The 140,615-nt window shown below is 42.3% G+C and overlaps 10 protein-coding genes and 1 long non-coding RNA gene across 14 annotated transcripts in view; 4 read left to right on the top strand and 7 right to left on the bottom strand.

The window, feature by feature from the left end:
• Nucleotides 1-11,460: 11,460 nt before the first annotated feature.
• LOC311487579 (semaphorin-3F-like) lies at nucleotides 11,461-59,479 on the top strand. Its single transcript, XM_084543905.1, has 18 exons — nucleotides 11,461-11,573; nucleotides 37,302-37,462; nucleotides 37,552-37,614; nucleotides 41,037-41,156; nucleotides 42,474-42,563; nucleotides 43,566-43,659; nucleotides 45,021-45,140; nucleotides 46,904-47,043; nucleotides 48,812-48,926; nucleotides 54,028-54,097; nucleotides 54,887-55,031; nucleotides 55,139-55,361; nucleotides 55,593-55,681; nucleotides 55,829-55,870; nucleotides 56,133-56,290; nucleotides 56,417-56,484; nucleotides 56,575-56,708; nucleotides 56,825-59,479. Exons 1-18 carry the CDS (start codon nucleotides 11,462-11,464, stop codon nucleotides 57,251-57,253), a joined length of 2,373 nt encoding a protein of 790 aa, XP_084400031.1. The 5' UTR covers nucleotide 11,461; the 3' UTR covers nucleotides 57,254-59,479.
• A 1,009-nt stretch (nucleotides 59,480-60,488) lies between these two features.
• gnat1 (guanine nucleotide binding protein (G protein), alpha transducing activity polypeptide 1) lies at nucleotides 60,489-63,552 on the top strand (the record flags this gene model as incomplete). The annotated part of the gene is made up of 8 exons (XM_084542226.1): nucleotides 60,489-60,945; nucleotides 62,011-62,053; nucleotides 62,142-62,283; nucleotides 62,387-62,544; nucleotides 62,626-62,754; nucleotides 62,865-62,994; nucleotides 63,107-63,260; nucleotides 63,362-63,552. Exons 1-8 carry the CDS (start codon nucleotides 60,840-60,842, stop codon nucleotides 63,550-63,552), a joined length of 1,053 nt encoding a protein of 350 aa, XP_084398352.1. The 5' UTR covers nucleotides 60,489-60,839.
• A 1-nt stretch (nucleotide 63,553) lies between these two features.
• On the bottom strand, nucleotides 63,554-73,908 carry edem1 (ER degradation enhancer, mannosidase alpha-like 1). Its single transcript, XM_084542225.1, has 12 exons — nucleotides 73,253-73,908; nucleotides 71,528-71,600; nucleotides 71,054-71,157; nucleotides 70,526-70,697; nucleotides 70,242-70,425; nucleotides 69,937-70,111; nucleotides 69,386-69,506; nucleotides 69,128-69,298; nucleotides 68,975-69,048; nucleotides 68,788-68,884; nucleotides 67,044-67,229; nucleotides 63,554-66,955 (listed from the first exon to the last, which is right to left on the bottom strand). Exons 1-12 carry the CDS (start codon nucleotides 73,717-73,719, stop codon nucleotides 66,866-66,868), a joined length of 1,914 nt encoding a protein of 637 aa, XP_084398351.1. The 5' UTR covers nucleotides 73,720-73,908; the 3' UTR covers nucleotides 63,554-66,865.
• Nucleotides 73,909-75,532: 1,624 nt separating this feature from the next.
• Nucleotides 75,533-82,395, bottom strand: arl8ba (ADP-ribosylation factor-like 8Ba). The gene is made up of 7 exons (XM_084542261.1): nucleotides 82,013-82,395; nucleotides 78,577-78,657; nucleotides 78,385-78,458; nucleotides 78,199-78,292; nucleotides 78,021-78,088; nucleotides 77,513-77,583; nucleotides 75,533-77,273 (listed from the first exon to the last, which is right to left on the bottom strand). The coding sequence occupies exons 1-7, from the start codon at nucleotides 82,133-82,135 to the stop codon at nucleotides 77,224-77,226; spliced, it is 561 nt and encodes a 186-aa protein (XP_084398387.1). The 5' UTR covers nucleotides 82,136-82,395; the 3' UTR covers nucleotides 75,533-77,223.
• A 1,151-nt stretch (nucleotides 82,396-83,546) lies between these two features.
• LOC311486690 lies at nucleotides 83,547-85,901 on the bottom strand. The gene is made up of 3 exons (XR_014699006.1): nucleotides 85,159-85,901; nucleotides 84,432-84,548; nucleotides 83,547-83,819 (listed from the first exon to the last, which is right to left on the bottom strand). It is a non-coding gene; the product is annotated as an uncharacterized lncRNA (long non-coding RNA).
• Nucleotides 85,902-92,524: 6,623 nt separating this feature from the next.
• On the bottom strand, nucleotides 92,525-94,753 carry LOC311486907 (uncharacterized protein). The gene is made up of 6 exons (XM_084542929.1): nucleotides 94,351-94,753; nucleotides 94,240-94,296; nucleotides 93,703-94,065; nucleotides 93,308-93,643; nucleotides 93,125-93,226; nucleotides 92,525-92,737 (listed from the first exon to the last, which is right to left on the bottom strand). The coding sequence occupies exons 1-6, from the start codon at nucleotides 94,688-94,690 to the stop codon at nucleotides 92,652-92,654; spliced, it is 1,284 nt and encodes a 427-aa protein (XP_084399055.1). The 5' UTR covers nucleotides 94,691-94,753; the 3' UTR covers nucleotides 92,525-92,651.
• Nucleotides 94,754-109,952: 15,199 nt separating this feature from the next.
• On the top strand, nucleotides 109,953-120,354 carry ddi2 (DNA-damage inducible protein 2). Of its 2 annotated transcripts, XM_084543745.1 has the most exons (11): nucleotides 109,953-110,202; nucleotides 110,359-110,532; nucleotides 112,276-112,405; nucleotides 112,671-112,970; nucleotides 113,064-113,190; nucleotides 114,259-114,386; nucleotides 114,994-115,122; nucleotides 115,353-115,456; nucleotides 115,565-115,757; nucleotides 117,406-117,454; nucleotides 117,747-117,846. In XM_084543745.1, the coding sequence occupies exons 1-10, from the start codon at nucleotides 110,101-110,103 to the stop codon at nucleotides 117,414-117,416; spliced, it is 1,398 nt and encodes a 465-aa protein (XP_084399871.1). In that variant the 5' UTR covers nucleotides 109,953-110,100; the 3' UTR covers nucleotides 117,417-117,454; nucleotides 117,747-117,846. The 2 variants fall into 2 exon arrangements, with proteins under 2 accessions (XP_084399871.1, XP_084399870.1); XM_084543744.1 differs by lacking the exons at nucleotides 109,953-110,202; nucleotides 110,359-110,532; nucleotides 112,276-112,405; ... (3 more) ...; nucleotides 114,994-115,122; nucleotides 115,353-115,456 and having other exon boundaries at nucleotides 115,568-115,757; nucleotides 117,747-120,354.
• A 180-nt stretch (nucleotides 120,355-120,534) lies between these two features.
• LOC311486618 (rho guanine nucleotide exchange factor 19) lies at nucleotides 120,535-125,633 on the top strand. Its single transcript, XM_084542532.1, has 12 exons — nucleotides 120,535-120,831; nucleotides 120,907-121,053; nucleotides 121,131-121,201; nucleotides 121,301-121,599; nucleotides 122,940-123,100; nucleotides 123,176-123,328; nucleotides 123,407-123,536; nucleotides 123,616-123,690; nucleotides 124,467-124,559; nucleotides 124,654-124,802; nucleotides 125,000-125,164; nucleotides 125,250-125,633. The coding sequence occupies exons 1-12, from the start codon at nucleotides 120,644-120,646 to the stop codon at nucleotides 125,293-125,295; spliced, it is 1,677 nt and encodes a 558-aa protein (XP_084398658.1). The 5' UTR covers nucleotides 120,535-120,643; the 3' UTR covers nucleotides 125,296-125,633.
• A 133-nt stretch (nucleotides 125,634-125,766) lies between these two features.
• cplane2 (ciliogenesis and planar polarity effector 2) lies at nucleotides 125,767-129,443 on the bottom strand. The gene is made up of 5 exons (XM_084542533.1): nucleotides 128,547-129,443; nucleotides 126,911-127,063; nucleotides 126,613-126,737; nucleotides 126,352-126,491; nucleotides 125,767-126,254 (listed from the first exon to the last, which is right to left on the bottom strand). Exons 1-5 carry the CDS (start codon nucleotides 128,659-128,661, stop codon nucleotides 126,032-126,034), a joined length of 756 nt encoding a protein of 251 aa, XP_084398659.1. The 5' UTR covers nucleotides 128,662-129,443; the 3' UTR covers nucleotides 125,767-126,031.
• Nucleotides 129,239-131,019, bottom strand: LOC311486620 (heat shock protein beta-7-like; the record flags this gene model as incomplete). Of its 2 annotated transcripts, XM_084542534.1 has the most annotated exons (4): nucleotides 130,028-131,019; nucleotides 129,819-129,952; nucleotides 129,454-129,579; nucleotides 129,239-129,352 (listed from the first exon to the last, which is right to left on the bottom strand). In XM_084542534.1, the coding sequence occupies exons 1-4, from the start codon at nucleotides 130,041-130,043 to the stop codon at nucleotides 129,347-129,349; spliced, it is 282 nt and encodes a 93-aa protein (XP_084398660.1). In that variant the 5' UTR covers nucleotides 130,044-131,019. The 2 variants fall into 2 exon arrangements, with proteins under 2 accessions (XP_084398660.1, XP_084398661.1); XM_084542535.1 differs by lacking the exon at nucleotides 129,239-129,352 and having other exon boundaries at nucleotides 129,445-129,579; nucleotides 130,090-131,019.
• Nucleotides 131,020-131,321: 302 nt separating this feature from the next.
• The window catches only part of epha2a (eph receptor A2 a), a 12,590-nt gene continuing 3,296 nt past the window's right edge, over nucleotides 131,322-140,615 (bottom strand). Inside the window, exons 4-17 of one of the 2 annotated variants that reach the window (XM_084542531.1) lie at nucleotides 136,849-137,004; nucleotides 136,417-136,749; nucleotides 135,886-136,013; nucleotides 135,565-135,742; nucleotides 135,344-135,446; nucleotides 135,049-135,101; nucleotides 134,829-134,954; nucleotides 134,549-134,734; nucleotides 134,397-134,458; nucleotides 133,947-134,156; nucleotides 133,587-133,736; nucleotides 133,138-133,331; nucleotides 132,557-132,712; nucleotides 131,322-132,027 (exon numbers count right to left, since the gene is read on the bottom strand). In XM_084542531.1, the coding sequence (XP_084398657.1) occupies nucleotides 131,919-132,027; nucleotides 132,557-132,712; nucleotides 133,138-133,331; nucleotides 133,587-133,736; nucleotides 133,947-134,156; nucleotides 134,397-134,458; nucleotides 134,549-134,734; nucleotides 134,829-134,954; nucleotides 135,049-135,101; nucleotides 135,344-135,446; nucleotides 135,565-135,742; nucleotides 135,886-136,013; nucleotides 136,417-136,749; nucleotides 136,849-137,004 (2,144 nt within the window). In that variant the 3' untranslated portion in view covers nucleotides 131,322-131,918. Of the gene's footprint in view, nucleotides 132,028-132,556; nucleotides 132,713-133,137; nucleotides 133,332-133,586; nucleotides 133,737-133,946; nucleotides 134,157-134,396; nucleotides 134,735-134,828; nucleotides 134,955-135,048; nucleotides 135,102-135,343; nucleotides 135,447-135,564; nucleotides 135,743-135,885; nucleotides 136,014-136,416; nucleotides 136,750-136,848; nucleotides 137,005-140,615 lie in introns of both variants that reach the window. The other variant, XM_084542530.1, reaches the window with a different exon arrangement.

A 140,615-nucleotide genomic window follows, 5' to 3' on the forward strand; every position in this document is an offset into this window, starting at 1 on the left:
ATTAATGTGTGTGTATAACAAAGGGTGAACAAGAGGAATATTATGTAGAATATCAACTGGCGAACCATACTCAATCCTGATTATGTAAAAATATGCAACCTAACAGCAGGATTACCGAAGTGGCGCATCCATACGATAGTGCGAGATCATAAACGTTACATCACCCCCAGAAATTGCATTGCATGCCAATTTCCTCCGGGAATGGAGAAACATGAGACGTAACCATCAAAAGGTAGGGGCAGAGAGGATAACAATAATGGAGAATTTAAAGTAACAAGAATGAGACGAGAGAAAAATGCCCACTTAAGCTGCTGGGTTTGACGGCGCTTAAGTCTGGCTGTGATACCTCCTGCTGGAGGAGAGACTGTAACATGTTCGGTAGCTGTAAAACGCTGTAAAACTCTGTAAAATGCAATTCTTGTTGCCAAACGGCTGCCTTATGTTCTGCAAAACAGAAACTACGGTCCAGTCCAAGGATGAAAGAAGAAAGCATTCTTGGACCAAAACGCCTGCTCGTGGAATAGAGTCTGCAAAGCACAACCGTCAAAGTACTCTCGCCTCTTTACAAGTATGTCTGCTTTTTTTTTGTTTTCTTACAGTTAATATAACATTTAACAGATTGGAGCACTCTTCCCAATAACATTCTTAACACTCCCTACACAATAATTTCCAAAATGTGAAACTGATTTTTTTTTGTGTGTGTGTGTGTGTGTGTAAATGTATCTTTACTCTTTTTAAGTGTGTGTTTTTCTCTCTTTTTTCCTTTTTTTTCAAGTTTGGTTTGCAGTTCAGCCATGTTTTTCTGGTCATGCTTTTGTGTCCTTCTTCTATTTGTTCAAAATAAACCACTCTCACTGATGCCAGAAACGTAAAATGCTTCACTTCTCTGTGCAGGGGTGGACTAACAAGGAGGATTTCGCCAAAATGTAACCGTTATCGTGTATTTCAGTGATAGAGACAATGAAAAATATACAGAGGCACTGCACACAAAAATGTAGAAGAATGCTTTACATTTCAATTTTGTTCTGTTGTCAGCTTTGACAAAAATACGTTCAACTTTCAATAGAGTGTTTGGAGTTTTCAGGCTCTTTTTAATACAGATGTGTGAGCACGGGACAGAGGACTTGGCCTTTGGGACGGCCTCATCCAGCAGGGAAAAGGTGGGAAATAAAAGGTCGGCTACCACCTGCCTTTTAACACAGCAGGTGTTTTCTTCCCTGCGAATTTGAGGTGGATGCGCTCGTTTGTTTCTGTGATTGGCAAGCCAGAGGTGAGAGGTGTGACGGAGGCTGGGGGGCACACCTCGAGAGTCTGCCTGGACCCACTTGGTATGCTGTGGGCTCTCAAGGGGCAGGGAGAAAAAGCACGGGGTTTCAGTCTCAGCTAATCTAGCTGGCAGATGACTGACGTCTCCCCGTCCATCAAAGTCTGACCTGGGGCATACTTTTAATGAGATCCATTCCACATGACAGGCGCCACCTCTCCATGGGCTGTCTGTCTGATCGCCTCCTCTGTTCCAATCAGACTGCTGTCTACATGTGTTGCTGCTTTATGCACCGTGTGTGCGTGCGAGTACACGTGCATTTGTGTGTGTTTAGAGTATCCTGCTCAGTGTGTGTATTAAAATGTCTCAGAAAAGGAAGTGATGTTTAGACCTAAAAAGAATTAACTTGTCAACCTCCAGCCTGTCAGCTGCTTCAGTTAGAATCCACCCTTCAAGTTCAATGCTGCTTTCCATAACAACTTATTTTGCTCCGAAAATGAGCTTGTCAGTTTTGCGAAACAGCACATGTTTATGTCTTCATAGCCAGCACCGAGCTGGCATTGAGTAGCAGCTAAAAACAAGACCTACGTTTGTGGAAGGTTCGTGTGTATCTAGCAGTTGAATCAGTCAGCTTTCCTTCAGAATTCATGCGCTAATGTGGATTTTATGCGCGCGAGCCAGCATCCATCACAGGCCAAGAAGAAAACTGCTGGAACATGTTTATTGGCCGAGCCGACTTCGCCGGTTGATTTGGATCAGAAACACATCTAGCGGGGAGGTTGTGCAACTCCTGCCACACATCTTGAAAAATGTCCTCAGGTTTGAGAGAGCCTGAGAAAGAAACCGTGAAATGCTACATATCTACACGAGAGGAGAAACACATGGGCTCTGGGAATTTGGTTCGTCCAATTTCGTTCAATCCATTCAGTGACTGTTACGCAGCTCGATAGCTGGTGTCCGTGTGGTCTAAGATAATGGACTAAATGTGTCTGCTGTGTGTTAGCAACAAATGGAAGGAAATAAAAGAAATAAAAGATGGCAGCACACAAAATGCATGCAGTATATATCTTCATTTACACTGGACAACAGCAGCAAATCTGACATTTTATGGTTGATATCGTCACACAGAGAGGACAACGAGGGTTGCTTACATTGGCTTGCCGGGACGGGTTCTGCTTCTTTATGCAAAACTAGGATCCAGATGTACCCATTACTGGCAGCTGTCTGAAGCTGGACATCGTCCCCAGTGACTGACCATAAAACTGTCAACATATTGGAATAAAGCAACTGATATTTTAAAAGTTGAACTGAACTTAAGTGACTTTGTTTTCACTGGCAAAGTTTAGGCCAAGAGGGCTCTATTTTATGTCAGTGTTGCTCCCAAAGCTACACGAACCAAAGCTGAAATATAAAACTCATGAATGACTACATGGTGCAACAATGCCGGCAAAAAAAAAATAAAAAATTGTTTCAATTTTGGGGAAATGTGTGACACTGACTGGTAACTTGAGTGTTAGCACTGACGGGAAAGCAGACGGCGATAAGACTGAGCGATTGACTGGGGAGCCGCTTGACATTTGCGACACCCCTCCAACAACATTTCCACGCTTAATTAAATTGCGAACTAAGCCACAAAGAAAGAAACGGTTCAGAATATGCTCTTGATCTGCCACGCCGTCTCCAGACAACTTACTACGGGGGGATCTTTTACAACACAAGTGGTGCTGGAAGTTCTGGGAACAGATGTCCGCACAGATTTCCTCTCTTTCCGCGGGGACGAGAACGGTTTTGTCTCGACCCATTGTTACATGCGTTCAGAGATTCTTTGTGTGACAACAACAACAAAAAAAAAACTGATTTTATTCTTATTGTTACAAGTGTGTTTTATTCGAGCTATTCAAAGCCACAGTCATGAATTCTTTTGTTTTGTGTAAACTGTCCAATTTGTCACTCTGGTATCACGATGGATTTCATTATGTGTAATTTGATTTAGGTATTCTCTGGCAATTGACTGACAGTAACAAGAATCCAAAGTAACCCAATTAGTACTTTGTTATTGTTGTTTCTTTCGTCTTCTGTCTTTCATGAACACAGACACACATACACACACATGCGTCTCTGTTTCTCTCTTGCACTCACACACACAACTGTTCGGTCTCCATCTCTCCTATGTCATTTTGAATTCTTGAGCCACCTGTTTCACGGCCTCATCAGAGCGAGTGATGACAGGAGGATGAGATAGGGAGGGTGGGGGGCGGGTGAGGGAAAGGGTGAAGGACAAGGGAGCTCCAGCATGAGCCAGAGTCGCCGCAAAAGCATGATGAAGTAAAGACAGGCGTCGTAAATATATATTTTTAAACACTTGTGTGCCCAGTGCTTCAACCCCGCAAGAGAAGTCTGTCCTTGCTGATTGTGCGCTGGCAAACAAGTGCGAGAGTCGACAGCCGAGTCAGCTGAGGCTGTGGAGGCACACTGGAGATTCAAACTGAGCTCAACGGCATCAAAAGAAAGGACTGATGCTGACATGCTGATGCACGGGCTTTTTAGTTTAGGCGGTAGCATGCCAGAGTTGCTAACTAGCCAATCAATAAACACAAAGTATAGGAACATTTTTAATTTGGTCTCGGTGAGATGATTCAGTCATTATTCACTGCTTTCATACCTGTCCTTTGCTGTTTTCCTTGTCTGCCTTATTTATTTTGATACAGTGATGGTGCATTTGATGTAAAAGAGGTGGGAAAAGGGAATTACGTATTTTTTTGACTCTGAACATTCAGTGCTCATATAGTAGGTGGACAAAACTTTGGCTGCCCCCTGGTTTACTTTTCAACATTTGCTTGTTAACAGACATGTAGCTCAGTTAAGTGAGGAAACAGAAGAGCAAAAAAGGAACAAAACCTACACTGTCTAGTGCTTCATTTGAGAATAACAAAAGAAAGGTTTTATTATTTTGGCAGCAATGTGGGGAAATTACAAATTCAGGTGCGAGAAACCTTTCCTCATTTACCAAGTAGGAAATCTAAAGAAATTCCCAGCTGCCGTTAAATGCAGCATCGCCACATTTTTTTTTTTTTTCCTGGTCTCCTGATTTTCCACACCCACCTACTCACCTGTCCCCCATTCTTCTGTAATAAATACTGAGTCACTTCCAACTGCCTTCCGCCAAGCCGTCCATTGTGCCTTTCGATCTGCAGAGCTGCAGACGGTTTTTACATCTGCCTGTTGTTGGGCCTGCCTGCTGCTTTAATTACCATAGTGGAGATGTTGAAGGAAAAGGTCGATCAGTTTTTTTTTTTTCCACAGTGTCTAAGTAAATAAAATTAAACATGGCACCACCAAACCAAAAGATTCCATGTATCATCCCATCAAGCTGCAGACTACGGTAGACTGAGTTTAACTACCAAAGCTTACCACTTTTAAATAAAGCGTAGAGCTAAAACTATAGTCATTTCCTCTCCTGTCTTCAGCTCAGACCAGAGACCTGCGGCTGAATGCTGATGAAGAATGACACTGACAGACCAGACCCTCAGGAGGCCATCGCCCACAACACTGCATGGGAAAACTATTACACAGCCCACTCTCAATCAGCTACAGGTAGCGTGGCTAAGGCACCTTCATACATAAAGTCGTGCTAATTCTAAAACCATTATTGTAAAGTACAAAATGGAAGGTTAACAAAAATCTGATTTAATGTAATATACTCTCGGCTCTGGTCTGGTTGCATGTGGTGGATTGAATCCACCAGGCAAGCGGGGAGCAGGATCAGACCCTGTGGAGCCTGTTAGGAAACGGCTTTAATTCATACCAAATCATCCACCACAGCTGCCCTCCTCCTCCTCCTGTTCCCAGGCAGAAGACGTGTGAGGCAGATACAATGAGACAAACTTGTGTCGTTTTAAAAAAAGGCAGCTGTCCCATTTTTAGCCCGGCAAAGCTCCAGCTGAGTCATAGTCAGCTCCTCTAACAAAAGACTGAGGAACAAATAGGAGCAGAAAAAAATGACAATCAGCCCAACACGCTGAGATCTGGGAGGGAAAAGTATGTACCAAGACGAAGAGTGTCGTTAATCTTTGGTATACGGCTCAAAAGGCATGTCATATGTGAACAATCGAAGGCAGAGAAGCGTAATCTAAATAGAATTTACTTGCCAGCATAAGCATCTAATTACAGATTCACTGGCAAGAAATCATATTATCCTCTGTATTAACATTACACTGGGACTATTGTTTCAACATTACAGTGTCTTGACTCTTTAATTGTTAAAGTCAACATTTGCTTGCACCATGGCCCGGCCAACACAAATAACAAAAATCCTTTTATTTATTTTTTTTATATATAAGTTTGGGTTCACAAACCATATGTGGTCTGAATGGGGCTGGATGTTTTCAGTGCAGGCATGAATGTACTTAAAGAATAATAGACAAATATTTGCTGTATTTATTGGGAGAACACACAATGTGGCTCTAAATATTAACAAGAATAAATATCCGGAACTTCTCCAAAAGCCAGAGACTGATCTCGGAGTCAGTCTTTAAACATCGGTTAACTTTTTTTTATGTGTTTTGTTTTTCTACATGAGCAGGGAAATGTCTTTCTAATTCCCAGCTAATGAGGTTTCCACTGTCAAGTAGAACTGTACCTTGTGCAGACTTTGTCCTGAACAAATGAATATTTAAAATGCAAATTGGTATTTAACTCATTTCTGCGACATGACCTAATGTGAATGTCTATGTCAGCAATGTAAAAAGAAAACAATCGCACAACTTAAGTGATGAGACTTAACTATTTTCAGTCTGAGGTGCCTTAAAACAGCCAAAGTTGACAGAGTCTGATTCAAGTTTTCTCTCTGTCTGCCAGCTTTGTGATGCAGGTATGACTCCGCGAAGTGCAGCGTTATCTTTTTCCCATTTAAATGCTAATGAGCATGCTGCCATACCATTCAAAGCGCCGCGGAAACAGTGTGAATTTTTAATATCTTCTCACACCAAAAGGTAACAGCTCTCCCGGTGCGGTGGAGGGATGAGTACATGTTCCCTCATTAAATTCTACACAATCAAGGTGTCCCTCAGAGAGCGCCGAGGGGCCGTTCTGTGTGTGTCGCAGCGCACTCGGCTGTGTGTGTGTGTGTCCTGCTGGTGTGGTGCGCGTGGTCAATTGCATAAGGATGTGTGTCGACTCACATCTGCCCGTGTCATTTAAATGTGTGCATACATGCAGATGTGCACAGCTACAGCTGTTAATTGCCTCCCCATCATGTGGTGAAGCCAGAGGACAGAGGTTAAGGTTGTCGCAGCCTGTTAATAATTACTTGCTGTGGATGATGGAGTCGTTGGTGGCAAAAGGTTACAGGGAAAATTCACTGGATGTAATGAAACTCATATTAGACGATGACCTCTGCTCTTACAGTGTCTGGATTTGTATTCCCTACCTGCACCTGTTTCCATGAAAACCACCAGATTAAAATGTTAATGTAGTTGCAGATTGTCTCATTATTATTTAATATAGCATTGAAGTGGATAAATAAAAATAAAAAATTGTCTATTTCTTATGAAGAATCCTCTGAGAGCCCAGTAAGAGTGATAACAATCAACTATGTTGGGGTGCCTTCATGTTCTCCAGGAAAACGACAAAGGTTTTAAATATATATGTTCAAGTAGGAGTCAAACTCCCATTGTGAAACCTGACAAATTTAAGATTTGAAGGTAAGGGACATAATATTAGTAACAGAACTTCTCAAGAGAAAGAAGAATGAAGTTTCCCACCACCAGATTTATAAACCTGGCTTCTCTTCTGCAGAACAAAAGACTTTAACATCAGATTTCAAGTCCCTGGAACAGTTTTTCTTCTGTGGTCTGGCACCCAACGGTGATCTTTGGTTTCAACATTATCTTTCACGTTTTGGTCGTCAGATATACGCTTCAAGCTAGGGGGAAGAAAAAAAAAAATGGAAAGCATGAGGAAAGCCTTTTATGAAGGCGAGCGTTCCTTAAAGCCAGGATTCCTTAATTGCTTTCCTCTTGTCACACGCAAGTGACAGATGGTAAGGCCACCAGAGGCCTGAAGATGTTAGTAATATTGTTGATTAAAAAGAAATATAGGAAACAACATGCAGCTGTTAGGTTTTAGACAGGAGGGAAGACAAGAGAAAGTAAAAACAGGAATAGAACAAGCTGGGAAATAAAAAAAAAAGGGTTATGACATGATTAAACTTGACTGGTTTGCACATTTTCATTGGAGTTTTTTTTGAACAGATCATGTGTGAAGTTTGAGGGAAAGAGGCTGTTTCATCGATTAATTCTCGGTGAGCCCTGCGGGACAGACAGTTGCGTTCCAGATATTTATTAAAGTTGTTACTCATTTGGGTCTGTACAGTCTGCTGCACAGACCACCCTTCAGACACGAATGCCCACCTGCATATGCTAAGCTGCGTGCCTTTCGGTGTGTGAGAGCGAGTGTCTGGTGGTCTCTCAAGATCGTCCAAGATCCAGGCGGACTGGAACATATCAGCATCTCCTGCTTTGTGTGCGTGAGCTTGTAAGCGTGGGGGTAATTGTTTCTCAGAGCTTTTTGCTCGTATCAGGGGAAATCTAACACGTTTAATGGTAAATGCTGACGTCGAGCCCTCCTCCTTTCCCTGCTATGAGCATCGCAGCCTGGAGTCACACTGAGAAGACTCTTTTGCATGGACTGATTTAATAAATTGTCTTTACAAGACGTCTTCCAGAGGATGGAAAACTCAACATCGCATCCAGAGATTCGGTGTCTTTCGAGTCGCTGTGGAGCACAAAGGTGCCTCAGACTTATGTACCAAAGGTAATGATAAAAGGAAAGTGTAAATAGTGCAAGCGACTTCTCAGCTAAATGACTTATTAACAAGTTTCTGCTAAATCAGCTCCAGTTTGTGGTCTGCCGCTGCAACAATTTTTCATCAATGAGTTAACAAACACAAAAGGAACAGGAAATCAACTCAACAGTCTTGACTAAATAAAAGACGATTTATACAACTGTAAGACAACTGTAACATCCCCAGCAGTGAATGAAACCCAAGCTACTGTATTTATCATTTATAGAATAATAAGCATGCACACGGGCGTCAGCTGTGTTGTGCGTTGACTGGATAAGAAGCAAAATAAGCCTGTGTGATCGAGGGGGGGGGATCAAGTGAGATTAAAAGATTTAAGGCTCCATTTGCCCATGAATATCTGATGCCTGTGTGAGCCGAGAGCCAGTGATCCTCTGTCAGGTCGCCGAGGTGTTGGAGGAAATCTACCTTATCTGCATCTGAACATTTCTTTCAGCGGTCGAAAGTGAGTATGCAGCCATCTTTGAAATGTCTCTTACTTCTCTGCCCGAGTAAAAATGTAGCAAGCGATTCGTACTTCTTTCAACAAGTAAACGCCGTCCCGTGCAATCAGACTGCCAAGACAAGCAGAAACCGAGCAATAGCTTGGCTCTAATTTGACAACTTCTCCGCGCAGTTCGGGGCAAATAAAAAGCAGTAGCTTGTAGCCACAGGCTGATCAGGTTGTGAAATGACCTCATTCCTATTTTGACTCACGAGTGTCATGTTAGAACAAGCTTCCTCTGGACGACCACGAGAGAAGTTATCCTTCTAAAACACCATCGACCATATTCAGTTCTTTTGCAGCTTGGATAGAGTTTGTGTGATTATGAATTTGTCATTGCAAAGACAAAACACAGCCTGCATCACATTAACAGAAGTTCCCATGTGCCCCGTGTTAACAGTATGTGGATCTTTTTTGTGGTTTGTTCTGCCGTTTATCATCGCAAGGACATTTCAGTTAGGATGAATACACTGTGTGAGATATATTATTTTAATCTCTCCTAATCTTCACTCACATATGTCTACATCTGGGTCACAGTGGTAAATACTTGAAGGAATAAAAACCTAGGTGCCATATGTTTTATTTCAGAATTTACCGTCAGCACTTTGGATTAACTTCTGAGTAACAAATCCTGCTGACATACTTTAGGTAATGATGCAACCCATTTTTTTATTGTAAATAGTAAAACATATCACCCAGGGAAGAGTAGGATAGGTAAGCACTGGCAGTGGGAAATACAGTAAATACAGGCAAAATTATATGATCCAAACAGCAAGCCATTAAAAGGAGATTTAAACAAATATGGATTCCTTTCATAAAGGAAAATAACTGTCGATGTTAAGACTGTGGCAGAATATGTTTGACAACCCCTCCTCTTAATGTTGAAGGGGACATGACATCTCCTCCAGCTGAATTTTCACTAACTTGTACAGTTTAAGTTAACCTGACCTCTGTAGCCCCCTGGAGTGCGTTAAGATGCAGGAAAGAGTCGTTTTGTGTTAAATTTTCGGGGGACGACGGAGGGAGCGAGGGAGGGAGCGCAGAGATGTTAAGGTAAGTTCCCTCCCCCATGGGTGTGTCCACAGCCGGGAGACCTCAGCCTATCCACCTGCAAAAGCCGCTTCCCTGCACTCACTTGAGCGCTGCTGCGCACGGCTGAACCTCGTCTCCGCCGCTCGTCTCCAGGAACAACTCTTTGTTTGTTGCCTCCTTCAGTGGGAAATACAGAATCTGTTGATGCGATTTAGAGATCACTTCAAGTCAAAGCGGCTGCGTCAAGTTAATTTAAATCCAAGCTTTGTTTGGCTCTGGGATAATCGTGCAGGATCTGCGGCGGATACACTGACACTACAGCCTGCGGACAGAGGAGCTCAAACAATCTGGGTGGATGGTTTTAAATGCTGACCAGCAAGATCACCGCATTCACTGGACGGTTACTATAAGGTAGGCCACAATGCAAGTTATACCTTGATGCATGGCAAGTCATAAGGATTATTATCAGATGCGCTTTTAAATCAGTGGGAAGCCACGTTTGGTGGAGTCGAGTTACAAGAATAATGCCTGTGCTTCATGTGCAAGATAGAAGATCTAATGACTTGAAGATATATTTAAAGTTCTGTAGAATAATGCCGTAATGAATATTAGAAACGTTATTTTAACAATAGACTTCACCGTGCGCATATATTTTTACATACACTCTCATATATTATTTAGAAATATTGCAATGAGTGTGTGTTCGGTGGGCAACGAAAGTTTTTGCTGCATGTGATGTTGTACCATTAAACTAAATTCACATAAAGTCCTCACCTGATACTTTCGACTGCCTGTTTGAAATCCCTGATACTGTTATAAATGACACGTGGTTCATGTTCACGTCCTCATAACTCAAAGCCCAGCCAGGCTTTATTTTGGTTAACGCTCCGCTTTGGAGTTCTGCCTTCAGGGCTCAATGTGGAACTTGATCTTAAACCCTGACTGACAGTTTGACCTCAGACTCCCGATCCACGTTTACAAGTAGATCAAGCGTGGATAATTACGGCTAAATCTGTTTTATTGTCTCCAAATCGAGTATCTCCAAACGTGGTTTCTCGCCAGTTTTAGTGCTGGCATTACGCACACTTGTGCCACCACGTCAGTGATAACTTAAGATCTTTTTTTTTTACGAGGGTATTATCTTGAGCTCTCTTTGTGGCGGATAACAGCATGCTGATGCGCTTTGTGATTTAATCTGTGCGCGCCAGGAGTAGGAGTAACCACATTAGTGGAATTGTGCCATTCCTATATAATAGTAATCATTTATTTGCAGCTTTCGCAAAGAAGTGAAAAAGTGAGTGGTGAGGCGAGGGTAGCGGCAGGTCTTTTTGGCTTTCTCAGCTGGAGAGAGACTCTGTCCATTCACACTGTTTCCTTCATAGCACAAAGAGCCAAATGCCAGCAAGAACAATTGTGGGCGTTTAGGAAAGGCACACCACAATAAAATATTCTTCAGAAAATCCTGAAGCAGGAGGAAAATGAAGCCTGCAGACTTTGTTTTCAGACTGCTACAATCGTTATTGTTCAGGTTGGGTTGCCTGGTTTGTATTGCACGAGCAATTAAAATGAACTGCTCAAGGTTTCGAGAACAGGAAGAGAATTTTTAATCACCATAAGATCCGAGTGGTACGCACAGCATGAAGAGCAAGGCTTGCTTTTCTCAGACTTTAGTACTAAAACTACACAATTCAGCTAACGGATCCTATTGTGCAAGTTGGCAAGGAAAAATGAAAAGGGCTTGCTTATTGTTTGATGCTCATCCCTGTCTGTCCCTCAGCTCCTGGACTCTCTTTCTTCTCTGTTAACAAGCAGAGGGACAATGTTGTGGGACAAACTGTGCTGGCTGCTGGCCCTACTGGCCTTATCGTCTGGGGCTCTGCCACCTTCCAACGAGCCCCAGTCTGCTCCCAGAATCTTCCTGTCCTTTAAAGGTAAGGCACTCAAAATAATGCTGCGTCTGTGGCCCAGTTTGTATGTTTTTGTGCATCTCCACTGACGATTTTATTATTGGTGTAACATTCACTTTTGTCACCGGCATTTGATTTCTTGATCTTCAGAATGGGTTAACTATTGGCACCAGCTAAATTCACGTCTTGGCAAGCCTGCCATTTGTCCCCTCGGTGCTTAACAGTGAGTTTGATTGTGTGATTGTGTGAGAGAGGCCTGATGAGAGGGATGAGGAGATGCACTGCTGATTGTCCTGAATATTCAGGGCTAGAGAAAATATCTTCATCTAATCGCCTGGCTGCTATTAGTTCCCCAAACAGGCCTTTGTGTGTCCTCGACTCCCTTCTGAAATCAAGTCAGATTTAACACTTGGCTGAACGCACACTCAGGGTGCAGATCCAGCATGTTATGAATGTTAGCCAGTGCCACATGAGACCCTGAGTGTGTGTTGAAGAGTCCTGTTAAAATAGGTCTCAGCAGTGCACTCTCTGGTGGTTTGTCATTCCAGCGTTGGCATAGTCATTGTGTCCATGACTGTTCTTGAGGTCCTGTAGTACCCCTCTCTGCCGACTTTAATAAGACTCCCAATCCAGGGGCCTCATTTATGAATTTTTGACCAGAACCCTACATCTGAGTGGTTATTCAAGCAAAGTTTAGACTTGACGTAAGTGATTTTCATGCTGGTTTTGTAGGGGAGTTGTCGATTGAGGGTGTGAAGAAGTAACTGCCAGACTCAAAATGTTCTTGATTAAAAACAGGATGTGATGAGAATGCAATGGAAAGAAGTAAGCATGGCTATCTTTGACTAAAGCCTCATTTGTGCTGGCTGTATAGAAAGGGAAATCGCAAGATGTGTGCCATTAGCTTGAGTTGAAGTTAGAAATGAGATTGCCAGAACGGGCTGTTTTATGCTGAGCATCTTTTATGAATCAAAGTCAGGAATGTTCTTACAGCTAAGTTCAGGTATGAATCCAAGTACGTTTTCATAAACGAAGCCCCGGATCGCCACGCTTCAGATCTCTGCTCAGAGTTGCAGAAGTTTGCGAGTGCTGATCGGTAACTGCAGTTTATTTTTTAAGAAAATCAATCCACCGATCTCACAGACGAATAAACTGTCGAGTGTTTCTACTGTGTATTTGTCAAAAACACCTTATTTGCTTTAATTTGTACTGTGTAACTGGATGTCATCTTTTTTTCCCCCCAAACTGATGAAGAAGGCAGACTTTAAACGTAGGTTCACCTCTTTTAGCCTCACCTCCTCGGATATTTTGTTTTCTCTCTCTTCATACTCTTTCTTGAATCCAATCTCTTTCTCTCTCTCTCCTTCTAATCGAGCCGGATTTCGCCGGCTAATGGTCTCACAATTACTTGGAGAAGAGTTCATTTGTTTTCTGCTTCTTTTAATTGAGTTGCTTTCTTGTTTTTAATTAGTTTTGGAGGTTACTTTCTGCCTTACAGAGCAACTTCAGATGACTGGAGACTGGAAATGCACCTAAGCTGTGCATTTTCTAATTGTGTTGGGTTATTTTTTTTTCCACCACGCCGCGGGGAATACTGGTGCAGTGTGCTTCTGTTAAGTTTCCTTATGTGCTTAAGAAAATAATTAGCTTCAGGCTTCATCACACCAATCTAGTGCTATAATACAAATATGGTTTGCTTGTAACAAGTGGCCATGATGGCACAATTCAGCTTATTTTTAATAAGAACTCGATAAAACGCAACGAGGAGACGAGCTACAATTCTCTGAGAGTAGAATCTAATGTAATCCGTTGTTTTCGTGCTGCCTCTGACCCAGCGACACATGTTTATCTATAGAGGTTACACAGTATCAACTTACTCTGATTATTTGCATTTTATGAAGCTGGCAGAGGAGATTTATTTTTAAATTTTTTGCTACGTTTGGCTGAAATCCAAGATTGTCAGAAGAGAACCCACACTTTGGGTTTGCCTTTTGAATACTTGTCCTCTATTAAAGCAACAGACAGCGGGCTTGTATACAAAGCTGCACGCATATTTGTGTTCAGAGAACCTACAGTGTATTTTGCAAGATGCATACATATACAGTGTTTAGACTGCCTTAGCCTGCTTGCTTCAAAACCCATCCTGCATACACTGCCATTTATTAATTCCTACTTTTCACCTGAGTCTTGCATTGAGATACTGCTTTCCTGACACATACATAACATTGCGTGTAGCATTGCAGTTCTGCAGCAGAGATTTTGTGATGAACTAATTCTATACAGGATCTCCGTCCTCAAAGCAAAGTAATCCACTATTTGAGTTTTTAGTGCTGGATCTGCACAATGTAACCGCTGCTATAAACCTAAGCTGATAATTTCGCCTAAAGCGGCTACTGAGTGTGTTAGTACGGCCTGAGTTATTAACTGTGATAAGGACCAAGTGAGCAAACAGAGACTAAGACCAAAGGAATGTCCGTACAGAGCAGATCGTCAACGCCGACTTCAAAAGAGCCGAAATAAACAGCACACAGACAGCAATGCATCTCTCAAACTAAACAGTGTGTGTTTTCCTAAAAAAAAAAAAGAAAAAATCACGGTATGTGGTACATTAATTCAAACGTGCAGTTGAGGTTTTGAAGATAGGATTTTCAAATAAGAGGGTGAGCTATGAGGTGACCCGGTGGGATTACAAAAAAAAAAAAAGGTTCACAGTTGTGCAGATATGTATTCTTTCCCATAAAGACTGAACGAGACGCGGCTTAGATCAGCTGCTGTGAAGTACTATACTTACTTTTAAACAAGGTCTATAATCACATGCTATTTTAGTGTGCAGGGCTCTGCAAGGTTGTGACCCTTCAAACAGAAGCCAGCCACGGCAGAGGTTAACTGCCCTCAAACTGTGGGAGAATGGCACCGTATTAACAAGTAATAGCTTGTTAGGCTAATCCTTAGGCACATTTGAAAGTGTTTAACTTTGTTTTTCTTCGGCCTCTGTAGTCCAACCGGGAACACCTGGGCACAAGGTTAGCTCTGGGAAGAAAGCCTGGAGAGAAAAGACAAAGCCAGGCACTCCTGTAATTGGACTAATTGTCTGGGACAATCTTGAGGTTACTCCAGCCTCTGCACCCCCCTCCCGACAAGCTTTTTGTCCCATGTAATGGGTCGATGATTGTCACGCCTGAACAAAGACTTCACTATCTGCTCATCTCTCCTGACACTTTTCAGGGTTGGGATCAGAAACGGCCTCACGTCCTTCATCTCTTTATTCTTTGAATAATTAGGGGCTGCTACTGAGTTTGAACTTCACTGCTTGTTCTATTTCTGACTCTACGACAATAGACACGTCCACAGATTGCGTTCTATTGGCAGATTTATACACGAGAAGTCTTTTTGTCTTCCGCAGGTTATATCGCTGTGACATTCCTCCTTGTAGGTGGTCCTGTACTGCTGGCTTCTCTTCGACTTCTCTGGCGAAAGACGAGGCATTATAGTAATAATAATCCTTGTCTTGCCACGAGCTATCCCACATTTTCCCAGGTTATTAAAGGGTTACTAAAGCAAAGTTTCTCTCCTTGCACCTCGCCCAACCTGCTCATTCCTTGTGTAATTTCGACACTGGAGACAAGAGCTAAGAGCCGCGGCCAAGCCTTGCAGCAATCAGGTCTCGGCAATCAATGAGCTGCTGAAAGCTTATCCACAGCTATCCTGTCTTTTTTGCACACGATCCCCGGCTACTCGGTCTGGCCGGGCGAGTCCGGACAAAACTGACAAATAAGCTTTTTGCCTGCATCGTTCCCAAAGATCTAAAAAGCACGCAAAGAAGCGAAGGGGCTGCATAAAACCACCCTGTTCGATCGGCTAACCGCTAGGGAGAAGGCAAATGGATTCAATCTGCAAGTGCATCATTCTCATAACCCCGAAACCTTCTTGCTGTACGGCTACAAAACTAATTAATTAGCTGCATCATCAGACCACATTACAGTGGATATTATTATATTACCTTACATGCATCAACGGAGATGTTAAACATAATGAGACATGCATTGCCTTAAACCCATACATGTTAGATTGCTAATGCAATCACTCATATATTAATAAATAAATAGAGATGATTATCATCTATAGTTGGAGGTGCTGATGTTATTGAATAATTGTGCAGGGTGTTGAGGTTGACAACTTGCCCAAATGTGAAATGAACAAATTGTTTCTCCGGAAAGAAGCTGTTTGAATAATTTTGTGTGTGTGTATGGTTTAAGGCTTTTTCCATTTACATGTTTTTTTCGCATTTTCTATAGTTTAATTTGTCGCGCTGCTACAATACTGGGCTCTTTTCCAAGGGGTTTCCCTGATCCCGTTGGTTTGTGGTTTCACTCTTAACAATACTTTTACAGTGATCCAAAAACCTGTAAGCTTCACATTCTCCCTCCATTATTTTGTCACAGTCATTTAAAGCAAGACGGGGATTAGCCAGAAATGTCTGGCAAACAGTATTTCCATCCATGATTTATTTATGCCAGAATGGAAGAGTATAAAGACTATATCTTATTCCCATTATGAGATTTTTTTTTTAACATTTCTCTCCAAAAACACAGACGACAAAAGACACGACAACAGCAGTCGATCCTGAGGCCATGAAAGTAAAATAGTGCAGCCAATTAATGCTTTTGGAAATACATGACATGCAGTAGCACCCCTTCTTGTCAAATAAATAAGTGATGTGTTTATTTTTGCAAAATATTCAGGAAGTAGCAGTAGCAGAGGAAGTAAATAAGCTGTTTTTTTTGTTGTTGTTGTTGATTCTTTGTCCTGGCTAAAGTCCACCATGAAGCACTTGAACCACTCGCATACCTCATTATCTAAGTGACATCCTCTGTGCCCTTCTACCTACCAGCTGTGCGTGTTTACTCCATTCCCAGCAGATTAACATCACTGGCACACGAGGTTAACAAGTTTGTTGCGGTCCTCTAGTGTCCCTGACCTACAATTTGGAGAGATGGTGAAGGACGCAAGGCTTTTATAAATGTGCTTCGCTCATGCTGCTGCTTATTTGACAATGCTGCTTGGATGCAGTAAACTCTCTTTGTATGCATTAACCATGCAACCCTGTACCTGTGGGCAGTTTATACTCCACAATCTTTTCATATTACCTCCACTGGGGAATATGACGGCTCTGAAACATGTTCCCACAAAGTAAAATGTGTAATGGCTGTGGCACGCAAGCCCCCAGCAGTTATTGCAGTACTTTGCTACTTTCTCTCTAGAGATGCTGCTCGTGGAGGGGAGGGGCGGTGCATCCCAGCAACCTCTGCTCTGCAGGATACATTCTGTCAAACTATGATTATTCAGGAGAGGAAAAACACAAGGCGACAGCTCCAGAGCTAAATATAGTATCCGTCTTGTCTGTCTCTTTCGCTTTTTCCCTCTCCCTCTCCTCCTCTGCCTCGTCATCCTCCTCCTCTGCCTTTACACTACGCTATCCCCTCTCTATTTGCCTGTTGATAAGAGGCTGGCAGTGTGGGCTGAGGGAGGAGGGCACCCAGTATGCCGCCCACAGCAGGGGCATGCTGTTTTAGCACACGCGAAAGGCAAAAGAGGAGGATGGGGGGTCTCTAAAGTGCTCAGACTTTCCTTGAGAGAAAGGGACAACAGTGAGGAAGCAGTGGAATGTATAAGGGGGGAGTGGGTGGACAACTGAGGGCAGAGAAATGTTTTACATACCAAGTAATATGCAGTAAGTGCAGTGGTAAGCCGTTTCCGAAACTCGGAAGGATATAATGTCTGCATTATGTTGGTCTTTTTAGTAATTTTCAGCCCATAAATTACAGGGCAGAGAGTAATGCACATACAAATCAGTGCTCCCAAAGAAAAAGCACGAGATTGAAAACCTTTTTTGCCCCAATTTGAATATTCCTTATGAGCTGGCCTGCAGAGCCTAAGCACTTATTAATGCTGGGATCTTCCCCCTGTGGTGCTCAAATGCACAACATTCAAATGAAACCAAGAAATTACCCCGCTATTTATTATTCCAGCAATTAGGGATTTTAATCATAGATTTAATTATTTGTGCTGGGGAGGAGCAGACCTACTCGCACAGCTTCGTTGGAATAATCATCTCGAGCAAGTAGGGATGCAACAGCGCTCCAAATGAGCGACTGATAGTAGACAGACAACGACGTGGAAACATGGCTGTTGATTAGAGCCGATACAGTTCAGTCGCACGCATTAAGGAGGTGCCAATAAACAATATGAGTTTCACAGTTCATGCAAAAATCTCACTTTTTCACAAGTTAATGCAAAGTACATCTCAGACGTGCGCCCAGAAAATGATTTTTTTTTTTTTCTTTTCTTTTAAAGCTCACGATATGGTACAGATTATTAATTCTGCCTCACCTGTTCATCCCTGGTTTTAACTCTTCTCTAAACAGGCTGTTTCAGGGTCTGCAGTTTTAAATGTAAAGCTGCTGCAGTCACGCCGCTTGGTGGAGACATGGCAGGAGAACCATTACAGCTGATAAAGAAAACACAGGAGTTCAACTGTACATGTTTCGACAGTCTGAGCAGGGGTTATTTCCTTGTCACATCATGCAGGGTTTCAGACCTGAATGGCTCGTTTGTCTCATTTGTCTCCCTTTCACACCGAACAGTTACCATCTGCTCACTGTGCGACATGCACGTAATCAGCTTGGCGATTGGATGTTTTTAACGAAAATGCTCTCCGAGAGGTTTACTTGACTCCCTCTGCACATAGGGAACACGTCGGCAGGTTCAATAAAAAGCCCATCCAGTCATCTGTCTGCTGTTTGAGGGAAGGGAAACACTAAGCAGGGGATGAAAGACAGCCACACTATTATAGATGTGGGTGTGTAGGTGAATGATAGACAGTGTGTGCAAGTGTGCGTCCTGGTGTTTTCATGTCTGTTAGTGCCTGCTGAAGTCTTTTTTTTTTTTTTTTTTTTTTTTTTTAAGATTCAATTCTGGCAGACAGGATAAAAATAGACGTAATCCACAGTGGTTCACCAGACCCACGCCTTATTACTCCCTCATGTTTCAGAGACATGTTTGAGAAAGGTGGTTAGTGTGGGCTTTGTAATTGTTTTCTTTTGCCCCTTTTATAGAGCCCGTCGTTCTTGAGGTGTGATTTTAATCACTGTAAGAGACCAATTATTATGCACGCTGTGGTGAACCTCGCCACCTGCAGAACAGGGGGCAGGAGGGCGGGGGAGTGGAAGAGGTTGTTGGTTAGAGGCAGAGAGACGAGATGGTAACAGCTTGTACCAGAGGTGGATTTCTTGAGATTCAAAGTGACAGGGAGGAATGGGAGACTCTTTTAATATTCATTCCAGTCCACGTGGTTCTGTCTGCATTGTTTGTGTGTATGTGCGTGTGTCTGTGTGTGTGTGTGTGTGTGTGTGTGTGCGTGTGTGTGTGTGTGTGTGTGTGTGGGTGCTCACATGCATGCAGAGCTTCTTCGGTAAAGAGCTGCTATCTATGACACTGCTTTGGTTCGGTTGCCATAGCAGCATCTACCTGTCACTCCTCGCAAACTGAATCGGGTTCAAATGATTCTCTCCGCAGAGAGGAGGTGGGATGCAATCACAGCTTTTTGTGCTTATTTCCCCAGATGTCTGCTTTCTCGTCTGCTCCCATGAAATCCTGAAGTTAAATGGCATCAAGGCTCCGAGGCTCGGTTAAGACAAATTTGCTAAAACAAGAAATGCCAGCACGGTGGTGTAATGTTGTGAAATTGTTGCAGAGGAATGGGGGGTTAATGATTGAATGGAGTTGAGGATTGATTCCTGTGCAGAGGCTCCACCCGACTGGACGTGCTCTCCAGATGTGGCTGAGGTGTGGGAGTCCCCTGGGATTCACTGCTTCGAACTGAAATTAAGGAGACAGCGGGTCAAGGGCACCTCTCCACTTGTTTACCTTAGACAGCTATCATTCATTTTCATTTGTCTGTCAGTGTGGGATCTTGTTACTGCAGTGCCACTGACCTCATTCATATGGTGGCCATTTTCACCATTTGGGGTGTTATACCTCTCAGGATACATACAGTCGTATATATTTATATATGTTTTAGGGATGTCAAAAATAATTAATCCATCATCATGATCAACCTGATTAAAAACCAACCAATAAAGATAACATGCTGTTTAGCGTATTCCATCGTTTGGTTCTGCTGCCCGTCACTACCAGATCAACTGCCCATTTGCGCATGCGCTACGGTAACTGTAGTAGGACAAACTGACCGAAATGCGTTGCCAGAGACGTTCATAGTCATTCTGCGCTGCAGATGGGTTAATTGCATTAAAAATTTTAACCGGATTAATCATGATGATGGATTAATCCGCGTTAACGCGTTCATTTTGACAGCCCTAATATGTTTGTTTTTCTGTTTACACTCACTTCTACTTTAACATGAATGAAAACCTCAAAACCATCTTTAACAGCAACTCCTCCACAGCCAGATTCTTAGCTTGACTGGTGTCTTAAGACAAAGGAGTAATATTCTACTTGAACAATTAAACAATTGATTAGCTACTATTTTTTTGATACTAGTTTCTCAAATGTGAGGAATTACTGCCATTTTATAGCTCCGATTGCTTTCATAGTCAATATTTAAAATGATTTTGGATCTCCAAATTCTCTGTGCTCTACTTGTTTGAAGTGTTTTCCAAGTGTAACTGTAATTGCATAAATGCCTTCTGGCACCTTGACATTTAGACGACGGCAACCTCCTGTATTTGCTCTTTCGGGGATCAGCCTTGAGAGTTCACTAAGCTTACTGTGTGAAAAAGGTCACAAGCTTCTGCTTCATCTCCTCAGGATCTGGACAGTCATTTTGTCATGGGAACGTATTAATTGTTGAAGCTAAAATTCAAAATGCTTGGGGTTAGAGCTTATAATGGGTATTCACAACCCTTACTTCACATTTCATAGACTAAAAAACGTATTTTTAAACCTTTGTACTCGCATTGGTTGGACATGCCATTAATAGCAGGATGTTCTGCCGCCATATCACAGTAGTCTGACTTGAATGACTTCAGTATCTGGGTAGAAGATGGGCGTTTAGTTGCAGAACACCCACCAATAAGATTATGACAAAATAAACCAAAGTTTAAGAGTTAAAATACTAAATCCAACAAGTATCAAGGACACGGGAACACGTGTAAGTGCTTCAGATGCATTTTGAAATTATCTCGTTCCAGCTCAGACATCCACTGGAAGGAGTGAGGGCAGACGACATAGAAAAAGAGAGGGAGTCAGATAAGGGGTGATAAAGAGATGAGGATTGTCTGGAAAATAGGCTGAGAGGAGGAAAATGTGAAGGGTGCAATAGAGCAAAATCAGCCGTGGCCCTGACGGTGCTAATGGACTATAGGGCATCAGTGTCAGGTTTGCTATCTCTGCCAGAGCGTGGATAAATGGAGGGATTTGAGAATGAAAAGGAGGAGAGGAGCGTGGGTGCATGAAGGCATACTCAGGACAAACCTTGTGTCTGTTTCCCATTAGCTGTACGTGAGTGTTAGATGAGATGGTTTACTTCAGCTGGTGACTGCTCGGACAGCCTCCGCAGGTCAGCCGTGCGCCAGTGCCCTGGCAATAACCTCGCGCTGCAAACTCTGACTGTGTTAGAGTCAATGAAAACTGCTGACTTTACTCACACTTGCGCATTGTCATACAGATTGTCTTCGAAGGAGTGTTGTAAGTAATTTGGCAGAGGGGAACATTTGGACTGAAGCCCAAGGTACGCTATGAACCATACATCTCTTCACTGACAACGCAAAATGATGTGAAGCCAAAGTACAGGCTTGCACAAATGTTTCTTTTTGCTGAGTGTTTATGCGATCAAAGTCCCCCCCCCCCACCCCCCCCGTTTGGCAGCGTCTTATGGGAAATGCTTACCTTCCAAAAAGAAAGGTCAAAGTTGTTTTTAGGCAGAAGCTGGGCAACCTCAAACACCCGCAACCGCATGAGATTTTTCAGGTGTTGGAGATTCATTCTATCAAGCCTCTCTCTCTGTGTATGTACTGGATGTGGACCAAGTAGCTGTCCATGTGATTAGGGCAGAAATGAGGTCTACGGTTGAGCCTGACCATGATCCTGTGGGAGGCTGCAATAGTGGTGTCTCACTATTGGATTAAAAAAGCCAGAGCATTCCTCCTTCTCCTCCTGTCAGCATTGTATTTCATCATTTCGTTACTACCCTCTCCCACTTTCATATATGCTGCACAATGTATAACTGGTGTAAACTGAGCCTCTGTCAGATGCTAACATCATTACGAAACCCGCCTTCAACGTTTGAGATGTAAATGCTTGGTAAATAGCAAAGCCTTCCTTGTCAGATTGATTTCACTCGAATCGGATTTGTATTCCCTGTGTTCCATTAGCCGCTGTGGCTTCAGGCAAGTATTGCCCGGGTTTGAAGGTCAGTCCTCTCGGCGAGATCACGCCTGTGTGGCCGGGAACCCCCTGAACCCACCTCGTTTTGGAGGAAGAGCAGAGTGGACGAGGAAGGGCAGGATGTGGTGGAACATGACGTTTTCATGCCGTGTTGTCAGGGTTCATACACTGATGGGCTTCCCGATGATGTGCTGATTATGGAGGGGAGGGGATGGCCTCTCATCCCTAATCATTGTGGCGGTTGCATTGACGTGATGCCAAGTTTTTCTCCATGCCTGCCCTGTTCACGCCCCTTTGCCTCCGAGCTTTGTTAGTCAACCCTGTTCTCAGGAACCTTCTGTAGGTGTCCCTAATGGCATGTTGGCAGTGTTGTCCATAGTATCTGTGCCATATGTGTGCGCCTGTGTTACTGCATACATATGTATGAATGAGGAATAGGAGGAAGGGCCTCCTATGTTGCTGTTGTTATTGTTGTTGTTGGTGTCGACGCCTCACTCATCCCCGTGAATGGACTGCTTGGTGTCAATAGAAGAGGGGTGTTTGTGTGGGCTGGGTCCATCATTCACTTACTTCATTCATGCCCCCAGGGAACCGAAGGGGGCGTGGCATACAACACTGGCCCGGCATTAATGCTCAAAGCATCTCTGTTCGTCCTTTACCTCCCTCTGCTCTCTCGCTCTCTCTCTCTGTATCTCATCGTTCTCGTCTCTCACTTTTTCCTCCTCTTGGCACTAATGGTCGAAACAGTCATCACTCAAGGCTATGGTCCCCGGCTCTCATGTTCTGTGGGGTTGCATGTTGGATGAATTGATGGACCCCGTGCTTCGCCACGCTACAATGATGGAAGACCACAGACAGCCTTTCAGAAAGCTTATAGGAAGGAGCACCTCCTGGCACAAACACAGAGGCACCGACTTTTTTTTCTCCAAGGCAGGGCAGACAGATCTAGTTTTAATGTGGTCGATTCAGTTAAGAATCAGACAGAGGAAACAAAAAAATGTCTTTTGACACTGGGAAGATCTCCAACTCAAACGAGGCTTTGTTCGAGTGTAATCCCATTTAGAAACGCGGAAGATGCTTGGAATTCATTAGCCTAATGCTTTGATTAAACCAGCGTCATTAACAGCCAGGATTTGTGCGCCGCGTGAAATTTATCTTTTCACTACCGGTGGCTGGATTACACTGTCCCATTAAACCATCTATGCATGATTAATTAGTCACAAATCAGCGTAACGCAGTGCATTATGAGCACATTAGACCATAAAAACAACAGGAACTTCCTTTATTTGAGCTCATACATCACGCTGCGTGCTGCGATGTGTTCTGGTGTCACTAGAAGCAGCGTTTTTATTGGAGGGTGAACAAATGTGTTCCACTTGCACACATGCTCTTATAGTTAGCTCTTGACTATGTATTCGTCAAGCATTTTCATGTGAAGTCGCTGGTGGTAGTTGCATCTGAACATGTAACTGCTCCAAAACTTAAATGCTTTATTGTGATTTCTATACAACGCATAAGAATATACAATATATGACGAGACTAATACAGCGTGAATTTGTAGATTTTTATACTTCTGGAGCTACAGCTGTCTCTTTTATAATGCAGTACTTTCTTAAATGTAAAAAACGGCTGATATCAGCTGAAACTTTATAATTTAAAACTTTTCAACCCATAAATAAGGCAAATGCAATAAAGAAAAAAATGCAATAAAGTTAGGAAAACTGGATAAGTGGTAAAGATAAGGACGCAGTACATCATTTGACCACTCTTATGCATCATGAGATGGATTATTCTTACAATTTAAGTACCCCGTGCCAGTGACATCTTAATGGCATATTCCATTTAAAGTCCTTTGCTGCTGCCTTTTTTTTTTTTTTCTTCTTCCTATTTGTTTTGCAGGATCCGATTGCATGACGATCAAAAGATAATTTTTCAACACTCCCACCTCTTTCTTGTGAGAGTGTTGCGAATGATTCACCAGATCTTTAGATGATCATAACCAGACTGTTGGAAAAGCTACAAGAGAAAATATGGCAAGCTGCAAACAAACAAGCTGGGGAAAGAAAAAAAAAAAGGCTTGTCTGCTGTTCATATCTGATGAATGAAAAACAGATAAAGAAGATAGGAGAAGGGAGCGTTGGAAGTGGGCGAGAGGCCACTCCTGAAAGGGAAAAAAAACAAAGTCTCTCTCCATTCCTGGTGTGGAAGAGGTTGTGTTTGGGTGCCTTATCAGTGCGAAGCGGATGGCTAAGCGCTGATTTATGACAAGGTATGACAGTGCAAGATAAGGGAGGTTTTAGCCTCCGTGAGACTGTGCAGTCCCTGGCTTCCTTCAACACACCTTGTGGGGACGGATGGAAGGCGACTGTGACCAACATTTCCCACTGTCACGCATGTTGTCTTCTTTCAACTGATAAGACTCCTACCTTCCTGCCTTTTTTCCTCTTCATCCATCTCTATCTCGCTCTCTGCCGTTCTCCAATCAAAACACTTGCTTCCAGCTAATACTGTCTTATTCAACACGATGGAGGCTTGAGCGCAGACGCATGTTGTGAGATGTGCGCCTAAACCAAAATAGCTACAAACGGCTGCGTTCTAAATTACATAGTAAAATATTGGCAGAGGCTTAAATGTGTATCGTCATGACGCGTTAACTGTCGGAAAGGTTATTTCAACATTTCTTATCTATCTCCGCCGCACGCCAAATCTCGCTGAGCATAACCGCCAACAACAACATACCAGAGGACACCTAGCGATCTTTTGATTTGCTGGATCTGGAGTTTTGTTCCACTAAGGTGAACGTAATTGATAAAGGAGCGGCCTCGTTTGCCGATGTCATGCCCGCAGTGCGGTAATTGCAGTGTAGTGATGACATGAAGGTTTTATTTGAACCACAAGCAGACATGGAATTTGGTGTCATGTTTTATGATTTGATTTAATCCATCCTTCACTCCGAACAAGCCTGATACTTTCGCTTCCCCTTTTCTGCAAAACCCCACAATTCAGTTTCACTTAGGGGAACGTGTTATTATGAATTTGACACTAACTACAGCCTTTCACACATCCTCTCTTTGCTGCCCCTAAACAGACATCCTCTGCGCGCCGACCCTTGCGGTCACGGGTGAGAAAAAGGCCACGGGGTCACGGGGGTAGGATGTCCCAGCTGTCTATCAAACGTGAAAGCCGCCAAATTAACAGGCACTGGTGTTTTAAAAGGTACGGGTGAGCGAGAGAAGTAAAAAAAGCCTTGGATTATACAGACAGACAGTAATCTATAGGTCTGTCGGCCTGTCACTCAGCCTGACCTTGGGTAGCTTTGCTTTAATTGCGGGGTGGGATGAGAGAGTGGGGCCCGCCTTTAGCAGACAATTCAGATTATCCTTCAAAGATGTAATGGCTGCCAACTTGTTTCATCTTGAATAGCGTTTTTTTTTTTCTTTTGCTCAAAGCACATATTTAGACTATTGGAATGTAAATGATCGTTTTTCAGCCTGTAATCATTTTCTGTGAAGCCCCCTCATTTTTAAATAAGCCAGGCCATTCGTGTTGGGAGAGATCACAAAATGCGACATGCCTCCGGCCACAGACCGGAGTTAGCACTGCTATGTCAGGGAATAGATGAACAAACTCCACAGCTGATGCCCTTGTAAATCGTCTGCAGGCCTTAGACATGTGGTAAAAAAACGGTAGCACGTGTTAATAGATCTGGAAAAGTTTAAATAACGTGCAAAAGTATTTTTCCATTCCTTGACCACTAAAGGATGGAGTTTAAAGATGTCCCAAAAATATTTCCATAACAATGTTCTATAGCGTTCCCACTGTCTGCATTCCTTTCCGCTCCCCCTCCCCCAGCCTCCTGTCCCTTTACCGCAACCCTATTCCCACTACCGCCACGTCCATCATAGAGGATCCAACAAAAAGTGAATGTCCTTGACTGACGGTCATCATCCCCCACTTTGTTTTCTCTACTCATCCCCCCCCCCCCCCATTTTTCCAAGGAGACAGACAGACGGTAAATGGACAAGTTAACACGGATGCTCTTTCACTCGTAGCATCCAGTCGGCTAATTCTCACCAGTCGGTCTCACTGCTTTCTTTTCTTCCCACAGCTCTCACTAAACTTTCCTGCTGATTTCCACTGAATGCTAGAATCAAATCCCCCTGTGAGTGCATGTGTTGCCGTGGATAAGAGACCGTATTAAATTCCTCTCATGCTTGCAAATGCACCAAGCTACAAAACATTTACTGTTTAAAATGAGATAAACAAAAGATGGTTTGATGGAAGGAGGCAGCGGGAGACTTGACTTGGTGATAACAGCTTGTCTGAAGTGTCAGTTCATGCACGCTTCGGAAAAGCTGTTGGACTTCGTGCGCACACAAAACAGATTCAAAGATGTACAACAGTTTCTGGTTAATATTTGCCCGTTCTACGGAGGAAATGGCGATGGAAGATAATTAATGTAAGAAGCCCAAACCCGAAAAATGGGACACGAGAATATAACATTTCATATTTGTGCAGCTCAACTGTTCTCACCCAGACAATAAGAAGTAAACACAATATTGTCCCTGGGATGCTCCCAAGTAATAATAGCTCAGGTGTTACTTGTCTGGGAATATCGCAGTGTGTGTTTGTTTGAGAATATACTCAAGAATTGTATTTTGCAGTGTGATTTGTTTTTGTTTTTTCCTTGCCGAGCTTGTTGATGCAGAGCTTAAAAGACTTGGAGGCAGAGCTCATGTCTGTAATTACCGTCGGAATCCTCTCCTGAGGTCAAAACCATATTGATCTGTTGGTTGACCAGTGCACAGTCGGGCCACTAATGGAATGGATTACAAGAGCAATGTTAGGGTTGATATGTTTGCAGAACTTCTGTTGTTCGAGTGTGTTTTGAACAGCCTTGATCTTAATGGAAATGTCCATTAAACATGACTTGTAGTGGTAGCTAAAGTTAAAAAATAAATAAATAAACAAATTAATTTAGCCACAATGAAAGCTTTAGCTACTGCTTATGATTCTGTGAGGCTAACATAGCTTGTTAGCATTAGATGGCATGCAGTTCTTTAGTAGGTATGACGTTTACTGTGTTCACCACCTTATCTTAGCATGTTAGCTTGGTAAAAATTGCCACGTGTTGTTTGAATCCGTTAGAAATGCATGAATGACTTTACCAAATGGCATGACAATTCAACCAGTGCTGCTGGGGACCATAGCCATGACAATTCAACACTAGTATTTCAGGGCATCACTAAAGTCACAAGTGCTCATCCCCTGGAACCTTGCACCAGATTTAATGGCCAATACATTCAGTAGATCTTGAGATATCTCAGGCGGACTGGAAAAAGGCCAATGTAAAAATTGTGTAAAATGTCTGTCATCTCAAGAGCTGATGTGGTAGAAAAAAACGTTTGAAGGATATTCCTTTTATGAGGTCATTTCAGCTGATTTCAGGAGGATATTGATGTCTTTAGGGCTTCCATGGCCATCTCTGTCCGTTGCAGAAAAGTTTAATTCCCTGGTGTTTGAGCACAAAGCCTGTCAGGCAAATGAGCAGGCCTTCGCTGCAGGCCCCAACTCCAACGCCCCATCTGAGGACAACGCCACACTGCTCAACAACCAGCCGCCTGATTGTCGAGTATTATTTGGTTGTCCTTTGCCTGTCATGTGGTATTAGTGCACAAGGCCTTACCCGGGATCTGTGCTGACACGTACCTGGTCGGGGGTGACCCTGCCATTGTCTAGCAGTGACGTGGGGTCAAGTGGGTGTATGCAGCCGCAGGGTATGCAGCATTATGTCGGCCGGCCAAGCAGAGGCAGATGGGGTGCTGGCACTCACCCGATAGTGGTTTCTAGTATGGTAACTTCACAGATGTCGCTGACCCTGAAACTCAACTAGCTGCCCTGTTTTGCCTTTGGCCACCGAGGACAGTTTTATATTCGCTTCACAAACTTCAAATTCTTTATTTTATTTAACATCTGCTACAGACTAAGACTCAACAATGTACAGGGCGATGCAGCGTAGGGACCACATTTTCCATGAGCACATTTAATCCGAAGGCACCAACTGAGTAGTTTATGCGCATTTCCATCTCCTCTCTTCAGTCCATATTTTGAATAATTGCTTTGGAAATCAGTGTAAGGGCCCAAAAAAGCTTCACAGTCAGAGTCCTTTGTCACTTTGTCTCCGTCTCCAGGACCACACACAACAAAGCCACTCATTAAAATTGCTTTGTTGTGTGCATAAAATGCCATCTTAGCTGGGAAGCAGCAATGAAATGCCATGATGTGTCAGAGTTATGGGTCCTTGTTTAAATATGTCCTTGTGAGTAATTATGCAAAACTCCAGCTCATGGAGCCACATAACCACAAGAATTTCATTTAGCCTTTTTATTTGCCCAAAACTTCACATTCAGTTGGAACCATATTCTCATTAGACATGACACTTGACAGCCCTCTTTATTCATGCCAGAGTTTAATACTTTCGACTCTTTTGTCAGTCGTAGCAAAATACAGCATCATCGCACGCATTTCCCGCATCGCCCTGCTTCTTCCACCTGTGGCATGCTGGGTGAGAAAGAAAAGAGTCAAGGATTCAACGGAAAAGGCATCTGTTATCTCAGCGGACTGGTATGCAGAGAGCGGCTAGTGGATACCGGCAGGATCAGACAAGCCAAGGAAAAAGAAAGGTGTCAGAGGAAGCTTGGCGATAAAATGAAAATAGCATTAAGCAGGCAGGATTTAAGATGGATGGAGATGCCTTATTTGTTTTGGTAGGGCTGTGTGCATGGCATCTTCAAAGCATCCGCGCGTTGTTCTGGGTGGGGTGCAAAGCTGGTGATAAGTGCACAGTCTGAGGACGTTGATGCAGGACAGGACAGTGATAAATGATCTTGAGATATTTGTTTCCTCATCACTCGTCACTGGGAGATAATTCGGTTTTATTTTGTGAAATACAGGAAGCATCATTTTGTTATCAGACTTTGGCCCATCGCCTTGAACACCATCTAAATGAATGCTTGATTTAAATGATTAGAATGAGAAGGGTCTTGACTTCAGTGCAGTTTAAGATGGTGTTCAACCTTGTCTGGATAAGAAGTAGTTACAGGATTGAACTCCAATTTCCCCAGCTCCGTTACCCATCCATCACTTTCCAGGAATGGAAGAACACTACCTCAGACCATAACTCATCCAAGGAACAGTTCCTCCAAATTAAACAACATACGTAATTTGTCTCTGGACCAAATAATAAATAATAATGTATTTTTCAGACTGAGACAACCTTGACAGCGTCAGTTTCTTACAACACTGCTTCAAATGACTCTTTTAAAAATGGCGTATAATTGGACAACCCAAAGGTTCAGATTTGGTTAATGCACAAAAAAATATTCACCCACAGGGAACGATGGTGAAGAAAAGACCACAACTCTCACTGTCGGTAGAAAATCTCAAATGAACTAACGTCCTCCCGTGACCTCCCAACCACCCTGACCTCCTTCCTCTGTGGACTTTGTGGCTCCTGAACAATGTCACGCTATTTCCTCCTCTGCTCCTGAGAGACAAGAGTCACAATTCTTACAGCTGCTAGACACTTTTTGTCACCTCATTGTAAACTTTGGGGCGCATTTGCTGAAACAACCGATGCTGTTGTTTTACTTGAGAGGCATGTCCCTGTCCAGGATGTCCGCCATAAATTCTACATCTGTTTTGCACTAGCATGGCTAACACCAATCCCACCAAGCTGCCAAGCTGATGGACTTCTTGCTCCTATTCCACGTGGGAAAAGATCCTCGGAGGAAGCCTCAAAACTGGCTACCTGTATTAGCCAATGGAGAGCATGTAGCTGGTTTTATAGATACCACTTGTGGATATACATTTACCACACATAAAGGTTAAATCTGTGTTGCTGGTGTTTGTAATGAATAGATATCTTTGTCTTGTTTGATCTAGCTTGCTCATTATTCTCCCCACTCTTGTCTTTAGTGAGGTAAAGATGACTTTAAGAACCCTCTCCTCTTTTTTTTTTTTTTTTTTTATCCACATGGGCTGGCATCTGAGATCTTAATCAGTGTTTTTGTGTATTTGGGCACACACAATCAGGGTGTTTTGTCCTCACTCCAGCTCATGATTAGAATTGAAGAGCTTCTGTGTGCCTTTGTGAGCCTTTGTTTTTTGCCCCTCCGGCAGCAGTAGAGGGTACCTCAGCCTCTCTCTCGCTATGTGTGTGTGTTGGCCACAGAGAGCAGCTCTCTCAGAGTTCGACTCAGAGTTTCCATGGCTCTCTCCTGCCTACTTTGATAAATGGAAGTTCTTAGGTCCGCTGTCAGGCTCCTCTACCCTCGGGAATCCTCCCTCCATTCTCACTCCTCTACCACAACATTTGCTGCTGTGGGTGAAAAATGACCGCGGGGAACAGAGTGAATTCTCAGTGTTGGACGGGGGAGTGGAACACCCAGAGTGGGTATAGGTGGCTGTTGTCCCCAGTAGACCCTGAGTCAACACTTGCTGCTAATGGTCTCTCTAAATTTACCTTCTAATTACCCCCCTCTTATTGCCCCCAGCTAGCAGCACACTGGCCATGACCTTGAATTATGAATAAACAAACAAAAAAAAAAGATCAAAATGACTCTTTGTTCAGTTCTGGTTAACATCAGCAATAAGAGAACTGATCCATCAACATCTCGGTCAAGGAAATACGCTGATTTTAGTGCTCCCAATTAAATTGAGATTTAGGAGAAATCTAAAAATAGGTATGAAGTGATACCTCTGAGAAAACATTGTACATCTGGCTGCGTGTTAGTGCAGCTGACAGAGAGGGAGAGTATTTGTCCTGAGTGCCAGGTCAGAGGTCAGCCAGGGAGAGGAGGATTTTTCACCCATTCACGCCCGCTCCGTCTCATTATTCAGCCCTTTCCATAATCCTTCTGAACTGCATTGTCACCACCGGCCGCTGCAGCGTCACTGACCAGCCCGCTGCAAGCGACAGCTCAGCTACAACAACAAACACAACTTCATCATCATTACAGCGGCTTGCAGCATCAGCATGACCCCCTCCATCCCACCTATACATACACACAAATAAACATTTGTGCATACAAATCCCAGCCACGAGCCCAGACAGCGCCTGGGGATAAGGGGTTTTAGTAAACCAAAATAAGAAGCCAATGTTCTTCTTTCATGTTGTTCAAAAATCAAAAGATTAGTGTTGTAGTAGCAGAGGGGGGTCTTCTGAAAGGCAGCCCGTTAAAGTGCTATCAGCTCTGCATGAATGTAAAAAGGAGAATATATGCGTGTACATTTTATCCCGTTTACACTATACATTGTTATGTGTAACGGAGCAGGAAACAAGATTATGTGAACTTCATGGAGAAAGTGTGCAGTAAAAGTTTATGTCAAATGACGTGTTAAATATAATAATATCAAATATTTCTTACGCGGTGAACAATTTCCCGTCTCTCCCCGCACAATATCATGACCACCCAGATCTCTCAAGTGCTCAGAGGCCATGATGAGCTTTCACCTCAGACCTTTCATGTCCTTTAACCTTTCACCTGTGGCCCTGCAAAGCTGAAGAGGGCAGCTGTCCATGTTAGTGTGTGCACAGAGAAAGGCTGGTATTCTTGAATTAGACCCACCTCAGGCTTCCGTATGGGTGTACGGTGCGTATTTAAACGTGCATCTTTGGATATCTTCTTTTATCATTTTTTTTTTTTTTAAATTTGTGTGTAATTACTCTTTTTGGAAGGCTAAGAACAGCAGTAAATTGGCATCTTAAAAGCAAGTCAAACATCTTGCCAAATCTTCTCTGCAAGTAATTTCTGTTTCCTATTGTAGAGTAGCTCGTCTAACAAGAATTTAATGAAGGTTGGGTTTGCAGACCCGAGTTGGAGTACAGACACGAAATGACCTTTGCAGTCAGTTCAGCCACAGATCTTCCTCTTCTTCTCCCCTGTGCTTTAATTAACCTTTCTGTCATCCCAAACTGCAGAAACAGATCTGTCATAATCTCTCATTTCCACTCAGGAAGTGAACTCATCACTTAAATCAATCTTTTCCTGCTTTCGATTTGTGCAGTGGGAGACAGGTGTCTCTGATTTGATGTGAGGATCAGAAGGCTCTACTTCTATTTCTATAAACACACACAGACACGCACACACAGACGCACACACACAGACACACAGTGTATCGGTTGCAGACAAGCGTGAAGAGCATCTGAGTGACAGCATCCGGAAGCTCGGAGATAAGACGTAATCTGGTGCCAATTATTTCTCCTTGACAGGCGCAGGTAAGCAGCAATCAGTTCCAGTGACATGTGTTCTGAGTCAATAGTCCTAACCCCAATGGGAGGTGAGAGGCTGATTATGAGGTGCTGAGCGGAGGCAAATTCGAAAGACAAACACTGCGGCAGGTTGAGCTGATAAGGCACTGCTGTTTGGCTCCTCTGATATCCGCAGTGACCTCTCACATGCCGGGCTGTAACGCACAAAGGTACGCCGGCCACAGATATTCAATATTCACTTGGGAGTTGCGCTGAATACACAAACACTTTAAGAATTTGCCTGTGTGCCAAAAGATCAAAAAGTCCTTGTACCTAGATGCCATAACACGTGTGTCGGTGCCTTCCAAATGACCAAGACAGCAGCAACTAATTTGGACTACTAATGCTTTTTGGTTGCATTTAAGATTACGAATACTTGAAAACATGTTGTTTTCAATTTCTTGCTAAGAATTTTATGGGAAAAATTGATGTAAGGTTTGGCAGCAGATGGGTTTAGCTTAGCATAAAACTGGAAGCGGAGGAAATTGGTAGCTTTGAACACAATAAAATACTCCCTTTTGCTAAAAAACGCCGGTTAGTTAAGGTCTCAGATTAATACCAGGGGTATGGTTGACTCAAACAAAGACGTATTCTTCTTCTACTTAGATAAATTCAACAAAATAATCATGATTCTCCAACACTTTGTTGTTCTGGATTAATCATAACATTGTTGCAGTTATTTTCCTATTTACCATTTCCAGTAAACGTACCCGTTATGTCTTGTAGGATTCAAAGTGACACAATAGTGCTGTTTGATTCATTCAATCTGATCCACTTTGCTTTGTCCTTTATTTCAGTCCTGGCAGGCTGCTGTCGTATACGGTATGCCGGCAAATGATTCATAATAAAAGCCCCGTTAAGGCATTATACTAAAATACGACCAATTACACTTATCAAAGAGAGGGAATCTGAAATAAAGGCATGTCTCTGATACAAAGTATGCTGCAGATAAAAGCCTGTTGCCCACTGCTGTTGAGGTGAACAAAGACCCTAGTCACTATTTGAGGAAATACAGTTCTCAGCTCACAAATGAACACGTCCTACTACTTTGTTTAATCTGCGCTCAGACAGAAACACAGATTCAACACATAATGGTTTTGCCTTGGAGTCATGTGTAATCTCTTGGCAAGAAGAGGCTAGGTGCAGTGCATTGCTTGTTATATTCCTGTTTGTGTGCAGAGATATATTTTAGACCTTTAGAGGTGCTAGTATGTGTTTTTGGATTTTGGAGCGTGCCAAGCCAGCAGTATCCCTTGCTTCCAGGTATTATGCTAAGGCTAAGTGCTTATGACTTAAAACATGAGAGAGGTATTGATCTTCTTATCTACAGTAATTGTCAAAAAGTGTGTTTCCAAAACTCTTTTAAGGTCTTATGGAAATGCTGACAGTAAGTAAGTATTAAAATAGTTGGCAACGTTTTCTCAGTCAAAGAATTTTCCAGACAGTCTCAATGAATAAAATTACATTTAGGGACACATCCATGCATGCTTCACTGGAAACAAGCTGCTGCAGGGTGGGGCCACACCTCTATTATCTGAGAATGCGAACATGAGTGGATCAGGGAATTCAGACAAGATGCCCAGGCAGGCATGTGGGATTTTCTGCTCCCCGCTCCCTGAAAGCCCCCTTTTCTTTCGCTCATTGATCGCAAGGAAGGGGCTAAGCTGATAGAGGCATGAGGAGAAGTGATAGCAGCATCTGGGAGCGTCTTTCTTTATCTCCTTTCAGATTAAAAAAAGAAAAAAAAAGAGGAGGGGTCACTTATATCCCTTTGAGGGTGACCTGGGAAAACCACACCATGGTACAAAGCGTGGCCAAAGGGGCTGCATACCTTGGCTGCAGAACAGAGCAGAGAGTGACCACAGTGCAGAGGGATCGCATCAACAGGTGGTTAGACTGCGGTATCGGTTTAACAGCAGATGTCATTCAAGTTTTGAGAGAGTATATTGGGTTTTGTCCAAAAAAAAAAAAAATCTTCACATAGTCACACAGAAGGAAAAAGAGATGATTCAGTTCTGTCTGCCTGAGTGTCTGGTAGTGATTACAAAGACCTTGCTGGATAACTGGGTGACGAACACCAGATTCTGTGAACACTTGTGCCCCGTCATTGCTGATTTATATAATTTTTTTTTAGGTGGTCGTAAATTCATCCATTTAACACCGTGTCAAGGTCGTGTTTCGTTTTGTAACATTTTTCTTGGCTTTACGAGGCAATTACGAGGGCTGATCTGTAACACGCAGGAATGCTTGTGGGAAAATGATTTTTTGCTGACAATAGAGCGTATGCACGCTTTGAGGAGGAGTGTTATCATACTTTGCTCCTTATCTCACCACACCGAGGGCAGTATTTCAAAGAAAATGTGTTTTAGCATGTTTCATCTCGCAAAGATGTCGTACTTCTACCGTGTGCGTGTAAGATTACCACTTCAGTGCAGTTAATATGCCATGTAGCTTTCATTGTAAATTAGCTGTAGTCTTTATCAGACTGCATCTAACAGCTGGGTTTTTTAGAGTTAAAGTTTATAAAAAATGTTGAGGCTAATTGTCTGCACACACGTTGGCCCGGCCTGGCTTCCTAATCCCACATGAGAAACTTCTCGTCAGACCTCCATGAAAAGAAAAGATGTGTTTTCATCACAACTGAACATGTTTTCCATTGTCTGTCATCTCTCATAGCAATTAGATTTGAAAAGTGAGTCAGTAACAAAGAAGAAAGTGAAGAAAGTTTCAAAAACTAGAGATTAAACAATGCCAATTTTAATTATTTGTAATATAAATTAGTACATGTGTTTTCAGTTTTCAAGAATGCCACATTTTCTACGCGTTTGATAGCATTCAGTTTTGTCAAACAGTTGCTTTTTTTCATTTTTATGTGCATAATTTGAGCCACTTTTCTCCGGAGGAAGTTTGGTGTGCTTCAAGGGTGAAATCCTGAATGGAAGGCCGACAAGGCTGTCAGACACCTGAAGTAGGTCGCTCTTAACTAAAAACACATTTTGACGAATGTCCGCTCGTAACGCAGAAGGTTTTCCATCTGTCTGCCTGTCCAGTCTGGAGGTAATGACCTAACTGTCGGACTTGTGACAGCCCATCAGCGGCGGCGGGATCCCATTCTAATGCCTCCGTGTGTGAATCCGAGTGCAGAGGTGATGAATGTGGGCTATCAGCCGGCGACATCTGATGTCCCTGAAGCTCCAGTGTCGTTCGACCTCTGCGCTGCCTGCCAGACCAGATAGCTGACTGAGTGTGCGGCTGACGAGCAGACAAGGATGGAAGACGAGATGGGATGTTTACGGAGAAGGAGTGGCGATGTGTACCATCTTTGGATGTTCTCTATGTGTCGTGCAAGTGTGGTATTTTCATGAGTTTAAATGCCGCAAGGGGTATCCAGTGGACTGTCATTGGGTTGCAGTGACCGCCTACACGTGTGAACTGTGTAGTATGAGTGAGATCCATAACGATGAAAGTTAAAATCCCTAAGATTTCACGTGTTGTTGACGAAGAGCCAAACAACCTCACGTCGTTTTCATAAAGAAGCCAATGGATAATCAGATGTTTTTAACAGCAGATAGGCACAATAAAGTTAATGACATATGACTTCTGGTATATTTAAATATTAAAATATTTAAAATGGTTTTGCACTCGGAAAATTCAGAAACTGACTGTAATTTAGTTTTGTTAATCAATTTTTGACGAGCCTTTCTGGTTAGTCCCGAGCTCTGTGTCAAATACTTTGTTTTACCTTTATTGTGATTGCCACACACACAAAAAAATGTTTTAACACTTCGAATGTGGAGCAGCAGCAGTAGGGAACAGTCTCATAACGTAACCCACTGAAAGTTTTACATCTCTTTGGGAAGATGGTGAGAACGAGTATTAAAAAATAAATGTTGGGAAGAAATTTGTGAGAATTACACGGGTGACAGCCATGTGCCTATTTCTGTTTACTACCTGCATGCTACGATGCTGCACCGTGACGGCAGCATTTCACAGTTGCTGAAGGAGCTCAGCACACCGGCAGCTGAGTAGCTTTCTTGCAGAGGATTCGTGTCAGGATTTCAACATGTCCCGTGCAGGTGGAGAACTTCATGCTGTTTTTTATTCCCCGTGAAGTAACGAGGCGTTCCGCTTCCTTCTGCTTATAAGTAAAAGTTGTTGTAGCTTTTTGTTGGGGGTCGTTTTCATTATCATCGGTGCATCTCAGACTCGGCTGCGCGGAACAGTAGGGGCGTTTGTCCGGATCCATTGGAGCGGCACTTGAACGGGTCCTCCGTCGGGTCCTCAGGTTTTCTCTACAAATAGCGCAGCACGAGTGCAGGCTCAACTTTCCCCAATCTCCACTTTCCCAAGCACAGTCTGAAAGAGTGCAAGAGAAACAGAGAAACCTTCCGTCTGATTCTCCAACAGCTTGGAAGGTAATGGGAGGACTGGGAGAAAAGCTGCTTTCTGTGCACCAGAGCTCCAATTATCTCGCCTCACACCCGGCGTGTAACTTAAACTCACAAACCAGTGATCGGCCCTGAGCCATTTCAGAATAGCTTAAACACTGCTGTGTAAGAAAATCTGTTGCAGTGTTTTGTGCGATCTCAATGTGTCTTTACTGCTATTGATATGGACAATTCACAACAAGACTTTTTACTGTTGCTGTAACCAGTAATTAATCTATTGCATGCCTCTAGTCATTCAGTTTGGACTCTTGTGAGATTCCCTTTATGTTTCCTTCCTTTCATAACAAGAATTATCCATAACCCCATTGAGACAAGACTTAATTGAGGGGAAAAAGAACAAACAGCTTCTGTAAATTAATTTAGGAGAGTTTAATTATAGGTTCGGCATCATTAGCATACTACCATGCCATTAACATTTGCATACTCTGTGTGTGCGACAAAGATGAGCAACCTGCACACATTTCCTGCGACTTTCTCTGTGGTTTGGGCTCCCCAGTTTTATTGTGTGCTTTCCTACTCCTGTAATTATAGGCACAGTGTGAACAAAACCCATTTATTTTCCACTCCTTTTTTCCAACTCCTTTCCAGAGTTAAAGTCCACCGGCACAGCTCACCACTTCTCCTTCCTGCTGAACTCGACCGACTACCGGATCCTTCGCATGGACGAGGATCACGACCGCATGTATGTGGGCAGCAAAGATTATATCCTCTCTCTGGATCTGCACGACATCAACAAGGAGCCGCTCATAGTAAGAAATGTTCCGCAGAAACATTAAACTGAATGAGCTTGACGTGAGTTTAAAGCGAACCGGCTTGTTTGCTTCTTTTTCCCTGTCAGATCCACTGGCCTGTTGCCCTCCAGAGGAAGACTGAATGTGTCCTGTCAGGAAAAGACACAAATGTAAGTATCCGGAAAACAAAAACAACAAGTATTCAAATAAAGTGATTTAGTTTTTAATAAGCATTCATTTATTGGATCCTGGACCAAAACTTTATCCATTTTCGTCCACTCATCCAAAGTCTGGTCGCACTGACAGCAGGCTTAGTGAGGTATTACCAGATGTAAATGATTAGGAGGGAACCCAAGAGGTTCCCAGGCTATAATATGAAATATGAAATCCCTCTAACGAATTCTGGGTCCAGCCCAGGGTCCCCTCCCAGCTGGCCATGCCTAGATGACTCTCAAAGGGGAGGCACCAAGGAGGCATCCTAGTCAGATGCCCGGGCCCCCTGGATTGGTGATGCAATTAGCAGCTGCTCTAATCCGAGCTCCTTAAGGATGTCCGAGCTCTTCATTTCTAAGGCTCAGGCTCCAGCCACTCTGCAGAGGAAACTCATTTTGGCTGCTTGTATCGGCAGTGCTGTTCTTTTGGTCAATATTCATTGGTCAAAGTTCATTACCAAAGGTGAGGGTTGGCACGTAGATGCACTGGTATCAGAAGCTTTGCCTTATGCTTCAGCTCACTCTTTACCAACAGTGCAGCTCCATTTTACCACATGAACAACATCCTAGGATACTTCTCTTTCACTTGGGGCACCCCCAACTCGTAGACAGCAATCCAGACAATTGACTAGCATGTGGGAAAAAATATCATACCCACTGACCTTCTTCTGCATTAAATATTACCTAAACATGATAAAAAATGTGTTTTTATAACAAAAAGCTTCTTAAATGATGTAAATACTAAAACTAATTAAAAAATAAAATCAACGAGGGGGTAGAACTGTTGCCCACGATGCACTTATACTTATTAAAATGCACAGCCCGATGTTTATACAATGAAATTAGCATAGTTTTAATTATAGTTTGTGATGTATGCCAATATTACAATATGTTATCTTCCAGAAAGAAGGTTTGTTTACTGAAACTTGTCTCAAATAACAACATTTGTTGTTTTTTTCTTTTCGATCTAATTAATACTTGTGAACATAGTCTCATAGTCTTTTTCTCATAACCCTAGTCGTAAGCGAATTCATTTTAGCATTTTTACAGAAAACATGTCACGTTAGAATCGGTTTAAATGCTACGTGAATCCGAGTTAATTTACGCCAGATATTCCTCCTGAATGTTGAATGTTTTGTTCATGTTTAGTCACCCCAGATCAGTGTCACATTTCCACAGAAATGAGGGATTTGTTGTCAAATATTTGCAGTCTCCAAGTAAAAGAGCCATTTGCACAAAGAAACAGTAACACCATGGATTTTATATTACTGCCTTGTTAGTAAAGATGAGATAATTTACTTGGTGCTATGGAGCAACTTCAGGCAATAGAGGCTAATGGAAACCGTAAACATGTTGCATCCAATATAATTAATTCTGTAGATACACATACAAGCTGCTGTAAGGTTAACCGACCTCCCCTGTACCAGCGGACAATGCCACACCTGTGAACCTGGATCCTTTTGGACCCGATGCACATTTAAGCGTGTTGTGTGGCGTCACCCTTGTGTGAGTCGTTTTGGCGACTCTCCTGATTTGAATGGGGTCAATAGAGGACATTTTAAAGCTCCTCCCGATGTGTGACGCTCTTATTTACTGTCTCTACATCCCTGATTGCTGATTGCGTACAGCTGCCACCGATTAAGCAGGAACTTGAAACATGCGACATTTAGTCGTCTTCAGTGACAGCCGAAAACATATTCCATGCACTAACCTGCACACATCTCATACGTATAATAGATTTTTTATTTATTAAATTTTTTTTGCAGAATCTAATTTCCTTTTTTTTGCACAGTAATTATTGGACCCTTTGCTGTCCAGACAAGCAGACAAAACGAACTGGCCACTGGGAGCTCGTCTGAAGTGTTAATAAGATTCAGACATTCAAACGCAGCCACCGCCAGTGCAGCCCCCACAAGGAAGAGATGGAAACTCATCATTTAAATTCATATAAAAAAAAATAAAAAAGATCTTTCTCCTTTGAGTTTGTTCACACATTGTGCCCCCACCCTGAAATACACACACGCACACACATATTTGTGGGTGAGTGTTGGCAGAGGCGGTGAGCACCGACAGAGTGATGAAGCTCTGGCTAATAACCCTGCTCTCCCCTGCTGGTAGAGAGCGCGGGCTGCTGTTTATCCAACTGGAATGTTCATTTATGCGTGTTTGGTGACCCGCGCCTCTCACCGCCTCTGGCTGCATCATATCGGCCCCACGTATGTTCATGTACGCACATGTGAGCCTATGTATGTGTTTGTGTGTGTCAGAGGTGGGGTTTGAAATTTCATCACTAGAATAAGAAATAAAATTGGCTGCCGCCAGATATCTTGGCAATCCTGGTCTCTCTTTAGTGAATGACAGATGATGACAATTCAGCAGCAATTCAGAAGGGGATGTCGGTTCAGGCAGGAGGTCAGAGGCAATCATCCCCACTGTGCTCTCTGTGGGGGAGCACAACTGTGCGCTGAATAATACACACAAGCTCCCATGCATAAACACACGCGCGCGCACACACAACAACACGTCCTCTGAAAACCTCTGACTCGTGCATCTGTCGTGTAGCGAAGATCTGCCAAAATGGCTCATCCCCCACCGTGCATACAATCTTTTTTTCTTCCTTTTTTTAACTTGGTACATCCTTTCTTTTCTCACCAGCTGTCACTGGCAGAAAACATGACGGACGAAATCCGAACAGATATCATCAGCTTGTGCATTTCTGTAGTTTTGAGTTTTGATTTGGGTGGATTGAGACCAGGAAGGCAGACAGCTGGTCAGGCAAACAGAGATTAGGAAGACCTCGAAAGCATTGAGAAGCTTTCACCAGCAGCGCCTCTTTGTCTTCAATATGAAATGAATTTACTACTTAAAAAATGGTCAATTCTAAATGAATCCCATCACTCATGTACTTCCAAAAAACAAAACAAAAAGACTAATTGGATTTTAAAAGCATTTTCTCCCCAAAAACCAAAAGGTCTTGTTTGTTTGGTCTAACCAAAATGTTTTTCATTTGTCACGTTTGACAGAACGCTGAATTGGGTTTAGCCTCAAAACCCTGAAGCAAGCACACTCCACATCTCAGCGGCGCTGCTTTTCTTGGTTTCTGCCACACACTTATATGGTGTTTGGAAACATTTTCCCTCCGACAGTGTGGTCTGATCTGAAGCCCGGGCTAGGCCGACACACAGAGCCAGGGATCAGAGCTGCCAAATGCAAACCAGCCAGCAGAGGAAGTGATAGATGGGATGGTTTTAAGCCAGGCGGAGTAGGGAGTTATTAACCATCAGTGGGGCATTACGCATTACGTAATTCCTTTTTTTTTTTTTTTTTTTTTTTTTTAAGTCGCTAATCCTGTTGTGTTTTTTTGTTTCGCCCACTCTCAGGGGGAATGTGGAAACTTCATCCGTCTGATTGAGCCGTGGAACCGGACCCACCTGTATGTGTGTGGAACGGGCGCGTACAACCCCATCTGCACCTACGTGGACCGAGGACGTAGGTCACAGGTAACCAAAGACACGAGCGGGCACCCGTGGAGACATTTTGCCCTTTGCTCTGCGATTCTTAGAAACCCGTATCAGTCGGTCAATCTCGGGTCACGGAATCTCAATCTGCTCCTGCTCCTCAGTTTCACGGGCTTCATAATTTTCTGCCTCTTAGTTTTCATCGATTTACGCTGTTTCACGGTCTGGGGGTCTCAAAGGAGAAAGGGCTCATGGCTTGTCTCCTCGAGGTCTCTGTTATTATTGCAAAATTGCCGTTGGTAAGGTACCTAACTGCCACTGCTTAGAGATCACTGAGGCTCCCATCTTCTCTAACCACCGGGAATAGCTTACTGACTCTGTATCTATAAAAAATACCCCTCCTCGTGCCCCCTCCCCCTTCACCTGTTTATACACAGCAGTGCCTGTGGCCTGTCTTTCTGTCTGGCTCTGAAAGGCCATCATTACTGATGAAGCCTCTCATCCATCATCAGCCTTGTAGCCCCCTTCCTCCATCCCTCCCTCCCTCCCTCGCTCGGCGGCCGAGCTACGGCAGCTGTCTTCCCGGTTATAGTCGACACACTTGCGTTCAGCGCTCCTCCTGTTTGGTCTCGCCGTTCAAATGGGGCGGGTTCATATTTCAATGTAAAGGTCAGTCTGCCTCTTGTCATTCAGCTTCTCCCGTGACGGCCCAAATGCTATGTTACTTCACACTGTAAAGATTTTTCTCAGCGAGAGCAGACGTAAACACAAGCCACGTGTTCAGAATCGCAGACGGGGGCTTCGCACATTTTTAGGCAACTCTCAACTGCAGACTTTTGCTTTTACCCGCGTTGTGCCTTATTGATGCTGTTCAGCATCGTACATTATGTGTACTTCATGCATCATTCATAAATGTTGACAGTTACACTATGTGAAATTGTATTTACTTGCCTTACATGTTGATTGTTCTGCTGCTTTTTAAATGTTGTACTCTTCACTTCAGTCAACACTTCTGTGTCTTTCTTTCTTTTTCTAGCGCTGCATGATTTTTTTTGCATGGAGTTAACGGCTACGTTTGCATGAGTCTAAGCCGACATGTTAACTAAAAGTTTAATTCCACCCACCAGGCTCTCTTCACTCCACTTTAGGCCCCACTTTGGCCTCTTTTGGCATTCGTCTGTCCACCTTTCAGAATTCTTTGTCGGGACAACTTTTTTTTTCCCCACTTCATCTTTTTGCACTTACTCTTTTTCCTGGTCTGTTCATGTCGTGTTCGTCAACGGCTTGAGTTTTACTTTGATCTGGGCTGTCGAATGTCAGGTAATGAGATGGCCCGCTGTTCCGTGTGTCTGTTTTTAGGGGTCCCACTTCCTACAGGCACCCCAGTCAGGAGGGAGAACAAGTCGAGCAGCCGACTTCAGCACTACATCAGAGCCCTTGGAGGCGAAGGTGGGCAGACGGGAGTTTTGTAGAATTTGGTGCCCACCCGGAGAACTTTATAATTCACAGAAGTTGGTGCAACATGGCTAGAAAGAAATGTTTGGAGTTTTTCTTTTAAATATATCTTGAGGTATTAAGGTCGTTTTCTGACCTACAGAGTCTCTGAAAAACTTTATTTTCAAAAAATATCAATGCAATGTGTTTTGGAAAACAAGTACCACACAACAAAAAAGAGGAAAATGTACAATCCCATCGCCAGTGGGATCTTTAAATTGTGAAATGTCAACAAAGTTTTGCTCCTCAGATCTTCATCGGCTGTATAAAAGTGCCAAATCTACACACATACGATTTGCAGCATTTTTCTTTAAATACAACATAGAAACAGTTAACCCAAGCAGCTGTTGCCATCTATTTTTTTATTTACACAAATGGTTTTCATCACCGCACATTTTTGCGATTCCGTATCCTGTTACCAAAAACAATATCCATGAGCCGGTTACAAACACAGCTTCGCCATTACTCTGCTTTTCCTTTACATATTTCCCACCTGTCAGACATTACTGGCCAGCTTCAAAGTACCTGGCAAACCACCACGTAGACACATACTCAGTGTTGACACAGATGTTCAACGTGTCCTCTTACGCCGCGGAATAATGAATTCTTGCGTGAGCCACTAACATCAGAAGCATGGTGGATGAGTTTTGGATTGCTCTCAGCGTTTTCCTCCACCTCTCCATCTCACAGATAACCGGCCTGGTGTGCTTTTTTTTGTTCCCCTCAGCAGAGAGAGCAGTGCTGTGAGAGAGCGCTCAGTGCCTTTTTAGGATCACAACTCACATCTCATCATTGTTACCGTGTTTGCCAGCTGATCACATTATCAGCTGGATGTTGCTGTTGGCATCTAAAGATAAAAATAAATAAAAAGAAAAGGCTCCCCACACACAAAAATGTTCCTTAAATGTAATAAATCTACTACCAGGTTTTTGATATTTTTCCTCTCTACCAATACAGGAATACATTTTTCGTCTTGAGCCTGGTAAAGTGGATTCTGGGAAAGGAAAATGTCCTTATGACCCCAAACTTAACAGCGTCTCTGCTTTGATCAGTAAGTATATGCTGTTTTTTTTATTCTTTTATTTTATTCATACAACATGTGCAAGCAGCTTTAAGAAGAACAACCTAGAAAATACTCAGTTTGTAAATGTTTTCTTGTCAGTTCATTGTGCGTACATGCCGGAAAGCAGCTGTTTGCAACCACATCAGCGCTGCAGATGATTGTTATTTAATTTTTTTATTTAATCTGAATGCTGAAAATATATTTAGCTGCTACAGCTGCTGCCACGCGGTGACAAACTCTTTCATTACTTTCTTTATTAATACATCAGTTGACTTCTAAAACATTGTCTGAGCCTTTTTTAAATTGCTTTTGTGGTTCAAACCCCATGATAAAGTCAAATAGTCACATTTAGAGTCTGAAACCAGAATATATTCACCATTTTTGCTTCTAAAGTCACTAAAATTAAAAAAAAAAAAAAAAAAAAAGTAATGAATCATCTAATTTATCAACTAATTCCCTCAGGTCTAGTTGGCTTTGTTTGTTCAGGCGGATGTTGCTTGTGAGTGGGTGGTCTTTTGTTGTGAGCAGCTTACAGGTGGTCAGACACGGCCGTTGATCGGTGACCTCCTGTTCTCTCTCTGTGGCCGTGTGCGTGAGAGGCAGCGACGGACAGAGAGCCTCTGTTTTGTTGTTGCCACGTCAGCTCAATTGCAGCTGACCCGAGCAGAACTGTAACACCAAGAAAATCGCCTGCATGTTGTCTTAGATAATTGGCAGGGCAGAGACATACCACACTGACACAACAGAGGAAGGTGGAATTTCCCTGGTATGGGCTTTTAGGAATTTTTTTTGCACCGTTTTACAAGCTTTCTCTCGCGTACCTCCTCAAAATGTCCCTCGGTAGACGGCAAAGGTTGCAGCTTTTTTTCATGTATTGTGCACATAAAATAATTATCAGAAAGTTTCTATCCATTCCAGTGCCCGATGTGATATAACAGGGTCTAACTGTGTCTGCAGTGGTGATTGCTTTCTGTGACCTGTTACCTATACGCCGTGCATCCAACTGACATTAAAATAGCTTTAAAAATGCAGCTGCTGTCCCTTAATTTACACCGATTTACCTATTAGTATGAGTATGATTACAGTATAATTATGTTAACATAACACAGATACCTGTGAACCATGTACTGTATTTTGGCACTGTTTTGTCATCATGTAGAGTTTAGGTTTGTAACTTTGGCATGATCACAGCTGCTGTTTGTGCTCATTCGGATTAAACCTGGACGGATGATGCAGCTGTCCAACCAGACTTGCCAGACTACATGTTCTGTACTTTAACCTGTTTAAAATGTTTTCATCTATCATGACTTCACCTCCGCAACACCCCTCTCATCCTCTGTGACTCACAGATGGAGAGCTGTACGCAGGAGTGTACATTGATTTCATGGGAACAGACTCTGCCATCTTCCGTACGCTGGGGAAGCAGACAGCCATGAGGACTGATCAGTACAACTCCAGATGGTTAAACGGTAATGCCTCAAGTCGCAGCTTGCCCTGCATCCAGCATTATTTCTTTCACTCATCTCTCTCCTCTCTCCGTTTTAATTTATTCCCCAGCACCTTGAGAACATGCGGCTAATGTTTCACGCAACTTCCCAAATGTAACTTCGGCACCGTCCTGCACATCGTCCCGTTTCTCGAGCAGTGCCATCTAAGAATGTTGATCTTTCCGGCCTGCTCCACGCGATCCATTAGTCATTTGAAACAAAGCATAAAATTCACTACACTAATTGTTAGCTGCATGCCTGCAGACTTTGACAGCAGGGTCAGGAGTGTTGTAGCGTGGGGAAATTAGTGAATGTCAGTAAAGACAAGACACGTAGTGGCCTCCACTATAATGAACTACAATTGTCACAGTGATATAAATCCTGGTTGGGTGCTTTCGGTGGATGTTGCCAAATCAATCACAGCATCCCCCCCAAGTGTTGCCTGCTCCCGGATTTTCCACTGACCCTGTTGCCCTGACAACAGTCCCCTGGCATTACACTGAATCAGGACACCTGAGTCCTGCTAATCAGCCATGTGAAATCTCTCGGATATCCCCCCCCCCCCCCCCTTTTTTCTCCTGGTTACCCCCCCTCCTCTTGGTTTTGGCTTGTCCCCATTTGGGACCACGGTCTGTCGCAGCGGGGAGGAGCTCCCTGTGTTGCGTGTCCAGTGGTGACCCAGTGAATCAGCCAGTGAGACGAGAGCGCACTGGGGTGCCATATTGAGCATTGTCGCTGGGAAGAAATAAAGAGAAGAGATTATGAACAGTTAAAATGTGGTTCTGGATGATATGTTATAGCAGTAATCAATGTCAAAAAACAAGCCTTCATGTGTCTTTACGTTTGTGAGGCTGGATAGGTAGAGATGCGCTATGAAATCAGACTTAGGACCACTAAGTTCTTTATTGTTTTTTTTTTTTTAAATGATTTACTATGTGGAAACGGGTCATTAATATAGATCCCTTCTTGATGCAACCACAATGCTTGTTTTGTGTGCAGAGAACCATCACCATTTCTAAAAAATGTCATAGTTTAGTTAAAATTAAGTCTTCCAACTTCAGTCTGCCAAATCCTATGTTAAATACAGTACAGTTCTGATGAATTGGAAAAAACGTTTCTTTTACCAGGCTAGAAACATGTTTACTTCTGCTGTAAAGTTAGCTTTAACATAAAGGTCTATAGGGATAGACTAGAGCCAGCTTCAAGTGGCTATTCAAGGAATAGCAGTTTTTGGCTCTTCGTGTTGGCTTCATTTTTTAGCTCCCGAGGTCCCTGCTTCTTGGATATCCATTTGATATGCCTAACTCATAGTGCTCGATGATTTTTGTACGGGTCTGTGTATTTTCTTCCCACATTATTTACATTGGAAGCATGTGAGGAAGGGATTTCTCAATAGCCAGTGGGAACAATAGGAATGATTACAGCTGCCAAAAATGTTTTTAATGGACATATGAACATGAGAGTGCTGCCAAATTTTACAAAGCGATGTAAATCCATAATTTAGGGACGGAAAATAATACAGGATAATGGTTTAAATGCACAATTTTTGTTGGATTGTGCTTTCATTAACCTTGTCAGAGCATCATTCTTTTAAGTTGGGGTTAATATTTAGAATAAACCCCAGTGAAATCTGAACCCCAGAGGATTATCTGAAAGTTTTAAGCACAACTAAAGCCTTTTTGTTTAGACCAACATATTCGACAAGACAGCTGATGAGCTCCTCATTCTATCTTTCTTTTCTACAGATCCCACATTTGTCCATGCACACCTAATCCCGGACAGCGCTGAGAAGAATGATGACAAACTCTACTTCTTCTTCCGCGAGAAAGCCTCTGAGATGGGCCAGAGTCCCATGACCCAGTCCAGGATAGGGCGGATCTGCCTGGTGAGTTATCACACCATGTCAGCAAACCTCATGTTGATCGTCGCCAGTGAAAGGTCTATATGTCTCCATAACGGTTAGTTATAGCCTGTCGCCTGTTTTTAAGTCTCTTTGAGGCCCAGAAGGGAAGGAAATTCCCCATGATCATCAGTAATTGCTGAGCATGAAAATTGTAAAACACACCAATTACGTGTTAGAAGACAAAATATTTGGTGTTGGACTCGGCAGCTAAATTTGGAACACCTTCTGTTATTTTTCTTCCTCTGGGTGAAATGTTTGGGTGGCGACGTTAACTTTAATTCATGTCTGTACACATTCATCGACATCTATAGAAAACCAGCGTTGTGTTTTAATCAGCGCTGTACACACACAAATAAAGATTCTGTGTCCAGAACTTTTAAACCATCTCTACACGGACGTTAGAAAATTTGAAATCGAAAAGAAATAAATTACACAGGACTATATGTCTACAGCCATGCTAGGTACTCTAAGAGGTTGTATTCTGCACAGGATATGCTGCCATCAACTTTCTCATAGGCAGTTTAGACTTCTGCGCTAAGTTGACGCAGAGGCTACGGCGACAACGCAGACCCCTACGCGGACCCTAGCGCCGTATCTGACGTGCACCTCCCCAGAAATGTAGCTACGCACCGCGGCGACACAGACCACAAGAGCTGTGATTGGTCTGCTTGGTAGTAGCATATTTCCACTTTAGTATTTCCACTTTAGTATTTTCCGGCTGCTTCTCCATCTCCACAGTTTTCGAATTGATTGTTTTGGATCAATAAAGATGGAACACATCGAGGAAAGGTTAACTGAGGAGGTTCGCGAAAGTTTCAGTCGCCATTGTTGAAAGTAAAGCAGGAAGTAGAAACAAAAATTAACCCAACTGGCAAAAAACACCCAGCGCCCACTAGTGTTTGGGTGCGAGCCATTTACACTTGTGTACGTGCATAGGTTACGTCGTCTATGTCCCGCAGAAGTATAAACTCCGCTTCACACTGGGTGCTTTCATTTATCATAAATGTCTTGTTGTTTCCTTTGCATCTTATACTCTCTTACTCTTAGTCCCGTCATCTGTAGATGAAAGGCAAAGGTGCAAATAGAGAGAAATGTGATAAACTTCATCCGTGCATTTATCTCATCACACTTTTGCAACTCTTTGGATTAAGTTGTTCAAAACTTGGCCAGTCTACCAAATTCTGAGATATCACTCCCATCCACACTACTCTACACTGGCTACCTGTAGCATTGATTATGAAATTTTACTTATTACTTTTAAAGCCCTGGACCAGCCGTTTGTCTTTAAGTGTAATTTGTGTTGTGCAAAAGTGGTGATATCTACTGTAGAAATAAGTCAGGGTGCAGAGTCAGTGGCATGGAGATGACCTCCAACACAACAAATGTTATTTTTACTTTTACCAAAGTACCTTTTCCAGTCAATGTTACAATAAATGAAGATAAAGTAGACACAAAATGTATTTCTTCCAGCCTTACATATTATTTGGACCCCAGCACCAGCCCGTGAATCATTTTTCCAAGGCTTGATTCTCCGTCTCAGTGGGAGAAGTTGGCTGACCTCTGGTACAGGCTGGCCAAGCTGAAGCACAGAGCTGATCTTTATTCATAGAGCCCGAGCTACAGCGGGCTCAGTGCTGTTAGCGCGGCCAGTTGTTTCAAACAGCTGTTCTTTAGATTCTGGTCGAACTTGTCCCGTTGATTGATTTTTGGAGCGGTGTGAGGATGACTACTGTGTGTCTCTGCCTCACAGAACGACGACGGGGGACACTGCTGTCTGGTCAACAAGTGGAGCACATTTTTAAAGGCTCGTCTCATCTGCTCCGTGCCTGGAGCCGACGGCATTGAGACACACTTTGATGAACTAAGTGAGTTGAATTATTATTTCCCATTTAAGATTCTCCCTCCATCTCTGAGGCTTTCAGAGCATCTCTGGTACTTCCTTTCATCTCTGGACTTTTTACACCCAATTCCCAGGCATGTGTACACCTCCTGTTGTCCAGTTACACTCAGCATTTGCACTTTTTCTTACTTCTTTCATATGGAAGCTAAATTGAACTATTTTCTAAAACACTTAATGTGGCATTTAACGGATCCCAATGCAACCTAATGGAGGGCCTTTGCCTGGAGAACGTAACGAATATGTCACAGAAAAGCTGCAGATGGAAAGCGAGAATTCTTTAATGGCCGTGTAACCACAACAGCTCAAAACAAGGGTCCTCAGATAAACTTCTTGTCGACAGATTCTGTATCAACAACTCTGTCATTTGTAGAGTTCTCCTCACATTTGCTTTGCATAGTTTCACCATGATGTTAATCCACATATACTCAGATTGTGCTGCAGTGTGTGCGGGCCAGTGGCTTACTTTGCTGCAGGGGCAGAAAATCAGCATTCAGCGCATATCTTCTTATGTACATGCACGGCAATACCAGGAAGTATCCCAGAGAAGCTGCAGCTCTAGATTAAGGTATCACTGGCTCATACGTGTTAATCTTGACATGCCTCCTGTACAGTAGACACCATCCTGAAAGTGTACCGTCATTAATACAAGACTGAGATCATTCCGCTTTTTAAGTCCTAGCAAGAGATTTGTTTTTCATGGAAACAAGGGATAGAAAAGCAAATATACACACAGATACAGTGTAATCGGAGTAATGAGCAGCTGGCATCGGTACAACCCCCTGTGTTTCCTTGTGGCCTATCTCGGTCATTTTCATGACAGACAGGATTAAGGAAGGATTTGTAGTATACTTGAAATTATAATGGCAGGTGGTATAGGGAGCAAAATGTTTGTAGACTGTGTGGCATGAACGAACACAGTCATGAAGTAACCTTTAGGTGTCCTGAATGTTTCCTGAAGAGTGCGTTTGAAGTTCAGTATGCTGGCATTAAGCCGTCGCCATAGAGGCAGTGCCTAACTGACAGTATTTTGAAAAAGGCAAAGAGGTGGAGTGTGACTGGAGCTGAGTCGGGCGGGTGACTCCTTGGTCACTAGACATCTACTGACCTGTGAGTGCACCCACCTGTCACTCAAAGAAGGGATGCTGTAAATCATGCATAACTTTAAGACTGGATTTCACCCCCACACAGTTGTTTTGAATGAGTAATTCAGCTACACGGACCAAAACCGTTTTTTTTTTTTTTCCGTTCCAAATTGTAAACATGTTTATTTTGACGTGGAGGTCTATAGCATAGACTGTAAATAAAGATGGACGATGGAACTGCTCCTCAAAAGTCAAGCCACAGCAAGAAGAGCTCCCACTGGTGACTGGCTGCAGTATAGGTCATAAGCTCCACCTCCAAAACTCGTAAGACGCGTCAGTTTGGCCAATGCAAGGAAGTGGGGACGAAGTGTCCATATTTATATACAGTCTATGGTCTATAGGGAGTCAATTTTCAAGCCTGCCTTAAGTGGTCATTTAAAGAACTGCAGATTTTCATGTTGACTTAATTTTTCTGCCTAAAGAAATGGCATGAAATCAGTATTATGTTCTGTACTATATAGGGAACAATGAGCCATGTTACAGAATGCATTTAATGTAATCAAACATTATGGATGCCACATTTTCTGTGTTATTCTGTATAAACCCACATCACCATTCAAACTCTGCACATATGCAGTAAATTCAATAATTCATTCAGCAACTTGCGTCACACACAGCTATGACCTGAATGCATAGTTCTGTAACATCTCTTATTCGTGCTGTGATGATGCAAATGTTTATTATGCGTTGAGAGCACTCAGCGTCTGTGACAGAAACCACTCCTCTGTCATACTTTTAGTAGACTATCCACGGAGCAGCAGGTCAGTCGTAGCCTCAGTGCAGATGCGCACTTGGTGGTGAGGTCATTGTGAGTCCTGAGGTGCAGCGCAACCTCCCACAGCTCTGTGGTCGTTCTCCCCACAACCACAGACAGTCTTGTGGAAATGTGTTCTGTCTCCACTCCCGCTGCTCCTGATGGAGCTCAGCAGAGGCATCAGAGTGGTTGTATGAGGACTCAGGGGAGAGAGAGTGGAGTAGATTCAGATGGCGAGGCTAACAGAAGAGAAAGTGTTTGGTGATTTGCCGAGGGAGACGAGGGATATTAAGGCAGGGAGAAAGAAGCACACACAGATGCGCGAGAGATGAAAACGTCAGCCAAACAAAAACGAAATTGTGGACTATAAAGTTTTATTGCATTTTCTGAAATGTAATTATAGAGTAAAACCAGGCTTTTTATTTAGTTATCTTTTCATGTAGCTGTAGTTACAGAGCTCTTTACTCATTATGATATTGACTGTTTTAGTTTTCGCTTTTTTCCCCTCTACAATTACTTTAACTGGACATTTCAACATATTTTAGGGGCACATTTCTTTTTAGTGCGTATCAAGTAGATAATAATATGCAATCTGTAGTCATTTGACAGCCTTTCTTCCATCCAGTGACTATTGACTGAGTGCATAATTCGTTTGTTTTTAGTTTCACAGCACCTTATTTATCGCAACTCTTTGTGCTCTTTCCATGCTTACAGCAATTAGAGATGTTTCTGTGCTAATGTGACGCTGAGAGCGCCTCAGAGACTCTATCTGATCTGACACATCAGAAACAACAGTTGGAATGATGCAACTTGTTCCAGTTCGCTGATTTATTTATTTTCTCCTTTATCCGACTCTTTCTATAGCCAGGAGTTCTGTCAAACTGGCGTCAGATTTGTTATGAATTTCAACTTTGGCTGCCAGAAGTTAATTTTTCCTTTAGTGAGCAGCCATTACCTGTCATTTCCCTACCTTGGCACGCAAGGCGATTTATTTCTGAGAAGATTTCAAACTCACGATCAAAAGGGAGTTTGTTTATGTTGCAGCTTTGCAGAGTCAGAAATGATGTTTTATGCAAGCCATATGAATTTAAGCTTCCTCCCGTTTACCTAATGCGTGCAAAATAAAGCCAAGGGCGCAAGGATCAAGGTTGTGTGTTACTATATATCACCCCCAATTCCACATGCACAATTGTGCTATTTGCTTCTCATGTTTGTTCAGGTGACATTTTCAGCTCTACATTCTTATTGTTGCGTGTCAGATTAATGTCTTGCTTTTAGCTTCAAGGTTTACAATGATAAAAAGGTCTGGGGCTATAAAAGAGAGTACGGGATTCCATGCCTATTCACTGAATTCAGTCTTTTCTGAAGACTTTTGTTTTGTTCAAGGCCATTTCAAACGATTGATCTGTGCTCTTTTTACTGGTTTCCCATTGATGCGAAACATTAAATGAAGCTACATCTTCAACTGTGGGTGACATGTTATTCCAGCCGAGCTGTCTACTTCTAATATATTTAATTTCTTCCTCATTGTTTTTCCTTGCACTTCTCTCTCATTAAACCATCAGAGGATATGCAGGGTTCACAATTGCCTCAGCCCCACAGTCACTGGATGCATATGGCTCCTATTAAAACCATGTTTCACCAGAGATCTCTGTTTCACTCATATTCCCTACTGAGACTCAGAAACTGTAGTCTCCGCTTCGGAAGAGTTTGGATACAGGATCTCGCTGAGGCTCCGCTAACAGCAGTTCGTGAGGAACTCGCCCTTAACTCCCCCCTCGAAGGAAGCAAAAAAGTCTCCATATGTCACAATTACAAGTGCTTTGGGTTGAAACCAGGTGGAATCATAAAGACGTGGGATCATTTAGTTTGAGGCACCAATCTTTTCTTTTCTATTGTTTTCCATGAGAGAAGGTTTTTCCACCAAAACTTCCCAGTTACATTAATTTGCCTATTTGTTATTTGAAACCTAAAAAAGGTCAAATTTAGCACTGGACAAAAACGGAAAACATTGGAAGTGATAAAGTTTTACATTGTCACATGTAAATGCTGTAAACAAACTAATGTGGCTGTACTGTTAAAAAACAAAACAAACAATAAAACATAAATGCTGGTCTTAATATTGGTCTTAATATTGATATACTAAGTCTTCATTTTATGGGCTGAAAATGGATCAAAACACTGTCTACTGTTCAAAATCATCACAAACCGCAAACCTCAAACCTCAGTGCTAACAAAGAATTTAGTTTGGGACTCCTCAAGATATACATATCAACCGAGGAAGCTCTAACAGGAGGCGGACAGCGCTCTCTTGCACTTGCATCTCCTTAGCTCGAACCAGATAACGGGAAGCTGTTCGATAATGGGTTGACACAACAGACTGTTTACACTCCTGTCTAGCACGTCCACGCCCCTCAGCTCCACTTTGGTAGCTTTTTATTTTTTTCAAAACGACGCTGTGGTTGCGAGTAAGGCTTGAAGATGAGGGGTGACGTTACACGTTAAAGGACCAATTTGTAGGACTTAGTGACATCTGCCGGTGAGGCTGCAACTTTTAACCCTCAATGTACGCCGTTTCAGCTGCAACAAAAAAATGCGAAATTGCAGATTTGTCTTTTCTGGGCTACTGTAGAAACATACTGGCTCAACATGACTGACTCCATGGAAGAGAACCATTTTCCTATATAGATATGAAGGTCTCGTTCTAAGCTAATGAAAGCACAATGGAGTATTTAATAGAAATCTTGTTAGTAGCCTGTAAGAAAGCAATCGTGAGGAAGTGGTAAAAGCCAGACCCACCGACGCAAAATGAATGGCTAAAAATTGTGAATGAAATGTATGTTATGGAGCAACTGACTCATAAAATAAGGATCCAAGAGGAACAATGTCAAGAAAAATGGAAGAAGGGTTCTATACGTCAACGACAGGTCAAGGTCTTTAATACTGATCGTAATAGAAAACAAACTGTAGAGACATAACAATCCAGCTTGTAGTTTTCTGTTAGTATTTGCTTTTTTTGTTCTGTTTTTGTCATTATTTTGGCACTATATTCAATTTCAGACTATTGAACCTCCTAAATCAAGATCAGAGTTAGATACTTCCTCAACCACTGCTTTTAATGGTTTATGATTGTGACTAATTACTATCATATCATTGTCATTGTCTATTAGGGGACGTGTATATCCAGCCCACTCAAGACACCAAGAATCCTGTCATCTATGGAGTCTTTTCAGTTTCAGGGTGAGTGAGCGACACCTTTTCTCAAACTCTCTAACTTTGACGCAGCCTGGATGGAAAGTGTATTTTAGTTTTCATTGAGAACTGAAGGTGTCGGCTCTCTCTGATGATGATGATGAAATGCTGCGTCGCGTACGGCCTGCCGCACTCCGCCTACAGAGACGAGACACAAACCGAATGTGGAGCCCAGAGGGAGTCTGCCTGAGCCTTATAGTTCCTCATAGGTCAGGTTTGATAGCAGGTTGTCACTCAGCACTCGGCATTAAAATTCAGGGCAGCCAAGCCAGCGTGTAAATTGAGATTCTGACAGCAAACAAGCAGGAAGAGGTGCGCGCAGAGTCATAATAAACCTGCCTTGATTAGTGTACTCGCGAAACAAATACTGTTATTGTTTCCATCTTCTCTTTAGGCATCGGGCACGTTTAAACCCAGCTGATAGAAACACATGTGGTGCTAATGATAGGGGCCCGTGACAGGAGTTGCAAACATAGCACACCCACCACACAGCAGCAAGAGCCTGTACTCTGGCGATTCTCTGCAGTACGTGGGTGTTTGTATGTCAGTGTGTCAGACAGCTTGACTCTGCTTGAGTCAGTTTGAGAGTGTGTTTGTGCATCATAATGTTTCGGCGCGTTCCTGTAAGGGGCCGAGAGAGTACGTGGGAAGGAAGTAGATCCTACCGGCCGCAGAGAGCACTCTCAGTAATTATCTCAGGGAGTGAGTTAATCTCAATCCGCTGGCTGCTGTCTCCGTGTGCTCACCTTCTTTTCTTTTCTCCCGCCCCTCCTCCAGGTCTGTGTTCAAAGGCTCGGCCGTGTGCGTCTACTCTATGGCTGACATCCGTATGGTCTTCAACGGGCCGTTTGCTCACAAGCAAGGCCCCAACTACCAGTGGGTGGCATACACTGGGAAGATACCCTACCCTCGACCTGGAACTGTGAGTTTAAAAAAAAGGAAATGCAGACGACATCCCTTACTGAGGCCATGTTTGTACCACAGAGAAAAAGAGCAGCTTTGACTTTGACATTTCTAATCTGTCAATAGTGTCCCGGAGGCACTTTCACCCCCAACATGAAATCCACAAAGGATTACCCAGATGAGGTTATCAACTTCATGAGAAACCACCCCACCATGTACAACGCTGTTTACCCAGTGCACAAGCGCCCCCTGGTGGTCAGAACCAACGTGGACTACGAGTTCACCACAATTGCTGTCGACCAGGTCGCAGCTGCTGACGGGAGCTACGAGGTGCTCTTCCTCGGCACAGGTCAGTGCTTTCCTGATGATCGTCCTGCAATCAAATAGTCGTATCACTGTGGAGCTTGAAGTCGAATTTCTGTCTGTCTGGGAGGTTTGCACACACATGTTGCCGCAGTTTTTAACATGAATGTGGCCGATTGTGGGTCATTAATTTTACAAATATTAAGATCATTTTAAAAGAATACTTCAAAGCATCCGCAGAGCTGAGTTAAAGTTGCTTCTCTATCTGTTCTTTCAGACCGTGGAACCGTCCAGAAAGTCATTGTCCTACCAAGGGACGATTTGCAGACAGAGGAGCTGGTGTTGGAGGAAGTGGAGGTGTTCAAGGTCAGTCATGTGGTCTCAGTCACGTCAGTCCTCCTCTTTCCATCCTGTCCCACGTTCGTGCATGCAGCGTTTGTTATAGGAGGCGAAAATAACACTTTCAATATCCCCTTGACTGCTAATTTAAAGTTATTTATTGTCTTACTGCAGGTTCCCACACCAATCACCACAATGAAGATTTCATCAAAACGGGTAAGTAACTCCAAAGTGGATGAGATTAAACAGTTCAGCAAAATGTGGAAACACTTTACAGTTAACTTAGTGTCCTGCAGTGTTCTACAATGAGCTGATATGTAAATATAAATTTCAAACAAAGGAGAATATGCAACAGATAATCATGCCAGGCTACGAAAGGGAAGTTCTAAAACACTCTGTACAAATAAATCTATGTTACTTGTCTAGAAGAGTCCCAAAGTATTTAGTCTCTAATCTTTATTTGTGTTTCATTTAATAGCAACAATTGTATGTGGGATCAGTCTTGGGCGTGACCCACTTGGCTCTCCATCGCTGTGATGTGTATGGGGAGGCCTGTGCTGACTGCTGTCTGGCCAGGGACCCGTACTGCGCCTGGGATGGCAAGTCCTGCTCCAGATACTCCGCCTCACAGAAAAGGTGAGGATATTACTGACCAGCATGCATGCGCACAGTCAGAGTATTCATTTGGAATTCTGTGATATTTCTTTTTAAATCTGTCGAAGCAAAGCTTTTCATTTTCATCCGTTGATCCGACGCCTCTAGGAGGAGCCGTCGCCAGGATGTAAAGTACGGAAACCCAATCCGCCAGTGCAGAGGTTACAACTCAAACAGTGAGTATGATTTTGTAGTAAGGCCGCAAAGTATTCAGAATTTGTCTCCAAATTAAAATATTAAATATGCTGAATATATGTGTTTTCTAGCCAATAAGAACACTCTGGAGTCAGTTCAGTATGGGGTGGAGGGGAGCACTACGTTCTTGGAGTGCCAGGCCAGGTCTCCTCATGTGTCTCTCAAGTGGCACCTGCAGAAGGAAAACAGTGACAGGAGGAAAGAGGTGAGCTCAGCTTGTACTGGGAAGATGCTACAGTAATTTTTCCATGGCCTGTGGAAGCTGCTCCTTTGAACAAGTTTTAGTTTGAGTCTTTGAAATTCTCCTCCTGTTCTTTCCAGATTCGCTCAGAGGGCCGCATCCTTAAAACAGACGAAGGTCTTCTGATCCGCTCCCTGCAGTCCTCCGACAGCGGCATCTTCCAGTGCACGTCCACAGAGAAAAACTTCAAGCACACTCTTGTGAAGCTGCAGCTCGTGGTCCTCTCCAGTCGCACAGTCAACAATGTGTTGGTGGAGACAGGCAGCCCGGCCCTCCCTCCACTGCAGTCCAGCGCTTGGACTCCGAGCGCCGGTCAGTATAAGGACCTGTTAACCATCCTCAGCCAGCCAGAGATGGGGCTGATCAACCAATACTGCCAGGATTACTGGCAGCTTGGTGAAAGCAGCCTCGTGGACAACAAAGCCAAAAGCCTGAAGGAACTGAAAGAACAGAAGAAGCCTCGCAACCGCCGGCATCACGATGAGGAAACAACTCCAGCCGAAACATGAGGAGCCAGATATGTAGCCTGTCATATTCAAATACCCCCGCGTCTACCTTTTCACACAACCTCCTAAACACTGCAACCCTCCATTTAGAGGAATGACTCCAGTCACATGACAGAAACTGCAACAGAAAGCAACAGCATCGTGGAAAAAAAATACACAATATTTATTGTAGGTTGTAAAAAGTAATTCTTTGTACCTATCTAGAAGACATGTTTTTTGTGAATAGATAAATCTGTGCAAATGTTGTTATTATAATATTATTGTTAGTGTTTATTACAATGTGTTATTATGTTGAGAATATCTTTATGTTTGGTGTTTTTGAGAAACAGCAACGATAACCCAGGACAATGGGAGGATCCACACGTGGACAAAGACTAATGAACCATGTATTCAGAAACTGACCATGTTGGATCATTTGACTGCTGGCAGTATTCAGTGTCTAAGCTGAGAGAAGATTCAGGAAGTCCCTGACCTTCTCAAACTTCCCTAAACTTCTTCCCCGGAACTCTACTGTATATGGGACATTTTTCTTTTTTTTTCTTTTTTCTTTTTTTTACTGCAAAGTACAAGATGACAGAAAGATGACTAAAATGGCATTTCACGGGACATGCATACATGTATAGAAATGCCCTCACGTGTGTCATACAGTCACATGTGAAGGAAAGGCCCTCGGTGGCAGGCCAGATGACTTTCCTTTCATGATGTGGTCCAGCCTGGCCTGAAGTAAAGATGTTGCATCGCTCGCTCATATTCTTCCAGAACTCGGTTGCTGCCAAGTGTTTGCTCTGTTTATATGTGAATATCACATCTCAATGTTGTATTCTTAACAAACGTGATCTTTGTGATAAGCTGTTCTTTTTGGGGGAGAAAGGGTCTTTTAATGACACAAAAGCTGAAAAACATAACATTGCCTTCTCTTTTCTCTCTGTGGGGATAAGATATTCCAGCAGGCAGCTATATGTGAGTTTGTGACAGTTTGTGAATTTAAAAAAATATATTATTAGACAAAGCACCTTCTGTTGCCAAATTGGTGATTTTAATAAATATTAAATACTTCACATGTATCTGTGGCATATTATATGCAGTATATTCATACAAGGTCAAGTATACAGTTTTTTTTTTAGCTCTCGATGAATCCAAAGTTTGCATTCCTGCTATTTTCATGCTGAATATTGGTTTTTCCAAGTAAATATGAATTATTTAATCGGTCGACACAAACGTGTTGATTTTCAGAGCTTCTGATTGGTGCTGTACTTCCCTTTTTAACTGGTCAACAACAGAGCTTTCATAGCGACTTTATGTGCTAGTGCTAGTGCCGCATCTGATATGAAACTATGAAACTGAGCAACTTCTACACAGTAAAACAAATGTCACAACCAGTACAACCAGTAACAAGCTGATCACCACCAAACCTGGAGGGAAAACCTTAGCGAAATCCTCAGGAGGTGGCTTGTTATATCGTGCATGGCATGTACAGTGTAATGTGTATGGTATTTGTCTAAAATGCTACGTTGCCGTGGATGTCAGTGAATGTCTGTCTTGTTGTGGGGATATGGAAATACTATCAGAAATACATGATAGATGTGCTGACACATTTTTATGGTGGGAAACGCTGAGAGGTCAGAAAGATTGCGATTTTATTTTTCCTCTGTCTCTCTTTCTCTCCCTCTCTTTTTTTTCCAAAAAAAAAAAAAAACGACATATATTTCAAACATGTGCATCTATTTTCTTTTCTCCGTTTGGCAGACTTTGCCCTGGCTCACTAAGGTAAAGTGATGTACGATAAGCACAGTGGGTGTTATTACAATGACTTGTAAAAAAATTACTATCTTTTCTTCCTCCTCAATGTTGCTAACTAATAAATTAAAGCTCTATATTTTATAATAACACACGTTTTCTTCTGTTTGCCAGTGGTTGGCACAAAGTTTGCAGGACATGTCTGATGGTGTGATGTGCGTTGCATTGAACTGCATTGGTGTTAACCTGGTGTTAATACAGCAGGTTTTCGTGATGCTAAACGAAATTAAACTCCATGCAATGTGTCAATGCATCAATAACGGAGAGTATCGGTCAGTTTCGGAACAAAACATTCATTCCTTAAACATTCATTCATTCTTCTGTAACCTCTTGTTCCTGTGAAGGGTCGCGGGGTCTTCTGGAGACAATCCCAGCTATCATCGGGCGAGGGGCGGGGTACACCCTGGACAGGTCACCAGTCTATCGCAGGGCTAACACAGAGAGACAGACAACTATTCACACTCACATGCACACCTACGGCCAATGTAGAATCACCAGTTAACCTAACTAGCATGTCTTTGGACAGTGGGAGTAAGCTGGAGTACCCGGAGAGAACCCACGCAGACACAGGGAGGACATGCAAACTCTACACAGAAAGGCCCAGTCGGCCCATGGATTCGAATCCGGGACCTTCTCGCTGTGAGGCATCAGTGCTAACCACCTTTCCACTGTGCCGCCCAGACCTTAAACATTTAGAAGTAAATCTGACAGATCTGCAATGTCTTTGTCAACCTGGTAGATCTTGACATGGGAACATTATTTCACTCTTCTTTCCAGACTCTTGACCGACTCTGTAATCAAATCAAAGGCTGCTTCAACTAAGCATTGATTGAGAGGACACAGAGATGTCACACACTCAGGTTTACTAGTATCCAGTTAGGTTAAAAAGTTCTAGTCTTTTTTTCTTTCACATTGTTTTTTTTATGTTTCGGTGGCATTGCACAGGTTGAAATAAAAAAAACATACTTCTCTAACACACACACTGTACATGCACGCATACATAATTGAAAGTGAGTAGATTAGCATCCTTAACCAGCTGCAGATTGAGGTCAATGAGATCTGTCAGGTGAAACCGCAAAGCTCTTTAAGCACTTCAGAGCTCACCCTTCAGTCTGCTCTGCAGTATCCAATAAGAAATGTCAGTGTGGCTCTCTTCATATTGGGGCTGGGAGTTTGAGGGTCTGGTTGTGTGTCCCATTAGCTGATTTTTGGGGTCTTGTGAAGCACAGAGTGCTATTTTTGTTTGGTTTGTTTTAATACGGTTTGCAAAGCCATCATCAGTCTTATCAGCCAGATGCACAAGGCCACGCTCATTCCCACACCTGATTTCATTTTTATCTTGCTGTGGAACTATTTTCCCAGCTACGTAAAAACATCCCACACCATTTAGCTTCACACGCATCTCTTTTAAAGGCACCTAATAACGGCACAGAGGGATAAGTACTTGAGCCGATGTTCATCTTCCGCTGAGCACAGCAAAGTCCCCCCTAAAGGTTAGATCACTCCTACACCTATGTATGTCTGCATCTCTTCACACCTTTCGCCCTGCCCTAACACACCCCTGTCCTTGTGCTCCATTGGACACCTCTGGTCAGGTGGGCATAGGATGCCCAAAATCCTTTCCTAAGACAGGAAAATACTCAAACATAATCCAGTGTTTGCTGTAGGCAGTTGACGCGTCAGCTGCACAGTTGAAGGCACCGGCCAGGCAGTAGGCGAGCAGCAAGGACCTGCTTCCATTTTTCCTGACACTTGGCTTTTGAGCAGAGGGGCCCAAGCCGGGAAAAGTAGGATGGGGGCCGGAGCTAGCGCTGAGGAGAAACGCTCCAGGGAGTTGGAGAAGAAGCTGAAGGAGGATGCCGACAAGGATGCAAGGACTGTCAAGCTGCTGCTGCTAGGTAAACACAGGCGAAGTTGGCTCAGTGGTGACCCGGGAACCAAAACAGTTATGATGCATTAACAGAAAGCTTCATCTTCTGGTCGCACATATTTAAGGGCCCGTTGAGACGATGAAAGCACTTTTTCTTTGAGTTAAAAAAGTAGGAGACGCTATACATAATCCAGCAGCTATAGCATGTTTTATGAAAAGCTGACGGCAAGAAGACAACAATTTTGTAACGATACAATTCCTTTAATAATTTTCTTTTTCTATTTAAATGTTTCTTATGATTGACTTAAATTGATGTTAAGTAATCCTACACACATGCTGTTGACTGAGGGACAAGTATTGCTCTGGACTGACTGCATTTTAAAAGCCTCAATTGTGTTGAAAGTAGAAGTAAAAGCTTAATAACTTGTGTCACTGAATTGCTGAGACATGCTGATAATCACTCAGGACAATCCTCTGTTAATCCTGAGACAACAGGTCCTCCGGCACAAAGGGCTTAACCATGAAGGACACAGATACCCTGCCATCGAACCCAAACAGAGCCTGTGGCTGAAGCACTCAGAATCTAAATACTTTGTGGGCATTAAGTTATTAAACGAATGAGGGGGAAAACGATATGCCTCACAGTGATGATTAGTTTTTTGTTTAACTTTATAGATTTCATAAAACACTATATGTGCATGTCAGAATACTGTGTTATGAACTAAAATCAGTTGTCGTGTACTTAGACGTGGGTATACGTGGTTCTGAGCGCCTGTCAGGTTGTTACAGATAATGTTTCTTACTCATCATATCCTCTTGATAATGTAGGTCAGGGACAGGAAGAAAGATTAGGCCTGGAGTAAGAAGTATTATGATCTGCTGGGATCCTGCTGAAATGCCACCTGCAATTAATACAATTACCATTCACTCAAGTTACTAAATACTAAGCCGTCATTTAAAACACAAAGTTTTAGAAAAGAACATATTGCATTTCTTCAAATTTAGAAAAAGGTGCTTATGCAAAGTTTGGATTAACATTATTATATTACCAGATGAAACAATTCATTTAATATGTTTTTATACTTTCCTACAGGTGCTGGTGAATCAGGCAAAAGCACAATTGTCAAACAGATGAAGTAAGATATTTGACTTTGCATCCATCTGAACAGCTTTTCTCTTGGACAGACTGAGCTGCATTGTAACTCTATGTGTTCTTGTCATCAGAATTATCCACAAAGATGGTTACTCACTTGAGGAGTGCTTGGAGTTCATCACCATCATCTACAGCAACACCCTGCAGTCCATCATGGCCATTGTGAAGGCCATGAACACACTCAACATTAACTACGGCCACACTGATCAGCAGGTAACGACCGCTGACGTGCACTTTCACATGCATGTTATGCTGAATGGATTTCCTGGCAGACTAAACGTAAATGTGTGCCTGTCTGCTTGGGTCCGCAATGCAGGACGACGCCAGGAAACTCCTGCATCTTGCAGATACCATCGAGGAAGGCACCATGCCTAAAGAAATGGCAGACATCATTCTGCGTCTGTGGAAGGATTCTGGCATACAGGCATGCTTTGACAGGGCCTCGGAGTACCAACTCAACGACTCTGCTGGATAGTAAGAAATCACACGAATTGATTTAAAATTTAAATTTCTCCTATCAGTATCTGTCATTAACTGAATTGTACTTTCCCGCAGCTACCTGAATGACTTAGAGCGACTGGTCCAACCCGGCTATGTGCCCACCGAGCAGGATGTGCTGCGATCAAGAGTGAAGACCACTGGTATCATCGAGACCCAGTTTGCCTTCAAAGATCTCAACTTCAGGTGAGTTGCTGCAGTATTTCTCAATGGGGTAACTCCAGTAAATCATCCGCTGGGATCCCTGTTATGGTATGGTGGTAATCACAAATATAATTACTCCTGTTTCCATGCAGAATGTTTGATGTGGGTGGCCAGAGGTCAGAGAGGAAGAAGTGGATTCATTGTTTCGAAGGTGTCACCTGTATCATCTTCATTGCTGCTCTGAGCGCCTACGACATGGTGCTGGTGGAGGATGATGAAGTGGTACGAAAAGTCCCATTTCACACTCGATATTCTTTAGTATTTGTCTCTCAGCCTTCTTGGTAAATCAACAGCTGGTTTACTTGAAGGTCTGGAACTGGGTCTTTTCTTCCAGAATCGAATGCACGAGAGTCTGCACTTGTTCAACAGTATCTGCAACCACCGCTACTTTGCCGCCACCTCCATCGTACTCTTCCTCAACAAGAAGGATGTGTTCATTGAGAAGATCAAGAAAGCTCATCTCAGCATGTGCTTCCCAGAATACGATGGTGAGATCATCACTCTATATAAAATGGCAGCATATTTTAAGACTTTTAAGAAAGCGATGAGTAAACGAAATAAAACTTTGTCTTAATATTGTCTTGCTAAGGCCCCAACACTTATGAGGATGCCGGTTTATACATCAAAATGCAGTTCTTGGACCTGAACCTGCGCAAAGACATCAAGGAAATCTACTCTCACATGACGTGCGCCACAGACACAGAGAACGTCAAGTTTGTGTTTGACGCCGTAACCGACATCATCATCAAAGAAAACCTGAAAGACTGTGGTCTCTTCTAAGAGCCACGCTGAGAAACCAAATCATGGTGAGCAAAGCTGATGAGCCACTGTAATGATAGTTGAGACTGATTGCTTGATCACCTCAGCAATGTGACTCTGCCTCTCTCTTTTTACAGGGTGCTGATGTAGCCCTGTCCCATTCCACAAGTCCCTCAAATTCAAACTGAGGACTGAAGAAGTACGCTGTCCCGTCAAAACACCACCATCAAACCAGCGAATGCAAAAATGTTTAAATAAATCAATCAATTTGTTGTGTTCAAAACTAAGATATAGCTTTGACCAAAGACTTCTTGGCAACTCAGTCTAGAAGACAGCTCCTAAGTCAGAAACTCTTTCAGATGAGTTGAATTTTAGTCAAGCTAACTTTTCTATTGGGTCTCTTGAACTCATCTTTGGAGGGCCACGCAAACTGTAGTTAAGACATCAAAAGCTTCTGTCGGCATGAAGAGATTTCTTCTCACATGTACTAATGTGAATAGATGTCCTGCTAACGCATTGTCTCTATGCTCCAGGAAGTGGCTCTAGTAAGAGCGAAAAAAAAAGATGGCCTCACCACCTGCATATGCACTTCAGCCTCTGTTAGACAATTAAAATCAATTAGAAACGGCTTTTATTTACAGACACACTAAGGTACGGTTTGTAACACTGAACTTTTGAGAGAAGTGTTAGGAAACTAACTTTTTGCAATAGTTGAAATGGGCCAGTGTATATAATGGAGCGGATTTGTATTGGACACTTCACGAAGTGTGATGATACCATGTTGATCTGTAACACTTTTGAATGGTAGATGTATTAAACTTCAGACTAAATAAAAATCCTTGAGTAAAACTCTAGGCCTTTGAGCCAACTATCCTGTACAGAAACCAACAATTGTACTCCTTGATTAAACTTATTAAAGCTTCTGTAGAAAACTCAGCACTTTTCCTTTTTTTTTTTGGTCAAATTAAAAGCGACACAGCAGCGTCTTGGTCATCACCTGTCATTTACTAATTTCACAGAATATTTCAGATTCCTTCAAAGCACTGAAACCTGTCACATTTCGGATTGAACACCTTTATCTTTAATTTACAGATTAAAAGGAAGAGTTTGCCACCTTTACAATTCTTTACCATCTTGCAGGGTTGAATAAGAAGATCAGTACAAGTTAACTCATGATAAATACAGTTACAGTGAACAACTGGTTAGCTTAGCTTAGCACAAAGACTGTGATATAAAAATATTTTAACAAATCCATTTGTTAGCATCTCTACAAATTAACATATTCTGCATCTCGTTTGTTCAAACGGCGCTTCACATTTTCAGGTTTTTTGTACAGATTAAACAAAGACAAATTACATGTTTAACAGTTTATTGTGCACATAAATATGTTATCTTTGGACAGATCCGCAGTTTCAGTTTCCAGCCTTTGTGCTAAGCTAATCTATGCTAACTGAACACCGTCAGTTGCCTCACACAGTGAAGTGGCATCAAATTTGCAGCACCAAATTTTATTTTTATTTTACGTTGTTTTTTTTTTCTTAATTTTAAGTGCCATTCTTCTCAGGTCCATGAATAAACATACTCTCTGCAAAGTTTCCAAATGTATCGGACACAATTTTTTCATTTAACAAGAACACGGATATGCATGTTTGTCAAAATCTCAAACTATTCCTTTGAAGATAATCGGAGGCAAAGAAAACGTGACGCAGTTTAAACAACACTTAAGAAAATGAACAAAGTTGAAGATGTTGTGACACCACTGACTAATGCAGCCATTACAGTTAATGTACAGTCAGGGTGTTTGGCAAAAGATGAATCGGGCAGAAAATAAATCTCGCAAGATCCGTAAATAAATCAGACGGCGCAGTTAACGAGACTCCATACCTTTTCCATCTGTGTAGAACAATAATCAGTTATTCACAGTACAGCTGCAGTGTGTCGATGCAACATAAAGCCATCCCAAGAGATCACAGGCAACAAGGTTTTAAGAAAGTTTTATTTCTCTTGAAAGCATCCATTGAGTTTCTTCGATACCCTGAGTTCTCACCACATGACAGTTAATATGGATGATGATGTGCACTTAAGAGAAACAAAAAACATAAAAAACTTCCATCCATTCTAGGAACAAATCGGAAACTATGCAGAAGACTTTGTGCACTGGCAGAAAAATGATTGAAAACAAATACATTTTCACAAATTAAACATTAACCAACATTACAAATGTCTAATTTTATGGCTTGTTTTGTCATGTCTAAAAAAAAAAAAAAAAAGGATCTTCACGTCACAATCAGTGTAAAACTGTACATACACATGGAATGACACTTTTTGTGCAATATCAACAGTGGTCTCTATACATATTCAACCGTGTTATCCGCAACTAATGTGCACTGTACAGCGTCCAGAAAGACAGAGACAAATCGAAGGCACTTTTGAAGAGTCATTCTGAACCTCTCTCTCTTTCGGTCATGGCACATTTGTTTCACCTTTGTAAGACATCGAGCAACTAGAAGCCTGAGAGATCAATGCTTCTGTTTCAGTATTGTCAAAAAAACGGGAAGGAAGCGGTTTATGTGTCAGAGATTGGTACTTGACCAATGTGCATTTAAAATCCAAGACAGAAGCCAATCGAGAATCCTCATGGCTAGTGTTTTTTGTTTGTTTTTTCTGAAGGGAAAACATGTGTGACAACCAGCCTTACATGTACAAAAGACCACCACCATTCCTGCAGGATAAAACATTTTACACACAAATCAGGGTTTTACAGTATGTGCATAAGCCATTGCCTGTTATTATCGGTTAATGTGCAGCCCTTACATAAAAGCATCGATTTAGTCAAGTGAATCGACCGCAAAGAGGCACTGATCATCGTGTTTAGAGAGATATCTGTAGAGGTGAGTGTTTTTATAGGCTATGCATTTTACATGTGTGTGGCTAGATGGCACTGTTCCCATAAACATAACATCATGATTCACAGCTCGGCTGCAATGTCAAACAAGCACACGCGCAATGCACACACACTCATACCTGAGCACACACACGCCGACATTTTTGTTCCACCAGCCAAACATTTATGCACGATGACTCCTCACGTTCCAAAAGAAAAGATGTCATCTTTGCAAACTACAGCAAAAACACCCACACAAACCTTTAATTTAATACAGTAAGTACTCAAACTGTTTGTCTCAGGATTTCTCTAGTGTCAATTTCCTGAGCAGAGGAACGGACGAAAGGAGGATTTTAACCAACAGTGGATCCCTTCTTCTAAGAGTCACAGCATGGGAGGAGTTGCACTGGAGGCCTGGTCCTGCTAATGTCACCACATCCAACCTCTCACTCAAAAAAGTCCCACCATGTGATCGATCTGCCTCATGTAGACGCTCTTTAACGGCAGAGTGTACCGTCGCTCCTCTGGGATCCTGTTACACTGCGGAGAGACAAGGAAAGTAGACTGTGATCAAGAGCCTCTTCAATAAGTCTAACATTAGAACAGTGAGGATGATGGATGGCCTTACATTGCTTATGTTGCTCGGAGGTGGCTGGTTGCTCGGCTTCCTTTCCGCCAGCATTCCCTCCTCACACGGAAACAAGTCGTTCCACCGTTTCTCCCTGAAGCGCTTGTCTATAGGCACGACGTGACCCTCGGTAGTGAAGATGTACTTGTTATCGGATTTGTGGAGCGGGTTGTCCTCATCAAACAGCTGAAATCCATGAATAAGTTTGTTACTGATCATATACGACGGCATGGACTTGGGCCAACACTGAGTTCTAATCTGGCAAATGCTGGGTCTCACCAACATAATCAAATAAAGGTGGCATTTCTTATATAATACCTTGACAGTGATGTTGCGATAACATTTATAGGCTAATATTTACAAGAAATTATTATTTACTGTTCAAAAATGTGAACTAATTGTTGTTCCTGGCTTCTAAAATCTTATTTCTGATGCTATTGCAAGTTAAGCTCAGTGAACAAGGCAAGCAATTTAAAGATGAAACTGCGATGGAAATTTTCACTCTTTTTAAGAATCCCTCTGCACTATAGACAATACCTAACTTTGTTTTTTATGTAAATCCCCAGAACGTCTCTTTGAAATTTTAGTTAAAAATAACTCAGTGTGGGTTTGGGTTTCAGTATCTTTAAATGCAATTTGAAGAGGAAGAGGCGCCGCATTTCTGGCTGCAACCGTGAGGCACTTTTGCAGCCACAGGAACTTTTTAATTGTTCTTAAAACTCTGCGCATAAAAACTGCAATTCTTGGAACTAGGGGTCTTTTTAAGTACTTCAGAGAAAGCATTTCGCAAGAAAAAAAAAAAAAAGATTGGTTGATTGGTTAAAAAAAAACAAACAGTAACTTTCGGTAAAACATTAGCTGTGATTAGAACAGCTCTTAGGAACAAAACACAGAGAAATGGATCATCAGCGATGTCCTGGCTTTGTCAAAACCACATGCGATGTTGTTTTATGTGGCTGTATGTCATAGAGAACTAAGAGAAGCTGCTTCCCTTATGACATCCTAAGTGGCTTGTTCAGTTACACTACTTTTGATCATCGGAGAAAGGAAAAGAAGAAGTAAAAAAAAGAACGGTCTTTCCCTTGTAGTTCATGGATCTCTAGTCACGCTGTTATGTTCAACACAATGAGATAAAAGTGAACTGGCCTCTTTTCAGTACATGCCGCCTCAGTCACTGGTATGTTTTCATTCACAAATCTATTCTTGGCATGATTCCTACATTTTTATCTTCTCTTTTAAGCTTGAAATGCTGCAATTTATGGTTCCTGAGATACAAACTGAATTGAGAAAGACAGCTTTTATGTTTTCTGCTCCTGCTGCATGGAAACAACTACAGTCTAATCTCAAATTTCCAAACGTAGTAACCCTGAACGAGTTTTAAAAGATGGTGAAATCTGTTGAGTCCAGTTTGTCTGTGTGTAAACGATTTAACTGAGCTTTTTTTGTTATGCAACTCTGTGGTTTAATGATTTTATGTTATTTCCTGTTGAAACTGTGCTGCCGCCACTCTCGGCAAAGGTCTCCTTTGTGAAAGAGATCTCTGGTCCCAATGGGACAAACCTGGTTAAATAAAGACTCAGTAAACAAAAAAATAAATTAGATATCCTTTCTGAGCAGATGGTAGTAAGTTAAATTAAAGGCCCTCTAGGCTTTCAACCCAAAATATAACAGAAGATAACATTTTATCATTTGCAGTAGCTTATATTATAATTCTGTTATGATCTAATATCAGGCTCCTCCTTACCAGGTAAAGGTATTTGCAGGTCTCACTGAGGAAAAAGCTCTCCATGCGATCCTCTTTGGATTTGTCCACCACGTGGTGGAGAGTGGCGTACCCACATCTGCAAATAACAAATGTATAATATATAACTTAAGCATATTTAAAAGCATATTTAAAGCTCCACAGAGGTATTGTGGATTTTGTAGCCCACCTGACTTTGGCATTTGTTTCAAGGCTCTGGAGAATATCCATCCCAACATGCAAATAGAAAGGATTTTTGGTCGCCTGTAGAAGCAAAAGATGCAGATTATCAACAAACACCAATACTGATGCTCAATGCTGTGTAATTATCAGGTATTCTTACCTGGTAAAGTAGATAAGTTGACTCCACCAGCTCAGGCCTTAAAGGGTAGAAATGCACATCAGGAGCCTGTAGCTGCCAGTTGTATCTCTCTGGTAGAGCACCAAAGCGTTTCCAGATGGCATAGTAGAAGGCGTGCAGGCAAATGGCATTATCTACATCACCATTGAGCACCTATAAGACAAAGCAGTACATTTGTTTTACTCCACTACGCATTTGTTCAGATAAGATCCCTTCATAGCCGCATGTACATAATCTAACCTGCAGCCCAGGAAAGAAGGCCTGAAGGGAGTCAATCCAGGTGTTCATTATCTCGCCACTGAACATGTTCACATTTACATAGAGAGGTGGGTCACCCTCTCCTTCATTGCACGACTCTCTCCTGGAAAAAAACACAGAGGGAGAAACGGTTTGAAAAAAAAGGCCTTGAAAACTGCTGATTGGAAAAGGGAAAGTTGAGTATGCTTGTGTTGTCATGTTATCATTATGGCATATCAGGGACCACATTTTTCTACTGAGGGACACCATGAACAAGGAAAGTGACAACTATGTGCCTTGCTTAACGGTTTGTTATCAGTCATTGCTGAAGATGAAGACTGTGTTATGTTTCCGTCCGTGTCTGTAAATACAGATGCCACGTCAGACATATCAGATACAAACACAACACTAGACGCCATCAGCAGTTTTTCGCTGGGTCATTCCTACGCAAACACTGATCTGCATAGTTGTGATAGTTTCACAGTTGCAACCGCATGCGAAGCAGTTAATAAATGCACTCCGCCCCATCACATTCTTCCAGTGTGGGGACTCACCCTCTTCTCAGGTGGTTCTGAATGCTCTCGTAAGCAGCTTGAAACATCCAGTAGTCCTCTTTTTCTCCAAAAAGGATGTAGGACTTAAGCAAATACTCGTAGAAGGAGTCCATACCAGCTCCAAGACCACTCTGCTTACCAACCCACTGGCCTGTTTGGATATTAACAACGTTCCCTAAAGAGAGAAATGTCAGAAAGTTACATTTTGTTGTAGCCTTTATAAAATCAGAAAGAAAATGAAACAGAATGCAGGCTAAAGCAACTCAAGGAAGAGGAGTATCCTTTAATTACACAGTCGCGCTTACCCAACAGACCGGTTTCGTTGCTCCTCAGGTTCCACAAAGCTCTAACGGCTCGCCTAGCCACCCACTCGAACGTGGAATCTCCAATCAGGCGGCTCAAAATGCCAAACTCCACCAGCAACGACCCAGCTCCTGCAGTACAAGTCTCATTGATGCTATCAGGAGGAACCCCGGTCTTTAGGTTCACCTGTGATCAAGAAATAAATAAGGCAGGCTTTACTCCACGCTCTACAGGAATTTTCCACAAATTATAATTACTGGCTTGTGGCTACGACAGTCTCACCCACCCTGGGGTAAGGAATGCCCGTGCTGGTGTTCTCAAAGGCTGGCAGCAAGCGGACGGCCAAGTCGTGAGCCAAGTGCAGCAGCTCATTATCGTAACCTTCGAAGCCCACCTTGCCAAACGGATGTTTTGGGTCAGTTAGGAGAATGTGCGCCGAGATTAGGCTTCCCAAGATCCTTCAAAGAAAAATTCAATTTTAAATTGCTGTTCACATTTCAGCAATGACTAAAAATCATTGTTTGGTTTTGATAAACTGTGGACAACACTAGTCATTATGAGACCCTCATAAACAGATTTTGGCCTGCACAAGTTAACTTTGTCAGGTACAAAAAAAAAGAAACGCTAGTCTGACATCTGTGCCTCTGTTTGATTTGAAGATTTTTATATTCGAGAAACCAGTTCGTTTGTAGTGCGTCATCAAAAGTGTGTCACTGCGGTCACATAAACCACGTTGACACACTTTTTAACTTCAACGATTAGCCAGGTAGGTGTTGCATCAGCAGCATCTCTCTACAAACAGTGACATTTGTACCTGATGTTTGCCTCAAAAACTTGCACAGTTGAGTCCTTGTCAAAAGATACAGTATCTATGACCAGCTTGACGGCTCTCTGGAACTCTGTTACATTGCCAAGCACCTGGAGAGACACAAAAACACACACTATGTAACCACAGTGGATCAACAAGTGTCTTTAATGGTGTCTTGATGGTTTGTTTAGGACTAGTGGATGCTGCAGCAGAGCGTAGACTAAAAGAAACGCAAGAAACTGTCAATATTAAAGCTGGAACAGAAGCTCTCACACCTGACTCCATGTGGTGGAACTTTTGTGCATGCCAGAAAACCCACAACGTGCAACAGAGGAAGTACTAAGCGCTTTTACACTAAATGTGCTGCAGATATTGTTAGTACCGTGTAACATTTTCTACACAAAATTAAATAAGCTCCTTAAAAGTCAAGATTCTGCATTTCAGGACATACACAAACTGAATGGTGCTGAAGCTACTTACCAGTAAAGTGTCTAAGGTGTCGATGAGCGTAAGGGAGTAGTTCCCCAAGACATCATTGATGTTGATGTTCGACCTGAAACAAAAGTAAGTGCTTAGATGCAAGAGCACACCCTTATCCTCATTGCAAATGAGAAGGAGAGAAAAATAGACGGAGAAGGAGTCTTATCACTCCCTCTCAAATTTTCTGATCTCGTGGTGCGTGTGTCTAACCATGCCTCAGTGTCATTTGTAAAATCAACTAACATTACACTCTTGGAAATAATTCTCCTATGCCACTCTGAAACAAAAGTTGCTACTGCAAGAGGGTTGTTGTTCTTACTTGTTATATGTACACACACTTCATACTAATTTAGTAATCTGCAGATTATTTATTAATTTGCTTTTGTCTCTAAAAACTCTATTGTGAGATATTGTCAGATATATGCCAGTAAACATATCTTATGTTGTTCAATTGAACACTAAGACAGCCTCAATACCTTGTGTGCTGTATAGAAGAAGAGACTGATTGTTATCGACTGGGGACTGTGGGGACTGTTTATTTCCCACCTGGCCATCATGTCTTCAGAGTAACTTAAACTAGGGAACTGCATCTATTATCTTCGACCTGACAAGATGACCTCTTGAACAGACAATAATTCCAGTGTCGGTTTTCAGTGTTTTTAGCAGCACAGAGATAAACTATTCATGGAAAAAGACTACATACGTGGCTGCGTCTGACCTTTTGAAGTGACCAAGCTTGTTTTGTGTCAAACTTCAAATTTCAAGAAGAATCTTGTAAGAATCTTTGTAACAGGTGTATAAGAACAAAACTTTTAAGTGGAAAGATTAAAGAAATCCTGCACACTGTCCTGCACTTAAGCTCTATTTGGTTCTCTTTCGCATTTGCTTTTCTTACAAATTCAGCTATGTTAAAGTATCTGTTACACACTTACACACTAATACAATGACTGTATTATTACTGCATATTTTCTTGTGTGGAAATGAGTCACCGTTCGACCCTGAAGTTAGAAGATACTGTAACAGGATGAAGAACTGAAATTTATGATTAGATGACTCGATGACATACACAACAACAATGGTATTTTAATTCTTACGCCGGTTTCTATTTTCAGCACAGGGAATTAAAGTCCCCTGTTACTAAAGCTACTTCAGTGCACAGTGCAATTGGTTCCTCTGAACTATAATTACTTGACCTCCCAAATGAATCTGTGCTTCTCACACTTACTGGACATGGCTATGATTAAATCATGTCTTTTTCCGTGTCAAACTTTAAGTGTCGATGACGATTTCAGTCTTTTACAATAATAAACTCAACAATCTTTAGACTAGCAATCTGAATAATTGATGGATAAACGATAAATGGAATATAAGATTTAAGAAAAACAACGTTTGTTTGCATCTCTTTTCCCCTCTTTCTTCATTAGATCATATATTTCCTTAAGGTTACTCACTCTCCGACTTCTACATGCATGATGAACAAATGAAACTTGACAGAAACCCTCTGGAGCCCTGATTAGTCTGGGACCTGTTCAGTCTGATTAAATGTTGTGTAAACCTGTTCGCTACTGTGCAGAAGTAATGTTGCATGAAAAGCTAATTTGATTACAAGCTACATGCAAAGTGCAGAGGACAGTTAAAGTAACTGGCTGTCCCGCAGAGTGCACTGTACTTCACAGCAGCAGGTGCAGCCAGTTCAGACAGTCGGAGCAGCCTTGAGTAACTCACGGGTTTAGCACGTCTGGACCTCTCCCTTTACAGTCAATGGGGTTCAGCTCGTCCTCAGGAAAGGCATATTTCATATAATTGTCATATCCGAAATAAAACATCTCTTTGGCCATGCCTTTCATTTTCGCTCTCAGAGTGTCAGGGAACGAGCTGTATCTCCGGACGTACTCGTCCTTGTTGCCATCGAAGAAGCTCAGGTAGGACCTCTTGGTGGACTCCTCTCCCACCTTCGCACAGGTGCTCGCCGTCTCTTCATACCTGTGTCCTTGTATTCGCTGCGACCACGAGCCACTCTCCCTCGGGTCGGTCCCTTTCTCCTCCCTGAACAACAAGTCTAATTTGTGCAAATTGAAACCGAGGTGGAAGTTGAACCCCCAGCTAGGTCCCAGCCCGAAAGCTAGCCACAGCACACAGCTGAAAGAGAGTCTTAACACGACCAGACCAACTACTACCGACCTCCATTGCATCTTTGCCCTGGGTCGATCTTAAGACGCATAATTTAAGTCCACATACCTCCGAGGTGTGAACGAATGTGGAAATCCGCTGTTTGTCAGGCTAAACTACGAGCACAGAGAGGTTGAGGTAGTTATTCCGCCTCACACGCTTCCTGTCAACAAACCAGCCCCTCCCTAGTTCTGAGCCCTGATTGGTCCTTCGGCCGTGTCGTCATTTATAAAGCGACGCGGGCTCGTCCAATGATTGGCCAGCGAGCTGTCAATCTCTTCGTTGCGTTTCGTGGCATTCCGTGTTTTAATAACTTCTGAGCCAATAAGAAACAGCCACAAAGTGAAACGTTCATTTAGAACAGGGGTGCCCAAATACTTCTCAGTGGAGGGCCAAAAATGAATCAGGGTACAGGGTCACGGGCCAAAACTAAACATTCATGTTGCAGTGCATTTAATTAAATATGACTATGATATAACTTTGCAAAATAAACAGTGATACAAAGTAATTTTGAAAATGAATGGCACTTCTGTTTATTTAAAGCAGAAAAATAATAAGGCTACCAGGCCTATGTCTTCAACAACATGGGACAACATGCCCCTACAAGACTGAAATATTACACTCTCTGCTGCCTTGAACAATCATTTTAAAATAGTAATATAATTGGACAACAGCTTCAGCTTTTTAGCTTTTTTTTTGACGATTTCCTACTGCAATCAGCCTCGAAAGCAGCTGACTGAATAATGACATGCAATATGAAATCATCATTAGCCTAATAATCACCCTGCAAGGCACTACTCTCTGCAATTAGCCTTGAAGGCTGGTGCCTTTTGTGTTAACAAACAAACAAGCTAAGCTAACGTTAGCAGTAACTTGCAATTAAAAATTTCTAACACATATAAACTAACCAGTTTATTTACAAAAATACTCTGTGTAGTCTTGGTTACCTATAATTTGTAAAAATTATATTTGTAATTTCGTAAAATCTAGCTCTTGTTTGCATTAGTCGAAGCAATCAATTAGCTTAAATATCTAACTTACTTCAAAAAGCAGTTTGCATCTAACTTAAAGCAGTTCGCTCGGTGGCTCACTCCGCTTATCGCTTCGTGTTCAAACCATTGACTGTAGGTTCAAACGAGTCGCGCTCACTCGCTTCGAATGGATGCCGCATGAGCTCTGATTGGTTGTGCTGATTGTTGTTGAGGGTGGCGCTTGTGCAGCCTCCCAGGCTGAGCAGCCTGGAAGTCGACGGCTGAAGGCAGATTCACCCTGGAGCCATTGACGCCTGGAGCATCCCAGCATCTTCTCACTCTCTGGTCACGGGCTTCCGGCCGGATTTGAGCTGACGGGAGCTAAACAGCGCCACCCTACCCCCAATGTAACACAATGCTAAGTTGTGGTCAGGAGAGGAAGTGCAACAATAAATAAACATTAAAAGAGATATTCCGACTGCTGGCAGTGGGAAAATAATAATAATTTAATTATTAAAAATATGAGCATGGGCCGCGGGCCAAAAATAATCAGTCGCGGGCCAACTTTGGCCCGCGGGCCCCAAATTGGGCAGCCCTGATTTAGAAGTTTAAGAGCTGGACGTGATTTGGTTAAGATTACTGTACATCCCAAACAGATTCAGAGAGAAAGACAGGCTAAACCCAAGCTGCACAATTAAAACTATCCCTAACACTTGCTTATAAGATAGATTTCGGTGTAAGTTTTATTGATAGATAATGAATCATAACCAACTAATTATAAAATCAGATATAAATACCAAAAACGTGGTAGTTTAGTTAAAAGCGTCTCTATGATCTTCTTGAGAATGGCTTTAAAACATCAGCAACAAAATGTATTTATTAAAAACTTAGAAGATCCCCTTTTTTAAATAAAAAAATAATAATAATACTTACAGAGTATATTTATTTTGTCTCACTAAGTGATAAGGAACAGCTCACAAACACATACACATTAACGCCCATATAATATATTTAATGAGTGTGGCTTAGGATCCAGATCCGTTAAGTCAACATGTGGGTGTGTTACCACCTCAGAAAAATTATTATACATAATGTCCCCAAACAGGACTCCCAAGTTATCATTAACAGGTGCATGTATAACAGCAGCAGAGTCGTTCAAGTACAGTCTGTACGCGTACACAGGGTCTAGGTCTAATCAGGTCAAATGAAAAAACCTATCCCTTCTAAAAAGTTTTTTTTTTTTTTTTTGGACAGTGAAATGCACTGTAACACACAAAATCTTCATAAGGTTTAACAGTGGTCTACGGTGTCCTTCTTTATCTTGGTATTCTGGGACTTTTAAAGACCTGCACAGGCGTAATCTCTAATCTGCCTGGTTAGATGTCTTATCAGGGTGTGTACAGCTTGTGTATTTCCCTGTGAACTTTCTTGTGTCTGTTCTTTATTCACATAGAAGCTTGGTGACCTGCAATCCTCAACCTCAGCTCAAGCAGAAATATGATCAGGTAAGTAACTGAAAACATTTGTGTGGGCATTCAGGACCTTATTTTCACATTGCGGTAGAACAGAGCAGAGCAGTATTTATTTATTTTCCCACCAGCAATAATAATTGCTCTTACAGTTTGCATACAGCATGATACAGAAAGATATAATTCAAATGGACAAGAACAAATAACAAAACAATGCTTCAATTAAAAAGCATGCCTTTTTATTTCTTGAATATATTGAGGTGGTGTTTTTGTTTAACTGTACACCTTGCGTGCTGCTTCGCTTCAGAGGTGAGAGACACTGCACAAGGCACTTCAGATTCTGCCACTCTCTCAGCTTCGAGGCAACACAAAGGACATCGTTCCACTGAGGCTACTTACAAAGAGAGGCCAACATGAACCACAGGACCCCGTACTTTTAGTACATTCAGACTTTAAATAGAATCATATATTCATACACACACATATCCCACATCAGTAAAAACCATACTAGCTTGATATTTGTACAGACCTGCTTAAACGCACAATTTTCTAAAACAGACATGTCATTGAAAGAAGAAAACCTGATTAAGCTAAGGGCGACAGTCGTCAAAGATGATCACACAGCATAGCTCTTGACAGAAGTGGGAAAACTCGCAAGTCCACATCAGCCACCTCCTCGCATCATAACTGCGTGAAGAAGGTTCCTCGTTACGTGAGGCCTGTTTGACAGAACAAACCCCGGCAAGAGGGTATTGTTGTATACCAAGGATAAGGGTGATAAACCCGATAATGCCAGAAGGGTAAAAGATAGATGAGAAAACTGTTTATACTTCAAGTTACGGTACAGCTTCACAAGATGTATAATGCCAATTACATTCCTTATTACCACAATTATATTTTCAGTAGTGCATTGGCTGGGTTTGTGAAAGAATCACAAAGTGAAATGGAAAGATAGAAAAATAGTGTGACACGAGCAGAACAGTGCACCACGTGAGGCGACGATACGACTGTACATCGTTGCAGAGTGGATGAGGGTGCGATAAGACGGTAACATGGCAAACGCGGCTGGAAAACATCCCGTGCATTTTCAGCTCCTGCGGGATTTTGAGTGCTGGATGAGCCACTGAAGTGTGATATCTGAAATCAAAGGAAGGATTGGTTCATGATTTGGTCATTCATGACTGAGCAGCAGCAGATTTAGCTGCACAAAAACACAATACAATACATATTTGTGTGCCACACTGACTCCCTTTGTATTCGCATTTATTAGTTTGGATTTAGAAGACAGACACGGACATTGTCTGTGATAATGGTAAACGGGGCACAGCCCTCCACACCCATTGTAAATAATACTATAACAACTAAGTGTAACTTGCCAATGTTGTCTTTCTCTTTGCAGGAAATTGAGTAGCAGCATATCTCTCTGTCTTGAATAGCTGCAAGATTCCTATAGAGTGGGGAAAAGTGCATGAATCAATAAATATAATAAGTATGCATCCAAACTGATTAGAATTCTCTTTCATCTGCTGCATGTGGGATACAGTTTAAGATACAACTCTCTGTGCATGTTTCTTCCAAGACAGTAGAGGGAGCCAGAAATCAACAAATTAGTTTTAGTTCAGTTTTAACAAGAGAGCAGATTGTCATTTTTTTATCCTGTCATTAGCACAGAAGTGATTTAATGAATGTGGAATTAAAATAAAACATAAAAAAAAACTATAAACCTTGTGTACATAATAATCTAGTCTTAAATTTCAAATGACAAAATCTAATGTCCTTTTTATGGCAAAATGACCAACACTGATGCAAAAAATGACAGAACAGGACATTCAACTGTAGTGAAATTTTATGTTTATGTTTTATGCATCATTTTTTCATACTTACATTTTCTCAATGAGCTGCTTTTCATCTAGAGCGGTGGGGAGATCCCTTTTGTTACCGAGAACCAAAACCTAAAAACACATTACTATTGAAACCTGCTGCAAGTATTCAGTAGAAACCCACATGTAGTTTTGCACAACTACAGAAATCACGCAAGTCTTAAAATTGGCGGAACACTTACAGGAATTCCTTGCAACTGAGGTTTGTCTAATAAATTATGAAGCTCATTTCTCGATGCCTCCACCTTTTCTCGATCTGCTGCGTCAACCATGTACCTAATTAACATAAGCAGGTGGTTGCTGGTTAGGAAGTTCTCCGTAAATTCGTTCTCAATTGACAGATCTAAAAGGTAGACGCAGATACTTACACAATGGCATTGACTCCCCGACAGTACCGCTCCCACATGCTCCTGAACCTCGGCTGCCCTCCGATATCCCAGATCTGCACAAATAAAGGCACATCGTCACAAGATATATCAGTTTCATATTCCTGTCATTATTACTATCTATCTAGGTGTCATTTAATGACAAATTTAAGAACAGCAGTAGAAAGACTGAACCTTGATGGTGACGTTTCCTTTCGTGACCTTCCTCATGTTGAACCCCACTGTAGGGATCATATCTTCACTGAAATGCCCAGACTGAAAGGAAAAACAAGTCACTGACGATAAAACTGTGACTCCTAGTTGCTGAAAAGACATAATTTAATGCACAAACAATTATTTGACACAGTAAAATAAAGCCTGTTCACACACACATTTTAAAGCATCCACACAACAGGAGGATATGTACGTCCCAGCCTAAACACATGCAACAGTGCAACTGGTCACTGAACTGCATCACAGTCACATTACAACATAAAATAACCTATTCTTTTACAGTTTCACACATTTTTCTTTTGTTGTTAATAAATGATAAAAGACTGTGCAGCAGCTCTGAACAAAGCACATTACGTTTTCTTATAACCCTCAAAGGACCTTCAACAACCATCAGTAAAACCAGAGTTGAGGTTTAGGGTTTTGTTTTTGAATAATTCATGAGGCATTGTCAATTTTTTATTTGTATTTTTTAAACTACCCTTTTAATTAAGAGGAGGGGAGGATGATAAGATATTCGGCAACATGTGGCTCTATACACTCGTCTGGCAGTTCATTGGATACACCTGTTAAAATGAAATGCATTCGAATACAACAATCCTGCACTAGATGTTAGCTTAATGAAGGTTATGGTATTCAACATTTGTTCAAAACCACAAACTACATCCTCTAAAAAGATCATACAGCCGAGTTACCACCTTTCCCACGCTGTTTCCACCTCAACTGAACATTACAGTAATGACGCTCATATCTAGTACAGGACTGTTATATTAGAGGGTATTCATTTCCACCAGGTGTACCCAATGAACGGGCAAGTGAGAGCAAATTAAAATGAGAAAACAGACGGAGTCATGTCTACAACATGACAAAATGCTGCAATCATTTTTTTGCTTGTGTTTAAAAATTATGGAACTGTGCAGGAACGTCGAACAAAGTTAACTACATCCTGTTATATTTATAGTTCAGACGGTTTTGTTTTTGAACAATACAGTCATAGTCATTCATAAACTTTTATCGAACACTGCAAAGGAGGGAAAGATTATAAAATGTGACTCTAATAATCAAGTTTATGGGTGCATTTCGATTCTCCTTGCATATTCAAATCTGTGCCAAATCTGTGCCATCTGTGCTTGAAACTAGAACAAGAACGGAGCGAATAATTTTACACCAAAAATACCCCACATGTTTTAGTTTTTGTAAATGTTCATTACTGCAAACAGATGTGAGCATACGCTTCACTTCAGCATGCAGAATCCCCATTTGAAGTCAAAATGCACAAGTTGTTAATATTCCTTCTCCATGTCCTCCTTGGTGAACCAGAGCGCCCTGCACTGTCTGGCGCATGCACATTTTGCAGCACATGACTTGCCGGAGTCACCTGATAAAGCTAAGTGGAAATGAGTGCAGCGGTCTTATGACTGACAAAGGAGGAACTACCCCCAGTGCAACCATTCATGCACTCTAAACTCTGACAGTGGCTGGTAGAAGAGTTTTTTTATCTCTTCAGCGTAAAAAAGACCAGCAGAAGCTGCGTCACGTTCCGACCTCAAACTAACTTCCTCCTCTGACACCCTCGCTGTTACCTGATAACCTTGTGTGAAGAAGTCAGAATTTTCTGAAAAGATTATCTTCGAATCATAAATGCTCAACAAAATGCATACTGGCTATTTGTGTTGTCTTGTGCTTATTAAGATAAGACAGAAAAAATCTTTAACACTAAACTAAGAATAATTTTCTTTATGAATCAGTTAATATTGATCTAAAATGTCTGAAAATGGAGACAAATACCTGTCACATTTTCCACAAAGCCTACACTGAAGTTTTGGAATGGCTTGTTTTGTCTGATTCAGTTTGTTTATCATGTAAAAGTAGAAAATTCCTCACAAATCAGAAGCTGGAACAAATATGTTATTTTGATAGAAAACAAGATTTGAACATAGTTACTGTGATTCATTTTCCACTGACTGACTCATCAATTAATTCTCTGGTAGTTTTAGTTCTCCCAGAGGCTGCTACTGATTTTATCAAATCATCAATAACTGAAAATAGTAACTGAAAATGTCAACAAAAGCTTGGGCACCGTTGTTAAAGACACGTCAAGCGACAATCACGTTAGACAGAGTGCGATGCTTTTAGCAAAGGAAACAGCCCGAAGTGTTTTGTCTCTCCACAACCACATGTCTTAAGTACAAAAACAGTCTTGACATAGCTTCCTCTAACGCTGTTCACTGACCATCATTATTCATATCAATGTCAAGACACATCACGTGAAGTAGAGAAATGTACAGAATTGTAAATTCACATTAATCCCAAGCGAGTACCAAATATTGCAGAGAATATTTTCAAATCCAAGCTAAAAGGTCGATCCTGTGAAGTTGAGTTTGATTGGCTGTCAGCCATGGGAGTAAAATGTCTGCAAACAGACGTTTTTTTTCACAATATGCACCTGAAAACCCCACTTTGCAGTCTAGTGATTGTGACAATGTGAATTGCCCCATTAGAAACACCCAGCTTTTGAGAAATCGCTGCAAACTTGCACAAGAGACTAAACGAAACAGCGGGCCACAGCAGAAGATACAATCGGCCCCTGCAGCTTTATCACATTTTTTTTTTTTTAAAGTAGCTGCAGTCATATCTACTTGTCTGTGTTCACATCTGAGGAAAACACTGAACATGAACCGTGAATCTGAAATTAATATGGGTTGAAATTAAATTATTTGGAATATGGACCCGTTTTTTGTTGTTGTTGTGGTAGAAATGGAAATCTGCCCCTTCATACAAATGGATCCATTGAATCAGGCGTCAATGCAAAACTGATATTTTTATCATTTAAAAATACTTGACCCAACATCTACTAATTGTAAACTACCCCCCACCTTTGGTGTTTTTATATACCCAGTCTTTTATTATTATTATTATTATTATTTTACAGTTGAAGTCAGCTTCAAATTGTTGCAGGAGACCTGTGCACAAGTGTTTGGAAATGTTCACATGACTCTGTGATCCGTCCTGTTTGGCTGCACCTCAGGCATTTGTTGTAACTGTCAACATGTTTTTTACTTCCCGCTGACAAATAAACTATGACAATTATAAAACGATGCAATAGTTTAAGGTTTAGCATGCTGAGCAGTTAAAACACTAGCCGACGAGCACCAAACTAGTTAGCTTAGCTGAGGTGCTGACCAACAACCTAACTTGACTGCAGGTGGGGTTTTTTTTGTTTTTCTCTTTGTTTTTCCTTTTGGTGACACCAACATAGTAATGTTACATCGTTTCTGGACCCAACAACCAGGCAGTGTGGGTTAGCCCACAGCTAGCTTGGCAACTGTCATCCCATTATTAGCGCTAATGCTATTAGCACTGCTCCTAGCAAGGTGGCTATTAGCAGCTGAAGACTTACAGCGATCACGTTTACAAATGTTGTTTTCCCAGAGTACTGCAGGCCGACCAACGTCAGCTCCATCTCCTCCTTCCAAAACAGGGACCTGAACCAGTCCAAAAGCCGGTTTATTAGCGCCAGCATCTTGACGTCGGTTGATCACTCTCCCCCTGTGGTGGTATCTGTCTCTCCCTCCCTGTCAGATGTGGCGTTTTCCAGCGAGGAAGGGAAGTGGGACACAAGCAGCTGTCATATGATCAGTCAGCCTAAACCGTGCTCATCAGCGCCCCCGCAGGTAAACACAGGAAGTACACACAGTTTTAAAGACTCATTTTATTGGTAAAACATATGTCTAGAAAAACAACATTTAAGTTAAAACTATGGTGTATAATATTTCATTTTGGGACTAAACTACAGGACTTAATGCCATGTCATTACAGTCATACTGACTGCAGCTAAAGTGACTAGGTCCTCTAAGACTTGTGGTCACAAAGCGGAGCCTTTTACCACGCGTAGTGGACCCGAATGGTCTTTGGATTAATCCTGGCTCATGAGCTGGTGTCCACTCTCCTCCTTTAAAGGTGACATTCACTGCTAATGGCTTCAGCCTCACTATGCCATCTCCTGCTGTGTGCAACTTTGGCAACATTGGTGTTTCATTTGTTGTTTTTGATATAGTTGGAAACAAAATGGCCCCAGATGCAACAGCTCAATTAAATCATAGGAAAGCTTTTTGATACACTCAGCTCTATAATACAAGGCCTTGTTTTCTTGGTATTCATGTACAGTATGTACATTAGGCCATAAGAACTTTTGTCACTTGCAAATGACCAAGAACTCTAATAATAAACACTTTGGTCGGTCATTTTCTGACCGAACAGACAAGAAAAACCCCCGAAACATATGTCACTGCTCAATATTTCAACTCTAAAAAATATCGTACAGGCTTATTTTCTTTCAGCTTTTCTCATCAAGCATTTGTAATAAAAAAAAAAAACATTTTGCTCTCGATGATGTGAGGTCAGAGAATAGGCTCAAGTTATGGTTAAATTGGTCAGTAACCACCTTATTCACAGTTTCTGACCAATATAAAATCAGCGGGAAAAACAAAAAGAAATGAATAAATTAACTTCACCCAGAGTATATCATACATACAAAATACATATTTTTCCAAATGTCTGAATGGGTGAATCACACATATCACATTCTAGGGAAATGTTATGTAAAATATAGAAACATAGAAATCATTTAGTACTGGATAAAATTAAATTACGTTTACTGTTTTGTTTTTCTTTCCATCACATATGGATATGTAAAAAAGGGTTCTGTCACTGACCTAGGAGACAGTGAAAACCAAGCACCAAGGATTGATTGCTCTTACTCTCCACACTCAAAGTTAAAACACATGTTAAAACCCATCTGATCTTTCCAGAAGCTCTACCGAAGCATACCAGGATTCGGCATATTGTTCAAGGGGCTCCTCAGCAGCATTGAAGAAGCAATGACAAGCTCTCTCCAATGGACATCAATCTGTCAAACCCTTCAAGACGCCTTAACAGATTTCTCCGTGTTTAAATGTGTACGATGTGCGCAAGACACCTTGTGCCACCATCATCAGTACTGATTGTGTTACACTGACTGTAGCTAAAAGGATCGATTGGCCGCTCTCAGACTTGCTATCAAACAACGGTGGCTTTTCCCAGAAGCAGCTGATCAAAACTGTTCTTGGATTCATCCTGGATGATGACCTGGAAACCGCTCTCTTCCTTGGAGAGGTGAAATTCACTGGTGTTGGTACAGACTGCTACAGCTGGGATGGGTTTATTATCTAGAGCAGAGAGACACAGTGCAAATAATGTTTTTAGTAGTGGTATACCCGAGTTTCAATGAATATCCATGAGCATGAGTTCATACAGTTGTCTATTAACAGTATTTATCTTTCCTGGAAGTTATACTTTTTGAATTGAACTTAAGTAGATTTACTGTGGCTACAGAAAAAGACCATTTAAAGTCCACATCTCTAGCTGAGGATTTGTGATGTAATACGTGGCTAAATATAAAAGTGCCCCCTCCTTTCAGCGAACAAATGTTCATTAAATTTAAATGAACTCTAAGAGCAAGCCAGTGCCTTACGTTTGTGCTTTTCAATCACATTTTCACAGGTGCACTAGTGTGTTGCAACAGAAAATGTTAAGCAGGTTGGCGCTCTTTACCAGACTTTGCTTTTGTTTGTTTGTGGTTTGTTTGTTTGTTGGTTGGTTTCAAATTTCATAAAGAATCAGATATGAAAGGATGACACATGTATCGTTAAGCGTAACATTCGCTTTCAGTTACGCTGCTCAGTTCATCACAAATGACTAATTGTTTGAAATCATGCCAGAATTTCCATATAAATAAAAACCGACATATGCAAATCACTTTTCCTTTAAGGCCTGCTTACTTGCTTTGCGCTTCCTTAGCTTCTTTATGCAGGCAGTGGATATGAACAGAAGGAGGACGATGGAGATCACAACAAAGCCGACGCCGAGGGAAACACGAAGGCAGTCACTGGGCGTCTCTGGACAGACGGTCACATCATTAAGTTTATTCAGATGGTTAGATAGACTGACTTTATTGACTTGGATCTTATCTTACTGTGATTAAAATGTTGGTGTGTCTAGCGATGTTGAGGAATACCTTATCGGTTGTTCACAACATAGTCAGGCTCATGACTTCACGACAGAGAACAGAAACTCATGCCAGTCAGTTCTCATTGCATTTACTACTGTTTAATAAGAGCCCTTGGTGTTATTATGAACAGAACCCCCTTTAACTATTCATACAGGACAAAATAAGGCATGATAATAAAAGCATGATTAAATGTGAGGAACCACTCCCAATACAATCGTCTGTTGCACATTCAAACCTCCATAAATTCGAGTGAAACACAGTGTGGGCCAGACTTCTTTGTAATAAGTGAGTTGGGGGTTTTTAGCCTACAGCAGTGGTTGAGTCTAACACGCATATATTTCCGTATGTGCACACGGTAGCCACAGATGTGACACCCACAGTCAAACACTGAGCAATATATCCCGAAAGAAAAACTGTTCTTTGGCAACAATATCACATTCTTAAACCAATTATTTAAACCAACTTTGTTTATTTTACAGTTTTAAAGTATGTCTCACCTGTTTGCTCCACTCTCTCTCGTCCTTTGTTTTCCTTGCAGACTGAACAGTTGCTGCTGGAGCACAGGAAACCCGAGGAACAAGCGCAGGTTGCATCCGTGGTCGCTGTACACTTTGCAGAGTACTCTAACAAGACAAGATTTCAGTAACAGGACTCCCCTTTATAACAATGTTATGTCTTTAACCCAAGGTTTTGAATGGTCAAGTTGTTACCTTGGTGGCATGACTTGCATTCCTTACACCTGTCAAACATGTTGTATTGATCTGCAAAAGAGCCTTCCTTACAAGGGAGGCAAACCGTTTGAGCATGCTCAGTGCAGAAATCCGACATAAAATGACCTTCAAAACAACAACACAAGAGACTTTCAGCTTATTTCATCACGTTAAGTAATCATTGGAAATCAGTTCAACTCAAGACGCTTATCTAAAAACACACAAAATTATTCCATTGGGTGTTTTACCTGGCGGACACTGGTTACAGCATCGTCCACTTATCTCCCTCTGTCTTTCTCCACAGCTTGTAGCATATGCTGTCGTCCACATACTCAGCACAGACGCAACTGCCAGAGGAAGGTACAGATTAATCATTGTGACCAGTGCTCTGCTTGTGTCTTCAGGGTTTTTATGTTGTCTGACTAATGACGTCAGTGTGTCATGGCTGTGGTTTTCTGACTACGACGCTGCAGCAGGAAGTGAGAGACCACTGGGGCCAGTCGGAAACAAAGAACAGCTTAATAGAAGAATTACAAAGGTGTTTTATTTTATTTATTATTTTTTTGTTATTTATGCTGGTAGGAATTTACTAAATGTAGTAAACAAGCCGAAATCTCGGCTTGTGTTTACTACTATGGAAATCTCGGCTTGTGTTTACTACTATGGATTTTCTCTCGCCTTAAGGCTTTCCTGTAAAGCATACACTAGAGGTGTTGTTTCAGGTTTGGCTTTGGAACGCTTGTTCAGACTTCTGAGATCAAAACCCAGGCAGGTGCTTTTCTGCTTTTCTTGTTTTGGAGTTTTTCAGAATCAGAGTCAGAGACTCTGATTCCTCATGTTTGTCCATGGCTCCTTTTCTAAATTGATAGTCTGTTTTAATGAATGTAGAGGAAGAATTTTACCTCATGAGACATTTCAAAATTTCTCGTAAGTTAAATGGAAGCAAGTGAGACACCAGTTGACAGGAAGATGTTAGTAATAATGACTGGGCTGAGTCCTGATTTCAGGATTCATTTCCAGTGTTTTATAAAAGACTTAATGATGTACCTTTGCTAACTGAACATCATATACTGTATATTATCAACTAAAACACTGTTCCTTTAGTTCTTCAGTTTTAATCTGTGATGTCTGTTGGTAACTTTTTTCTTTTTTTTACTTTTTACTAAATTACTAAAACTTGAACTGGACTGAAGTTAAATTTGACACAGTACTTAGATCTGATAAAATCACTACCTCCATCTCGTCCATCACTTGAGTTAGTTGACAAGCAGCACACAGTCTCTACTTAAAGATGAGTTTATACCTCTGCGGGACATCGATGTCGTAACCTACGCATGCCGGCGCGAGCCATTTAAACTTGTGCAATCATCAGTCTGGCTCGCTCTGTAAAAAAAACAAACACTAGTCGGCGCTGTTTCTTTTTTGCCAGTTGGGTTAATTTTTGTTTCTACTTCCTGATTCACTTGCAACAATGGCGACTGAAACTTTTGCCATAATTCCGCAGAAATTTCGACGAAGATGAGTCATACAAACGTTTGTATCTCCGAACCTCCTCAGTTAACCTTTCCTCGATGTCTTCCATCTTTATTGACGCAAAACAATCAATATGAAAATTGTGGAGATGGAGAAGCAGCTGGAAATATTAAAGCGTAAATACGCTGCTACCAAGCGGACCGATCACAGCTCTCGCGCACTGCGTCGCCGCGGAGTGTACACTTCCGGAGGTGGTTTATAGTCCTGCGTTAAGTCTACGCAGAGGCTACAGCGCAGACCCCTGTGCAGAGCCTAGTGCCGTAGCTGACATGCACCTCCCCAGAAATGTAGGCGCTGCTGCGACGCAGAGCATAAGAGCTGTGATTGGTCCACGTAGCGTGTTTCTGCTTTAGTATTTCCATCTGCTTCTTCATCTCGGCAATTTTGTTTCGGATCAATAAAGATGGAACACATCAAGGAAAGGTTAACTGAGGAGGTTTGGAGATACAAATGTATGTTTCAGTCACTACTGTTGAACGTGAAGCAGGAATTAGAAACAAAAATTAACTCGACTGGCAATAAATATACAGCACCGACTAGTGTTTGGGTGGCATTTTTACAGAGCGAGCCAGACTTCTTACCAGTGCTCTAAGGCAAATACTGACATTAAGATACCGGTAAATTAAAACAAATGAATTATGCTATCCTGAATTAGGAAGCAGATGTCAAACCTGCCTATAAAATTGTGCACCATAAATCCGATAAAATTCCTTCTGTGTACAACTTGTGAGCCACCACAGACTGGAGAGACACTAATAAATACGGATCAGAACAGGAGAAACGTTAGTAGCACAATTGAATCTAAAGGAGTTCTATCATAGGGGTTCATCTGTACTGAAAGCCACGGCTTAATTTAATCTCACAAAGTGTGGCGTGAACAATTAAGCTTGGACTATTTGTGGGTTTTTACAGTTCATTGTGCGGAGAGCATCTCTGCACAGCTCTCCGCTTCATTCACATGTATTACAGCAGAACAGGCGTGTGGTTTTTTTGTGCAAAAGCAGAATGATGTTAGTCGGCCACAGCTGTGTTGTGAGAACTATTTCACGTCAAACGATGACTCACTGCAGAAGGGAAACCAGAGGCGGGCTCTGTTCCATTAGGTGTATGTTAATTGTTAGTCAAGAATATTAATAGAAATGGGTATTTACTGCTTTTATCTGATTGATGTAATTGTAAAATTAATATATTTTAGGCAGGCAATGTGGAGACATTATCTTGAGCTCAGTAGTCTTGTAATGGATGTTGTTAGCGTGGTCTGACATATACCACACAATTAATTTTTTAATCATAAAAACTGAATGTATAATACAAACAGTCATTGTCAAAGCCTTGTTGTTATTATAGCTACTGTCAGGGAAACATCAATGAATCAAGCCCATCTGATAACATCTGATTATGTGCCCACTCTGACTCATTTTGAAAGTCTGCATTTAACACAGTGTGTACTGTTGACTTGACCGACTTGTGGGGCTGTGCATTTCTGATGCTTGTTGTGGTTTTCATTTGCATGAAGTTGCGTACTATAGGAGAAGGTGGGGGTGGAGGACGCCATACTCTACCTGCTCCATCAGACTCTCTCACACTTTCACATGAAGAATTCTGCTGTGAGGATCATGTTTTTTTACTTTTCCAGTGCATTCAACACCATCCAGCCCCTGCTGCTGAGAGACAAGCTAACAGAGATGTGAGTGGACTCACATCTGACTTCCTCGATAGCATCTCAGTGTGTCAGGTTGGGGAACTGCACGTCCAGGGCTATCGTCAGCAGCACTGGAGCACCACAGGGGACTGTGCTCTCCCCTGTCCTATTCACTCTGTACACCTCAGACTTCAACCACAACACAGTTATGTTACCTGCAGAAGTTCTCAGATGACGCTGCAATTGTGGGGTGTATCAGGGATGGACAGGAGCAAGAGTACAAGAATCTGGTGAACAACTTCGTCTCATGGTCCGGAGTGAACCACCTTTGGATCAACACAGCCTAAACCAAAGAGATGGTAGTGGATTTCCAGAGAGTCTTTTTCCTTCCTGTGCGATTGCTCTCACCCATGTTGCTCCTCCCGTCATTTTGTTCACCTGTTTCACCCCAGCTATCTTGAAAACACTGCTTACTTGCCGTTCCTTGAGTTTCAATACAGTTCTTTAGTTTTGTCTTTTAAATCTGAAATCATTTTTATTTTTCAAATAAATTTTGGTTAGTTCCAGTTCCAGTTCCAGACATTTATATCCCTTCCCAGGAATGACAAACAGAGGTGTAACAGCTACAGACAGGTGTCAGTAATGTCCTGTGCTATAGTGATTGAAAGGCCTTATAATTATTCATTCATTCACTTGTCCTCTGGAGGCTTAATGCAGGAGTCTATCCCTGCTGTCAATGGGCAATAGGACAGAGACAGACAACCAGACTCACACCAATGGCCATTTTAGAATCACAAATTAACCTAACAAGCATGAACAGTGGGAGGAAGAGAGGAGTACCCAGAGAGAACCCACGCAGACACAGGGAGAACATGGAAACTCCATACAGAAAAGCCCCAGTTGGCCAGTGGTTTAGAACCCAGAAGCTTCTTGCTGTGAAGCATCAGTGCTAACCACCACACCGCTGTGCTTCCCACCTAATAATTAATCTCGCATAAATTGGTTGCGGGGGAGATCTTTTACTTTGGTAGCATTGTTGGTTATATTCACGAGTTTGGCCCAGCTTGAGAGGGAGGGTGTGCCGAAGGTGCAAGTGGAGCAGTAGAGCAAGATGGGTTGAACAAAAAGAGGAGGGGGAAACCTAAAGGTTGTTACATTTACACATATCAGAAAGTCTTTGCTTGTTCCTCAGTATAATGATCAATGCAGAGCTGAGGTGCTGTCATGAGATTCACAATGTCAAAGCTTTGTCAGGTACAAAAAATGAAATCCATGCAAATGCCTAGCAACAAAGCCATTTATTCATTTTCCAGTTAAAAGAAAAGGCTGTTGCTCTGAATAAGAGATAAATGTGCACATAAGTTGTACACTGAGTGAATTTAGTGTTTTTGATTAAACAAAGACAGCTTAGTTGTCTATTACTTAGCTGTAATACACAACAAGCTAACAGAATAAAATCAGACAAGAAGGCCTAGCCCTACCCCTAGGCATACCCCTGATTCTAGAAACAGTGCTGTCAGTGAAGTGTTTCAGCTCATAGTAACACTTCATTGACATCCCCTCTCATTGAATTCACACCCCCAAAACCTCATGACCTGTGGCTATACCACCCATAACATCACGTACTTCTCTCTCTGTCACTTTCACATTAATCGCAGCCATGACTTCTTGCTGAAACCTTCTTCAAGTTGTGACATAACCGTAGACGTGCTGGCACTGAACAGTAGTCAGGGTGAATCGTCGCTGTCTAGCCACAAAGGGCAACAATGATACTGTAAAGGTGGTTTGCTCTTATGCACAAGACAATTGCCACCCACTCTGAAAACGTTGTGAGGAAGGTGGGTGGAGGATGCTGCCGTCACTTGAACTTTAATGCGACAGCGTTTTTAGGCTTAGAGTGCGACATTTGGTAGCACAGAACACGGAATACCCGCCCCTAAAGAAATCACAGATACACAGCCGCTCAACCCCGTTTGACGTTTTCGTGCTTTACGGTCATAAAGGGGAACTCCGCCGCTATTATACATCAGCGTGTGTTTTCAGGTCTTGGGAAGTACTACTGCACGTGTTGTTGTAGCTGTTGTGTTGAGTTGAATACATTTCCTTTAAGCTGTGTCACTTGAGTCTCACGGTGCGGAGTTAGACAAAGGTCTGCTAACCAGATTTCGCATCTCTGCTTGACATTATCAGCTCAAGGATATGTATGCTACTGTTAACACACAATGCCAGCCCTCAGACTGACCTGTCAAGAGTGGAGCTAATGTAAGTGGCAGGCTTGACAGTATACAAAAATGCATGTAATAATAAAAAGCATGCTACATCCATGTTTTGTTTTTAGACTGAGTGCTAACAGTGCCGCAGAGCTAAATCAGTGAAGTGCCCCTTCATAACACATAATCAAAGACAACTGAATATGGATATTATGCACTAATCAACCACTAAATGTCAAAGTGAAGACAGATCTCCACAATTTATCACACAAACTGTAAGTCAAAGGCAAAAAAAACCTTTATTAGCTCTTTAAAAAGTACACAAAGAAATACAAGAAATACACAATCCATTTGACAGAACTAGCACACACAAACGTACACACAGACCTATGTCATGTTAAATGAAAAAAAAGATAAAGGAAATAAAACCCATAAGGAGTAAAGGTAAGTACGTGTTCAAGGTAAACCTGTTGGCATGTTTTCCTAGTAGGTTGCTGTCATTTTCAGTAGCGTTATTTCTTCTAAACGTTACAGGGTTGGTCATGCTCATATTTCTTTGAAATCACACGTCAGCTTCCTGTATCACTGCCGTTTACTGAAAGTATCTGCATGGACGGTTGTGCACCAACGTGCATTCTCACTCATGCTCATTTAGTTCAGGTGTGCAAAAAAATTTCCACCTGGACCAGCTGCAACACCAAAATGCTGCTTATAGATTCATCATTATAACAACATAATACTACTGCTGTATAATACATGTTTTGCAGAACATTTAAGTGCATTTTACCAATACTTAATACTTCTGTATTATTTTTATTTTAGTTGGATTTGAATAAGTGATAAAAAATAAACACAGTATTGATTGAATGAACTAAACTAAAATAAATTCAGGATTTTTACCAGTAACAAACTATCAAGAAATACATTTGTTTTCTCTGGGAAGCCACCTATTAAAAGTCATTTTTTTCCAGGTCGAGTCTACAAAGTCACAAAGGGTTTCAGCAGATGCACACAAAGCTGCTTGTGATTAAAGGGTGTGTGTTTCGTGTTTCTTGGAGAAACATGAATGAAGAAAAGTAATGAGGGCAAGCTTTCACTACTCCTCTGAGTGTACCAACCTGAGAAACATCTCCAGTGAAACATGAAACTCCTTACATTTGCAACATCAGTCTTTCCAAAGGCCAAACTGAAAACATGCGAGGAAGCTTGTCACAGTGGGGGGAAAAAAAGAGGCACATCTAAATCCTCATGGGAACTTCCCCCACCCACAATGCCACAGAAACCTTTTTTTTCTTTTATTTATCATGTTCTCTGTTCAACAGAGCTGCTACCAGTGGAACTAGAAGCAGAAAGACTATGTAAGGAAAAAGTAAAATGTTTTTCTAAGACCACAGTTCATATTCATGATATCAGTGCTATTGATTGTCACTATATCTGTTCATAATGTGTATCTCTCAGACTTGTCACAAGCCCCATTAATCCATATCACATTATGTCATGTAATAAGGTTTAAAAAAAATCAACAAGAATATGTATATATGAACATTTTAGCAAGGCCTGATGTATCAGGTTATGCAAAAATCTGCATGTCTAGAATAAATATTAAGAAGACTAAAACAGCAGTACTAGCAAAATGTACCACTTAAATTGTTTCACATTATCAGAAAGTGAGGTACAATTTGTGCAATTTTCTTTGGATAATTAAATTCACCCAAGTTTCTACAACAGAACAAACACAATGTCAAATATTGACCACACCTCTGTTCTAATACAGATACAGTAAATTGTTTTCTGACACATTTCTAATATAAAACCGACGACATACGAAAAGGCTGAGTGATCAGCTGGAAATTATTCATATGATGATTATTTGATCTATGAAGGAAGCTTTCACCTCAAGGCTCCCCGGGATTCAGCTTGGCAGAGGACTCGCTGACGTCGCCGATCTCCTCAATTGGTTTACGACAGGATGAGTTCAATTCTGCACAAAACACAAAACACAATTAATGTTCTCACCAGCCACATGGAAGGTACTGGAGCTAGAAGAGTATATGTGTGACATAATACTATGTGAACAATAGGAACGAAAGTGTGAAAACTATAATGTGTGGGGTTAAAGAATGATATTCTTCATTTTAACACGTTTGGTGACTTTAATACTTCAAAGAATGAACCCAAACTAGGCTTAGCTTGGCATAAGGGCTCCAAACAGTCTGAATTAGCGCAACTGTGGTTTGGTGTTTTGTAAAAACAGATGTGAGAGTGGTATTAGTTCTCTTAGTCTGACTCTCAGCAACAAACCAAGTTCTTTTTTAAAAAATCTCATCATGTTTCGCTCAAGTGCAGAACCATTTTACTTTCAACATACTTTGTCCTGTAGTTGTCTTCCAGTAAGGAGTGATGTGCATCTTGCAGGTCAAAGCAGTCAGTACGAGAAGTCCAGCAATTCCAAATATGACAAGGGCCATACCTGGGAGGGCAAGACCAGTTAGCTACAGGTTACTTAACGTTAGCTTTTAACACGAGGTTACATCTGCTGCGAGTGTTTTACCAATATAGCTGCCTGTGTTTGAAGGAGCGTTGGGCGACACTTTGTCAGTCGAGGTGAGCTTTTGCAGAGTAGTTGTGGTTGGCTTCTGAGTTGTAGCCCCCTCCTGTGGACGGTGGGTTGTGGGCGCGTGTGGAACACTTTTGGTCGGTGTTGGGGTTTTACTGACAGAAGGGTTACAGGTGACATCAGAGGTGCTGGTCCCATTAACTTTCACTCCTGCTGATTCACAGCTAGAATGAAACAGAGAGGCTGTCAACAACACGACCACACACACCGTTGGGACTGCAAATTCTTCATATAAATGTATGAATGAAGTATAAATGTTGAATTGATGTACTATTCAAAACACAACAGCCATACTTTGTCCACTTTTTACAGCTTGCGTTGATGTCATTGTTGAAATATCCTTCTTTGCATTTCAAACACTCTGTGAGGGAAAAATAGTTGGCGATTAAATAGACAAATTCTTTTACATATATATGTATGTGACAGCTGGGATAGGCTCCAGCAGACCCCCGTGACCCTTAACAGGAATAAGCGGGTACAGAAGATGAATGAATGAATGAATGAATATATATGTATATGCATATATATACATGGAAAATTAAATGATGACTCTGTACCATTTCCTTCTTTTCCATAGCCAGGGTTACATTTGCAAGTGGAAAAATCATTGTCCCAGGAAACAAATCCTGTACGGCACCGACATTTTGCATCTGTGTTTTTGGTGCATGGCTGTAAAACATCACTCCCTGTACCTACAACAAGAAAACATCTCTGTTAAAGACAAGTTAGGACGTGAAAAGTGTCCTTTTAATCTGGACACTTAAGTCTAGATGTATTTGTTTGTCCAAAATTTGACTGTACGGTTATCGCTTCGTCAGCTTCTGTTCAAAGTAAAGTCTTAATCTTACAAAAGCTTCAACACTTACCCTTCTCGCAGATGGTACACAATATGCACGCTGTACTACCATCAGGCAGGTAATTTCCTAAGGAGCAAGGTTCACAGTGATCACCATTAACTACTTTGTGACCTTAGTGTATTACAAAAGAAACAATGCGATTAAACAATGTGTGTTTAATCACAAGTACATGTTTAAAGCACATAAGGAATAGACAGAAATCCAAAACCGTTATTTTTACAGAGTTAAGCAGAACGAGGAGGAAAATACAGAAAGAAAGTAATACTTTACCTTCAGGACAGCTCTTAGCATCCAAATCAACAATAAGTTCATTAAAAGTTAGACTAAGTATGAGCAGTTTGAGCAGAGCCATGTTCAGTGCAGCCGCGCTACGAAATGTGTTTCTCGTTTGAAACACTACAGAGAGTGTGAGACAGAAACTGCCTCTTTGGGTTTCACCTCCTATATATGACACGGCCATGGAAAACACAGTTTCAAAGATCAATCACTTCCTCATTATCTTGTCTGCACCTTATCTACGTTTTTAGACAGATAAAACTTCTACTGAATAAAATTTAATTTCCTTTCCCGTTTTCAAACTTTCTCAGAGTTTTTTCACTTCACTTTAGTGTAGATCCTTTCACATGTAGCTGAGATCCTTTTTTTTGGACATCAACACTCTCATTGTGCTTATTTGCCACGTTATAATAATTTCTGCTTCTACGTTAACACAACACAGACTTACAGGACACAGGTCTTTCACACAGCAAACCTCTCCAAGAAAAGCAAATGTGGGTTTTTTGAAGCTAACGTTTGAACTTTTCTGCCATGAGGTAGGAAGATAAACGTTACTTTGTCCCCGACACCGTGAAACTCTCATCTTTTTAATGTATAATAGTACTTGACAAACCTTCAAATTGTAGGAAATAAATAATCAAATAATCAAATAATGTTTGTTGCTGCAGTAACATTTAACACTCATAAAAGCTGAAAATCATTTTCCATCACTGCAGCCTGTGCCATAGTAACGACCTTTAGGAAACAGGGCGTTATATTCTGTAAAGTAATACAGCTGTAGAGGTATTTTTTAGCCTGTTTATTAACCTTTATCTGAGCTTTTTTTAAATTCTTTCGGGAAAATAGGTAAGAACTGTGGTTATCTGCGGAAACTGCTGCTCTTTGTTGTTTTGCAGAAAGAACATGACACCGTACCTTTGCATATGGACTCACAGAGGAGATGGAAACAACCACATATTCTTGATTAATCTGCAAGATACAACCACACATATGCTACAAGCTTGCTTCTTGAAAACGGAAAACACACCTCCGCTCAAATTTTAGCACGCTGAAATTATAAAAAACATTAAGTAAAGCATAAGAAAGTTCTTAATATATTCACAACAATGTGAGTGGCTGTAAAAGGGATCCAAACTTATGATAATTCAATTAAGCCAAGTAAAGAAACGTAATCTACATGATTCAGTATGAGCTGTCATCGCCATGGGTGAAATGAATGACATCTTGGCATATTTGCATAGAGAGAGACGCAGCGTCTCCTTCTGACATAACATGACCACACTGTCACTTCTCTAAACTTCTAAGTCCTTGTAGTCACAACGAAGCACATTTCCTTTTTTTTTTTTGTCGCCAAAAAACTTTGCCAAAGTTTCGTGTATAGATCTCATATGTCACAAATATCCCCTTTATTCACATGATTTTTGATCATCCATTTGACCAAGTGATGGGATGTGACGTGAAATCCAAGGAAACAGACGCATTAGTAAAGGCAATGGGGCGTGAAACTCAACAACAGCAGCAATTTTAAACTTAACATTTTAACATATTTTTCGCTTGTATTCTGAATCTGAAACCTGCATTTGTTTTATAGAGAGCTTTTGTAATAAGCAACTTCTTTCATATGCAAATGAATGGTTAACATTGACAAGGTGGTGCGGGAAGATCAAGGTAGGTCAATTCCCTGAACTTTACTGTTCTTGTAGACACAACAGAGTACATTTCCTTCTTAAGCTGCTCTGAGGTGTTGCCTACACCTCAGAGCAGCTTCATGTGAGACCATGCATTGATCTCAGCCCTCATGCCCTAACCTGTAATCACCACAACCCACCCAAAAGAGATGTTACGTGTAGGCGTTGTAACACATTCTATTAAATATGCTTTCTCATGGAAATAGACTTTAGTATTCTTATATTGGTCCTGAGAAGATCATTATAAATGAGCCAGCAGTACTGTGCAGATTCTCTCACTCATCTCTGAAGTGCGTTGTACCCAGTGGAGTAACCAAGAAACCAAAACTGAACTTCATTATTTGACTGCTGCTGTGAGCAAATTACAGATGCACAACTAAAATCAGCAGCTAACAGTAAAGTCAAAAGAATTAGTCAGAGTCTGGCGTTCCAACATTAAGATATGCTAGAATAAGTGATTGTACTGCATGTGCAGCTGCAAGATCTGAGTTTAAAAAAAAACAAAACAAAAACAAAAAGTTCACATTTAGTTGTGAACACCACTAGCAGCGAAGTAAATTGACAAACTTTTTATTTAGTCTGTTTTATTGGAGTATTAAACTACAGTCAGTGAAAAATGAAAGCTCACATAAAGCTCATGCAGACATTTTCTGTATAATAGATTTACAATAGATTTACAATAGACAGATTTAGACCATTCAACGTTTCTCATTGTCATTTTTTTTTTTTTTTTCCAGTTTGGTACGTTTTGGGCGGGCCAAGAATTAACAATTCATGATTATTATGAATTACTTTTTTTGGTACACAGTATATTCACAGTGAAAACATTCTTTTGTTAGCAAAAACGTGTGAAAGTGTTCATTTAACTGCCATAAATATTATTTATGTTGGGGTTTTTTGTTAGTTTGCATGTATTATTTTTTGTTTCTTGTTTAATGCATACTGACTGATTTTGATGGAATTATATGAGAGGAACATTTACTTTAAGTATTTCTGTGTTGCACAGGGACACTTAAAGTAGTAACAACCAGGAAGTTTACATTATACACAGACATGTGCTGTCTTCCCCCAAGATGATGAATGGGAGGAGTTGTTACTCCTTGATTAGAAGAAGTTTAAGACAAAGCCCATTCCTTCCGTTTTGCTTCTCATTCCCTCATGGTGAATTGCAGCCAGCGAGTTCGACGGTGGATTTCATGGAGGATGATTGAAGCTGCAATTAAATCCATCAGTAATTGACAACCCTGGTTCCATGTATTTCCTGAGGGAGTGATAGTTCATATATCAAATTAGAACTCTGGGCCACATAATGTGAGGCTGGACTCAACCCACCCTTAAAGTTTTCTTGTATATTGTGTCACAACACAACGTGAACGGTTGTGTATTTCTTGAGGGAGTGATAGTCGAACTCGGACCTGTGTGTATGCGCCTGCTTGTGCCGACAGCGCATCAAGACGGGACATGTAGATAAGCCACTGTTTAAAGGACACACCAGTTCATCTGTTTTTCATGAAGACGTCCATAAGCTAGACACTGAAGTTGTGTCATTAAAGGGAAATAAGGCTTGGAGAATAATAAGGAACTGTGCGTAATTGTAAAACTAGTGTTTCATAAGATATTAAGGGGCATTGATGTAATTGATATTTGATTTGATATTTGTGCTCATTCATCATTTAATTGAGTGAATTTAGTGAAATAAGGCAATCTTCTTAAAAATGTACATTTAAGTTGAAGTTTAAAGGGTCAATAGAAAGGCAGTACTTCACCTCACTCGTGATTTTCAGCTGTGTTGAAGATTATTATTGAGCAGGAGCAACACCAAAGAAAACTGCAAAAACTAGAAGCTGAAGGAAAGCTGTTAGTTGCAGACCAAGAAGCAGCTGCATTAACCCGCAGTCTTCAAGGAGAAAAAGAAAACACTGAACGTAGGGTAGAAAGGGAGACACAAGAAGCTGCTTTATTTAAGAAACAGCAGGAAGAAAGTGCCGCAAGAAACAGGTCTGTAGAAGAGTTGAAAAGAGAGCTTGAACATTTGGAGGAACTTAAAAGAATGAATGCTGCCAGGCTTCAAGTCTATGATGAAAATTAGTTCCTTCTAGACCAGGGTTCGGCAACCCGCGGCTCCGGAGCCGCATGTGGCTCTTTCATCCCTCTGCTGCGGCTCCCTGGGGCTTTTGAAAATAAATAATGAGTGCTTAATTAAAATGTTTTTTTAGTTTGTTAGTTTTTAAAATGTAATTCTACATTTAAAGATTTTGGAGATCTTGTAAAATCAAAATAAAACGTGTTTATTTATTATTATTTATTTATTTATTTTGTATTAGTATGCGTCGCAACCGCCAATGTGCGACACCCGCCGCCACGCGATTTCTTGAACTTTTCGACCCCGTGGGCTATCCCCTAGCCTGGTCGTCACCATCCTACGTTTCCGCCCGAAATTTGATTTCGGTCTGCCACGGAGTCTGGCCAAATTGCCCTTCTGCGGTTCGCGTGTAACCGCGCGGTCTTAGCCAATCAGCGAACAGTTGAGTGATGACGTGAAACTCGCCTGCCGAGTTGCTTGTAGTCCAGCCAGCGGAGCTTGTAGTTCAACAGAATAGCAACAATGGCGACGGAGGAAGAGACGCTTGAAGCCATCCGCGAAGTTGTCTCAACTCTCGAGAGCATCACGGAATTAAAACCAGAACAAGAGGCTTGTCTTGTCAATTTTATAAATGGCAAGGACGTCGTAGCTCTCCTTCCAGCTGGCTTTGGGAAAAGTTTGATTTATTTAACTGGAAGCGGAAGTGGTAAGCCTAAGAGCCTGAACTCCGGCGCACAATATACGTCATTACCAAACGTTGCTGATTGGTTAAGGGAACTCCAATGATTTTAAACCTCAAAATAAGCATCTGCCCATTACGGAGACAGATTCCTATTACATTGGGCCAGACTAACGTGCAGACCGAAATCAAATTTCGGGCGGAAACGTAGGATGGTAATGACCAGGTTGGTAATTCACGCATGCAGCTGAGTCCAGATATGCTCCCATAGAGGGCGAAGCGCTGGCAGTAGTGGACGCCTTGGACAAGGCCCGCTACTTTGTGTTGGGCTGCAGGGACCTAATTGTGGCAGTCGACCACAAGCCGCTGCTGAAGCTCCTTGGTGACAGGGCGCTTGATGACATACCCAACCCCCGCCTCAGGAACCTCAAGGAAAAGACCCTGCGTTATTGCTTCCGCATCATACACGTCCCGGGCATGAGGAACAGAGCCGCGGATGCCATGTCACGCAGGCCAGTTGGCTCCTCGCGCCCAACTCTCATGGACCTCCCGGACGACAATGCCGCCGTGGTTACCCACCCCTCACCCCGCGTATATGCTGATGTGCTGCCTCTCCTACGCCAGACTGAGCCAGAGGTCGACGACATTGAGGAGGGCAACCTGACATGGTGTGCTGCGGGCCTTGAGTCACTGCAGTCAGTGACATGGGACCGTGTCAAGGAGGCCACCAGCAGCGACAGCGACATGCGCATGTTGGAGGAAATGGCGGTGGATGGCTTTCCTGAGTCGAGGATCGGGATGCCGGAAGCGATTCGTGGCTTCCACCAGTACCGCGAGGACATCACGTCGGCAGACGGGGTGGTCCTGTACAAAGATAGGGTAGTCATACCACCCTCACTTCGCCACGAGGTACTGAGCGCCCTTCACGCTGCCCACCAGGGTGTCTCGATGATGACTGCCCGCGCAGAATCCTCTGTGTTCTGGCCTGGCATGTCGGCTGACATCAGCACCACTCGGAACGGCTGCGAACACTGCCACCGGATGGCACCCTCACAGCCTGCGGCGCCACCGACCCCGCCCATCCCGGCCATTTACCCCTTCCAGGCGGTGTGTTCTGACTTTTTCATGCACAGGGGTATACACTACCTCGTGATAGTGGACCGCTACTCGAACTGGCCAATTATCTCCAGGTCGACGGGTGGCGCTACCGATCTCATATGCCACCTACGTCGTGCCTTTGCTACGTATGGGACGCCTGAGGAGCTTGCATCAGATGGGGGGCCAGAATTCACCTCCGCCGAGACCAGGTCTTTCCTGCACAGATGGGGCGTGCACCACCGTCTCTCATCGGTGGCCTTCCCTCACAGCAACTGCCGTGCAGAAATTGGGGTGAAGACGATGAAGCGGCTCATCACCGACAACACAGGCCCGAAGGGTGAACTCGACACTGACGCTGTACAGAGGGCGATACTGCAATACCGCAATACACCGGACCCTGACACAAAGATATCACCTGCGATGTGTGTCTTCGGCCGTCCGATACGAGATTTCATCCCAATAGCCCCTGGGAGGTACAGGCCACACGAGACTTGGCGTGAGACGCTGACGGCGAGAGAGGAAGCCCTCCGCAAACGCCACATCCGCACAGCTGACGCCTTGGCGGAGCACACCAAATGCCTCTCACCTCTCAAGGTGGGGGACATGGTCCGCGTACAGAACCAGACGGGACCCCACCCTAACAAGTGGGACAGAACGGGCAGTGTCGTGGAGGTACGTCAGCATGATCAGTACGTGGTCAAGATTGACGGGTCAGGCAGGGTCACACTTCGGAACCGGAGATTCCTGCGCAAGCTCTACCCAGTTCGCAATGACCAGCCACCACCCCGGTCGATCTTTGACGATCTGGCAGCTCGCGCCACCGTGCCGTCACCTGTTGTGGTGTCACGACTGCCTGACCTTGTGAGCGGCCCCATGACGCCAGTTACGGTGGCAGGGCCGACTCCACCACCGCCGCCATCAGCGGGCTCTCCCCGGCGCAGCACGCGGCCCACTTCTGTCGCACCAGCAGGGCGGGATCGGGACACGTCGGGCCGGGACGTCCCTCGTGCATCACTGCCGGCCTCTGCGGCCCCTGTGGCTCCTCCCCCAGTGGAGCCCACCGTGGCGGCGCCGCCGGCGGCGGTCCTGCGCAGGTCCGGCAGGATGACCAGTGTGCCTGCCTGGCACAAGGACTATTCTATGGGTTGACCTACCTGTGGGTTCTGTGGGCATTATGTTGATGTTATGCACTTTGGTTATATGTTTGGTTATGTGTTTACGGCCGCCCATTCGATTCTGTTTTCTTTCAGCCTTTCTTTAGACATGTTCAAGGCTCGGGGGGAGATAGGGAATATTGCACTACGGTCCTTTATGCTGTTGCACGTGATGAAACAGGAAACAGGAAACAGGAAGTGGTTAACAAGTCTGAGATGTAAACATAGCGGCACATTCAGCTGCTCATGACATGTTTGATTATTGTCATTTCACTGCTATTCAACATTAAAGCACGTGAACAAATGGAATGTCGTTCTTATCTAAAAATGTAGTGTTTTCCAAAAACCAAACTGTAGGTTCCAAGATATTCACTACCAACACGACTGAAAATAACGTAGTCTCATGTGTGTTTTGTAAAAAAACAGGACATGGTTTAGACAAGTGTTACAAATTCAATGAAAAGAGAGTTGTTGAACGAGTCAGGTTTGTACAGAGTGAGAAACTGTGTTTTGGTTGTTTGAATCCAATAAGTCATGCGCTGCTCAGCATCTGTCATGTTTGGAACAGAAGTTCAAGAGAGATCAGACATACCGCTCTGACTTTGTGAACTTCATGAGGGACATTATCATTCGCGGTGATGCAGAGAAGGTCCCTGCAGAAGAACTCAACAATCAACCAGCTTGGTATATTCCCCATCACGGGGTATATCACCGTTCGGCAAGGTTCCAAGATACATCATTGAACAACCACATTCTTACTGGGCCAGATCTCACAAACACCTTGGTGGGAGTTCTTTGTAGGTTTCGCAAAGGCCCCATTGCCATTATGTGTGATGTGGAACGAATGTTTCATCAGTTCCATGTAAGGCCTGAAGACCAAGATTACCTGAGATTCTTATGGTGGGAGAATGGCGATCTTGAGTCTCCACCATCAATTTTTCAGATGAAAGTCCATCTTTTTGGGGCAGTGTCCTCACCTGGCTGCGCCAATTTTGGACTTAAACATCTAGCCACTGAAGGTCAGGATCAATTTAGCCAAAACGCTGCTTAATTCATCCAGCGTAATTTTTATGTGGATGATGGACTGGTGAGTGTAAGGTCTGAAGCTGAAGCAATCGAGCTTGTCAAGGAAGCAAAAGAGCTTTGCAGCACAGGTAAACTCAGACTACATAAGTTAATTTCCAACAGTGAGAGGGTACTGAAGTCAATACCAAAGAAAGAGTGTGCTAAAAGCATCAAGGATCTGAACATTGCTTTGGGAGAACTGCTCATGGAAAGAGCTCTTGGTGTCAAGTGGTGCGTGTCCTCTGATGACCTCCAGTTCAGAGTTACGGTCAAAAAACACCCACTGACCCGAAGAGGAGTGCTGTCCACCGTAGCTTCCATCTATGACCCACTGGGGTTCTTAGCACCTTTCACGCTCCTAGGCAAGCAGATCTCGCAACAGCTGTGTCGAGATAAAGTTGGTTGGCATGAGCCACTTCCAGAAGAGCTCAGAGCACCATGGGAGTCATGGCTACAAGAGCTCCAAACTTTGTCAGATGTAAAGATTACCAGGTGCTACATACCAGCACATTTCACAGATGTCAAGCAGTTTGAACTCCATCACTTCTCAGATGCTAGTGTTACAGGTTATGGGGCGTGCACTTATCTCATCAGTCAACTCTGATGCAGGTGTCCATTGCTGTCTGGTCATGGGGAAGGCACCAAAGTAACTACAGTGCCACGTCTTGAGTTAACTGCAGCTGTGGTAGCAGCAAGGACAAGTGTTATGCTCAGGAATGAGCTTGAGATAGATGGACTCAAGGAGTATTTTTGGACAGATTCAAAAGTCGTCCTTGGATATATCAATAATGAGGCCAGATGATTTTGTGTTTTCATGGCGAACAGAATCCAAAGGATCAAGTCCACCACAGATACTAAGCAATGGCATTTTGTACAGTCTGAAGATAATCCAGCGGATTATGCTTCAAGAGGTCTAATGGCAGGTCAGCTTGTCACTTCAAACTGGTTCAGTGGTCCAGACTTTCTATGGGAAAAAGAGTTACCCATACAAGATGTGACAGCAGGAAAGGTTATTGACAATGATCCAGAACTTTGAAAGGTCCAGGTGCATAACACCAAAGCAAAGGAAGAGGAAAGGATGTTTTCTGACTTGAAAAGAGCTGTCAAAGCCATTGCTCGTCTAAAACTCCATGTTAAGCAAAGCAAATGAATCCACAACTATTGAGGAAAGACAGGAAACGGAGAAAGCATAAAGCAATGCATGGAAATAAAATTCCAGCTATACCAACTAAGTCCATATATTGATTAATCTGATGTGCTCAGGGTTGGATGACGTTTGGCAAAATCTAGCCTTCACCCACGTCAAGCATCCAGCCATTGTGCCTAAGAAAGGTCATGTGTCGTCCTTGCTTATCAAGCACTTCCACGAAAAGGTGCATCATCAAGGAATAACTGTAAACAAACTGCGATGTAATATGTGTCATACGATGCAGCAGCGCAGTTGCCTCACACATTTACAAGTGCACCGCATGTAGAAAGTAAATGACACCTCCATTCGCATATTGTGGCATAGATTGCTTTGGGCCATTCTATGTGAAGGAGGCATGAAAAGAACTGAAGAAGTGTGGTCTTCTTTTCACCTGTATGTGTTCTCGAGCCATACATATTGAAATGCTAGATGGCCTTACTGCAGACGCTTTCATCAGTGAATTGCATACATTCATGGCAATTCGTGGACATGTAAGACAGCTGAGATGTGATCAGGGCACCAACTTTGTAGGTGCTAAAAGAGAGTTCCTGAACGCACTGAAGAACCTTGACCATGAGCAGCTGAAAGAATATGGCTGTGAGTTCATAATGAACACCCCATCATCAAGCCACATGGGAGGAGTGTGGGAGAGACAAATCAAGACAATCAGAAGCGTCTTTACAGCGATCCTTGATCAGTCTGCCAAAAGGCTTGACAGTGCCTCATTAAGAACCTTTCTGTATGAAGTGATGGCTATTGTCAATAGCAGACCTCTGACAACAGAGCACCTAAACAATCCAACAAGTGTTGAACCTCTCACAACCCAACCATATACTCTTAATGAAGTCCAAGATCTTAACCCCCCATCCTGGTCAGTTTGTGAGTCAGGATTTGTATCTGCGTAAGAGATGGCGACAGGTGCAGTTTTTGGCAAATGAGTTTTGGACGAGGTGGAAGAGGGAATATTTTCTAAATCTTCAGCAAAGACAAAAGTGGCATAAGGATGTAGAGATACAAAGGTTGGTGACATAGTTATCCTTCATGAAGATAGCTCTCCAAGGAATAGATGGAGATTGGCAAAGGTGACAGAGATATGTCCCAGTACTGAGTAAGAAAGGTAAAGCTGTTGGTCAGTGACTCAACTCTAGACAACAAGGGAAAACACACCACTAAGCCAGTCTATCTTGATAGGCCTGTACACAAAACAGTTTTGCTGCGTGAGGCAGAGTAAACAAATAGTGGTTTATGAATATGATGTTTATTTTATGAAGTGAAATCACAGAAAGGTATGTCATTTGGTGGGAGTTGAACTGTCATAAATATTATTTATGTTGTGGGTTGCTGTTTTTTTTTGTTAGTTTGCATTATTTTTTGTTTCTTTTTTTAATGCATACTGACCGATTTTGATGGAATTATATGAGAGGGACATTTATTTTATGTATTTCTGTGTTGCACGGGGACACTTAAAATAGCAACAACCAGGAAGTTTATGTTATACGCAGACATGTGCTATACAGTCAATGGACATGTGCTGTCTTCCCCCAAGATGATGAATGGCAGGAGTTGTTACTCCTTGATTAGAAGAAGTTTAAGACAAAGCCCATTCCTTCCGTTTTGCTTCTCATTCCCTCATGGTGAAGTGCAGCCAGCGAGTTCGACGGTGGATTTCATGGAGGATGATTGAAGCTGCGATTAAATCCATCAGTAATTGACAACCCTGGTTCCGTGTATTTCTTGGAGTGATAGTTCATATATCAACTTAGAAGTCCGGGCCACATAATGTGAGGCCGGACTCATCCCACCCTTAAAGTTTTCTTGTATATTGTGTCACGTAGAGAGTTAACTGCGTGACACCACTCTCTGCTCCATCGTAGTTCCTGCTGAAGTGAGTACCTGGAGATTTTACTCCCAACATTTTTCCCAGGTTTGAAATTTGCAGCTCGCGGATAAAGGAGCAGATTAGGTACATGGCGACAGGAGGAGGTTGGCCGAACATGTTCATTGCGTTTTCTTGTCACATAAATGCTTACATTGAGGGATATAAATGTGATTTCTTTAGCGATATAGAAATCAAAGCGTGTCAGAAAGAGCTGTGACCGCCTTCCTTCCATGTGTGCAGAGCTATTTTTGGATGCTGCAGCTACACAACCAAGACAAAGACTTTGAGAGGATCTTTTATCTGAGCTTTGGATGCTCTCATTGAATTTTGTTGGATCACAACTTGCAAAACACTGAAGATGCGAGGAATATGTTTAAATCTGTCTTGATGTCTTGATGTTGATGCTGGTGGCAAATAAGGTCTCAATATCTTGAGTCCTCAATGTTGTTTAGTTACCATCACTATGTTCTTGTCTGTTGCAACAATCTTCCCCAGTCTGAAGAGTGTCACAGGGTGACTTTTGAAAAGCTTTGAAAGCTGTTTTTGGTGTCCCTGAGATCAAATTAGGAGAAATATCCTCCTCCCCATTGAATCCTGTTGCATAGAGAAGGGTGGTGGTCTTAACTTACTTCTTAAACATGCTGTATCTCCCAACAGGAAGTTTCAAGAGAACAACCTTAAGACAGCAGGACTCCACAGCGTTGATCTCCAACATGAGGGGTAGGTTTCTAACAATGTACCAACTTTAAACTGCTCTTAGAGTCCGCCACCATCGTCTTATTTCTGTCTCGACAGTTGTTGCCACCGTCCTGCTGCTCTGTGGTCTTCAATTTGCTCAGTGCTTTGTGACAGGTCAGTGATGGCTTTTCTTGTTTACGCTTTAAAAAGCAGTTGATGTGAGGATTTTATGGACTCACTGTATGTTGTTACAGGTGGATACACTCCTATGCAGCTGTTTGTCTGCAAGGATGCGGGATGTGCTGCCAATGTGTCTAAGATCTTTTGCCAAGATCAACTCGTGTTCACGGACACCAGGCCCATGGCAGAGTGCACAGGACCTCCGGCACTCAATACAGTCTGTCACCTCAGGGGTCGGGCCATCGTTTCCACCTTGGTAAACGTTGACTGTGAATTTGAAGGGAAGGGTGGTTATATCCAGACCAAAAAATGTGCAGGTATGTTTTTCTTTTTGTTTTTTAAAGCTCTTAATTGTCATGCATTCATTCACACCATTCTTCAACTTACATTTTTCTTGTCATGACTGGGAGAATGACAGATTGTACATGTATGATGCGATCTCTATTAGCTTCAGAAGCCTGTATAAACAGTAAATTCTACATGATTCTGAATGAAGATGAGGTTATATATTAACCCTTGCCCAGGTTAACTGTCTGCCATATATCATCTTTAAATAATAACTATTTAAATGCATGAGAAGATAAATTAATTGCCATAATTGCTGAAGTGTCCATGCAAACAGTTTTGTCTACAGTTTTTACTGTAAAACAATGAAACAAGAAATTATGATTTATTTATATTCATATTCGAATAGAACTAACAAGTGGGTTTATTGACTGAATTCAACAAATACTACAAACTTATTCTTTTAAACTCACTACTTATTTACGGTGTAACATTTTATAGATTTGATTTAGATTCCTTCTCACTGGAGGTTTTTTATTTAGAACACTCTGTAAGCTGAATACTGACGATACTGATGGTAAATTTTGACATCCAGGTCTTGATTCAAAACTGTCGATGTTCTCTCATCTGTTAACTATCTACCTTTTATCTAACTGCTAATACCACTTTGCAACATTTCTCCTGTTTTCTCAACTAGACCACAGGGACCTTTGCAATTTTCTTGGTAAGCTTTTTGTGCAGACACACACCTTACACAGTGCTGCCCACTGTTTCGATTGACCATTGACATGAGATTTTCTTCTTTGTTCTAGCTACAACGTCACCACCAGCTACCCCAAGGAATATAGCCCTTTGTGTTTGTGGAGTACTCCTTTTCTGTAAGTTTTGATCACCTTTAATTGTTAAAAGTTTGTCTGCATGCGCCATGTTTTACCTTCTTCTGGATAAGCACCTGATGACAGTACCAAGTGGTAAATCTGTCTATTGTCTGTAAAGCTTCCATTACATACAGTCCCTGACAAAAGTCTTGTCACTTATCCATTTTGTAGAAACAACAGTTTATAACCTGACTTTTAATTAATCCATTGGTTTTAGAAATGGCTCATATGAAAGCTAAAACCCTCCCAAATTATGTTTGATATACTAAAATAAATTTGCTTCACTGAAGAAAGATTGATCATTTAATGAACACAGAAAGGTCAGATTTTGGCAAGACAAAAGTTTTGTCGCCTACAGAAAGTAATGTGAAAATTGAACAAATCATTTACTTCAAATACAAAAATATGATGCATAACATCAGTGAATTAAGTACTGGTGCTGTGAGATCCATATTTAATATCTTGTATGACTTCCATGAGCTTGAAGGACTGCATCCATGCGGTTCGACAATGATTCATACAATTTATTGATGAAGTCATCAGGAATAGCAAAGAAAGCAGTCTTACATGCCTCCCAGAGTTCATCAAGATGCTTTGGTTTCGTCTTCCATGCTTCCTCTTTCATTCTTCCCCAGACATGCTCAATGATGTTCATGTCTGGTGACTGGGCTGGCCAGTCCTGGAGCACCTTGATCTTCTTTGCCTTGAGGAACTTTGATGTAGAGATGGAAGTATGCGATGTTTGGTGCCAAACCAAACTGCCATGGTAGAATCAGTGCCCAGAAACCAGCACTAAACCAAAGGCAATTAAAAAAACGTGTGGCATTTGCCAAGGCCCACAGCCTGCTAAAAGGATGGACGCTGGAAAAGTGGCAGAAGGTGGATTTCTCAGATGAATCTTCGGTTGAATTACATCACAGCCGCCGCAGATATTGCAGGAGACCTACTGGAGCTCGCATGGATCCGAGATTCACCCAGAAAACAGTTAAATTTGGTGGCGGAAAAATCATGGTCTGGGGTTGCATCCAGTATGGGCGTGTGCAAGAGATTTGCAGGGTGGAAGGCAATATCAATAGCGTAAAATATCAAGAAGTATTAGCTACCTCTTACATTCCCAACCATAAAAGGGGTCAACTTTTGCAGCAGGATGGTGCTCCATCGCATACTTCCATCTCTACATCAAAGTTCCTCAAGGCAAAGAAGATCAAGGTGCTCCAGGACTGGCCAGCCCAGTCACCAGACATGAACATCATTGAGCATGTCTGGGGAAGAATGAAAGAGGAAGCATGGAAGACGAAACCAAAGCATCTTGATGAACTCTGGGAGGCATGTAAGACTGCTTTCTTTGCTATTCCTGATGACTTCATCAATAAATTGTATGAATCATTGTCGAACCGCATGGATGCAGTCCTTCAAGCTCATGGAAGTCATACAAGATATTAAATATGGATCTCACAGCACCAGTACTTAATTCACTGATGTTATGCATCATATTTTTGTATTTGAAGTAAATGATTTGTTCAATTTTCACATTACTTTCTGTAGGCGACAAAACTTTTGTCTTGCCAAAATCTGACCTTTCTGTGTTCATTAAATGATCAATCTTTCTTCAGTGAAGCAAATTTATTTTAGTATATCAAACATAATTTGGGAGGGTTTTAGCTTTCATATGAGCCATTTCTAAAACCAATGGATTAATTAAAAGTCAGGTTATAAACTGTTGTTTCTACAAAATGGATAAGTGACAAGACTTTTGTCAGGGACTGTACAGTTAACTTTTCGCAAATATGGCCTTTTTGCTGCTAACCCAGCTTGTTTCTACTACGCCAGCCTCCCTCTTCTTGCTTTTCTGACTGATGGCCATAACGCTCTTTGAAATGCTCACAGTCAGGTGAGATGTGTTTCGCTCGTTGTCATTGATGCAGTCATCTTAAATACTGATCTCTTGATTTTTGGTGTAGCGCTAGCCGCTGCATGTCTGGCTGTGTATTGTTACAGAAAAAGACAAAACAGAGGGAGAAACCAGCAGCAATCAAGGTAACTGCAATACATTTTTATTCATCTGTATATGTGATGTTATTCATATAAATATACGTGTATAATTTGTAAAACTTTTTAAATAACCATTTGTATCCTCAGAGAACAATAAGGATGATGCTGAATTGGATGATGGTGACCCTCCTGCTACACGTGACCATGGGGCTTGAGCCATAAACCATGAGACTCTGATGAGTTTGTCAATAAGACAGGAGGCTGCGGAACATCAAGAGCAGGACCACCAGACTGAGGAACAGCTTCTTCCCGGAGCCTGTGAGACTACTGTGAACGCTGGAGGATCCCTGTTCACATATATTGCCCCATTCTGAAACCCTTAAATCTGTACCTGTATTATATAAAATTATTTTGGACTTATTTAATTTGTAAATAATGTGTAAATAAATTGTAGACTTTCATGTCCACACGCAAGAGGGAGATGTGGGACGAGTTTGATTGTTTGCTTTTATTTTAACATGCCAAAAAACAACTCAGCAATAACCTAAGAGAATATGTGCTCCTTTATACACATAAGTAATATTAATAATAACAATAATGCTGATGATGCTGAAAACTGCTTTTACTTATTTTAAGTTGCCCCATCCCGAATGTGACGTCTTTTTAATGAATCCAGTAGGTGGCGGTAATGGGACACTAGTTTGAAGTGTTAGAAGAAGAAATTAGTCACGACTGCAAATTCTGTAATGCGACATGTCGAAAAACAAACCGACTGCTATACGGCAGTACTGAGCAATACTTGTTTTGTTGTTGTTAAAACAGAAACTGTCACATCAGTCTTCTTCCCAGTAAGTACAAAGTAGTCTTCGTCTTTCGGTGCAGTATTAGTTTCGCTTTTGACGTTATTTCTAGTAAAATACGTCTTTAAGTTGGGGCCAAAAAATCCAAATATTCAGTGGGGGGTTTCCTCTGTGAGAAACTAACCTAACCGCATTCTGGTACAGCGGGTTTGTCCAGTGATCCTGCCCCGAAAAGAAGCGATGCTGGTCACCGTTTTCTGCGCGCCGAGGGATCGTCCAGAAACCACCTTCGCCCTCGATGTGTCCCCAGAGCTGGAGCTGAGAGACTTTTTAGCACTTTGTGAACTGGAATCAGGAATCCCAGCAGGGGAAATTCAGGCAAGACCCGAGCTAAATGTGGCCAGGCTGCTAACGTAGCTAATAGCTAACTTAGTTAGCTGACTTGCTAGCATGATTCGGGGTTCTGCTGTTTTGACGGGTGGGGTGTTGCGAAACCTTGTGTTATCAACAGCGGAGTAAATTTCCACGTTGTGGCACCAACTTTAGTGACGATTTCAAACGTTTTGTGCTGCTTTAAAGTCAGCCAAAAGGCAAACCAGCGAAGCTAACTGTTGTGACACTACTGCTGGAGATAATCCTGGGAACTCGAGATAAAAGGAAACGTTATCTTGACACAAAGGGTTGGACAAAAAATAATCGTTGAGCCACCCCAGCAAACTTAAGACAGTGTGAACTGTGAGGGGTTGCAGGGGTTGTAATGGGTTGCATTAATGGCATAACTGAAAATATACTGGAGCTGTTGGAGTTTTAGTCCAAAAAATAGTAATAGTACACAGTGGAGGTCATATTTGGTGTGGCCTTTTAAAGCCTTTAATTATGACTCACTTGTGTTAATGACAAATAACTAAACCCATCAAACTACTTTAGGAGCATTTTATATTGTCCTGGAACAAATAGTACGCAATATTCAAGTTAAATCTTCTAATTCACTCTCTAAGATTTAAGGGTTGGGCACAATTATGTGATTAACTGAATACCTTTGGCTAACGTTTGAAGAAGTCCCTCTGTAAATTTAGACAGCCGTCGTGAATCGTTTCTGTACACTATGTAGACCCAACAACTGAGAGAAAAATATTTAGCTGCCGGGTAATACTGTCCCTGATAAAAAGCCTTCAAATAGACCTCATCAGTTCGTATTTGGTTTAGTCTGTTAGCATGGGCACGCTGGAAACAGAAAGTAAAGATGATATTGCATCAGTCAAATAGATTGATGTTTATCTGCCTCTGATAGTAGTAACTTTCTGAGGCTCAACCCAGTGAAGCTATATTATACACCATCCAGGCATAACACAATGAATTTATTTGATCTATAATATATTGTAAAGTGGAAAAAAAAAAAAAGCACATGCCACATCAGGAATATGCACTGATTAGGCATAACATTATGACCACTGACAAGAAAATTAAACAACATTGACCATCTTTTGGCAATACAGTGTTCTGCTGGGAAACTTTTGGACCTGACATTCATATGGATGTTTCTTAGACATGTACCACCCACCTAGACCAGACCAGGCACCCCCACCCCATAGCAATGACACTCCTTGATGGCAGCAGCCATCCCCAGCAGGAGGCAGCCTGATACAGACACACACACAAAAATAGGAACAACTCAAAAAAACACGAAAAACAGCACAAGGTGTTGACCTGGCCTCCAAATTCTCTATATTATAAACTGATCAAGTATCTGTGGGATGATCCACAGAGGCCCCTCCCCTCAACCCATAAGACCCAAAGGCCCCCCACTAACAACATCCTGTTGCCAGACACCACAGGACACCCTCAGAAGGTCCATGTCCATTCTCTGATGAGTCACAACTGTTTTTGAGGCGCAAGGCAGACCTACACAATATTAGGAAGTTGGTTTTAATGATAAGCCTGATGGGTGTATATTTATATAAATATGTGTCATTTGTTTTTCTGGAAACATGCATTTACAACAGGAAGTGAAACATAATTATTGCAGCATTTTAAGGTGCATGTGTGATAATGCCCTGTGAGCAAGAAGTTGTGAATCTTCGGCATGTTGATTATTTGTAATTGTATATATTCTGCATCCAGATCACATACGTAGAACAGCCCCTAAAAGACCTGACTCGTGCCTTGGGGACCTATGGTGTTAAGGATGGAGATGTGGTGGTTCTCCGACAAGCTGATAGACGGCCACCACCAACTCAGCCAGCCTTCCCAGGTAACACAGATTTGGTGAAATTATATAAAACACTAAAGAGACAATGGTAGAGGATGTTCAGTTAGCAAGGCATTTTTTTGTTTGTTTTTTTTAATCTTGGGTGGACTTGAATTAGATACGTCTAATAAATAAGAAGAAAGTGACTGCAGTTTTGAGGTAACCGTACTGAAAACAAGTGAATGCTGATGTCTTATCAATGTGGAAAGACAGACTTTGGTGCCTGCAACATGCTAACCTCTCAACCTTCATCCTCTGTGCTGCTTAGGTCTGCCCCATATTGACTTTCGCTCCATCACAGTCCCGGGCACCTCTTCTTCAACCAGTCAACGTGGTGCCATAATCCCGCCGCAACAGGCTCCACGGCCACAGCAACAGCCACAACAGCCACCGCCGCCGCCAAGCGCCGCGCAGCCTTCTACGCCAACGGCCTTCCATGGCTCCTCTCCTCAGGGGCTGGACGACCCCGCCTTACTTCAGCAGATGCTATTATCGAATCCGCACGAGCTGTCTCTCCTCAAGGAGAGAAACCCACCACTTGCTGAGGCCCTGCTGAGCGGAGACTTGGGTGAACAAAGACAGTCATCATTGATATGTGCCACAAGTTGTGTTCGTGGTCTGTTCATTTTGAAATAACGTTAGTGTAACTATACGTCCTCAGAGCGTTTCACCAAAGTGCTGCTGGAGCAACAGCAGGATCGAGCCAAGAGGGAGCAAGAGAGGATCAGACTTCTGACTGCTGATCCATTTGATTTGGAAGCTCAAGCAAAGATTGAAGAAGACATCAGGTTTGACTATTCAGCATCTTGATACTGTTATGGACATGCTGTGAGACACTTTAACAAGTGCTCATGGAGAGGAAGAAGCTGTCTAAGACTTGGCTGCATTTTACGAAATGAGATTAAAATGATGCTGTTTGCAATCAGTGCAAGGCTGTGATTTTATTCAAGCCTTGTTCTGCTTTTATTGCCTTGACTGTTGCGGCCTGCCATAGTTCCATAACAAATTGGAAATAGTTTTACACGTCTCGGTTAACCTGGCGGTGTTGTGTTGAAAATTAAACTTAACTTTTTAGTTGTGTCGAGTTTGTTTACATCACTGCTGCTACAGCCACTACGTGAGCATATTTCATCCAGACTGTTCTGGCAAATAATAAAACAATTAGTTTGGGGCTGAAAACTCTATAAGACTACCTTTTTCCACACAGAAAGCCGATCAGGAGTTGCGAAAAAATTAGACCAATAAGCAGAATTGACACTGGCTTTGATTAAAAACGAATCATTTCCCATCCCTACTGTTGTGTCAGAGTTTATCACTTCGCGGCACATATGATATTTCTTATCTTCACCCCAGCAAAGCTCTAATGTCACATGCCAATTACATGTTGTGGTCCAATGTTTTGTATAGTCGTAGTGTTTGGTACTTTCATTGATTTGACTGTAATCTGGAAGTAAATCAGGAATGTAATCCCAAATTCAGAAAGGCTCGCTTCCTTTTTTTCTTATCAGTTAAATTTGGCTCTTCTAATGAGACACACCCCAACACGCTCTATGGCCAGCTTGTAATCTGCTAGCTGTCTGGTCTATTTTCTCTATGTACCACAAGGGAATCTGCCAAAAACAAAAACATGCCATTAGATTCTTCAGAAGTGGGCATCCTGTGCATTTGTGAGGTTTCTTTTCAGCTCTGTGGAGAGCAGAATCACTTGTTGACTGCCACAGAGAAATGTACGTCTGGTGTTCTCTCCAAAACTGACGAATCACTGCATTTCAGCCTCCTGTCTACATACGGGGTAAGAACGGAAAGCATCTTGTTAACTACATAATCTCTTACTGTTGGATTTGTGCATTTTTCAGGCAACACAATGTGGAAGAAAACATGACCATTGCAATGGAGGAGGCCCCAGAAAGCTTTGGGCAGGTGGTTATGCTGTACATTAACTGCAAAGTCAATGGCCACCCTGTGAAAGCTTTTGTTGACTCAGGTAATGAGCTTTATATCCTGATACCTGCAGTAGCTACATTATTTTTGGGATGGAACAGGATTTTTCTTTCTTTTCTGTTTGTATTGGGAGTTATCAGCACTCTGTGTTGTTCTCTGTATCAGAAACAGTCAGATGTGAACAAATATTATCTGATAGTATTCGATGATCTTCTATATTTCTTCCACCCCACAATTGGACCATACGTTTCTTAGTTTTTGCTTAATTTACTGTTATATCGCATGTGTCTGTATGAGTATCAGAGTATCAACATCCAGCTTTTCTTCTTCTAAACGCCCCTAAGTAGCTGCTGTCAGTTAAAAGCTGAGCCGTGCATGTTCACAGTGAAAGGGAGACATCCTCACCAAATCCTGTACAAACTCCCCACTCATTGATTTTAGTCTAGTGCATGAGTGATTTCACTCAGCTAATGACAATGACAATTTACAAGAATTGTCTGATTCAACCGATATCTGGAAGAGGGATAACGTCACCCCTTAGCACAGGCGTGATTCTCATTGTACATCATGAACAGAGCATATACTGCTACATAGCGTTGTATTCCTTTCGTTATTGTCCTTATTCATCACCTGATGTTCCTTGTTTATAGGAGCCCAGATGACCATCATGAGCCAAGCGTGTGCAGAGCGCTGTAACATTATGCGACTGGTGGACCGCCGCTGGGCGGGCATCGCCAAAGGAGTGGGCACCCAGAAGATCATTGGCAGAGTTCATTTGGGTTTGTGTCCAGATTTTTCAAGTATGAGTAACGCTGTACTTTCCTAAAGCAAACCTGGCCTAGTTAATGTACGTTGTTTGCCATGCTTTTATAAAATGTTGTCCAAGAATGTCTGACTCTGGATAGGTAGAATAATATTTAAAAACACAATCTATTCCTTCCATCTACACTGACATTTCTGCATGACTTTTCAGTGTATATGAAATGTTGTTGTCTTTTGCACCTTCCAGCTCAGGTACAGATAGAGGGGGACTTCCTTCCTTGTTCTTTCTCCATCTTGGAGGACCAGCCAATGGACATGCTGCTGGGCCTGGACATGCTGAAGAGACACCAGGTGTGAGCTCCGTTCATTTGGGAACAGTGTGTGGTACAGTTTTGGGTTAACTTAATAATATTGAGGTTCCTTTCTCTGCTCACTTTATTTGTGCTGTTTTTCTGGCAGTGTTCAATCGACCTGAAGAAGAACACGCTGCTAATAGGCACTACAGGCACTGAAACTCGCTTTCTGTCTGAGGCGGAGCTGCCGGAGTGCGCCCGACTGGCATACGGAGCAGAAGGACGCGAAGACGCCCGTCCTGATGAGATGGCTGACAGAGAACTGGCAGAGGCACTTCAGAGGTCCATACAGGAAAGCGGTGAGAAACTGTCTCTGCACTTGAGCACTTGATATTTGCATGTGCCACTTAAAGCTTCTTAAACTCAACCCCATATATGCCATCATCTGAACTTTCAGTCACATGATCGCTTCATGTCATCACCTCGGCAAATTAAATGTGCTCTAAGATAAGAAGAGGTATTTAGAGGTTAAAGCATATTTTGAAAAAGAAGTGAAATTAGATCTTGGTTAAGCTTTTTTGGCTTAAAGGGAAACGTTCACGATTTGAAGCGCTATTTCTTTATGGTGGCTTTTAATGTCACTGCTGTAAAGGTCGTCACCTTTACTACCCATTTTGGGGGTAGTCTTTGTTCCCAATGTTTATAACCACTTAGTCAGACAGAGGTTGGAGAAACGACGTCACTGAAGGGAAACATCCGTACGAATCAACAATACGGAGACTGTTTCATAGCAGTGAGTTCACTTTGGCCTGTTTAATTTGTCAGATGGATCTCCAGAGAAGTGTAAGAACGGCACTTGAAGCCACCTACACAGAAAAACCGAAAAAACATGTAGCGTAGGTGGTTATTTGTATGAAGCAGATTATTACTAAGGCCATAGAAACAGTTGATCATGACAGCAATAGCATTTAGCAAAAGTAAAATAAATAGAAGGATGTTTTGGGTCTTCTCAAACTTAAAGAAATTGTCACAGTTAGTGAGATGAATTACTGTGACTTTATAATTAAAACATCTGGTAGTTGTGAAGCTAAATGTGAAAGATCAAGAGGAGTCATTTCAGTATGACAGAACAAACTCTTGGTGTTTTCAAACTAAAGACTTAACACTATGGAAGTTACATAAAGTAATATCAGGACATGTTTCATTTGTGAGTCATGGAGCTTTCTAATGATTATACATTATATATGATCAGAATAATTTATACAGTCAACCGAGCAACACAGGAAATTTAATATTGCTTTGGATCTTTGGATGGTTTTAACATCCTTGTGATGCATTGTCTTTATCAGGTATTTATGTAGGTGGATTATTAGGTAGCTTGTTAAATGGATCACATTCACCAGATTATGAGCTATGATAAATAATGATACTGCAATACAGACTTCTCTCTTCTTCTTGGGTTTAAAGTAAGTCACGATCTGTGTAACATTCAGGACGGTCTAAACATAATCGTTCAAGTGTTTCCCTTTAATGCTTTCAAGGCTTCCATTTTTATTTGTGCAACTCCCACACATTTTTTTTTTTTTTTTTTTTTTTTTCTGTCCAGTCATGTCCGGCTGCACATTGCAAACGGAATTCAAATATAATGCAGCATTAGAGCTACAATGGATCCAGGCAGCAGTGTTGTCCAGCCAGGCAATCCTCCACCAGAGAAGGGGCAATTAAATCAGCGGACGGTTTAAACGTCTTTTGGTCTTGGATAAATTCTGTTTAGAAAGTTAGGATTTTGATCAAATGCTCTTTTCGACCTCATTAAGGCCCTCTGAGGTTTAGTGATTACGCTGTGACTTCTTTGCCAGGACTTGGACACAAGTTGTTTTTAGATGCCACTTTTCACATCTGTGCGTGTGAAAAGGCCTGTAGGTTGGTGCATGCCCTGTGTGTGACTGCTAACTTTCTCCGTCCCTTTGCATGATGTGTGTGGTGTGTGCCCTAACCCCTGAGCAGGACAGCACTGATGCATTTGGAGACAGCTGGAGAGGGCCCTACCAACCAGGTACTGCAAATTCACAACTCCATTGCCAGTGCTAAGTCCATTGCTATGTATTTCTTTTATTTTTTGCTGTTGTTTTGCTGCTGGGTTGTTTAATTCATGTTGTATTTTTGTTTTAATTGTTATTTATGTATTTATTCTGAATACATACAGCTATCACAATTGATTTGTTAAATAGTTTTGTTTATTCTGACGCAATTAAATGCACAGTATTCAAAGTAAGAGTCGCAGATGAGGGTCGCACACCTTCCAGTTGTTTAATTCCTAATTGTGTTTTTTTTTCTTCTTACAATAGACACTGCAGATGGACAAACTACCTCATCGCAGCACCCACCATTTACATTACCCAGAACCTTAGACCAAATGTCCACCTCCCCTTCCCAAAGCCCTTCCCCTGGTCAACCCCAGAACCCGACTCTGGATCGCACTCAGTCTGCCCCAGCCACATTGGAGCAGGTCCCAGCCACATTGGAGCAGGCCCCAGCACTAGGACAGTGCCAGGGCCAACCTGGTGTCCAGGAGCTTCCTCTGCATTTGTCCCCTGCAGAGGATGCAGCTCCTGCACCCGACCACCTCCACCCTGACCCTCTGCCTCTCCATAGCAACTCCACAGTGCCCCCTGTACCGTGTCCCTCATCAGATGTCCTTCATACGTGTACCCCTCCTGCAGATATGACCCAGGATCCAGGGGATGATTTACGACCTGGATCCGCAGAGGGGGTTTCTGAATCTAACGAGGAGGTGAACAGCTCCACGCTCCCTCAACCAGAGGAACTTTCCCCCGTCCATCCCATGGAGCAGGAGGCAACTGAGTCTAATACAGCTGATACCACAGAATTCTGTCCAAGTGCTCCCAGCCCACCTGAATCGGTTGAAATGGAGTCTCCCACTGCCTCCCACGGTGTGGTGTCCCCTGACAGGGACCAGCCTGATGGAGAGCGCTGCTCCAGCTCTGACAGCATCCCCTCACTGGCGGCTGCTCTGATGGAGCTCCATGAACTGCTGGTATCCAGCAACCGTGCTCAATCCCAAAACCGCAGCACCTCCTGCTCCCCCTCACATCCATTTAACCAGGACACAGACAAAACGTCCCCCGAGCCGTGCACCCCAACACCCGAAAACACACATCCCACCCCCTCTACTGCCATTACAGCCGGTGCAGAACCATGCGATGCCAAAGCCAACTATGCTGCTGCTGTGTCCGATGAGGAACCATCTAAGTGTCTTGTGCCTGACTTTTCTGGCCGGGATGAGCATCTGGGCCAAGATGCAGCAGAGACTATGGAGGGACAAGCACCACCCCAGTGTCCAGATGGCTCCGGGGAGAGGAGGGCAGATGGAGCAGGGCAAGACGAGGCCAGTAACATCAGCATTTCTCAGCCTGAGCCAGAGGTTCCTCCTGATCCTGCAGGGGACATCGAGGTCAGGGAGCCTCCTGAGGGACAGCATGGGAGAGGGGTTGCAGATGGACAAGCCTCTGGCACCAACACCCCAGACACTCTTGGCCTCCAGACTGAGCACACTTTCCTGAGCCCTTTATCAATGGCAGTGGGCTCACCGGAGGACGTTTCAAGCACGTTGTCCTCTGGTCCTCCTCTTGCTCAGGCCCCCCCGCCTTCACCTCCAGCCCCTCTTCTCCCGTCTCCACATCCCTTTATTGAGCAGTTTCCAGCTGAGGACATCCAGAGAATCCAGGCAGCAGGCTTTTCTGCCAGGGAGGCTGCAGAGGCACTGGAACAAGCCCATGGGGTTGTGGAGCTAGCTCTGCTGTCACTACTAGCCCGCACTATCACTGTGCCCACCTAGACTCATGACCAATCATACGAGTCCCCCCCCCCAGCCTCCCAATTTAGCATCTGTCTTATTTATACCTTGTTACTGATCCGGATGTCTCAGTCCCTTTTTAACAGGGAGCACGTAAACGCCACAGGGAAACGCTGTCTCTTGGTTTGTCTTACAGTATATCCAAGAACAAACTGGTAAAACTTTTTCTGGCTATAACAGATATGTGAGGTGTGTTTGCATGCAGATGTTTCGGGTGTCCACCGATTTCATTGGTTTTTAGAGATTTTGGTATCATAGATTAATTCTCTTCTTCTTTTGTCGTCCAACATTGAGATATTATTAAATGCCCAATGTGTGACTGAACCGTTAAATAGTGTTATAATTTCCCCTCGGAAAGGTCATTAAAAAAAATAATAATAAAAAATTGACCATCATCAACAAAAGCAAAAAATTACTCAACTCAAATATGAATATTGGAAGCAATTTGCTGATTTTTATTTCCTCCACTTCTACTAACAAGCCAGAACCCAGTGATGGAAAACTGGCATTGTGGGAACTAAAAAAAAAAAAATAAAATAAAAAAATGGGTCGATCATTTTTGATCAAGTTTACAAATGATTTTCACAGATGTGTGGAAGCCCCTAAAATCAGTTATTACTTTAAATATCAAGCGTGTTTGTTGAAGTATGATCATTGATGGCATTTTCTTTTTTCTTCTTTTTTTTTTTTTGATGATTCAGTATGTCTATTACAGAAGGTATCTTGTACTGTACGTATCACTCTCCGCAGTTTGAAAGCTTCGCCATGTGTAGATGACAAATCTGTTTTTAGCTCCTGTTCGGAAAGTCCTTCATTCAGTGTCAAATCACCAGAGTGTGTGTGCGCGCGCGCGTGTGTGTGTGTGTGTGTGTGTGTGTGTGTCATCCATTCTCATTTTGTAATCTTTTAGAACATGGCCATTCACTGCTGTCGAGCGTCTTTGTCAGTACGTCACATATATCAAGGATTTTAATGGCTTTGTTCGAGTCATTTACCAACAATGTTCAGGCAGATTGAATTATTTACTTTTATCTTGTATGGAATTTTAAATTGCAAATAAAAAAATGGAACTAGTATTTGTACAACTTGTGTGAGACGTAAGTCATTTTTCAAACAGAAATGCCAAGCATGCAGTGTCACCTGTCTCTCCTCCTGGTGTGGCCTGTGTGATGGGGGGAAAAAAATCACACCTGCTTCCTGTTTTTGTGATTGCTTCGCGTCTTAAAGATCAGACTGCATGGCACTCGTTTAGTCCGAGTGGCTTTGAGGCCAAGGATGAGGACACGGTCGAAACACGGTCGAAAATAAGTCTCAGCAGCAGCAGCAGCAGCAGCCGTGTTTGACGGAACAGCTTTGCACTAAAACGTCATGGCTCAGTCTGACTGCAGAGAAGAGAACGCCGACCCACATTCCTGCTTTGGAAACGGCGGTCTGACGGATCATTTGGCATCACAAATGCCAACCGTGGAGATGAGAGTGTGTTCAGGTTTTACCCCCGAGTACGCTGGAGGCCTTAATGAGAGCAGTGACTCCTTGAACCAGCTTGAGGAGTGCAGGTAACAACCAAAGCATGTACAGCTAGAATTGTTGAGCCTTTTTTGTGAATATAAAACGTATTTTTCCTGTCCTAGTCCCCCCATAGATATGTCTTCAGCTCTCCGGTCGGTGGCGCAAAACAGCATGTGGGATCTGACGAAGATTCTCTCACCAGTGCCCAACCTGTTCTCTTCACTCCAGGAAGGAAACTTAAGTTTGCCAGATGATGGAAATAATGAAAGGTAAGGGGGGCTATAAATATTAATACGTCAGGTGAAGCTATGCAGGTAACTTAATGTGGCCTTCTGATTAAAACCAGGGAAGCGGATTCAGCTGAGGAGGAAATGCTGAGCGTGTCGTTTAACTTCCAGTCTAAGTACATTCATATTTGTAAGTTTGCTTTTCCCACCACCCGGGGCATCATGAGTCACCGGAAAGTTTTCTTGCAATGCAAAACTTCCTGCCCTTCATTGTCCTTTTGCTTTGCAGTCCCACTGTATCAGGACTACTGTCTGCAGGCTGTGAAAGACGATCTGCACAGACTCAAAGAGAGTTTTGTGTCTGAACTGATAACTCCCCAGAAACTGCAGAGCCTGCAGTCCCGTCTTAATGCCTCCTGCCATTTTGAGACCACGTCGCCTCAGCTAAGCCTTCCTGAAGCCAACCTTTCCTCCCCTCCCCCTCAGCCCATTAGGGTGACTCCCTGTACGCTCTGGCAAGACCTGGATGAGGTAAAGGCGTCTGGCCTGCTCAGCAGCTTGACAACCAGAGAGATGCGCCTTCAGGAGGTGTGTTTAAAAAAAACAAAAAAAAAAAACAAAAAAACAACAAAGAAAAGCTCTTACATTTCATGCTGCACCCATTTGACTTGAGTAACATTAGAACAGCAAAATCACAATTAATTGATCAAGACTGGTCCTGGAATTTCAGCTGCTCTCAGACTCATGTTTCACAAGCTGCGTTTAGCATGTTGTTGTGCAGTTGCCTGATATTATTTCAAGCATCTTTGCATTTTATACGCTAAAGTTTCTTCTTGGTCACAGGCCGCTCGAAGTACAGATTTTAGGCTGTACATGTAATAAAGAGTAAGTCTGGTGTTATGTCAGCAAATCCCATGAAAGACCGGTTATCTGCTCAGTCTGGCACACTGAGCCTCTGCATCCATTCAGTTTCCTTAAATGTTGGCTACTGCATCAAAAAGACTGAAATAATGCACATTACGCATTTTGAACGTCTGTTTTTATTGCATTGTGTAATACCACCACTCTGATCACAACCAAATTCAGTCTGCAGCAATATAATTAGTTCAATGTACAGACAGAGTCATAAAGGGTTATCTTCAAGGCAACAAGGGGTCCTACCACAGACCCAACTCACTGTCAGGTCTAGGATTACGTGAAGGGACAGAAGAAAGGGAGGGGCCTCTGGGATCTAGTGAATTTGGTGGCCAGGTCAACACCTTGTGCAGTTTTTTCTTTTTTTTGTAGTTAAACTGTGTTTGTGTGTGACTGTGTCAGGCTGCATCCTGCTGGGGATGGCTGCTGATCAAGGAGTGTCATTGCTATGGGGTGGGGGTGCCTGGTCTGGTCTAGGTGGGTGCTACATGTCTAAGTAACATCCACATGAATGCCAGGTCCAAAAGTTTCCCAGCAGAACCTTGTATTGTCACAGATGGTCAACGTTTTTACTTCTCAAATGATACATGAGGGGATAGATCATTAGTTTGTAGGACCCATGTTTTTTGTTTTGTTTTTCATGAGATTTGCTGAATATTGTCCAGTTTACATGATTTTATTTTGCTGCACCTGGATTATTGTAACAGCCTTTTTACCTGTCTGAACAATAAATCAGTCTCTCCACTTCTGACTGTACTAACTCCAGGCTTTTAACCAGATCCAGCAAAAGGGATCATATCGCTGATCTTTTAGCAGATCTCCTCTGGCTCCCAGTGTGTTTTAGAACTGATCTTTAGATTATTTAAAACTCCTCATGGCTGTGCTTCAAGTTATATCCCTGACCTTTTTAACACCATACAGGCTGGCATTAAGATCCTGGGGTAAATCAGGCCAGCAGACTCTGTGATCTCCTTTAAATCTCTACTTAAAATTTACCCTTTCTTCCCCTGAAGTCCATGTTTGAGCTGATCGGCTCTGAAGCGTCCTACCTGAGGAGCCTCGGAGTGGCCGTCAATCATTTCTACGCATCAAAGGCGCTGAGCAGGACTCTGTCTCAAATGGAGCATCACATTTTGTTTTCCAACATCCGGCACGTGATGGCAGCCAGCGAGAGGTGAGAGCTACGCACGCAGTGCCTCTTCCTATTTCCAAACCTCACACTAATTCGGGGCCCCCGTCTCTTTTCTAGGTTTCTTATGGATCTGGAAGTTCGCCTGGGAGAGAGTGTGTTCGTATCTCAGGTTGGCGACATCGTGCTGCAGCACTGCCCAGATTTTCACAGCCTCTATGTGCCGTATGTGACCAACATGATGTACCAAGAGGCGCTTGTCAACCAGCAGATGTAAGATGTCTGTTCTCTTTATTACCAGTTCTGCTCCCAGCACCAACAGCTTCTCACATCACCTCTTCCCTTTTCAAGGCAGCAGAACAGAGACTTTCTGTATTCACTTAAGAAGCTTGAGAGTGACCCCGCGTGTCAAAGGCAGTCCCTCAAGTCCTTCCTCGTCCTTCCCTTCCAGAGGATCACTCGTATTAAACTTCTGATGGAGGTAAACATCTGATTTGAATGGCACGCATCCAGGTACGTACTCGGCTAGAGTGTCTGTTGGCTGTTTTCTTTCATTTCAGAGCATCCTGAAACTGACTGAGCCAGACTCTGAGTCACTATCTAATCTCAACAAAGCAATAGAAGCCATTCACGAGGTAACGGTCCGTACTTTCATGCTGAGACAGAAAAGAAAAGAAGCACTTTCATTTTCCGCTTCTTTATACTCCTTTTCATTACATTACACAAAAGCAAAATTAGCTTTATAAACTTAGATGACTCATTAGTTTGCAGTTTCAGAGTGATGCACATAAATCAAAGCATCCAGCTTCACTGGTCCTCCGTAGAAACGCATTGTATAAAGGTTTAATGGCTGCGTATAAATAGGGGATTCTACATTAAAGTGCCAAATTTCTTTTAAGTTTATGAGTATAGAAATGAACAAACTGCGTGGCAAATAGTTGTACTTTGACAAATGCCAATGAAATCATCATGAAGTCATGTTACAGGAAAGTCCCGTGTAGTTAGTGACTCCCTGCAGCCTTGAAATCGACACCAGCAAATGCTTTGTGTCTTTTCCCGGAGATGATCTTTCAGGTTTTTGTTTCAGCTGCATTGTCTATTTTTGTTGTTGTTGTGAGGGACTTTTTGCCTTCAGCATGTGAACTATAGCTCAGACAGACTGAGATTAGGGGAACAGTTTCCTTCATCACAAACTAACTGAACAACCTATGATCAAAGCTAAGACTTAGCACTTTATTGTATCTGTTATTTGGTTTGGAGTTAAATGTGATCACAATAAAATAAGCTACACATTAAATCATTGATAATCCAGTGATGTATTATGACTATTGTATAGAATGACTGACGATTGTGTTTTTAACTAAAACCTGAGTACTACTTCCTTCATCTATCACTTATTTATTTTGATTAGATAGTGACCGATTGTGACAAGGGCGTCCGAAAAATGAAACAAATTGAGGAGCTCGTCTGCCTGGAAATGCTGATGGATTTTGGCAAAGTCAAGGTGTCGATTACTTTTTACTTTTCAATACAAACTTTAGCATTCACGTATTTAACCAGGCATTACATTCTAACAGATTGCCTTTTTCTGCACCCAGTCAGTTCCTCTGGTCGTCAGCGGGCGCTTTCTGGTGCACCAGGGACCCATGAAACAGCCGACTGTGCAGTCTGCTTACAACTCCAGAATGTCATTCGTCAGCGTCTACCTCCACCTCTTCAATGATCTTTTGATCATCTCCTCGAAAAAGTATTTGATGTGCACTCAATATTTTTTTTCAACACATTAAAAGTAAAGCTAATATGTTTCTTCTGCTGACTGACCGTTGGCAAAATGGTATATTTAGACTAGTGTGAAACGAAACAAACCAGTAGATGTATATGTCATATCTGCCACTTTGGAAATGGCCTGGATTGTGGTTTTTATATTTTTGTCCGTTAATTCAGGGATCAGCGGTTCATCGTGCTGGATCACGCTGAATTCCCTGCACATGTGACCACCGAGCACCTGAAGACTGAAGTCCTGGGTTTGCCACCAGACTCCTTTCTGCTACATCTTTCTCAAAGCCAAACGGGCCATCCGACGGCCGTGATACTTGTGGCACACACAAGGTGAGACCGACCATGATCTGGAAGTTCTCTGATAACAACGTGGCAGCCGGTTGCGCGTCTAAATCTTTCGCTTTTTGAATTGCAGGTCAGACAAAGACGTGTGGATGAATGTGCTGTCGTCTAAATGGTGAAGGGTACACGGTTCTGCAACTTAGTTTTTTAAAGCTCAAGCTGAGCTCTTTTCATTTATTTTTTATTTTTTTTGCACACTTTGATGATTGAAATCATTATCTTGTTCAGGGTTATCTTCACTTCAGTTTGCACTTCATTCCTGATAAATGTGCAACAGAATATGGGTTCCAAGATGCACCAACTGAGAGGACACTTTATTATTGGGAATAGAGTTTTATTCTTGTTTTAAAATGATAGCTTCTTTTAAGCAATGTGCCTATTTGTTTCTGATTATTTAAAAAAAAATAAAATAAAAATACAATAAGAATAAAGACTGTTACAAGATAACTTGACAAAATGATGATCTATTGTGTGAAATAATAATGTAGTGTAGTAATGCGACCTCACAAGTATCTGTGATTTCAGACAATAGCAAACCAGTGCAAAAACATGGAAGGAGTAGGGCCTCTCAGTGTTGATGGATGGCTGTTAATACAGTTAATGGACCTGAGGATTTATTTTTCTTTGTAGATTATATATAAATACAAATACTTAACATTATTATTAGAATACATTCATCAGGACTAGAAGCCACGCAGCAAAGGCACTCAAACATTTTCACCTCCTGTTCATCATCCTCAATGTCATGACATTTCAGAATAAAATTCAACCTTTAGGAGTCTTTATTAGCGCAGTAACTGCAGCCTCTTCCCACAGAACTCGATTGACCACAGCTTTCTCCATAAAAGTTCATTGTTAAAGAAGAGTAACGGCCTCCTGCTGTGCGTGGTGGCTGGCTGATCCGGCCGTAACACAGTCCTGGTGCCACAGGTTCTCTGCGAGGCAGTTGAGGAGGGGGGCTACGTCACCCAGCCCGTCACTGACCTCCCCACCCGTACGCAGCACCGGCAAGCTCCACGTCTCCTGGAAGTCCCTCACATCTCTCTCGGCCACATCACAGTGCATGAAGAGGTCAAATCTGAAGGAAGGAAGTGTTGAGGACAAATGCTGATCTCTTTAAAGGATCACTGCACAAATGCATAATAGAGAATGTGTAGGTAAAGACAAAAGGATACTTGGTGCCAACCACCATTTTCACCACACGACCAACAGAGGGTCCAGTCCATTTAGAAATTTGATTTGAAAGGTCATCAAAGGACGTCCTGTCAGTGAAGGAGAACAGGAAGAGGACAGCGTCAACCTGCTCCTTACAGGACTGGAAGACAGAGCGGAGTAAATGAAAGGGTGAGTGGTGGTGTCATGGATTTACTATGAGTTTAGTTAAAGATTAGTTCTTAACTTGTATGATGTGTTTTGTGAAAATACTTGACACGTACTGGAAGTAAATGGTCAAACCGACGTAAGGCGTTCTCTCCACAGTCCCACAGCTGCAGACGGAAGAAAAGCACTCTGCCGCTTTCTTTGAGCTTCACTGGCCAATACACCATTGTTGTCTCAATACCTTGAACAGAAATATATATACTTTTTTAATTTTAGCCATTTTATAATTCAGATTTTTTTTTTTAAATGGTACTAACAACTTCAAAAGTAATATTCAAATGACATACTGAACTCCCTCGCTCTTTTTTTTAAGTCGGCTCCAGAAGAGAAACCCTAACAGAACGGTTGACCTACCTGTGGTTTCATGGTGCATGCTGGGTATGTTCAGACCAGCCAGACGTGCAGCGAGGGCAGTTTTCCCGACTCCGCTCTTGCCAGACATGAAGATCTTGTAATGAACTGTGTCCACAGCCACGTGTGGAGGCATTACTGGAGACTCTAAGAGGCCTGTAAAACAAGTTTAACGGGAAACTTAAAAAAATAAATAAATACTGCTTATCTTATTCCTTCACAGAAACAGAAAAGATGAGTCAGTCTTCCTGCTTGGAGCAGAATAACATCAAACTTTTTCACAAATATAAGTTAGTGCATCAATAAGTTTTACTATCAGCTTCAAAACAATGTCAGGACAGAGATCACGGTGTCATGTTTTAGCTTTTAATTCTGAATACAGCACTGGTTTGTATTACAGATGACAGTGTGGAAATAGCAGCCAAGTAGTTGTCTCCTGTAGAAGTCCTGAATTATTTAATATGTCAAGAGCACATCGGCCTATGAGATCTATATCTAACACTGAAGAATTACTGAAATTATATTATTTTTTTTATATATAATTGCCAAATACAACTTTTGCATAAATGATTTAAAACAGCAGTTAAATCCACATTTAAAAAAAATAAAAATAATTAAAAATGCAGCTCTTCTTTTTCCCCTGCAGCATTTCAATGTGTCTTTTATCTTATGTCCTCTTGTTTTGTCATTGCTTCACTTTTTCTTTATACATCCTGACACTTGAGTCACAATGCAGTGTTTGATAGGTTTTATCTTGTGTGTCTGTGAAGGTTCTCAGTCATCCAGGTCATGGTATATCCAAAAAAAGGTTCAAAAAAGGCAACTGGACTTGTAGATTTTTAGAGAAGACGTTTCACCACTCATCTGAGTAGCTTCTTCAGTTCTAGGGGACTGGTGGGAAGTCTGAGGTTTTAATAGGAACTCCTCCTGAAAAAACTTGCTTGTTATGCTGATAACCAGAAACTGGTGCAGCTAATTTCCATTAACGCCTGGGTACTTACCTGTTGTTGAGGGGGGACTGTTTTTGTCCCTGTCCTCTTCCCTATGAATGGTTCTCTAACGACTCTTGTCCGTCTGAGGCTCCAGTGTCAAGGTGTGAATGAGACTGAAACTGTATTGTAAATAGATGGCAGATTAAATCTCAGTCCACCTCCTCTGTTTAGTGAAGGTTTTTCCAGTCTGACATAGATGGCTTCCTTTACTCCTCTTTCAAACCATCGGTCTTCTCTGGCCAAGATTTGGACGTTGTTATCTTCAAAGGAGTGTCCTTTGTCCTTCAGGTGTAGGTGGACCGCTGAATCGTTTCCTTATGAGCTGGCTCTCCTGTGCTGGTACATGCGTTTATGGCTGGGTTGTTTAGTTTCCCCACTATTTATTCAATGTGTTCCCGCTCACTTCATGGGCATCTCTTTATAATTATATCAGCTATTTCTCATGAGGCACTGAGAGTATAAAAGAAAATTAATGTTTTTGATTTACTCTTTGATTTATTCTTAGACATATCAACTTGAAAACAATATCTGCAGTATTTTCAAAGACATTCAACATAATGTACCAAGTGAATTATGTTAAGGTGCTTCTGCAAAATGATCAAGCTAATTATAAATTAGCTTAAAATAACCAGTTCAATTGGCATTACCGAAGTTCTTGCGTCTCTTCTTATGTAGGATTTTGCTGAAATATTCTTTGCTGTCTTTACATCGATGCCAGTCAGCTACTAGGATTGATCCCGGAGGAGGAGGAACTTGTGCCATGTTAGTTATGAAGCGAGCATCACACGGAGCAGTCGGGTTCTTGTAGAAAGAGAAGGCAGCTTTTAAAATAATTGTGAGTACCAAAGTGTTACACACAGTCTTATCTTATACCATAAAACCTAACAATATAAGCGTAAATAGCTGCTGCCGGTCAGCGAGGAGCGTTGCAGTAAATTGATGAAACAACTTCCGTAAACTAAAACGTCCCTTGACAACCGCTACCGTCACTTCCGTTAGGTTGGGGTGTTGCCTTCAGGTTCTTTCCAAAAACTCTTCATTAATATTTTTTTTATTGTGCTCACCTTCTATTTTCTTTAATAAAATGACAAATAAAGCAGTACGTTCACTTTAAATATTGGGAGATGCAGTAAAAATACTAGTAATGATTCGACTATTCCATTTTCAACCGTCTACTAAATTTATTACAACATTTACTATGAACTATTATTTACAAGTTCTTGAGTTGTCTTTTTCTCTTTGAATAGAAACAGTACATCAAGGGAAACAAGAGTATCATTGAAATTAATCTTTTTTAAAAAAAATAGGCTTTTCGATGTTGCTTGAATGAAAAACAATGAAATTATATGCAAATATTTCCGAGTCCTTGAATGGTGCATTAAGTGATTCCATCGCCCACCGCTAGAGGCCGCCAAACGCCAGGGTTTTACTCTCTAGTTACTTGATGTCACATCTGAAGAAATACAAGAAAACAATAAAGGCAGATAAATTAAACTTGGGCTCAATATGATTAAGCTGAAATGTCAAATGCAGCAACATTTGAGACTAAAATACCCTGTGAGCTCTGACAGTCAGGATCCCACCGACGTCCATGGACATGGTGACAGATACGGGGTCCAGATCTGATGGCAGTTTGCATTGGTGGGAAAAAGTATTTGTGACTATGCCATCTTCACCCAGCTGCATAATAAAAAGAATGAAATTAGCAATGGATACCGTTTACAGTTGCAGTAATCAAAACCTAAAAAAAATCTCCAAAATTCTGTATGCTGCAAGAAAAAATAGGTTAAATATATATATATATATTTTTTTTTAATGTAGCACATAGTCCAGTTCACATTCTAACTTTAAATTCAGAAGCAGTTTCCCTGCAGATTGTAAAAAAATAAAAACATTTTCTGTCTCCCTGGGTGGCTCACCTTCTCAGCGTGGACCTCTATCAGGTTGTTGGAGGTTGTGACGATAACATCCTCTGGAGAAAATTCACCAACATCAACTGTGAACTGGAAAATGTCGCCAATGACCTGGATCTTCCCCGTAGGATGTGAATGACCTGAAACAGCCATTTATAAGCAACAAGATAAAAAATACTAAACAAAAAACATTAGAATTATTTTTTAACACTTACTATTTCGACTTTCCATTAATCAGGTAAAATATTTGCTGTCTACGGTGAATCGGTCAGCTGACCTGCAAATTTGTGTTCTCTGGATCCTGAATCTTCAGAGGAACTACTTTGTACTTTCTCCATACGGGCTCAGGAAATGGTTTGTCTGTGTGTGTGTGTAATCAAATAATTTCTCTCTAGTCTGTGTTAAAACTCTCACCACATATGAGTCTTTTATAGGCTCGTGGGAAATCATGGATGCCACTGTGTGTGGGTGTGGTAGTTGTTTGGTGCCCCGGGTGATTCAGCTGAACTGGAACATGACACTCATTGTAGACATTTAATGTGTCAAACTTTTGTCAAGGGGTCCTCCATTTTTTTTGTAGCCGCACCCTGAGTGGAAGCATGTGAGTCTTGGTGTTTGTGTGTGAGGAAGGGCGCGGAGATGTTTCTGCGTGAAGGAATAGGCTATAATTACAAGAAGTCATAGGGTTGCAAGCAGTCAAATCTCAAATTTAAGTAGGAAATGTCTCATTATAAAACAGGAAGTAATGGTGATTTCTGAGGGTGTGTGAGGAGGATTCATGGCAAACACTCCACCAAAGAAATTCCAGTGAAAACCGTGGAGATGGGGCAGTTCAACATGGCCGAGTGACAGTGACGTGATGGAGCACAGTTGTGTGTAGGTGTGACATTCTGCTCCACGTTGGTAAAGTCACGGAGGCTGATCAACTCCATCTGGATGACAGCCACCGGCAAACAAGCTCTGTGAGGCTATACTGTTAATTGCAAAGAAAACAAAGCTCGTATCCAAGATTTCCTGTAAATTTTCAGCTGTGTCAGTCTATGTTCACATAGACTCTTTAGGGTTTTAAGTGTAATATGGCACTGGCTGTCATTCACTATAAACATCCTATTTGCTTCATACTTGCTCGACTGATGGGAATGTCATTATTTTGAAGCCGTTTGGTCCTAAAATTGGACAGTGTTTTGACTTGGTGACGGCACTAAAGGTTAAGTCCTGTGATTCATTGAGACATTTTAACCCTAAATCCACAGGCATCAACCATCTCATGCGGCGGAAAGACAAGTTAGCGATCACCAAAAACTCCCAGGAATCATTGCCCGGGTAACACGAGTGTCTGTACCGGGTTTCATGTGAATACATTCAGTCGGCTGTTGGGATATTTGAGTCTGGACCAAAGTAGACCTGCAAACCGACCGCCACCGCCGTCTCTGTAGCCGGGCTTAGAGCGCGACCGAAAACAAACACACACGTTGACTGCTGCTGAGTACAAGAGAGTGAGCCAGTCACTAGGCAGCACTGATGTTTATTTAAACAAGGTTGTTTCTCATGTAACAAATGACATAAATACAAAATAAAATAAATATTAAATAAAAATGTTGTATTAAGACATGGTGTAAACAGAAGGAAACGCACACAGTGATACAGAGACGACAAAACATACGAATGTGTGATTCTTTGCCCTGAGTGGAATAGCGATTCCAAATTTAAAAGCAAGTCTCATTGTTCACTAAAGGGTAAAACAGATTTAAGGCTCCAGACACACTGGCAGGATAAAGTGAGTGCTTGGAAGAAGTCGCCCTTGATCACAAAGAGCCTTAAATATTTCAGTAAATACAAGCACTCTCACATTGTCTTTACACTTATTTATATTCAACATATTTATACACCTTTATACACAGATAAATTATTCCTCTTATTATAAAGTACATAAATGTTTTCAGTCTCAGTCCTTTCTGAGTGGCGTGGAGGGTCCTCTTCAGTCAGGCCACAGAAGAAAAAAAAAAACAGTGTAGCTCAGTTTCAACCCCCCCACTTCAGTCCTCGTTGTCTGTGAGTGAAATGGCATGGTCGGTCAGTGCACTTTGATTTTGAGGAATGCTTAGATCACACTGCAAACACGCTGAGGGAGCTGGTCTCGTCTTTCAGGCCCAGGATGCTGTATGCTATCCTCTTCATGTGGCCGGGCAGCCGCACTCCAATGTTTCTGATGTCTCTGAAAGGAGGAGATGAACGATACCGTGTCAGTGTGGACTCTGTATTATATTAAGAAACAACAGAGCAGAGCAAAGATACACGACAGCTGAAATATTATGGAGTAGTTTAGCTTATTTTAAATAAGATATCAAAATCTATATATTGTGGTTAGGAAAATGCTGGAAACTGACGACTCAAAGTAATAAACAGTTTAAATAGTGCGCTAAAGTTGTGGATGAACAATTAAATTTACTAAATAAATTAAGCTAATAATAGTGGTCCAAATGGTTGAAACGTCTCCTCCTAATAACAGTACAAACAATCATTTAGTAGAATTAATATATCAGAGCTGCTAGAGAAGTTAATAGCAGCGGAGAATGAGTGGAATGATGTGGGCAGGGGCCAAGCATTCCTGTATCCACAAACTGGATAACAAATGTTCAAGCTGCGAGCTAAATACTCTCTCTGTGTTACGGCAAAACGTGGCCTGCTGTCGGATACTACGGTGCAGCCTGGCCGAGCTGCACCTGTGCCATTTGTTCACTTACTCGTGCCTCAGAGCGAGCACCTGCTCCATGGTTGTTATCCCGGCGCGGGTGAAGCTCTCGTTGTACTGGCTCATTTTGATGGATTCCAGCCACTCGGGCACCGACCTGAACATGGTGCCGTCACCGCCACTGGTGCTGGGCAGGCGGATGGAAACCCTGCGTGGGGACAATGTGTATTTAGATTACTCATCATTTACAGCTAGTCTATGTACATAGAGGGTGTGATGATGTTTAAACAGGAGGGAACCGGTTTTACTGTCTGTATGATGCAAATTGGACATCTGCAAACAAGTATAGACTTCTTTTTAGCACGTCAGGTTTAAAAACACAGCTCCACAGAATTGATTATATAACATGGGCAGTTTCATGGCAACAGGCAGGACTATTTCTTGGATTGTTTGTCAAGAAACCAGACTTCAGGAAGTCGGTCCTACCAGCTAAGAAATAAGAGATATCACAGATGAGTAATCATATTACCCCACCCATTCCTTTAACACATTTTTCCGTGTTAATATGACTAATAAAGGAGGGCGTTATTGTGTTATTTTGCCTGTAAACCTCAACAAAGATAATGTTCGTACCGTGGGTCAAAGTCAGCAATGGTTTTTAAAGACTCTGGGCTTTGGAGAAGTTTGTCCAAAATGTTGACGATGTCTGAGAAGCGAGGTCGTTTGGAGCGGTCGTGCTGCCAGCACTGCAGCATGAGCTGGTAGATGGCGGAAGGGCAGTCCATCGGGGCAGGAAGCCTGAAAGCCTCGTTGATAGCCTTCATGACCTGAGGAAGAGACCAGGACAAAGTGAAGGCAGTGCTTATGTTTAAGGTATATTTATGACTTCAGTGACAGACGGCGTTTGATTAACTGCTGTGTTGACATTAAGAGTAGATTTAAAGAAGATGGTGGAAAAGTATTCTTTCCATCACCACATACCCTGAACGGACCCTCAGTGGAAATATACATTAACGTTTGACCTTCACAGGCCGAAACAATCCCTCATCTCAACCGCAAGAGTTGCGACAGATGAAACATACCTCATGGTTGCTCATGTCCCAGTAGGGTCGTTCTCCAAACGCCATGACTTCCCACATGACGATACCAAAGCTCCACACGTCGCTGGCTGAAGTGAACTTCCTGTACGCGATGGCCTCTGGGGCCGTCCAGCGGATCGGGATTTTACCTCCCTGACAGAAGAGAAACATTAACAAATCACTTTTAATGGTGGAGGAGTGAAAACATGAGGCGCTGAAAGATCAGCACTTTACATTGGACACATGAGAACTAAAACGCAATTAACAATCTGCCTTTTGTTACTCTACAAAAAAAAAAAAAAAACACATGGTTGTTTTCTCATACTATGCTCTAAAGCTGTGAATTATAGCTGTTAGACTTACTCTGGTTGTGTATGTGCCCTCTGCGTCGTCTTCTAGGATACGCGACAGACCAAAATCAGACACTTTACACTCCAGGTTGCTGTTCACCAGTACGTTTCTTGCCGCCAAGTCCCGGTGGACGTAGTTCATGTCAGAGAGGTATTTCATGCCTGCAGCTATTCCTCGCAGCATTCCCACAAGCTGGTATGAAGGAATCTCTCCGTCACGGCCCTAAAGTGAACAAATATAACTGTTTAACTGTTGTTCATGGTTCCATTGGAATAAATAACTATCCTTATGTAGCTTTTAATTCTGTGTAATACATCCACTGTACATTAAAGTTAAAGTTAGATGCCACTTAGCTTAGTGTAGCATGAAAAAGTAATCACAAAAAGACGGATTTTATAAGTAACATATTAAGTTTAAATCTGCAGCTCAAGTCATGTGAGCCTCCCTTTTGTATGTGCTTACCTTCAGATACGTGTCTAGAGCGCCGTTCTCCATGTATTCTGTCACTATCATGGCGGACTTAACTGAAAAAATTAAACAAAAAAATAACATGTTAATTGAAGGAAGTTTACACAAGAAGTTGACTGAATTTCTGTCTGATGTTATTGACTCACATTTGGTGACCACTCCCTCCAGGTGGATGATGTTTGGGTGTGAGAACTGACCCATGATGCTGGCCTCACTCAAGAAATCCTGCCTCTGTTTCTCTGAGAATCCCGGCTTCAGGGTCTTGATCGCCACAGCCACCTCCCCTTTCCCCGGAGTCTTCATGACACCCCTAAACACCTCTCCGAACTCTCCTGATTGGCAGACGGACAGGAGGAGGAAACGTTAGAAACCGTGCGCTGAGATTGCATTAAATGGAAGCTGCAGTGAGATTTTATCACCCCTTACCTACACCGATGACTTTTTGAGAAATAATTGCATTTGGGTCAATTTCTGTAACAAACTTCTGGATGGCAATGTTGGGGTCCTCGTACATGTGTGGGTCAACGTAAGTCTTCAGAGGCTTAAGCTGATCTGAAATAATGAACGTCAGAATATTAGGCTAAATAATAAAACAATTTCATCAGCAAATAATATTTAATTATAACTGCATGTATAGGTTGCTAACCTGTTGCAAAGTAGGGATCCTCAGGTCCTCCCCTGCCACGAGAGCTCAGTCTCCTGGGAAGAAAACAAGACTAATCACTATAGGACTAAGGAGAATACAGACCGGCTTTATGGTAATTGCAGGTGGGCCTCAGCTGAAATAGATCAAGGGTATATTCAATAGCAGCACTGGCTATTACTCATAAACCCCATCTTTCATTAACTTGAGCTTGTGGCACATAATAACACAGTCTGCAGCTCTATAGATAATATTTATCTGAATGACACATGTGAATATGAAGTGTGCTGTTACCAACCGTTTACGCAGCAGCAGGACAGCCACCACAACAAGCAGAATCACCGCTACTATAACAATGGACCCCATCACCATGGCGGAGTTGTTCTGGATCTGAGACTCAGCTGTGCAAATAACAAGCATGAAAATAACAGATATTTAGCCTGTGAAGTGCGCATTTATACATTTGAGAGGCATTTGAGGAATGGTTTCTGCTTCTGCAGATTTTAAAGCTGCTGGTACCTAACGGTGAAGTTTGAAACTCGTGCTCGACGCTGTAGCTGCCAGGTTTGTCTTCTGGACCCAGAGCCTGGACCCTGAACATGTAAGTTGTGTCCGGAGTGAGGTCGTTAATCTGGACAGAGCTTTTCTCCAAAATTAGGACAGTGTAGGTGGTCACATCCCGCTCTCCATCGTCATCCTGCAAAGGGAAATTTTAAATTTCGGGAGATTAGGATTGTTTACTTTACCTTTAGATTGATCTAAATTATAACTTGACCTGAATATTCCTTAATTTTGTGTAAGGGAAAAACAGACAAAAGAGCACAAAGCACTCCATCTTACTTTTCTGCGGTACATGAGCTCGTAGCGGTGATTGATGTGGGCTGGAGGTCTGCGAGACAGAGACCAGGACAGAGACAGACTGGTGGGGCCACGATCATCCAGATGGATCAGCGTCACCTTGGGGGGATCTAATGGGTGGCGAGAAACGGAAAGCAAAACAATGGTTAGTGACTAATCATAGTCTTGGGAAAGGACACTTGGAAATGAAAGCCTTCGGGTTTCAGAGGGTCAGACTGGATTCCTCCTTCTGTAGTAAGTCTGTCCGATGTACAGTAAGACCTGTACTCGTAGCCACAATATTACATGAAAAAATATGTTCTGTTTGAGTTCCTGTAAACCTGTTGTCTTCTTTAACACCTCAAACTACATACTTGAAACTATTTTGTCACTTTTCCTAATATTATGGGAAGTGTTAAACGTGTTAAATAAACACTATATTACAGCTGTGAAACCTGGTTAAATACACCTTCAGTAGTGTCTTAGCAATGAGTAAGTAAAGTCTTTTTGCAACAACCTGAGACTGAAACCCACCTGTATAGTCCAGAGCAGTGGTGATGGTTGCAATGGGCCTCTCAGTGCCAAACTGAGACACGCCGCTGTGAGTCTCTACAGTAAATGTGTAGTTGAGATGAGAATCCAGGTCACTAACAACAACTGTGGTGTCCTGCAGGTCTGAAGGTCCTGTTTCAAACCGGATCTTCTCGCCGCAGGGGTCGCACAAGCCGCCATCGCAGTGCTCACACTCAACACTGTAGGTGAGGTCACTGCGGCCTCCAGTCACCAGCGGTGGGCTCCAGGACAGCTGGAGCTTGCCGTCTGCTGACAAGGTGATGGAGGTGAGGTCGCGAGGGGCACCGGGTGGAGCTTGGGAAGGAAGTGAATGACACAGAACAGTCAGTACCATCATCTCATGGACTAAAAGTTGTCTTTGTCTGTAAAAACACAAGTGAGCAGGTATCTTACCAGAGCAGGCTGATGTAGGAGGGTCTGAAGGGGAGCGGAAGAAACCTTCCTCACAAAAACATTCAGTGGCGCCGGCTGCAGAAGGCTTGGTGTTATCAGGACAAACGTGACATAACTCGTCGGATATAGACGGCTTGAAGTAGCCTGGTTTGCATGCTGTAGGGGAGAAATAAGGTGTGTGTGTTAGTTTAAGGATGACATACAGAGCAGACAAACACAGGAAGCAATGACTGATCTGATCAAAATGCAAACAATATGGCTGTGTCTGTAAAACAAGCCCCTTCCACCCAACAGGAAGCATTCGTTGTGAGCAACCTATAATCACTTGAGTCTTTGTTTCCAGAGGAATGAAAAGGGATTTCCCTGACGATCTGCCTTCACTCGCCTTTTTCACCTGGAGGCCTGATCTCAGGTCACACTGCTTGTGTCAACCGGATGACAGCAGAGCATTAAATCCATCAGGTGATCTGATCTCTTCTTTCCCCCTGTGAACTCTCAGCTCATATTCCCTGGCAGATAATATTTATGTTTTTGCCAAAGGAAACGGCACGTTGGACATTAGTGGAGTGTTGTAATGGACATTTCTGTACATAGATAAACAGCCTTCCAGGGCATGGGAGGTTAATGAACATGCACACAGAACAGAAATCAGCTGCAATTCAGTCCGAGGCTGGTGTTTCCTCCCTTTCTTCCTTCCTTCCGCTAACCCCTGACATCAGTCACAAATTACAGCGAGGCCGAAGAGTGGACAAGAGAATCAGGAAATAGGAAAAGCTGGAGACGAGTAGGCTTTTTTTTTTGTGTTGTTACGGAAGCAGCTAGGACATATTTTCTGACTGGAGCTTCAGAGCAGAGTTAACGAAATAAAAAAAAGAACGGATCTGATGAAAGATCTCCTCTCTCTGCTTTCATTCTGCCGCCTCCCTAGGGAGCAGCCTTTCATCTGGCCTCTGTGCTGGTGGCCAAGAGAAGAGGTCGAGTGAACCCTGGATAGAAGACGTGGTCGCGTTACTTCGCCACCAAGGCAGAAGGACCTTTGCACCCTAAGTACTGCTGCCGTGGAGGAGAAGGAGCAGGTTGAGTTTGAGTAGGAGGGATGAAGATGAATAGATAGACGAATGGGGGATGGGGGCAAAGGTCTGGAGCACCAACAGAAGTTCTCTCTGGGGAGTCACATGGCGGCAGTGGGGGTGTAGCTGAGATTTTTTTTTTTTTTCGCATAAGAAAAGGGGGCCAGCCCATTTTATCTTGAGCTGGAACAGCAGGACCTCTGTCACGTACCAAAGAAACTCCGGCCTATTCATCTATTGTCTCCGAGATTGCACAGAGTGGTGCCATAAATATGTTGCACTGCTCATTATATAGCTCGCAAATGGCAGCATGTGTGCAGTGCAGGAATACAAACATTGTTAATGCATGCGATGGCGACGGGGGATTCTCATCTCAATATTTTAGCATAGATTTTAGCTTCAGACCTAATTTTGTTAATCTGAAAAAAAAAAGATTAAAGGCCAAACTTTCATTCATCCAGCTAACTTTTATTTCCACTTGTTGTGCCTGTCATTGTCTCACGCTCTCTCTTTGAGTACGACACACGTGAAAAGGACTTCTGTTCCGCACCGGTGCATCTGTTAATTGAATCTGTTTTTTGCTCTTTGTGTCGGCCCATTGTTCTAATGAGTGGGAACATGGATTAGGGAGCTCGTTGCGTGTGTTAACAACCGGATGAAAGAGCAAAAGGAGGCCGAGCGGGGCATGTCATTGGCTAACAGCTGTCCCGTTGCTCTACTAATCCTCTTGACTAAATTACACTCCACACCTAACTAAGCAGCCACGAAGCTAACCTCCCTCATGCGCCAACTGTCGACTCACTCCCCACCCTCTGACCGAGGACAACCTGCTTATTTGTGTCAGTCAGCATTCCTCCTCATCTCGCTTTACTTCCTTTTCCCACAACAGTTGGGTTCCTCGGTGGAATCCACACGTAGGCCATGAGCCTCTCGGGTTATTACTTGCTCTGAACAAACTGTAATGAGGATGAAGGATTTTTAATTGCCTAGAAGAATCTAAAACAAGTAATAAAACACACATCCTGATAATAAGGTTATTGTCCAAATGCCAGAATTACAGTCATAAATATTTTATGTTTGTGCCAACTTCCTTTTCTGGTGTATGGAGTCCTTATGCAATCAGGAAACTATGCCTCCGTCTTCATTTTTACAACCTCACTACATGATTCACGCTTTGAAGTGCAGTGCGTATCGATGGGCGGAGATCTTTCATTATCTTTTAATCGGCCTATTAATCAAACTTTGTTTGGTCTATATAGAGTTGTAGTTTCTTCAGCCGTTTTCTTTTGTTTGTCTAAAACCCAAAGCTATTCAGTTTAGAGGAATACAGAAGACAGAAGGGTGCAGCTGAGTCAAAAGTTTGGACAAGTGTCTTGTTTCATTCTGAAAGTAAAAACTACATTTTTTCAGATCGTCTCACTGGTCGTCCCACTTGTGGGAACAGATGAGACTCTGCCAGTCAAGGTGACTCGGACCAACGGGAGTCATAAACCGCAGCCTGACTCAGTCTAACCCCTGATAGGCGTGTCAACCTCATCCCTGTAATCTGTGGTTCCGGTCGCCCGGGCAACTCACACAAAACAAATAGTTGCGAGGAGAAGACACAGCTCTCAGGTAGTCATTCTGACACATTCACACGGCCCTTCCTTCAGTCAGTCAATCAGTGCTCTAGGTGACGCGAGGATGAAAGAATTCCTTTCAGAAATCCCCGCAGCATACTGTGCCCTTCCTCCCTCCTTCCTCCTTCCTCTTCTCTCTGTACCCTCGCTCTCCTCCCACGTTTCCTCCAGACACTTCAACGCACCACACCCCAGAATGCCAAAAGACAGGCCAACTTCCACACTAACAGTACAGTATGAACACCACAGCTGTGTCTCTTTTTTTTTTTTTTTTTTTTTTTTTTTATTGACTGTGCAGGTCTTTCTCCAGGGCACAGCATACCACAAACTTTCTGCATACTTCAACGTAGTTTGACTCAACAGCTTGCTGCCAAATTCCACGTAGTTTTAAAAATCGTATCTGCGTTTTTGTTTATTTTAGAGACTGCCTTAGTAAGTACCATTAAATCCTTTAAAGAAGAGCGGTTTCCTATTTCATACACCGATACTACACAGTGATTTATATTCACTGATGATAGCAGTGAAATCTTTTTGCATTTTGTGTAGATTTTTATTTAGACCCGAATTATAGACAAAAAAAATCTCTTCTCCAGCTTTAAATATTGATAAAAAAAAAGTGTTCAATTGTAGGACAATACAGTCCACTAATACCTTTCAAAAGCTTTGAATATGCTTTCATTAATATTCCTGTATAAACACACAACAAATCCAAAGTCCACGTGGAACTGGGACACAGCTTCTTGCACTGTACATTTGTCACCTTGTGCGATCTTCTAGTCTATAAAACAGTGTCTCAGCCCAACCCCATTCCTGAGACTTGAGAAAAAGGCAGTGGAAAGAATTCACTATTGGCCAACAGGTACAGAGATGGTGAGGCACCCGTGAGAGGCTGTTGAAATCTCCTCAGAGATTTCTATCTGTTTGATATGGAGAACTCCGTGCTTGCCTCAAAATCATAAGATAACAAACAAATCTTTATCCTCCCCTGCTGTACCTGACCTAAAGATAGATATGGAGCGTTTTTGTGGCACATTTCAAACAAACCAGACACAATTAACATTCCTTTGAGCTCATCATG

Source organism: Chelon labrosus (genome assembly GCF_963514085.1).
Source record: "Chelon labrosus genome assembly, chromosome: 4".
Classification (NCBI taxonomy): Eukaryota; Metazoa; Chordata; class Actinopteri; order Mugiliformes; family Mugilidae; genus Chelon; species Chelon labrosus.

What these genes read in the sequence shown, in the direction of transcription:
- LOC311487579 (XM_084543905.1), top strand. Translation starts at nt 11,462, where the DNA reads ATGTTGTGGGACAAACTGTGCTGGCTGCTGGCCCTACTGGCCTTATCG. An exon ending in TCAACAAGGAGCCGCTCATA is followed by an intron (nt 37,463 to 37,551) that starts GTAAGAAATGTT and finishes TTTCCCTGTCAG; the next exon opens with ATCCACTGGCCTGTTGCCCT. An exon ending in GGAGTCTTTTCAGTTTCAGG is followed by an intron (nt 54,098 to 54,886) that starts GTGAGTGAGCGA and finishes CCCCTCCTCCAG; the next exon opens with GTCTGTGTTCAAAGGCTCGG.
- edem1 (XM_084542225.1), bottom strand. Translation starts at nt 73,719, where the DNA reads ATGCAATGGAGGTCGGTAGTAGTTGGTCTGGTCGTGTTAAGACTCTCT. An exon ending in GTTTTTGAGGCAAACATCAG is followed by an intron (nt 70,698 to 71,053) that starts GTACAAATGTCA and finishes TTTTCTTTGAAG; the next exon opens with GATCTTGGGAAGCCTAATCT. An exon ending in CCTGCAAATACCTTTACCTG is followed by an intron (nt 67,230 to 68,787) that starts GTAAGGAGGAGC and finishes CATGGATTTCAG; the next exon opens with CTGTTTGATGAGGACAACCC.
- arl8ba (XM_084542261.1), bottom strand. Translation starts at nt 82,135, where the DNA reads ATGCTGGCGCTAATAAACCGGCTTTTGGACTGGTTCAGGTCCCTGTTT. An exon ending in AAGCAGCTCATTGAGAAAAT is followed by an intron (nt 77,584 to 78,020) that starts GTAAGTATGAAA and finishes CCCACTCTATAG; the next exon opens with GAATCTTGCAGCTATTCAAG. An exon ending in CAAAGAGAAAGACAACATTG is followed by an intron (nt 77,274 to 77,512) that starts GCAAGTTACACT and finishes CTTTGATTTCAG; the next exon opens with ATATCACACTTCAGTGGCTC.
- LOC311486907 (XM_084542929.1), bottom strand. Translation starts at nt 94,690, where the DNA reads ATGGCCGTGTCATATATAGGAGGTGAAACCCAAAGAGGCAGTTTCTGT. An exon ending in TCGCATTGTTTCTTTTGTAA is followed by an intron (nt 94,297 to 94,350) that starts TACACTAAGGTC and finishes CTTGCTCCTTAG; the next exon opens with GAAATTACCTGCCTGATGGT. An exon ending in AAACACAGGCAGCTATATTG is followed by an intron (nt 93,227 to 93,307) that starts GTAAAACACTCG and finishes TTGCCCTCCCAG; the next exon opens with GTATGGCCCTTGTCATATTT.
- ddi2 (XM_084543744.1), top strand. Translation starts at nt 115,701, where the DNA reads ATGAGATGGCTGACAGAGAACTGGCAGAGGCACTTCAGAGGTCCATAC. An exon ending in GAGGTCCATACAGGAAAGCG is followed by an intron (nt 115,758 to 117,405) that starts GTGAGAAACTGT and finishes ACCCCTGAGCAG; the next exon opens with GACAGCACTGATGCATTTGG. An exon ending in GAGAGGGCCCTACCAACCAG is followed by an intron (nt 117,455 to 117,746) that starts GTACTGCAAATT and finishes TTCTTACAATAG; the next exon opens with ACACTGCAGATGGACAAACT.
- LOC311486618 (XM_084542532.1), top strand. Translation starts at nt 120,644, where the DNA reads ATGGCTCAGTCTGACTGCAGAGAAGAGAACGCCGACCCACATTCCTGC. An exon ending in AACCAGCTTGAGGAGTGCAG is followed by an intron (nt 120,832 to 120,906) that starts GTAACAACCAAA and finishes TTCCTGTCCTAG; the next exon opens with TCCCCCCATAGATATGTCTT. An exon ending in GCGCTTGTCAACCAGCAGAT is followed by an intron (nt 123,329 to 123,406) that starts GTAAGATGTCTG and finishes TCCCTTTTCAAG; the next exon opens with GCAGCAGAACAGAGACTTTC.
- cplane2 (XM_084542533.1), bottom strand. Translation starts at nt 128,661, where the DNA reads ATGGCACAAGTTCCTCCTCCTCCGGGATCAATCCTAGTAGCTGACTGG. An exon ending in GAAGAGACGCAAGAACTTCG is followed by an intron (nt 127,064 to 128,546) that starts GTAATGCCAATT and finishes CTTGTTTTACAG; the next exon opens with GCCTCTTAGAGTCTCCAGTA. An exon ending in AAAATGGTGGTTGGCACCAA is followed by an intron (nt 126,255 to 126,351) that starts GTATCCTTTTGT and finishes TCCTTCCTTCAG; the next exon opens with ATTTGACCTCTTCATGCACT.